At 37.5% G+C, this 142,959-nt stretch overlaps 1 protein-coding gene, 2 long non-coding RNA genes and 1 pseudogene across 6 annotated transcripts; 1 reads left to right on the top strand and 3 right to left on the bottom strand.

The window, feature by feature from the left end:
* Positions 1-18,905: 18,905 nt before the first annotated feature.
* LOC122204332 lies at positions 18,906-19,035 on the bottom strand (annotated as a pseudogene).
* A 3,304-nt stretch (positions 19,036-22,339) lies between these two features.
* Positions 22,340-26,627, bottom strand: LOC122203525. 2 transcript variants are annotated; one of them, XR_006195221.1, is made up of 4 exons: positions 26,435-26,627; positions 25,271-25,419; positions 24,619-24,783; positions 22,340-22,841 (listed from the first exon to the last, which is right to left on the bottom strand). It is a non-coding gene; the product is annotated as an uncharacterized LOC122203525 (long non-coding RNA). The 2 variants fall into 2 exon arrangements; XR_006195220.1 differs by lacking the exon at positions 26,435-26,627 and adding an exon at positions 26,190-26,281.
* A 3,439-nt stretch (positions 26,628-30,066) lies between these two features.
* On the top strand, positions 30,067-37,606 carry LOC122203527. The gene is made up of 2 exons (XR_006195224.1): positions 30,067-30,313; positions 37,419-37,606. It is a non-coding gene; the product is annotated as an uncharacterized LOC122203527 (long non-coding RNA).
* Positions 37,607-38,255: 649 nt separating this feature from the next.
* Positions 38,256-128,884, bottom strand: RBBP8 (RB binding protein 8, endonuclease). Of its 3 annotated transcripts, none has more exons than XM_042910451.1 (19): positions 128,660-128,884; positions 125,525-125,730; positions 110,863-110,905; positions 102,367-102,462; positions 91,400-91,512; positions 83,901-83,967; positions 72,589-72,764; positions 69,166-69,270; positions 65,071-65,168; positions 63,123-63,232; positions 60,711-61,599; positions 60,505-60,628; positions 56,383-56,471; positions 55,622-55,739; positions 52,627-52,770; positions 48,724-48,793; positions 44,569-44,665; positions 40,989-41,130; positions 38,256-39,154 (listed from the first exon to the last, which is right to left on the bottom strand). In XM_042910451.1, exons 2-19 carry the CDS (start codon positions 125,631-125,633, stop codon positions 39,057-39,059), a joined length of 2,688 nt encoding a protein of 895 aa, XP_042766385.1. In that variant the 5' UTR covers positions 125,634-125,730; positions 128,660-128,884; the 3' UTR covers positions 38,256-39,056. The 3 variants fall into 3 exon arrangements, with proteins under 3 accessions (XP_042766385.1, XP_042766386.1, XP_042766387.1); XM_042910452.1 differs by lacking the exon at positions 128,660-128,884 and adding an exon at positions 126,958-127,583; XM_042910453.1 differs by lacking the exons at positions 91,400-91,512; positions 102,367-102,462; positions 110,863-110,905; positions 125,525-125,730; positions 128,660-128,884 and adding an exon at positions 88,735-88,766.
* Between the last annotated feature and the right edge of the window lie 14,075 nt (positions 128,885-142,959).

Genomic DNA, 142,959 nt, shown 5'->3' with positions numbered 1-142,959 from the left:
ATTTAAAAAAAAAAAAAAAGTCACTAACAAGAAGGACTGCCTGACATTAGAATGGCTCATTCCTGAATGAGGATAGTTTTTCATGGCACCCTGCTTCCTACCACAGATGTCTGGAGTTCTGGGATGTCCCTCTTTTCTTTGTAGAAACATCAACCCATCTTATTTACATTTTACTGTGAATGAGTTTAAGGCAATGGGTATTCACATTTAGCCAATTTTCACTGTGAAATAAGGGCTGTTTTCCTGAGTTCTGGTTCTGGGGAGCAGATTAGAACAGTATTTCTGAGCAGCAGCCTACTTGGGGACCCTGAACGCTCACTTTATAGGGCCTCCCAATTCTGTCCAAGACCAAGGCTGGCCTGGGAAGTGTCATTGGCTTTGGGGGTATGGATGAGAATTCTTAAAATGAGAGGCAGACACCAAAACACTTGAGGACATTTGTTGATTGTGGAAGGTTCATTTAGCTCCACTACTTAGTTTGAAAAAGTTGTTCACAGCCATGGTGGGAGGTGATTCTTTTTTTTTTTTTTTTCTTTATGCTCTGCTGTATTTTCTACAATGAACTATATGACTTTAATAATTGGCAAAAAAAAAAAAAAATTGTAAAATTTTAAAGGACATATTCTGCCTATAAATTATTTTTCCTCGTCCACAGGCTTACCCACACTTTCATTCAATTTATCATCGCCTTCTGAAACTGTCTCTTAAAAGAATTGAAGTAGGAAAATTCTGCAAATTATTCTGCCTGTAGCTTTTGGTCAGACTGATCGATGTTTTATGTCCACACAGCCATGGAGAGATGTGAGGATTAGAAGTTCTGATTGCACAGGGTTGCAGACAGATCACTGTGCTTGGTTTGACTGAAAGAGTTGGTTGAGGGGGCACTTGGCTGGTTCAGTCACTAAAGCATATGACTCTTGACGTCGAGAGTTCAAGCCCCGCGTCTTGACTCTTGAGTCAAGAGTTTAAGCCCCACGTTGGGGTAGAGTTCACTTAAAAAAAAATAAACTTAAAATTAAAATTAAAAAAGACAGCTGGAATGATTGGAACTGTTCTGTCCCCACGTGTGGAGACACAGTCTTGGAAATAGCTGCCCTTTTGTACCACTCCCCCACATCCTTAAACTAAAATACCACAAATACTATGCTCATTGTTCTCAATCTTATCTCCCTTATCTGATTGTGGAAGAATAGGAGAAGGCGGGGACGTGAATGAATAGGGACCTCAGGATATTGCATCAGCATGGATTTAAGGAGACATGGATTGGAAGAAAAAGGAGTATTAAAAAATAAATATGTATAAATATATGAATATATTACATATAATATATAAAGAATATATTACATATGTAATATGTAAAATCAGTATTTTAAAAAAATATATATGTATAAATAAAACATAAATATGTATATGCATTTAATATTTACAAAATATTAAATATATTTAAAAGTATATTACAAAATTTCCCTTTCCTTTCTGTCCACATCTCCTTGGAGTCCATATTGATGCAATATCCTGGGCCTCCATTCATACATCCATATGTACATATTTGAAGCCTGTCTCACGGTCTTTCAGATCATGAGTCCATGCTGTTTTATAAGTTTTCTCTGATCTTCAATACATTACTTTATACATATTTTCTACATATACATATGCATATTTTATACTTTTGTTAGGATAAACATATACCTCTTAGATCAGTATCCATGTCTGGAAGAAGGTAGGAATATTTTGCTATCAAAGAAAGTTGCTGGGGAAAAAAAAACAAACTTGCTGGGCCTGGCTTTCTTTTGAGAGCTGTAATAAAGGGTCTAATTACCAAACCAGACACACTTAGCCAGCCACTTTCATCTCGGTGCAATAAACAACAGGCCAGTCTTCCCCAGCCCTGCTGGTTTAGATTATGCAAGGGCAGCAGATGGGTGTTCCCCACGCCAAGGGGCAATCACTTGGAGTCATCAGCTCAGACTGTATAATGTCAGAATAATTATAATTCCCTCCTTTTAGATATTTACATGTTGTAATAAGACTATCATGTCAATGATCCAAGTTTTAAATTTTCTCTCAAGATGCCTTTTTTGGGAGCGAGGGTTCCTCTTCTTTCCTGGCAGTTGGAATCCTTGCCAGTGCATTCCCCAACTGTGTGCCCACTTTTGCCCCTACAAGCTATTCCAGACATGTCACCTGTCTTTAGTGGAACGCATTCTTGTTTCTATTTACGAGGCCTTGGAGTAAAGGCATGCGTGATGAAAACAGTTCCAGTTTCTGCAGAGACTGGTCCATTTGAACTCCATGTCATGTCTCTGTTCCAATCCGGGTTTTGCATATTTGGAGTCTAGCATCTTGCAACAAAAACATGACTTTGATAAGCTGCCCGGGTCAACCAAGGGCTGGAACAGATGATCTCTTTTGTAATCAAGACGACTGAAGAGAGTCCAGCCATCTGTTTCGGCCTGGCACCCTCGGAGAAGTTGTATGTTGGCGGGGTCACTATGTTCCAACCTCTTAGCTTTGCAAGTTCAGCTCTCCAGTATCATCAGATCCCTCAGAGCAAATCAGGCTTGGGAGACTGATTCCCAGTAATCAGACTCACAAAAGACTGATGGATAAACCTACCTCATTATGTGTTTGTCAGGATTAACTGAGAGTGGATTTAAAGCTTACTTACCCCTGACCTGGCACACATGGCAAGTGTCCTGTAAGTGTTGGGCGTTTGTTTTTTTTCAGTGACCTGTCAAATACATAGTATTTATAGCGTAGGATAAACACTGACAAATATTTACTCTTTGGCTCCCTCCCCTAGATTCTAGCATCCATACAGAACACCATCCTCCTATTAGGACGTCAGTCACAATGTGATAAAATAGGTTATTTACAAAAAAATTCCAGTCCTAAGGATGCAATGGCCCATACTATAGTGGCCCTCTGGTCTCTTGATTGACTCGAGAGGAGCTCTTGTCTCCTGATTATATTTGGCAGAGCTACTGGCTCATGTCTACAACTCTGTTTGAAGTGCTATCCTTCTGCAGATGGCTGATCTTATCCGTTCTATGTTGATTCTTGTTAGCTTCAATTGTGATTAATAGTGCCTATCAGTGAGTTTCCCCTGAGCTGCATCTGCTGCCATGAAACAATCACTGTGTGTGCTCAGGGAGTAGTCATAGTGCTGGTTTGTCAGGGAGCTGTAGGGGTGGAAAAGTTTTACTTCTTCCCTTCTAGGCTCTTTGGTTGGTCTAATAATTAAATTGACATAAGACAGAGTAACAGGAGAAAAACAAATGATAGTTTAGTAACAGGTACACCTGCTGTACATGGGAGGGGCCTCAGAAAACTGAGTAACTCCCTGAAATGGCCAAAGCAAATAACCTTAAATACCATCTTCAGCTTAAGACAGAAAATGTTGGGGGTGGGGAGTCAGTTATGGGAAGTGACAAGGAGAAGCACAATAAACAAAGGTAAGGCTGTTATGCAGATTTATTTTTATTTTTATTTTTTTTTAATTTTTTTTTAACGTTTATTTATTTTTGAGACAGAGAGAGACAGAGCATGAACGGGGGAGGGTCAGAGAGAGAGGGAGACACAGAATCGGAAGCAGGCTCCAGGCTCTGAGCCATCAGCCCAGAGCCCGACGCGGGGCTCGAACTCACGGACCATGAGATCGTGACCTGAGCTGAAGTCGGAGGCTTAACCGACTGAGCCACCCAGGCGCCCCTGTTATGCAGATTTAAGTCCTTGTCTTCTCCATTGGTAACAGATTTCTAGAGATATATTTTATTTTATTTTTTAATGTTTGTTTATTGAGAGAGAGAGAGAGAGAGAGAGAGAGAGAGAGAGAGAATCCCAAGCAAGCTCCAAGCGTGGCTCAAACCCATGAAGCATGAGATCATGACCTGACCAGAAACCAAGAGTAAGACACTCAACCAACTGAGCCACCCAGGTGCCCCTCTAGAGATTCAGACATTCTCCTCTTCCAGGTACATGGAGATCTCCTTACAAATGGAGATTTCTCTTGTTAATGTAAATATTTCTTACAAAAGGGAAACTTCTCAGTTTTCACAGCTTTACCTGTGTTTGCAGTCTCTTAAAAAATAATCAGCTTAAGACAATCAATATGCCAAAGAGGCATATCTGGGGGTGGCAAAATCTGCTCCCCTTGAAGGTCCACAGAATTTGCTGGAATTCGCTATAGTGCTAATACTTAACACAAAGTCATGCCAATACTTAACATAAATGCCAAACCCCTGGTTTCGGTGGCACCCCCTCCCACCCCATCCCGTCCCTTTCCAGATAACCAACCAACGCTTGGAAAACAGAGAACAGAGCCCTCACATTGAGATAAGAAACTGGTTATGGTTCATCGGGTGTGTTGAGTGAAGGAACTGGGTTGGGGGGAGCACAGAGCTCTGCAGGCAGAGAAAACCTGAGGGCAAAAAGGGCCTGGGGGTGGGGAGCGTGGGGAGGGGTGGTGATGGAGTGGGGTGGTGGTGGCAGTGTGTCAGGGTGCAAGGGCAGCCCCAGGCCAGCGAGAAAGCCTATCACAGTCCCAGGCCTTCTGAGGGGAAACGGGCCTTGCAGAAAAGAGATAGAGATAGAGAGAGAGAATAGAAAGTGGAGTGCGAGCTGACATCAGCACTGCCCTCTACTACAGAGTCCCAGGGTGGATTCTGTCTATGGTGATGCTGAACAGTGCTACCTGCTGCCTGTAGGGGAATGGGAATGAAAGGTTCCTTTCCAGGAAGACAGTCAGAAACTATCTTCCCTGTGGAGGGGCAGGGGGTTGGTAAGGAATTTCTCATTGCTGAGCAGGAATGGGGTCTCAAGCAATATAAAATGAGTTATAGGAAAATAAAGCAAGTAAAATCTTTTCCCCAGGCAACCTTGAATACTGTGAAATGAAATACCAAACACATTTATGAACTATGTGGTGCATATGCTTTCCTTGCTTTTTCTTCTTTTGTTTGTTTATTAATAGTGCCAAATGTGGGAAAATATCTCTCCTGATATGAGAGCTAAGTGCTTTCCACTCCCGAATGTTTACGTGGCAGTGAAGAGTTGGTGGGGGCTGGGCGGATCAGTATACCATCGTTTGCCTGCTACTGGTACCGAGGAAGTCAAGATTTATTCACTGATTGATTCATTTATTTTTTTTCAACAAACCAATTAAAACCCAACAGTGGCAACTTGCTTTTAAGAACATCATTCGTCACATTAAATTAATGTTGCTCATGAAAATATTGTTGGTTTTTGTGGTTTCTTTTGTATTGTAGCACATTTATTTTTACAATTATATGAGGGTTATATGCATAGGGCTTTATGACTCGTTTATGTTTGTACTCTTTAAAAGATATAATGAAAGTCATTTAAAGGCAATATGGAGGGTCTATGAGAACTATTTTCTTTTATAATAAGTCAGTAACAGTTTTTTTTCTTCTTTAAAAGTCTTGATGAATTACATGATATTTGATGACCAGATGTCACTGAGTTGTGTTTTGTGGTTTTTAAAAAATATTTTCTGGGGCACCCGGCAGGCACCAGGCAAATGGTAGGACATTTGATTCTTGATCTCGGGGTCATGAGCACCAGCCCCAGGATAGGGGTAGAGTTTACTTTACAAAATAAATAAATAAAAATATTTTCTTAATCAGGCCTCTAGAAATTTGCACTATTTTTATTGCCTCATTCTATCATAGTGCTTATTAAGTTTTCCCACCAGTATCTCCTGTGGCATGCTTTCCTCACTAATGAAATCCCATTTAATGGACAGCTCCCCAATTCTCACTTAAGATACATCCTGTAGAGTTCCCCCTTTTTTCTGGTTGTTGAGTTCATTTAATGGCTGTACCAAGCATCGAAAGACTAGAAAGAAAATGCCCAGAAGGCTGAGCCTGTGGTAGGTTTCCCCATGCTTCTTCTTTTTTTCTTTTTAAACTTAAATCCCCATACTTCTTTAAAAAAAACAAAAATTTTTTTTAATGTTTATCTTTGAGAAAGAGGGAGACAGAGTATGAGCAGGGGAGGGGCAGAGAAAAAGGGAGACATAGATTCCAAAGCAGGCTCCAGGCTCCGAGATATCAACACAGAGCCCAATGTAGGGCTCGAACTCATGAACTGTGAGATCATGACCTGAGCCAAAGTTGGATACTTAACCAACTGAGCCACCCACGCGCCCCTCCCCATACTTTGATAGACATAGGATCCTAAGGCCCCCTTTCAAACATAAGTCCCTGCTATGCTAGATCAAGGAGAGAGGGAAGGGGTGCCTGGCTGGTTCAGGCAGTAGAGCATGTGACTCTTGATTTCAGGGTTCAAGCCTCAGGGTGTGGAGCCTACTTAAGAAAACAAACACACAAAAAGACACATTATAAAAACTATCATCCAATTCATCAAAATATTTGCTTACATCATTGATGAGTGATGGTCCCACGTATGTCTTTACTGTCCCATTTTTGTCTTACTCATTAAATTAACATATCAACCAAGATTCATATCAGAACTGTATTTTTCATCAACTTCAGCCATTGTTGGCTGTGAATACAAGCGTTCAGCAAAAGTGAATGAAATCATTCTGTGACAATCAATTGCCTATGTGGAATTTTAAATAAAAAGTTTATATATTTTTTTCAGTTTTATTGACAAATAATGGATATATAAGAGTTTGTATATTTATTTGTAAATTATGTGATTCACATCCATTATATTGGTAAAATTTATAATAAACTATGTACACGGGGCCTGGGTGGTTCAGTCGGTTAAGCACCTGACTCTTGGTCTCGGCTCAGGTCATGAACTGATGGTTTGTGTGTTTGAGCCCATCATCAGGATCCGTGCTGACAGTACAGAGCCTGCTTGGGATTCTCTCTCTCTCCCTCTCTCTCTGCCCCTCCTGCGTCTCTCTCTCTCTCTCAAAATAAATAAATAAACTTAAAAAAATAAACTTATGTACACATATTTGCATACGGATATTTTATTGTTGTTGGAAAGTTGGTTGATACACATTTACCGGCACTCCACTGGGTAGTTTGGTCACTAACCATTCATTGCTTCACTTAGCAATGATACCCAGAATTCTATCTTTAAAAAAAGTGAAAAGTACAAACATATTTCCTTCCTTTTTTTATTGTGGTAAAATATACAAGACATAAACTTACCATTTTTGACCATTAAAGAATTTTTTTAATGTTTATTTATTTTTGAGAGAGAGAGAGAGAGAGAGAGAGAAAGAGAGAGCATGAGCTGGGGAGGGGAAAGAGAGAGGGAGACACAGAATCTGAAGCAGGCTGCAGGCTCTGAGCTGTCAGCACAGAGCCCAACGCGGGGCATGAACTCACAAACCATGAGATCATGACCTGAGCCAAAGTTGGACACTCAACCGAGCCACCAGGCACCCTAACCATGTTTAGGTGCGTAATTCAATGATATTAAATCCATTCCCACCGTTGTGCAGCCATTCTCCCTCCCCCCACCCTGTGCATCTCCAGTACTTGTCATCATCCCAAAGTGCAACGCTATACCCATTAAACAATTCCCTAGTCCCCGCTCCCAGCCCCTGGGGAACCTCTATTCTGCTTTCTGCTGCTATCAGTTTGACTGCTCTGGGGAACTTAGGTAAGCGGAATCATACAATATTTGTTCTTTTGTGTCTGGCTTACTTCACTTAGCATGATGTCTTCAAGGTTCATCCATGTTGAAACATGTGCCTGAGTTTTCTTCTGTTTTACAGCTGAATGATAATTCATGGTAAGAAAAAAATTATTCATTGTACATATATGCCACATGGTGTTTATCCATTCATCCATCCACGGACCTTTGAGTTGTTTCACTTTTGGCTATTGTGAAAAACGCTGCTATGAATGTGAGTGTACAGTGAACTATTTTTTCCTTTCTTTTTATGGATGCCTTTAATTGTGGAGTTCCCAGAGGGCAGATGGGAGAGTTGGATGGATCAAAATGGGGCCTCAGAACTATCTTATCCCCTGCTTTCCCTAAATGCTTGATGGCTCCTTCTGCTCCCTCCTCTTAAATAAGAGGCTGTTTGCTGTGGGAACAACACGCGGATAAGCCAAGGTCAGCTGCTGACGCATGATACCGCCTCATGCCTTTCCCGATGGTCGATGGTCGGGTTAAGTGCGGCGAAAATGACCACCGTGTGAAGCACAGTAGTGCCCGGCAACCACCAGAAACTGGTTGACAGAAACCACGGAGGGGTGGGGGAAGGGGGCGAGCAAAAGTCTTTAACATTGTGAGAGGCAAGTGACCTCAAGGGATGAGGGAAGCAGCCAAGGGCTTAGCCCCTCTTCAGGATCAGGAAATGCCGCTGACACTGAACCACCAGTGTGATGTGGATCTAAATAAACTTTTTTTTTTTTTAATGCTGGAAATAATCCATCTTGATTTGTGCCTGGTTGCTGAAAATGCCATCAGCCTTTTCCCAGATGGAACAAATTATTTGCCATTAAAAATTCATTTAAAAATAACATAACCAATTAGTGTGCTTCAGTGTCAGCTTATCATCTAAAAGGAACTGAAAATATAAAATGAAATGGAAAAAGTTTTCTTTCTTTTTTTTTTCTGAAGGAGAAAACAGACGTCTTAGGTTTCTCTGAGCAAACGGAGCTGTGTTGGGAAGGGCAAGGTCAATGGAATGAAAGTTTTTATGTGACATCAAAGGATGTGCAGACAGTGGAATCAAAGCTTGAAATGAACACTTTCAGATATATTTTTAACATCTTTTGTCAGACTTAGAACAGCTTACTAAGTTGTGGAGCGCTGGCCTGTGCTGATACGTTCAAAGCTTTGATAAGGTGGGTTGGGGCAGAGGACTGGAAGCCTGGGATTGCTGACTAAGGCTGAATAGTACTGTCCAAGCAGCAACCTTCCTCCATACATATGCTCTCTGATTCCTATCCCCAAACCCCCAGTTTAGAGGCATCTGGCTTCCCTTCCCTTTGGACTCTTGCGCACACCTGCTGGCCACGTGACTCTCTGGAAGCGGAGTATGGTCTGGGCCCAGGTTCTACAGAGGGAGCCAGTAATCATCTCTGAGTCATCCACTTAGTTGGGCCCAGGTGCCCCTCAAGGTCCTCACCCTGGAACGGGGGCAGATAGATGCTTTGGATTGAAACAAGCCACTTCAGTCTATGTCTTCACCTGAAGTAGTTCATACTGGCTTGACACCCTTTTGTTGAAAGAAATAAACATGAACCAGCAGACCTGTGGAAAGGGTGTGTGTGTGTGTGTGTGTGTGTGTGTGTGTGTGTGTGAAGCACTACCCCCAGAATGGGGGGAAGATCCTAAGGATCTGGGGAGTCCACCTGCTTTATTTTTTTCTGATCCTATCTTAAAAACTGGTACCCATTAGGTAGCCATAAACAACACTTAGCACCTCTGAAACTGCTGGGAGGTAAAACTGACTTCCATTTAAATAAATTCTGCCAGATGAATGTCCTATTGACAAAAGTAAGCAGATTTCCATTTCAATGTAAACCACTTTTAACCATTAAAAAATCCAGTTAGAAAATGGGCAAAATGTATACAGAGACATTTCACTGACATATACAGATGGAAATAAACACATGAAAACATGTTCAGCGTCATTAGCCTTCAGAGGAATGCAAATGAAAACCTCCATGAGATATCACTACATACTGATCAGAATGATGAAAATAAAAAATAGTGCCTATTATTAAAATAATAACAAATAAACACTACATGCCAACAAGGATGTGGATAAAAGGATCCCTCATACATTGCTGCTAAGAATGTAGAATGACACAGCTGGTCTGGAAAGCAGTTTGGCAGTTTCTTACAATACTAAATATGCTATTATCATATGATCCAATAATGACACTCTTGGGCAATTTCCCAGAGAAATGAAAATTTGTGTTCACACAAACACCAGTGCATGAATGCTCATAGCAGCTTTATTTGTAATAGCCCCAGACTGGAAACAGCTCAGATGCCCTCCTACAGGTTAAACAAACTGTACCATGGAACACCCCTCGGCAATAAAAAGGAAGAAATTATTGATACGTGCAACAATTTGGATAAATTACACTGAGTGGAAAAAGGCTATTCCAGAGGTTACATCTTATATGCTTCCAATTATTGAACACATTTGAAATGATAAAACTTTAGAAATGGAAAACAGATTATTGATTGTCAAGGTGACTGCCGTGCATACTTGAACACGTGATAAAATTGTATAGAACTAAGTACACAATGTACACGAATGTTTACAGATAAGACTGGAGAAATCTGAGTAAGATGGCTGGTATCAAAGGTTATATTCTGGTTGTGGTATTGTGCTACAGTTTTGCAAGGTGTTACCATTGGGGAAAACTGGGTGAAGGGTCCATAAGATCTCTCTGTATTCTTTCTCACAACTGCATGTGAATCTACAATTATCTCCTTAAAAAACATGAATCATAAGCACAACACTTTCCTTAAAAAGAGTAAGTCTGGGAAAACTTGAGGCTAAACTCTCAATTCTTTTAAGATTTTATTTTGGTGGGGGTGGGGGGATGGGGTGCCTGGGTGGCTCAATTGGCTAAACGTCGTCCAACTCTTGATCTTGGCTCAGGTAATGTTCTCACAGTTTGTGGGTTGGAGCCCTGTCTCAGGCCCTGCACTTTTAGTGTGGAGTTTGCTTGGGATTCTTTCCCTCCCTCTCTCTCTCTGCCCCTCCCCCGCTTGTGCTCTCTCTGTTTCAAAATAAATAAATAAACCTAAAAAAAAAAAAAAGAAAAAGATTTTATTAAAAAAAACTTTTTTTTAGTGTTTGTTTATTTTTGACAGAGAGAGAGAGCATGAGTGAGGGAGGGAGAGAGAGAGAGAGAGAGAGAGAGAGAGACATAATCTGAATCAGCCTCCAGACTCTGAGCTGTCAGCCCAGAGCCTGACATGGGGCTCGAACTCACGGACCCGAGATCATGACCTGAGCCGAAGTCGGATGCTCAGCTGACTGAGCCATCCAGGCGCCCCAAAAAAGATTTTATTTTTAAATAATATCTACACCCAACATAGGGATCGAACTCACAACCTTGGGGTCAAGAATCACATGATCTACTGACTGAGCCAGCCAGGCATCTCCAAACTTTCAGTTCTATTATGGGATGCCACGTGTTTCTCAGAAATTCACGTTACTTTAGATCATGTTATTCACTATACTTCTGCTTAGATGGATTCAGGTATTTTTTTTCCCTAAAACAGATTCTTTTCCTTTACAGTTGTCCCTCCCACCTCCCCATACTAATTAAAGAGTAGACATTAGGTACTCCGCATGTTGATAAATTAATCTGTAGCTAATATGACCCTGACACTTTCAGCCCTTAACTGCCCACTAACTCCTAAAATCTCATATGAAGAGCCTTTCTTAGAGATCTTGAAATTGTCTAAGAGATGATCCACATAGCATTAAAAAGATTATGACTTTAGATCTACTAATAGAGAAGTTTCATATCTTGGAAACAAAATCTTTTTATAGAAAAGAGACTAAATTTTCTTAATTTTTCTTTTTAGTTCATACTATGTGCCAGATCCCAGGGGTATTACTTTGCTTTGTTTCATGTTCTTTTATGGGGGGGGGGGTTTGTTTTATTTATTTTTGAGAGACAGCAAACAGGGGAGGGATAGAGCAGGGGTGGGGTGGGGTGGACAGAGGATCAAATGAGGGCTCTGTGCTAATAGCAGTGAGCTTGATGTGGGGCTCAAACTCATGAAACGTGAGATCATGACTTGAGCTGAAGTCGGATTCTCAACCAAGTCACCCACCCAGGCACTCCTGTTTCATGTTCTTAACAAACCTATGAGTAAGAACTGATTTTACTGTCTTATATTTATAAAAAGATTGAGAACCAGAGGAGGAGCCAAGATGGCAGAACAGCATGGAAGTTTTTTGTGTGTCTCACATCCATGAAATATAGCCAGACCAACACTAAACCACCCTGCACACCTAGAAAACCGACTAGAGGATTAACACAACAATCTGCACAACCTGAACCACAGAACTCATCAGGTATGTGAACTGAGAGGTGAACTGGGGGAGAGAGAAGCCACAGAGGGCAGGGAGCTAGACAGGGAGTGGAGAATACAGAAAAAGCAGCTGGAGAGAAAGTGGAAAAGTGTAAACAGCCACAGGGACTGAACTAAAAAGGGAGAAAGGAGAAAGGAGAGGGTTCAAATTCCATTAAGACTATAAACGGGGAATGCAGGGTCTGAAACTCCGCAGCTCCATACCTGGCGGTGCTCTGGTGAGAAGGGAGAATCCTCAGGAGCAGAGTGGGGTCCGGGGTTCTTCAGGCCACACGGGGAGAGGCAGTTCCCCTGCTGGGAGGACACCTGGTGAAGGCTGTGTCGGTTCCCCAAAGGCAAGGCCCCAGTGGACCTGGGAGAACAACCACATTTGCTGGTCCTGGAACAAGGTCATTAAAGGTAAAGCCTGGTGCCAGATGCGTGTTGTGATTTTCCATAATCCCTGAGGCGCTGCTGCTATACTGTCTCACGAACTTTTTCCAGGGCAGGTTGGCACCTGGCCGCAGTCTCTGGGCGTCGGCAGCAGCGCAGCCCGCGAACGTTCTTGGGAGCGGCCGGCACCCGGCCATTGCTCGGCGAGACCCTCCCGCAAACGGGCAGATCAGGTCAAAGCCGCAGTCCCTCAGAAATAAGGGGTCGGGAAAAACAGCCGCATCTGAGACAAAACTCAGGAGGGAGGTGCTGCCTGGGGCTTGGTCACGGACCGTGTAAAAGCGGGGAGTGGATGGAAGCCGAAGACAAAGGACGGGCGGGTGATTGCTGATCCGGGAGAACAGAGTTCCTATACTAGACGCCATTTTCACTGCCGTCGCGCATGCCCATACGCACCTACAAGCACCGCAACAATCCACCCCAATAAGCTAAGCAGCGCCATCTAGTGGAGAATGGAGCCATTACACCAAGCCCCACCCAACTGGGCCAACCTCGCTCTTCAGGAACACAAATTTTCTCTGGCTGCTTAGTTTACAGACTATAAAACGCTTCATTGGCTTCTAGGGGAAAACGAAGTAATTTCAATAGTATTTCAGTCTGTTCGCTCGTCCATCTATTTAATTTTCTTTTTTTTCATCTCTTTGTCATTTCTTTTTCTTGAATACAGAAAGAGAAAAAATTATTTTTATTTTCAATTTTTATTAAAAATATTTTTCTTTAATTTTTTTCTACTATATTTTTTCTTTTTTGTAAATTTTTTCAAATTCTGTTTTACTTCCATCATTTCATTTTATTCTATTTCAGTGTATTCATTTTTTTCAAAATTTCAAACAATTTCTTTTTTTTCTTTCCCCTTTTTTCTCTAATCTATCAAGCCCCTTTCAAAACCCAGACCAAAACACACCTAGGATCTAGCTTCATTTATCTTATTTGTGTGTGTGTGTGTGTTGTTTTTATTTTTTCAATTTTAATTTTTTATTTTAATTTTTTTACCTCATTAATTCCTTTTCTCCCTTTAAAATGATTAAACAAAAGAATTCACCCCAGAAGAAGAGCAGGAAGAAACGACAACCAGGGACTTAACCAACACAGATACAAGCAAGATGTCTGAACTAGAATTTAGAATCACAAAAATAAGAATACTAGCTGGAGTCAAAAATAGATTAGAATCCCTTTCTGCAGAGACAAAAGAAGTAAAAGCTAGTCAGGATGAAATAAAAAATACTACAACTGAGCTGCAATCTCGAATGGATGCCATGGCTGCAAGGATGGATGAGGCAGAGCAGAAAATCAGTGATATAGAGGACAAACTTATGGAGAAGAATGAAACAGAAAAAAAGAGGGAGACAAAAGCAAAAGAGCACAATTTAAGAATTAGAGAAATCAGTGACTCATTAAAAAGGAAAAACACCAGAATCATAGGGGTTCCAGAAGATGAAGAGAGAAAAAAGGAGGTAGAACGGTTGTATGAGCAAATCTTAGCAAAAAACTTTCCTAACCTGGGAAAAGACACAGACATCAAAATCCAGGAAGCACAGAGGACTCCCGTTGATTCAACAAAAACCGACCATCAAAAAGGCATATCGTAGTCAAATTCATAAAATACTCAGGCAAGGAAAGAATCATGAAAGCAGTAAGAGAAAAAAAAGTCCTTACCTTACAAGGGAAGACAGATCAGGTTTGCAGGAGATCTATCCATAGAAACTTGGCAGACCAGAAAGGAATGGCAAGATATATTCAATGTGCTGAATCAGAAAAATATGCAGCTAAGAATTCTTTATCCAGCAAGGCTGTCATTCAAAATAGAAGGAGAGATAAAAAGTTTCCCAGACAAACAAAAATTAAAGGAGTTTATGACCACTAAACCAGCCCTGTAAGAAATTTTAAGGGGGACTTTCTGAGGGGAGAAAAGATGAAAAATAAATAAATAAATAAATAAATAAATAAATAAATAAATACCAAAAGCAACAAAGAGTAGAAAGGACCAGAGAACACCACCAGAAACTCCAACCTTACAAGCAACATAATGGCAATAAATTCATATCTTTCAGTACTCACTCTAAATGTTAATGAACTAAATGCTCCAATCAAAAGACATAGGATAACAGATTGGATAAGGAAACAAGATCCATCTATTAACTGTTTACAAGAGACCCACTTTAGACCTAAAGACACCTTCAGATTGAAAGTAAGGGGATGGAGAACCATCTATCATGCTAATGGTTGACAAAAGAAAGCTGGAGTAGCTATACTTATATCAGACAATCTAGACTTTAAAATAAAGACTGTAACAAAAGATGAAGAAGGGCATTATATCATAATTAAGGGGTCTATCCACCAAGAAGACCTAACAATTGTAAACATTTATGTGCCAAATGTGCGAGTACCCAAATATATAAATCAATTAATCACAAACATAAAGAAACTCATTGATAATAATACCATAATAGTAGGGGACTTCAACACCTCACTAACAGCAATTGACAGATCATCTAAACAGAAAATCCACAAGGAGACAATGGCTTTGAATGACACACTGGACCAGATGGACTTAACACATATATTCAGAACATTTCATCCTAAAGCAGAGAAATATACGTTCTTCTCCAGTGCACATGGAACGTTCTCCAGAATAGACCACATACGGGGACACAAATCAGCCCTCAACAAGTACAAAAAGATCAAAATCATACCGTGCATATTTTCAGACCACAACGCTATGAAACTCAAAGTCAACCACAAGAAAAAATTTGGAAAGGTAACAAATGCTTGGAGACTAAAGAACATCCTGTAAAGGATGAATGGGCTAATCAAGAAGCTAAAGAGTTAATTAAAAAGTATATGGAAGCCAATGAAAATGATAATACCACAGCCCCAAACCTCTGGAACGCAGCAAAGGCAGTCCTAAGAGGAAAGTATCTAGCAATCCATGCCTTCCTAAAGAAGGAAGAAAGGTCTCAGATACACAACCTAACCTTACACCTTAAAGAGCTGGAAAAAGAACAGCAAATAAAACCCCAAGCCAGATGAAGACAGGAAATAATAAAGATTAGAGCAGAAATTAATATTATCAAAACCCCAAAAACAGTAGAACACATGAATGAAACCAGAAGCTGGTTCTTTGAAAGAATTAACAAAATTGATAAACCACTAGCCAGTCTGATCAAAAAGAAAAAGGAAACGACCCAAATAAATAAAATCAAGAATGAAAGAGGAGAGATCACAACCAAGAAAGCAGAAAAAAAAAAAATAAGATAATATTATAAACAATTATATGCCAATAAAATGGGTAATCTGGAAGAAATGGACAAATTCCTAGCAACATATAAACTACCAAAACTGAAACAGGAAGAAATAGAAAATTTGAACAGACCCATAACCAGTAAGGAAATCGAATTAATAATCAAAAATCTCCCCAAAAACAAGATTTCAGGGCCAGATGGCATTTCCAGGGGAATTCTACCAAACATTTAAGGAAGAGTTAATACCTATTCTCTAGAGTGTGTTCCAAAAAATAGAAATGGAAGGAAAACTTCCAAACTCTTTCTATGAAGCCATCATTACCCTGGTTCCAAAGTCAGACAAGGATCCCACTAAAAAGGAGAACTATAGACCAAATTCCCTGATGAACATGGATGCAAAAATCCTCAACAAGATATTAGCCAACCTGATCCAACAATACATTAAAAATATTATTCACCACGACCAAGTGGGATTTACACCTTGGGTGCAGGGCTGGTTCAATATCTGCAAAACAATTAATGTGATTTATCACATCAATGAAAGAAAGGACAAGAGCCACATGATCCTCTCAATAGATGCAGAGAAAGCATTTGACAAAACACAGCATCCTTTTTTGATAAAAACCCTCAAGAAAGTAGGGATAGAAGGAGCATACCTCGAGATCATAAAAGCCATATATGAACGACCCAACGCTAATATCATCCTCAATGGGGAAAACTGAGAGCTTTCCCCCTAAGGTCAGAAACAAGACAGGGATGTCCACTCTCACCACTGTTACTCAACATAGTATTGGAAGTCTTAACCTCAGCAATCAGACAACACAAAGAAATAAAAGGCATCCAAATCGGCCAGGAGGAGGTCAAACTTTCACTCTTCACAGATGACATGATACTCTATATGGAAAACCCAAAAGATTCCACCAAAAAACTGTTAGAACTGATTCATGAATTCAGCAAAGTTGCAGGATATAAAATCAGTTGCATTCTTATATACCAACAATGAAACAACAGAAAGAGAAATCAAGGAATAGATCCCATTTACAATTGCCCCAAAAACCATAAAATACCTAGGAATAAATCTAACCAAAGAGGTGAAAAATCTATACACTGAAAACAATAGAAAGCTTATGAAAGAAATTGAAGGAGACACACACAAAAAAGGAAAAAGATTCTATGCTCCTGGATAGGAAGAAAAAATATTGTTAAAATGTTAATACTACCCAAAGTAATCTACCTATTCAATGCAATCCCTATCAAAATAACAACAGCATTCTTCACAGAGCTAGAACAAACAATACTAAAATTTGTATGGAATCAGAAAAGACCCCGAATAGCCAAAGAAATCTTGAAAAAGAAAACCAAAGCAGGAGGCATCACAATTCTGGACTTCAAGCTATACTACAAAGCTGTAATCATCAAGACAGACAGTCAGATCAATGGAACAGAATAGAGAGCCCAGAAATGGACCCACAAACGTATGGCCAACTAATCTTTGACAAAGCAGGAAAGAATAGCCAATGGAATAAAGACAGTCTCTTCAGCAAGTGATGCTGGGAAAACAGGACAGTGACATGCAGAAAAATGAACCTGGACCACTTTCTTACACCACACACAAAAATAAACTCAAAATGGGTGAAAGACCTAAATGTAAGACAGGAAGCCATCAAAATCCTTGAGGAGAAAGCAGGCAAAAATGTCTTTGATCTTGGCCGCATCAACTTCTTACTCAACACGGCTCCAGAGGCAAGGGAAACAAAAACAAAAATGAACTATTGGGACCTCATCAAAATAAAAAGTTTGTGCATAGCGAAGGAAACAATCAGCAAAACCAAAAGGCAACTGACAAAATGGGAGAAGATATTTGCAAATGACATATCAGATAAAGGGTTAGTATCCAAAATCTATAAAGAACTTATCAAACTCAACATCCAAAAAACAAATAATCCAGTGAAGAAATGGGCAAAAGACATGAATAGACACTTCTCCAAAGAAGACATCCAGATGGCCAACTGATACATGAAAAGATGCTCACCATCACTCATCATCAGGGAATACAAATCAAAACCACAATGAGATACCACCTCACACCTGTCAGAATGGCTAACAGCAACAACTCAGGCAACAACAGATGTTGGCGAGGATGCAGAGAGAGAGGATCTCTTTTGCACTGCTGGTGGGAATGCAGACTGGTGCAGCCACTAGAAAACAGTATGGAGGCTCCTCAAAAAATTAAAAATAAAACTTCCCTATGACCCAACAAATGCACCATTAGGTATTTATCCAAGGCATACAAGCATGCCGTTTCAAAGGGGCACATGCACCCCAATGTTTATAGCAGTGCTATCAACAATAGTGAAAGTATGGAAAGAGCCCAAATGTCCATCGATGGATGAATGGATAAAGAAGAGGTGGTATATATATACAATGGAGTATTACTCGGCAATCAAAAAGAATGAAATCTTGCCTTTTGCAACTATGTGGATGGTACTAGAGGGTATGATGCTAAGCGAAATTAGTCAGAGAAAGGCAAATAGCATATGATTTCACTCATATAAAGACTTTAAGACACAGAACAGATGAACACAAGGGAAGGGAAGCAAAAATAATATAAAAACATAAGAGGCTCTTAAATATAGAGAACAAACAGAGGGTTACTAGAGGAGTTGTGGGAGGGGGGTGGGCTAAATGGGTAAGGGATATTAAGGAATTTACTCCTGAAATCATTGTTGCACTATATGCTAATTTGGATATAAAAATAAAAAATTAAAAAATGATAATTTAAAAAAGAAAAAAAAGACTGAGGACCAACCAGTTGCCTCTGGTCACACAGCTAGTATCAGCAATGGGGTCCGGGTTGATAAGGGCATTGTTTCTGTACCATACTGGCCATTGTCAAATGTTTTGGTGTCAGGACCCCTTTTGACTTAAAAACTATTGAGGGGCTCCCGGGTGGCTCAGTTTGTTAAGTGTCCGACTTGGGCTCAGGTCATGATCTTGCCATTTGGGAGTTTGAGCCCTGTGTCGGGCTCTCTGCTGACAGCACAGAGCCTGGAGCCTCCTTGGAATTCTGTGTGTCCCTCTCTCTCGGCCCCTCCTCTGCTTGCACTGTCTCTCTTTCTCTCAAAAATAAATAATATAATTTAAATTAAATATTTACATTTAAATAAAATATTTAAATATTTAAATGTAAGTACTTAAAGTAATAAAAAATTCTTTTGAAAAATTGAGGACCCTAAAAAGCTTTGCTTAATGTCGATTATATGTTTTCAATTAGCAATAATCGCGCCTCGGATAAACCTCATTGGCTACGATACTGCCACTGCGCAAAGCTTAATGTCGATTATATGGATTGTTATTCACCATGTTAGAAATTAAGGGTGAGATATTTTATTTTATTTATTTTTTGCTTTCTTTTTTTTTTAAGATTTTGTTTTTAAGTAATCTCTACCTCCAAGGTGGAGCTCAAACACACAACTCTGGATCAAGAGTTGCATGCTCTAATGACTGAGCCAGATAGGCACCCCAAAAATTTTATTTTATTTTTCTTAAGTAATCTATCTGTAGATAGATTAAATCTGTAGATTTAATGTGGGGATCAAACTCACCACCCTGAGATAAGTGTGGCATGTTCTACTGACTGAGCCAGCCAGGCACCCCAAGGTGAGATATTTTAAATATTTATTTATTAGTCTCTCTAAAAATAACAAAAATAATCCTGTTATATTTTAATATAAAGTATAAAATATTTATGAAAAATAATTATATATTATCTCAAACAATAAACTTAAAAGAGATGTTTTAAATCTCTTTAATGTCAATCCAACAGAAGACAGTTGGATTTTCACGTTTGTTTCTGCATTTAATTTGTTTGTGATATGTTGTTTTGGTTGAGGGGTAGGAAGAAAATCAGGTATCAGAGTCTTTTGTAGATTTTTCAGATAATATAGAGTTTCAGATAATGGGTATTAGTCTTTGATGCTCTATCAACCCTATTCAACAAGAGGTACTTTCTTAAAGGTCAGTTGCAATGTAGCATCTGAAACCATATCAATGAAAATTTGCATTAAAATTCATAGGTCTATCTTGCAATTTGAATCTTTTCCCCATACCTGATTTGTAACAAATAGTAATTTGTTCAATCAAAATATGGATTCTGCTGGGGTATGTGGAGCTCCTAGTTGTTGACACATTTCAGTATATAGTAAAAAATCACATTCATTAGTACCATCAACAATCTCATCAAAAAAGTCTTTTAGTAGCAGATACAAGTTTTCCAAAATTCTAATTTTGACTTGAAAGCTTGTATATTACTATTGGCAACAAATACAGAGAGTTGTTTTCCGAAGTGACAGGCTTACTTACTTCATTTAAGAGAGAATATCTGCTAATTAATCCAGTCTTAATAATCATTTCTACTAGTCCTTTTTTCTGAAATGACATTTCCATGCAGAATCGATACTTCAGCTTTGCAACTCAACTGAGCAAGTACTTTTCCTTAAGACAACCATCCCAATGCAGAATATTAAAGATGTTGAAATTTAATACAATTAACACTATTTTTTACTGCTTCAGCAAGAACATTCTTTTTTCTTTATGATTTTGTTTATTTCTTTAATAATTTTTTTAGTGTTTATTTACTTTTGCAAGAGAGAGAGACAGACAGGGTGTGAATGGGAGAGGGGCAGAGAGAGAGAGAGAGAGAGAGAGAGACAGAATCTGAATCAGGCTCCAGGCTCTGAGCTGTCAGCACAAAGCCCAATGTGGGGCTCGAACCCACGGGCTGTGAGATCATGACCTGAGTTGAAGTCAGATGCTTAACCCACTGAGGCACCCAGGCGCTCTGTTAAAGATTTTTTTTTTAAGTAATCTTGGGGCGCCTGGGTGGCTCAGTTGGTTAGATGTCTGACTTTGGCTCAGTTCATGATCTCGAGGTTTGTGGGTTCGAACCCCATGTCAGGCTCTGTGCTGACAGCTCAGAGCCTGGAGCCTGCGTCAGATTCTGTGTCTCCCTCTCTCTCTGCCCCTCCCCTGATCATGCTCTGTCTCTCTGTATCTCTCAAGAATAAATAAACATTAAACAAATCAAAAAAATTATTTTTAAGTAATCTCTACACCCAAATGGGGCTCAAACCTACAACCCTGAGATCAAGAGTCTCATGCTCCACCGACTTAGCCAGCCTGGTACTCCCAGCAAGGACATTCTTAAGTGGCAGTGGCTGTTTTTCCTTGTGGGTGCCTAGCAGTGAAGAATACAATGACTACTGCCATGGTTGCCTTAAGCATCAGTTTTACCTACAGTTGTTTGCTCTGTCAGTGAAAATGTTAATACAGAGGAAAAGGCAAATGAGTCTTAATATTATTATGAAAGTAACAATACTAACTAAATGATGTCAAAGGGACCCTCTTGGGGCTATGGGTCACACCATACAAACTCCCAGTAAGGCTGAGCTACTGAGATGTTGCTTTTTAGCAGCAAACCTGCCAGGGTTGATGCAGCAACACTGACAGATGGGGCATATCTATCAAAGCTCCCCATAGACAAGCACAAATTCTATCTTGATGAGATACCCAAACCAGGAACGCACAGGAACTGCCGTGGTACCCTCCTGCCTCCTCTTAGGAACCATTTCTTTATTGACTTCTTCCTAGCATCCCAGGTGTCCTGGGCTTCCTGCTGCCCAAGGCCACTGAAGGGGCCCTGTCATGCAGTGTAGCTTAAAAACCAGCTTCTGCAGAGCAAGCCTGCCACCATCATTGCTCTGCTCACTACAGGTACTTAGTACAGGTACTTAGGAACGCAAAGGAACAAACTCTCGGGTGCTCTAAACTCCACTCTGTTGCCTTTCCTGGTCAACACATGGTCTATCTGCTCCATGGGAAGTACTTGGTGCCTTGGACTATTCTCTCCTTTCTTCAACATTTCACTTTTCAGGAAACCCTTCCCCAAGACCCTGTTCTTAACAACACCACAACTGATTACCTGAGAAATGAACCTGTGCCCAAGTGAGAATGACCATTAAAGTGTTGGGTGTGGTAGGTAGGCACGCTCACATTTTAATAGGAGAGTCCTGAAGTTCTGTAGAATGCGTTAACATAAAGAAATAATTCTGTGATGAGGAGCATTTCAGGTTAGGTCACAGGCAAATGGGTGATTCTGGAGCCCCTGAAGTTACATCAGGCTCTACTCAGCTGAGACAAAGTCAAAGGAATTGGATGATTAAACAGAAGAGGGAGACAAAACCCACACAGTAGTGGTTTATCTCTTTGAGAGATGAAGGCTATAGTTTTTTTTTTAACTTTTTAAATTTATTTTGAGAGAGAAAGCATGCTCATGAGCGGGGGAGGGGCAGAGAGAGAGAATCCCAAGCAGGCTCTGCACTGTCAATGAGGAGCCTGACGGGGCTTGAACCCATAAGCTGTGAGACCATGACCTGAGCCAAAACCAAAAGTCAGACACCCAACCGAACCACCCAAGCACCCTGAAGGCTATGGTTTTTCATTTCAGTTTCTAATGAATAAAAAATATGCAATGTTTACATTGTTAGAGGACAAATAGAACCACGATATACATCTTAGTTTACACAGCTGAATTCGTGAACAATCATATTTCTCATATTTCCACATTGTTCCCCCTTGATGTTAGGATATTGCTAAGTGGTCATGTTTTAGCCTTTTGTTTTAGTATTTTGGGGGGAAAGTCTCACCATGACTCCCCACTGCCCTGTTCTCCTCTTTAAGGAGGCTTTCACGTGTTTGCTATGTGGAGAGTGAAGAAGGGGTATGCCGGGGAACATCTCTGGATAATTCAGCAGCTGTGTCAGGTTCACCTGGCTTCCCTCTCTTGTCTGGAACAAATGGGGTGTCCAGGAAGGCGAGTTGGGAGGATAGGTAGCACCGCTGAGCAGATACCTTGTACCTGAAATGCATACCCACCAGCTGAGCTATCGGCCTTCTGTGTGCTGCATCTGATAGAGGGTCAAACTGACTTCTCTTTCAAGTCCTGAGATCTGAAACCAGGTTGCGCACGTTTTGGAAAATGCCTTTGTGAGTGTTCTGGAAGTACTGATTTGGTCTTTCAGTTTTCATCCGGGTGTGGGAAGCCTGCTCCACATCTACCTGTAGTCTCTGCTGACTTCACTGTGAGCAAATAAGTAATGGCCAATTAATATCCATGAAATAAACTCACTTTTAAAAAATGGCAGTGTTTGAAATGACTCAATGGCCAAGTGATACTTGCTTTGTATCCCTCCTCCAGAGTTTGAGCATTCAGAAAGTAGGGAGGCTTCAGGGGCTTAGAGCTTTTGTGTCATTTGTGGGATTTCACATAGAGGTCCTGACTTAGCCAGTGCCCATGGGCTGTGACGTCCCTACTGGATGCTCCTGCCTGGTGCAGCCCCCGCCACAGCCTGAAACACCCCTCCTGCTTTACTGCTTCTGGGCCTCTGCTCATATGACCCCTTTTCCTTCGTGCACCTCCCTCTCCTACCTTGCTCCCCCAGTCTGTCTACATCTTAACTACTCTTCAAGGCCCAACTCAAATTCGGACTTGTGCAAGAAGTTTTCTTTCATTATTATTTTTAAATATTTTTTAAGTTTTTATTTATTTATTTTGAGAGAAAGACAGAGTGAGAGTGGGAGGGGCAGAGAGAGAGAGAGAGAATCCTGAGCAGGCTCCACACTGTCAGTGTGAAGCACAATGTGGGGCTTGAACTCACAAACCGTGAGATCACGATCTGAGTGGAAACCAAGAGTGGGATGCTTAACCGACTAAGCCACCCAGGCGCCCCAAGAAGCTTTCTTTCTGATTCATCACCACTGTGTCTTCGACACGGACAATAATGGTAACAGTTCTCAATGATCAAATAGTCACTGTGTACCAGGCCCTAGAGTAAACTCCTGCAGCATCTCATTGGATGCTCATAATAACTTTGTTACTCGGGAGTGCAGAAAGTTTGGAGAATTTGAGTGCATTGGCCATGTCACACTCTAAATGGTGGAGCTAGGGATCCTGTCCCGGTTTGCCTGGCCCTGAAGGCCATGCTTTTTTCTTTGTTTTTTTTTTTTTTAATTTTTTTAATGTTTATTTATTTTTGAGAGAGAGAGTGTGCACGCGCGAGCCAGTGGGGGAGGCGCAGAGAGAGAGGGAGACACAGTCCAAAGCAGGTTCCAGGCTCTGAGCTGTCAGCACAGAGCCCGACCTGGGGCTCAAACACGCGGACTGCAAGGATCATAACCTGAGCCGAAGTCGGATGCTTAACCCACTGAGCCACCCAGGCACCCCTGAAGGCCATACTTTTAACCCCTTCCAGTCTGGCCTCCTGAAAGTTGCTAATTATCTAATTGTGAGAAGTTGATGGAGCTAGGTGGCACTTCAAAGGTCATATTGTCCAATCCTCACTTTAGAGATGAGGAACCTAAAGCCCAAAGAGAAAAAGAGACCACGGAGGTAACACAGCCAAGTGTTGGCAGAGCCTGGACAAGCACCAGTTTTTCTGGTTCTCAGACTCCTTCATCACTTATTCATTCAAGAAACATATATGAAAGCCTTCTCTGTTTAAGGCACTGTGTTGGGCTTTGAGTATTTTTCCTGCTGTACCATTTGTGAGTTTAAATTTTTTTTTTTTTTCAACGTTTTTTATTTATTTTTGGGACAGAGAGGGACAGAGCATGAACGGGGGAGGGGCAGAGAGAGAGGGAGACACAGAATCGGAAACAGGCTCCAGGCTCCGAGCCATCAGCCCAGAGCCTGACGCGGGGCTCGAACTCACAGACCGCGAGATCGTGACCTGGCTGAAGTCGGACGCTTAACCGACTGCGCCACCCAGGCGCCCCGACCATTTGTGAGTTTAATGAATCCACACACAAAGTTGTTTTAAAATGGGATCAGAAAGAGTAAACCCTTGCCTCCTCTTACTGTGGCTTTGTGCAGAAGTGCGATGCACCACCGATGGCCTCAACACAGTGCCATTGTCATTGGTTGGACCCACACTCAGAGCAGCTGCGGTTCTGTAGAGAGGGTGTGTTGGAGACTGGAGGGGAGGGTGCTTGCTTACAGAGACACGTGGAGTGCAGAAAGGCCCTGTTTAGAAAGAGAATTGAATGCTGTTCAAGCAACTGTTTCAAGAGCAAGCATTAGAAAACAGGAAGCATGACTCCAAGTTTTGCCAACAAAGTCTAATCCAATTCCGGAAGACTTTATCCCTCTTCTGCTATTGTGTGTGGGTGTAAAAAAAAAGTCACCGGGCTTGCCTGAAGTGTCTCCCATCCTGACCCCACTACTTGGCCGTATTATTGGTTTTGTTTTGTTTTGTTTTTCATCAGGTTTGTCTGAGGATCCCTGGGGGGTGGAGGGGGGATCCTTTGTTTGTCAACAAACCCTCTCATGTGAGCTGACAGGACTTGGGGCCCACGATGAGGTTTGGGAAATTGGAAGGAAAGAAAATGCCATCAAACTGCAATGCAAACAGTAATGTCAGCACATACTAGATCAGGATAAAGATAGACATGCACATTGATGTAATGGAGAAAGAGGGTTACCAGATCAGCAGTACTTGACTGCAACTTACCACATGCCACTCAAGCAAGGGTGACTGACCCGATCGCATGCAAATAGGCCTTTTGCAAGTGTTTCCAGTGGGGACTCACAGGCACAGAAGCAGTAGCTGAGGTACAGGTCCCCTGCTGTCCATTACATTCTGGTGCAGCCTATGGGGATCTAGAAAGACCAGACATTAGTCTTTAGGGGAGGGACTCTGAGCCTTTATTGGTGAGGCTTTTATGCTTCATGGTTGGGAATCTCAGTCTGCCCCAGGTAGACCACCCTCCACTACCAACACCTCCTCCCCCACACCCCCACTCCTCCTTACCCCCCAGCTAATACAAACTTCCTGAGAAGTAGGGACAAGGAGGCTATAATTATAACCAATTATCCACCTGCCCTAAGGGATCATCCTGTCATCATGCCCTGTAATCTAGTACCTCTGTTACTAGAAGAAGCCTCTGGTAATCCTCTGCAGGTAATGTTCCCCACCCAGACTCTTCTGAGGGTACACTCCCAATCTAACATAAGCTTCCCAGACTCTTCTCTTCTGTCTACAGCCAAACCTTGGTGACTCCATGCAAGCCAATTGCTTTAAATAGCTCCTGGAGGTAGAAGCCCCCCAAACTGTTATCTCCTGCCTTAGACTCTTGTCTGAAGTTCAGAGCCATATGTTCGGTTGGCTACCTAATGCTTCTATTTGGAAGCCTGATGGGCATCTCAGTGTTAACCTGTGCAAGACAGATTTCCTGTCACGCCATCCCATATCTGCTTCTTCTCCTTTTTCACCCAGATGCACAAATTAGAAACTTTGGAGCTATCCTTGACTCATTTCCCTTCCATCCTTTTAAGTTACCAGGTGACACCTAGGTCAACTCCATTACGAGGCCTCATAAACCACCACCTCTCACCACCCGGTGCAAAAATCTAAGACTCCCCACTCCTACTTTTGCCTCCTATGATCTCATCCTCTTCTCACATCAGCTTGAATAATCCTTTTAAACAGGCCAGGGCAAAGCACATCCCCTCCCCTAGTGGTTTGTCATCTCACTTAGACGAAAATCCAGTCCTTTCTGGGCACAAAGCACTGTAGCATCTTGTCCTTGCCTTCCTTTGTGACCACATTTCCCACCAGATACCCCCATGTGCTTTGCTCCAGGTAGTGAGGACTCAGCACACTACAGGCTCCTACCTTAAAGCCCTTCTGTTGCTGTTCCATTTGGAAAACTCTTCCCCCAGATATTCCTGTGGTTCAGTTCCTTACTTAATTCTGATCGCCTTACTGTGAGGGCTTCTCTGAAGGCTCCTATCAAAATAGTCCCTGCCGCCTTATAGAATATAACTCGGAGAGCAGGGACTTGTCCTCTCTTGCTCTCTGCTGAATCACCAGCACCTACAACAGTGACAAGGACATGGACACTTTGTAAATATTTGTCAAACGGATGAGAAAATGAATGAATGAATGAATGAATGAATGAATGTCTCTTCAGAGTACAAGCAAATGTGAAATGAAGTCTAGACTTCTGAGAAAAAGTGGGGAGGCATTGTGATTTTCCTTACCATCTTGGTAATAAGTTCTTCAGTGTGAATTTCTGCTTTCAGATATTCTTATTTTAGTTGATTAAATTAATTAACATTTTATTAAATTAACTAATTTTTTAAAGAGATTTTATTTTTAAGTAATCTCTACATCCAATGTGGGGCTCAAACTTACAACTCTGAGATCAAGAGTTGCACACTCCAGTGACCCAGCCAGCCAGATACCCCTAAGTAATTAATAATTAATTAATTAATTAATTATTTTTAAAAAGTAGGCTCCATGCTCAGTGTGGGGCTTCCACGCACAACCCCAAGGTCAAGAGTTGCATGCTCTACCGACTGAGATAGCCAGGCATTCCTCATTAATTAATATTTTAAAAGGTGTTATTAAAGTGGAAATGGTTTTCAAAAAGAACACAGGTATTTCAGGCTCCTAAGTGTTTAATTCTGATTTTATTTTTAAAAACACCTTTAAAATTATTAAAAGCCTCGGGGCGCCTGGGTGGCTCAGTCGATTAAGCGGCTGACTTCGGCCCAGGTCATGATCTCGCGGTCTGTGAGTTCGAGCCCCGCGTCGGGCTCTGTGCTGACAGCTCAGAGCCTGGAGCCTGTTTCAGATTCTGTGTCTCCCTCTCTCTGACCCTCCCCCGTTCACGCTTTGTCTCTCTCTCTGTCTCAAAAATAAATAAACGCTAAAAAAAAAAAAAAAAATTAAATTATTAAAAGCCTATAATTTAAAAAAATATGCCATGTTATACATAAAAGTGTAATAAAGTGAAGAACATGGAGTTAACTTGTACTGCTAGATTAACTCAAATTTTGTGGCAACTCAGAATACAACTTTCCCCACTATCTCTGGGCATATATTAGATGTTCTTTAAAAACAAATGTGGCATCAATTAGAAAGTTTACACAAGCCTTTAAAAAAATTTGGCCTGGTTATGTCTGCTCACAGAAAACTGTGCAGCTAACACACTACACATCACAGCTATACTATATATATTGTAACATAGTTGGGACACCTGAGTGGTTCAGTCGGTTGAGCGTCCAACTTTAACTCAGGTCATGATCTCACTGTGAGTTTGAACCCCACATTGGGCTCGATCCTGTCAGCCTGTCAGCGCAGAGCATGCTTCTGATCCTAAGTCCCCATGTCTCTGCCCCTCACCTGCTTGCGATCTCCCAAAAATAAATATTTTTTTAAAAAAAAGAAAGAAACATAGCAAGCGAGACTCAGGTGCATTTGCTGTCATCAATATAATCCATCAGACAAGTGAGTATTTTTTATAAATGTTTAATTTTGAGAGAGAAAGAGAGTGAGAGAGCAAGCACAGGGGAGGCGCAGAGAGAGAGAACCCCAAACAAGCTCCATGCTGTCAGCATGAGATCATGAACTGAGCCACCCAGGCGCCCAGACAAGTGAGTATTAATGCACACAGTTTTGGCTACTTATGTGGCTTGTTATATTTGTGAAAAGAAATATAAGCCCTTGTTAGGTATTGTAAATGATTCACCTTTGTCTTGAAATTGCTTTATCACTCTTCTTCAAGACTCTGTATTAGTCTTAATAGAATAGTGTCCTATGATACAAGACAGAGGCTAAAAATGTTTTCCATTGACAACAACTTACCTATGTGGATCCAGATGATCTTGATGCTGAGCAATCAAAATACAGAAATAACTTTTATGCTAAATCAAGTTGGCATAACATTGCAGCTGTCATTTATCACTCCAAATTTCAAGTTTACCTCTTCATCTGTAGAAAAGAAAGACAATCATATACCCCAAATGTATTTATGGTGAAAGGTTGGATTAGATCATTTCTAGCATTCACTTTTTACCCTGTGATACTTTGAAACTCTCCACCAAATGCATGCTCAGCAGGACATTTTGTTGTTGTTGTTGTTGTTGTTGTTGTTGTTTTACCTTTGATTTCTTTTTTAAAAAAAGTTTTATTTAAGTAATCTCTCCACCTCACATGGGGCTTGAACTCACAACCTCAAGATCAAAAGTTGTGCACACTTCCGACCAAGCCAGCCAGGTGCCCGTATCTGTGATTTTCTTGAGCTTGATGCTAACTTCCTATCAAATCCACTTGATAAAATATATGACAATCAGTATATTACATCCATATTTACTATTTCCAGTGTTCTTCATTCCTCCCTATACTTCCATGTTTTTGCTTGCAGTTAGTTTCCTTTGACCTCAAGGACTTAAGATAGTATTTTACTGCAAGTCTGCTGGTGATGAATTTTCTCAGCTTTTCTTTGAAAATATATTTTTCTTTCACTTTTGAAAGAGACTTTGAGCACAGAATTCTAGGTTATCAATTATTTTTTTCAGCAATTTAAAGTTGTCATCCCACTGTCACCTGGCTCCCAGTTTAAGAAATCAGCCATCTTATTGTTATTTGAAGTTAATGAATTTTTCCCTTTTCTGTGTGCTTTTAAGATTTTTCTCATGACTTCTAGCATCTCACCATTATGTGGCCAGATGTGGTTTGATTTGTGTGTCTGCTGCTTGGGGTTTGAAGAGCCTCTTGAATTTGGGTTGATGTCTTTTGTTTGTTTTGAAAAAGGCTCAACAGAGTCGTACCATGGCTTCTGCCCATTCTCTGAGAGTCCAATTACACGTACGTTCGAATTCTTCAATGTGTCCCATGTCTCTCAGTCTCCTTGCTTTATCTTCCTTGTTTTTTAATCTCTTTGCTTCAGTTTGGATATTTTCTATTAACCCCTATTCCAGTTTACTGATTTTGTCTTCTGCTGTATCTAAAGCCGTCAATTGAGTTATCAATTTCAGATATTCTAAGTTTCAGTTCTAGAATTTCCTTTGGATTTTTAAAATATTATAATTTTCTGGTGAAAGTCTCTCTAAAAATCAATTTTCTCAAATTTTCTTTTCTTAAGCATAGTAATCAGTGATCTTTAAGTGTTTGTATTAACTCTAGTATCTGGATCACTTGTGAGTCTGTTTTCCTCCCTCCTCCATATGTATGGAATATATAACTGAAACTGTCTTTTGGCTTCTCTAGAATTTTTTAAATTGAATGTTGAACACTGTGAGGCTCCAGATACGAGGTTATATTCCTTCAGAGAGGAGTCACACTTTCCTCTGATAGGCAGGGTGGGGACTGACCACCCAACCAAGGACTGGGTGGGGGGCAAGTGGGCTGGCGAGGCAAAGCCTGCCCTTGTTAAGCCCATTCTGACATCACAGCCATCCTGGTCTTTCAACGAAGAGTCTGGGGCATTAACTGGGCATCTTCTCATGGTAGGTCTTGAACTTTATTGTTGGTTTCCTTAGCACAGTGAATCTGTTGAAAACTGTCTCTTAAATTTTTTCACTGTGGTAAAATATAAATAAAATACACCATTTTAACCATTTTCCCCGGAAGAGGTTTTACTTCAACATTTGACAAACATCTTAAGGGCAAAGTTGTAACGAGGCCCAAGTTTCTGGTGTTGTCACTGCAGCCTTGTGAGACGACTAGCAGTTCAGCTGGGTTCTCGGATTCCCAGTAGCAACACTGGTAGGTGAAGCCTTGACCGCTCAGCCTCCTGCCCCATGAAAATACTGTCAGCAGAATTCAGCTTGCCTCATCAAGACTTCTCCCCTCCCTCTAGCCTTAGAATCTCTATTTGGGGGCACCTGGGTAGCTCAGTTGGTTAAGCACCTGACTCTTGATTTTGGCTCAGGTCGTGTTCTCATGGTTGTGAGGTTGAGCCCTGAGTTGGGCTCCATGTTTGGCATGGAGTCTGCTTAACATTCTCTCTCTCTCTCTCTCTCTCTCTCTCTCTCTCTCTCTCTCTCTTTCTCTTTCTCTCTCTCAGTCTCTCCCTCTGCCCCTCTTCCCAGCTTGTGCTCTCTCTTAAAAAAAAAAGAAAAGAAGAGAAAAAGAATCCCTGTCTGGTGTTGCTCCAACAGATCTCAACTGCATTTAAATAATGATTTTTATTGCATGGATCCTACCTGGAAACCTGAATAACTTTAATTTTAGGAGCTTTTTCTAGCTTGCCTCTATCTTTATTTTCCCAAGAACTATTGACTTAAGTTGGTAGGCCATTGCCTGGATCACTGGAAATCCATATTATCCTTCATATTTTGAGTGTGCTTTTTCTCCTAAATATCTTACCAAGATAGACTGATGGTCTATGGTTGGTCTGAATTTCATCTTTTATTTGTTCTGCCAGTCTTTGGTGGAAATCTTAATGGACACTGAAAGGGCCCAGAGTCAGTAAGCACAAATGATGATTATCTGAGCGACTAAGTGAATAAAGGATAAAAGAAAAGAAAACAAAAGGCAGATCTCTTAGACAAATCTCCAACTGGATGATAATGTGGGCTCCTGAGCTTCAGTGGACAGTAACACATAGTGGGGAAATGCATTAGAAAGGACATTCCAAGCCAACTATTGCAGCCCTATAAAATACTCCTGTCTATGATTTAATAAATTACTTTTGGGTAAATATCTACTATGCCATTGTTGCTGAATTCTTCAATGTGTAAAAAAAAGAAAACTCACTTTAGAATTATGAATGAATTCATTCCTGTTTTTTTTTTTTTTAATTTTTTTTTAACGTTTATTTATTTATTTTTAAGACAGAGACAGAGCATGAATGGGGGAGGGTCAGAGAGAGAGGGAGACACAGAATCGGAAGCAGGCTCCAGGCTCTGAGCTGTCAGCACAGAGCCCGACACGGGGCTCGAACTCACGGACCGTGAGATCATGACCTGAGCCGAAGTCGGACGCTTAACCGACCAAGCCACCCAGGCGCCCCCTGTTTTTTAAAGTTGTACAATTATAAATACTGTGTGGAACAAGGGTCTCTCCTCATTTCCAGTGGGAGACCTCGTCTGATTCTTACTTCATAATGTCCCTTGTAACCACTGAGTTGGTGATAGGGTGTCATATTCATCTTTGGATTCTCAGAACTACCAGTTTTGGTATGCAACAACCATGAAGGGGTTGCTTAAAATTTTTTCCCCATTCCTACTGCCATCATCTTGACCTAAGTGCTCTTTGTGCTTGGAATATTTTAACAGATTACTAAATTTTTTTCTTGCACACTTGATGCCTCAATACCCCCGCCTACCCCCCTCCCCAAATTTCATTTCACATCTATTGCTAACCTAATAATTCTACCTAAATTAATGCATTACTATCCAGCCCAAAGTATTTTTAGTCGGGGGATGCTAGAAATTTAAAATTTTGCTACTTAGTTTTCTCTGTTGTTCTGAGCAAAATTTCTTATAGTTTTCTCTGTTGTTCTGAGCAAAATTTCTTAGATTTGCCTCATCCTAATGGTCTGGAACTTTTTAAACCTATAAATGCTCAGGCTACACCTGAATCAAAATCCCCACAGGAGGAGCCTGAGAATCTCTATTTATCGAGCATCTGGGTGACTTTTATGATTAGGTGCTTGTGATCCTTGGACCAGCAGCATTAGCATCACCTAAGAACATGTAAAAGATGTAAATTTTTTTTGAGGTGAGGGGCCCAGATAGTTGTGGCTTAATAGCCTTCCGGGTGATTTTGATGTATACTAAAGTTTGAATAACATTGAACTAGCCTCTAACAGTGACTTAAAGGCAGTAGTTCTCAAATCTGGCTGCACCTAAGGAGCTTTAAAAAAAAATCCTGATGCCTAGACCTTACTCCCGGATACTTTAGTTTAATTGGTCTGGCATATGGCCAACATTTGACTGGAATATCATGGATATGGAGGCTGATGTCCCCTGTCATCCATAATTCATTTCACAATTTTGTATTTATCTAGTCTTGCTGATTGAATTTATAAGTAAAGGTTTATTAAATTTGAATGCTTGAAATAAACTTATGCCTTTAAAATATCATTGCTTATCAGGGATCTGTGTAAGATTTAGTTCAAAAGAAATTTTTTTTTTAATTTGAGGGTTGGGGAGGGACAGTGGGAGAGAGAATCTTAAGCAGGGTCCACACTCAGCGTTGGAGTGCAATATGGGGCTTGATCCTACGACCCTGGAATCATGACCTGAGCAGAAATCAAGAGTCAGACAGTCATCCAACTGAGCCACCCAGCCCCACATATGAGATTTAATAAAGGGATGTTACTAATGGTTTGAAAACCATAGGACTGCAGACTCAAGTCTAAACTCTTTAGTCTTGCCTTTAAGACATAGTGTACTGCCAGGGTGGCTGACTGGCTCAGTTGGTAGAGTATGCAACTCTTGATCTTGGGTTGTGGGTTCGAGCCCAGACGTTGGGTGTGGAGATTGCATAAGGATGAAATCTTAAAAAAAAAAAAAAAAGTATACTGCCTCTTTTAGTAATACTGCATAGCTCTACACCCGAGCTATAACACTTATCTAGAAAGTATGCCTCTAGCACTTAGGAAGGGGAAAGCACCATACTGAAGTCCCAAACTACATTCTACTTCAAGCCCACTGAGATCTTGGCAAGTCACTAATTCTCTTTGGGCTTCTATTTCCCCATTATAAAGGGAGGGGATACAATCCAATTCTCTCCAAGGCCCCTTTTGACTCAGTATATTAGTATTTACACATTCAGGTGAATTTCCCAACTTATATTGCATTATCTTTTCCTTGCTGCTTCTCTAGGTTAATTTATCCTTAGGCAGTCTGAGTTCTAATGATCCTTTTTTTTTTTTTTCTTTTTTCTTTTTTGGCACTCAGTCTAAGGTTCTTCAATCTCTCAGGCATCTTTCCACATTTATGTCTGGTGTCCTACTGGGTAATAACAAGATCTCACATATCTCCTCATATCCCCAAATGCCTAGCATATGGCAAATACATATTTGTAATGTTTTTAAGACCATGATATACTGCCTCTGCCAATTGGTTTTATGCCAACAATAGCTACGTTGAACGTTCATTTTTGCCCAATGAGCCTTCATTTATGTACTAAAGTTTCCCAATTCATATCCTATTCATCCTAGAAATTTTCTCTTATCATAGTCCTTCCTGTTCATACCCTACTTTCCAGTGATTATTCTCCAAAAACAGCTCTCTTCTGGCCTCTGCTGGTGTGATAAACAATTGTTTCATTAATTCTTTGTGCTCAAGAACTCAAGTGTAAGGACACTGGAGTTTCCTAAGGAACCTTTCTAACAGCATCGACTCAGCAGAGAAAGATTTTGAAATGTCTCTTAAACTGCTAGGCTTGCTGAGAACAGACAGCTGGTAAAATCTGAGATGCATTTCAATTTTTTTAAATGTTTATTTTTGAGAGAGAAAGAGCGGGAGCATGGGAGGGGCAGACAGAGAGGGAGGCAGAATCTGAAGCAGGCTCCAGGCTCTGAGCTGTCAGCACAGAGCCCAATGTGGGGCTCAAACCCCCAGACCACGAACGAGATCATTACTGGAGCTGAAGTTGGACACTTAACTGACTGAGCCACCCAGGTGCTCCTGAGATGTATTCCAAATGCTTATTTCTGAAGTAGTATTTTTCAAAAAAATCCCACGCAGTTATGTTAATATGTCAGGATTAACAGAGTAAGTTTCTTTGGTGTTTCTTTAAAAGTTGGCTCCTTTGGAGGAAATTTGTAAAATTTTGCCAGATTCTGATACTGTACTTAGTATTGTGCATGGTAAAGATAAATTTGTTAAGTAAATGTATTAGTGTTATTTGGCTTATGTAAGACTATTCTCTTTTTGTAACTAATTAAGAATTGAAGACAATCTGAGGAGGAATCTTCGCAGTTTTTCAGTTATTCCTTTTAGAGGGCCCAAGAGTGTGCTCTATGCATTTTTATTTAAAAACAATTAAAAAAAATTTTTTTTTTAACATTTATTCATTTTTGAGACAGAGAGAGACAGAGCATGAACGGGGGAAGGTCAGAGAGAAAGGGAGACACAGAATCTGAAACAGGCTCCAGGCTCTGAGCTGTCAGCACAGAGCCCGACGCGGGACTCGAACTCACAGGCCCTGAGATCATGACCTGAGCCGAAGTCGGACGCCCAACTGACTGAGCCACCCAGGCGCCCCTAAAAACAATTTTTTTAAAAGAAGTAAACTCTACCCCCAATGTGTGGCTTGAACCCCAAATCAAGAATTGCCTGCTCTATTGACTCAGTCAGCGAGGTACCCCCTTTATGCATTTTTTTTTTTTTTTTTTTTTTTTGGATAGAGACAGCAAGTACAGGAGGGGCTGAGGGAGAGGGAGAGAGAGAATCTAAGCAGGCTCCACACCCAGTGTAGAGCCCGATGTAGGGCTCGATCTCACCAACAGTGAGATCATAACCTGAGCCAAAATCAAGTCAGACGCTTAACCAGCTGGGCCACCCAGGCACACCCCACCAGGCATTTTTAAACACAGATGCTAGACGCAGTTTGTCTTGAGTTTCTAATACACTCTGAGCCTACCAATAGCAGCCTTTCTTGTTGGACTTTGGGAAAAATGTTCACGATAATGAAAGGCATTAGAAAATGTTTTTCATTTTGTGCTCCTCCAAGACAACAGGCCTTCTATGTATGTTTGGGTACCCATGATTAACTCATTCAAACTACTGCCTTTGACAATCTTCGGTTTCACATGGTTTCATCAGGATACCCGCTTATCAAAGGCAGGAAAGGTGTTACTCCTACGTTAAGTGCTGACACACAGGTTTTGCATGTTTTCAAAGTTTAAAATCAGAGGTCTTTGGGGTGCTTGGCTGGCTCAGTTGGTGGAACATCTGACTTTTGATGTCAGGGTCATGAGCTTGAGCCCCATGTTGAGTGTGAAGATTACTTAAAAAAATCTTTTATTTAAAAAAATGTTTATTTATTTTGAGAGAGAATGAACACGAGCATGGGAGGGGCAGAGAGAGAGGGAGAGAGAATCCCAAGCAGGCTCTGCACTGTCAGCACGGAGCCCGACACAGGGCTCAATTTCACTAACTGTGAGATCATGACCTGAGCTGAAATCAAGAGTCAGACACTTAACCAACTAAGCCACCCAGGTGCCCCCAAAATAAAATCTTTTACAAAAGCTTACAGCCAACCTGAAACTATATATAGTGATTGACGCAGATTTGTTATTAAAATATTATCTAACATGTATACTGCTTTACAAATGAATAATGCCCTCTTAAATACATAGCATCTTTTTAAAGGTTTTTTAAAAATTATTTTTAAGTACTCTCTACACCCAATGTGAGGCTCAAACTCACAACTCCGATATCATGAGTCTCATGCTCCACTGACAGAGCCAGCCAGGCACCCCTATGTTATCTTTTTAAGTCTGAGAATGTACTATGTGTCATGAAATAGTTTTGCATTTAAATACATCCTTCTAACTCAAGTGTTATTTATTTTTTAATTTTTAAAATTTTTATTTTTAAAATATAACTTATTGTCAAGTTAGCTCACATACAGTGTACACAGTGCTCTTGGTTTCAGGGGTAGATTTCCGTGATTCATCCCTTACATACAACACCCAGTGCTCAACCCAAGAAATGCCCTCCTCAATGCCCATCACCCATTTTCCCCTCCCCCGCCCCTTAACCCTCAGTTTGTTCTCTGTATTTAAGAGTCTCTTGTAGGTTTGCCTCCCTGTTTGAAACCATTTTTTCCCCTTCCCTTGCCTCATGGTCTTCTGTTAAGTTTCTCAAGTTCCACATATGCTAACTCAAGTGTTTTTAAAAAGTGTCTGTTTTATTACTGGTCAATAGCAGATAGAGCTGGTCAATAACAGATAAAATGGGATAGGGAACTCAGTTTACTCAACCTCACAGGTTGACTGAAATGAAATATGCTGGTTATACATGGTTGGATTACTGTAAACTATCAGGTAGACAATCTCTTGCTTCCTGTCTCTGCTTAAACTGCCTTTTAAAAAGGAAAATCCAGGGGTCCTAAATGGCTCAGTCGGTCGAGCATCTGATTTTGATTTCGGCTCAGGTCATGATCTCATGATCCATGGGATTGAGCCTAGCGTTGGGTTCTGTGCTGGCAGTGTGGAGCCTACTTGGGATTCTCTCTCCCTCACTCTCTGCCCCTCCCCCCTTCGCTCTTCCTCTCTCTCAAAATAAAAATAAATATTTAAACAATAAATAAAAAGGAAAATCCACTGGAGGTATAGAGCTCTAACTGCACATCCTACGGTACCCTGTTCAAATCCAGGTGTCTCTCAGACTCCTGGCCTTTAGAAGCACTATACTATAGTGGATACAAACTCTGATTCTGGAATTAGGCAATCTTGGGCTTTAATTTCATTTCTTAGTTATTGGAGGTAACCAAGTGACAATTCTGGCCATTGAGAAATAGGGAAAGTAACTGGGTAGGGACTTCTGGAAACCCTTTTAAGTTTGTTTGTTTGTTTCTTTGTTTGTTTATTGAATGATCTCTACACCCACAACCTCGAGATCAAGAGTTGCATGCTCTTATTTTTCTTTAAGTTTATTTATTTTGAGAGACAGGGAGAGAGAGAGGATCCCAGGCAGGCTCTGCACTGTCAGTGCTGAGCCTGACGTGGGGCTCAAACTCACAAACCATGAGATCACAACCCGAGCTGAAACCAAGAGTTGGGCACTCAACTGACTGAGCCACTCAGGTGTCCCCTTTTATTTTCAAGTTTATTTATTTAAGTGGAAAACGTTTTAAAGAGGGACGAAAACAAATGACATATGCTTTCTTTTCCCTTCCTTCTGTCTAGAACACGGACGTGATGCTAGAGGTGGCATAACTATTTTATAGTGACAAGGATGAAGGTCACTTACAAAGTATGAAAGCCACAAGAATCCGGATCCGTGAGGGCATCATGGGGCTGCATTACCAGCCTTGGACTGCTGACCTCCAGACTTTTTAATGCGAGAAAAATAAAACCAGTCACTTGTTGTTTAATTTGTTTTTTGGGTCCATTTTTTTGCAGCTTAACGTTAAGCCGACACATAAATTCACAAGATTATTTGAGGATTGAAAGAGAAAAATCTATGTGAAGAGCATAACACAGCTTCTGGCATATAGCAAGTTACCAATGAATGGTTGCTATTATTTTGGAGAGATTGGTTCACTGCCAGCAGAGAACAAAAATCAAACATAGGATAAACCACTTGGGAAGGGAAGACAAGTGCTGAATAGAAGCTAGGACAGGGTTGTAAAAAAATTCACATCACATTCAGAGCCAAACCATGCACATAAGGGGTCTGACGTATAGTAGGTACTCAGTATATGTGATTTCTCTGGTGATCCTCTCTCTGAGAACACAAATTGATGTCACTTGTTCACATGAGAACCTTGACACATGAAGAAGATGAGATTAAGCAGAGATGTTTAGGAACTCTGAGTTTTATCTACACAGTTAGATTTTCTTGAGGCATTCCATTCAGTGTCTCATGTACTCCTGCTTGAGCAGTACTGTCAAGATATGGATTAGAGAGACACTCAAAAAAGACACTGATAAAATGCCACCAGTAACAGTGGATGACACAGATGTGGTCTGTCATTTTGATGACTCAGACACTAGGTCCTAGAGGAAGAGAAATTTGCTGAATCGAGAGATCTGTTTTATTGCCAAATTGGAAGTTAATAATATTAGTCAACCCAGAGAAAAAAATACAACTGAACTAGAACACATGCGCAGAGAACCTGACACATTCAGCTTGAAAACTTTAGAAAAGTATGATGAACAGACTGTGAAGACCTGGAATAGGATGATCAGATCAGAGGACTGTGTTAATTTATAATATATGAAAAAGGAAAAAAGGTTGATACTTGTGGTTGAGTCTCTAAAAGAATTCACTATGGAGTAGGAGCTCATTTTTAAGTCAAAAAAAGAAAGAAGCTGGAAAGTTAAAAGGACTACTAAAATTTAGCCTTTTTTTTTTTTTTTAAAGACTTAAATGTCAGATACTGGAATGACCTACAGAGGAGCAACTGATGAAGGGAAGGAAAATTTGTAATGATTAGCACAAAGACACTGTTGAATGTAAGTATCAAGGGAAGGTTGAGTGAAAAGACCTAAAAGGCAACAAATCAGAGACTACAACTATCATATTTTCAAAACTGTAATTAGGTATTACCAAATAAAGTAAATAACTCTTAAGTTAGAGTGCAAAATGAAAACACCTTATTGTTTTAAAGATGCAAAAGCAAGAAAATATAACATAAGCGTATCCACATTTTAAATAGTTGTTTGTGTGGTGGGTAAATGCCATTTAAAAACACTTTCAATAGAAAAACGATTTATAAGTCAGTTTACAGAAGATCAAAAAAAAATCAATGTTTAATCCCAACTTTAACTATAAATAACTAAAAAGAAACATTGTCCTCCATCCTGTTTTTGCTTCAACATCTATGTCTTCTGCTCCTTGCCTTTTGGAGAAAACATTGCATTGTAAGGCTGCCGTCTTTTGGGACGAGGACAAGGATCAAGATCTTCCTTAATGTAACCTTAAAAACAAACGACAAATTTAGAAGACTGTATTTGCACCATGCTTCTCTTTCAGCATGTACTCACTAAAACTGTCTTATTTAATGCCTTCTAAGTTTACATGAGCCTGTGATTATTAGCTGTGTGATGTTAATGCATGATTTCACTACTCAGCATCAGTCTCCTCTTTGATACTAACAATAACCCCAAACATTTATCAAATGTATTATATACATTACCTCAGCTAATGCTCACATCCCTTTGAAGTAGCTTCCACTATACCTACTTCACAGATGAGGTAATGGAGACCCAAGGAAGTTAAAGAACTTGCTCAAGTTCACAAAGCTATGACGGGGAAGAGCTGGGACCTTGCCCAAGATTGGTCTAACCCCCAGAACCAGAGTTCTGAAGTACTTTCCTAGTCTGCCTCCTACAGGTTGCAAATGGGAACAAATAGCTAAACAAGAACAGTCTGCTATTATGATAATTGCAGGTGCTTATCAAAAAGACTTTCTGCAGCAGCTACTTCTTTAGATGATGTGCCTGTGCCCCAGTACTCTTGAACTACCTAATTCTCCTAGTGTCTTGAGTCATGTGGTATGCGCTCTGCTATACCCCCTTAGGCCATGGTAGGCACACAATAACAGGCTCTAGCCAGATTGTTTAATTTTATGTGAAGACCAGGCAGTGGCATCCGTCAAAAGGAACTTAATTTGGCTTATTAATGGGGAAAGTGAAAATATGGTAATAGCTACAGGAGACTTGGCATCTTATGGAAAAACTATCTTACCACTAAATATCTGGGGCTTCAAAGCTGTATACATTCTCAAATCATATTAAATGTAAATGCTACACTTGAAGGAATTAGTTCCAACAGCTTCCAAACAAAGGTCCTTTTCACTCAGATGTGGTTTATAAAGACCCAGCATTCTAGATAAGTGAGGTTTTAAAATCTAAAATCCAGACTAGTCACTTTATTTTATTTTTTTTAATTTTTTTTTTTTTTTTAACGTTTATTTATTTTTGAGACAGAGAGAGACAGAGCATGAACGGGGGAGGGTCAGAGAGAGGGAGACACAGAATCCGAAACAGGCTCCAGGCTCTGAGCTGTCAGCACAGAGCCCGACGCAGGGCTCGAACTCACGGACCGTGAGATCATGACCTGAGCTGAAGTCAGCCGCTTAACCGACTGAGCCACCCAGGCGCCCCAAGACTAGTCACCTTAAAAAGATTCTCTTTTTTTATAGGTAATTTTTAAAAATAACTTCGGACAATTCAAGTTGCCTGATTTAAAAAAAAATTTTTTTTAATGTTTATTCAGTTTTGAGAGACAGGGCATGAGTAGGGGAAGGATAGAGAGAGGGAGACACAGAATCTGAAGCAGGCTCCAGGCTCCAAGCTATCAGCACAGAGTCCAACATGGGGCTTGAACTCACGGAGCGCGATATTGTGACCTGAGCTAAAGTCGGACGCTTAACCGACTGAGCCACCCAGGCGCCCCAAGATTCTCTTTTTAACAATACTTTGCTGGCAACTTTTATAATGTTATTATTTTATTAAAAGTCATTTTGATGATAGGATAAAAGAGAAATTTGCTTTCTGAAATTTGAATGATAAACCAGGATAAAGAATATACAACTATATTAAAGTGATTATACACAATCGCTGATTCCAGTGGCATTTACTCAGAGTTAAAGTTAAGCCTTTTATCTTAGGAATTTGTTTTTATGTTACAGAACTAGCCCCTGAGCAGAAGGTAAAGAAAACCATGGGAAAAAAGTCTAATGTTTAGACTTGGGTATATACACTATTTCAAAAAAACTAATTCCAAAATATTATAACCTGTATTCTCACCTCTTTCCATACACGTCTGAGTGGAAGGAAAACCAACTTCCCAGAAATTCTCTGGTGTGTTGGGTGGAATGTAGCGGAATCGGTGTCTTGAGCAGGAAGCCAGCTTCTTTTCTCTTTCTTCTGCTGGAATATCTGCATAATACTGATAATAAAAACTGGTAAGTTTTTCACTTAGAAATAATACATGGACTATTATGCTTATTGATTATAAACTAGAAGCTAAGAAAGCTGTCAAAGTAGTCAGCATGCTAGGTAACAACACCCCTGAAGACAGTATTAGTCATTAATACTAATAGCACTAATGCTGGTCTGTGAAATGTTCGCTCCACAAATGAGAAAAGGAGCTTGGAGCTCGTATCACAATGTGAACCAATATGATGCTTTTTTCATCAATAAAGTCTTATAATACAAAACCAAAAACAAAACCCGCCAGCTTAACTTTACAGTGTGCTTCGTGGCGTAGCCGATCTATACGGTGCAACGTCAACTTTGTTAGGCCAGCAACAAAACTGCACTTTGGCACTTTTCTCAGTTGTTATTCGGATATAACATGTATGTTTTGAAGTAATTTTCTTATTTAGGTTTTTACAAATACAAGTTCAGCTTTGAATGTTGCAGTCTTCAGGACTTCCCCGCTTAAACTATATTTTTCAATTAGGATCAAAGACATAATTATTTCTTGCAACTGCAACCCAAACAACTTGAACTTCATGAAAACAAGGTTAAAACTTGTATGTAAAAAATGTACAGGTCTTTCAAAAACAAAGCAGTAGTGTAAAGTGTAATAGAACACACGACAGGATCACACAATCCAGCCAATCCCACTTTATACTTGAGAAACTGAAAACCAAATTGGTAATTCTACTGGTGATATCATCTGTTGAAAGTGGCAGACTCAGGACTAGAACTTAAGACTGAAGTAAAGATTGTAAATACATTTTTCTTTTACACAAATTAAAGGCTTCTGAGTACTTCTGAAACAACTATTTTGGGGACTATCTTTTTCATCTTTCTCCCTGACAAGCCTTTGTTACCTGAGCTTGGACACTGGGGTGGGATGACCTTAGAGAATCATGGTCATCAATCAACTTACAGAAACATTGCCACCAAATTACAAACATACACAAAAGCACCAGTAGGCTGGTGTAGCTATAACACAGCAAGCAACTGGGAGGGTGGTGACCAAAATCAGAGAGGAAGTGGGGTGCCAGAGTTTGCTGTCCTTGATAAGAATGCTGGATCCTATCTAGTTCTTTGTGAGGTGGGAAGACATTTAAGCATTTCAGGTAGAGAAATGACAAGATTTAATTTTTATTCTAAAAAGATCACTAGGGGAAAAAAAAAAAAAAGACCATTCAATGTTGTGTTAAAAGTACACTGGGAAGACAGAAATTAAGGAGATGCCTGTCCTATCCAAGCCACCCTGTGCTGATGCTCTCAGGCCCAGCCCTGTCCTGCCCCGACACCCCACATTCCTGATTCTCTCTCCCCTCTGGCACACAGGCCAGGAACTGAAGCACCTAGTGCTGACATAAAAAAGACCTTTAATCCCAGGCAATTTCCCCACTGGGGGCAATAAAATCATTAACATCTCAAAAATACCTTGCTTTAAAAGAAAGAAACATTGTGAAGAGACAATAATAAAAAAGAAAAATGGGGACAGAAGTATATGGGAATTCTCTGTACTTTCTGCTCAAGTTTGCTGTGAATCTAACACTGCTTCTAAAGACTGTTGACTAGTTAAAACAAAACAACACAAGGAAAAAGCACTTAGAAGTTATTTCAATAGTCCAGGCAAGATGAAATGGTGCCTTCGTCCATGGGGTTAGCGGTGGTGACAGTAAGTGGGTGGAAATGGAATACACTTTGAAGGTAGAATTGATGGGATTTGCTGATAGATCTGTTACTGAGAAATGCAAGAAAAGAACAGAGGGTAACTATAAGAGCTTTGGTTTAAGCAGCTAGAAGAATGGACATACAAGAGACTCAAGTGAGGTTTGGGAATCAGAGGTGGAAACTGTTTGCTTTCGGCAGGCTGAAACTTGACATGATTATAATACCTCCACATGTGTATTACATATTCCACAGGTGGAAGAGACACTGGGACACATTTAGGAACCGTATGCATACAGATAGTATTTAAATACACAGGACTGGTAATTTGACTCCTGGTCATGAGAGAGTAACAGGGAACAGACTTATCTCCTATCTTAAACAAGAAAAAAATTGGAATTAAATGTATGAGACAATAGTTTTTAGAGACTGAATAACAGCACAAGCAATGATTCCTGAAAGAAGGAAAGCAAATTAAGTGTTTCTAACACAAGAGCTTTTTTTCTAACTGGCAGTGTAAGAGTCATGGTTATAACTAAAAATTGGGGATTTGCATAGTACAGACCATGTTCTTTAGTTAAGAAATCATGATATGTTCAATTTGTGTTATGAAAACCCATGATATAGATTTTGCTTGCATTGCCAAACTGCCTTCCAAAATAGCGATCTCAATTTACACTCCCACTGGTAGTTAGAGCCTATTTCTCACCAAATCCTTACCTGCACTACAAGCTATCCATATATAACTTTAATCTGCTTGGTTATCAAATTTTCTAGCCCACAGCTGTTAAAAAGAAAATTTAAAGGGGGAACTAAATCGCTAGAGGCAGGCATCTAATACCTAACAGATAGCAAGGGAAGAAATTAAAGAAGCATGTTTCAAGAAAACACAGAACCTGCCTGAGAGATATCTGGTGACAGGAGGATTAGTACCACCTACTTCAATAGTCCAAGACAGACAACGTATAAGAGGAAAACATACTTGTGCTATAAGGATGAAATAGAGCCTGTTCATCACAATTTATTTAAGAAGGAATATTTGGGGAAAAAGTTAAGAGCTTATGGCCATACCACTTATTGAGAAAAAAACATGAATATATCTCATTTCCTGAGAGTGCTGGGGTAAGTAATAAACGTTAAAGTTTCCTGCTAAAATACCAAGGGGTGCCTGAGTGGCTCAGTCAGTTGGGCATCTGACTTTGGCTCAGGTCATGATCTCACGGTTCGTGAGTTTGACTCCTGCGTCGGGCTCTGTGCTGACAGCTGGAGCCTGCTTCAGATTCTGTGTCTCCCTCTCTCTCTCTGCCCCTCCCCCACTAGTGCTCTGTTTCTCAAATATAAATAAATGTAAAAACATTTTTTTTTAAATAAAATATCAGAAATATCCCCAAATAGTTTATATGTAAGAGCCTTTGCTGTAACATAACACCAGGAGAAAAAATTAAAATACAGATAAACACAGGAAAGAAAAATGGCACAAATGTCTTAAGCTGGTAAAAAGAACTAGGGCTTAGGCTCCAGACTTACTTGATGAAAATTTTAGAGAAGTTGAGGGCTTTCATTTTCATCTATTTATATCTTTCAGGTCACAACGAGTATGCTCTTTAATTATTTATCTTGCTATTCCTGGCTCAAACTAGGTTTCTAGATTTTTATCTATGATTTTTAAATCATTCATTTATAATCTTAAAGCCATATTAAAGAAAAAAAAAAAAACCCGCCAGACAGTCTTTACATTAGTACTTACAATTTCGCATTCCTTACATGTGTGTCCAAGCAATTTTCTTCTCTCTTCTTTTTTCCGAACTACCTCAATATGAGGAAAATTTTGTAAGCTAGTCTCTCTGGGAGAAAAATGAATTAAATTTAAAAATTAATCCATTTGTTACTACAAAGATCTTTGGTTTAGATTTTTAATTAACAAAGGTGAAGGCCCAGAGGAGAAATAACCCCAAAACATTCACTCATTTTATTTGAAATGCTTATTCAGTATGTTAGAAAATGATTTTTTCATGCATTCTTCATTAAATACTTATTAGGTGCCTACTACTTGTCAGGTATTTTTATGTATATGTTTCTCTAACTGAAAAAATAGAACTATTACTTCCTATTTTTGCCTGAAAATCTGTCTGATTGGCTGAAAATAATACATAAAATAACTTAATTTAAAAAGGAATATTGTATTATTAAAGTCAGGAACTGGTATTCTGTAACATAACCAAGAAAGAATAACTACCTCTGTTAACTCAGTTTTCTTAAAGAACCTATATTTCTGGGCTAACCTACTCCCCTCAAAAAAAAAGATTCATCTGTTTACATGTCATCTGTCATTTTCTCCAAAAATTTATTTTGCTGCCTACATTCACCCTGGATTCTTCAAAATGTTAGGAACAATTATTTGCCCTTGTCCTTAAATGGATCAGATACTATTGAGAACTACTGGAAACCTAGGAAAGGTCAAAGCCACTGAGGTATTAATGAGGTATGGAGTGCTCTGGGAAGAAAAAGCACATTTTTTTTAGCACAGAACTTTTTAATATACTTGTATCCTGCTTTAAGTTTTAAAGCCCAATATAGAAAAGTCCAAACTTCTAAAATAGGTAAATGATGCCTCAAGTGATGGTACATGTATTTGTTTATATTAAAGGCATCCCCAGTGAGCTTAAACAGTCTGACTCACAAAAACTAATTTCTAAAATGACTTGTTGGTAATGTACCCACTTTGAGGTATTTTGATCCTAAGCCCCTCTACTTGGCAAGCACTTTCCGTCAAAAGAAAGCTTTAATCCCTCTATGTCAAAGTATGAGGTTATCGGTCCTTTGGGTCCTTAAACCCAAGAACTCTCAACCTTAGAGCAATCTGTAAATGAAAAGGACAGATAAAAATTGCTTTCTTTCAAACAGCTTATGGAATTTTAAAAGCTTATGTAGAGTACTTTCTGGCCATATCAGATCCTCTCCTCTGAGTATTGTCTATTCTGCTTCTATAGTGTGTTATAATGTTGCAGGGAATCTACTAGTAGACTGGCATCTGTAGCAGACCTCAAAGCATCGCCTAAAAGATTACTAAGCTTCTTGTCCCTCATGCAACACAACCCATCTTCCCAGGGTTTGCTAGTATTGTCTGTGAGGAAAGAAACAATGCTGACTCTGAGACTTTCACCATACCCATGCATCGCACCCACCTCCTGCATTTCCAGCTATCTAATGGTTTCAGCATAAATAAAACTACTCATATTTATTTGAAATGACAGTTCTTCCTTTGCAATCCTACTTCAAGGAGTCTATCCCAAAGACACACAAAATTATGAAAAGAGAATGTACAATGTTATTCAATGCAGCATTCTGTTAGCATAACTGTAAACACCCCAAATACCCATTACTAAGGAATCAACTATGGTATCATCAATAAAGTACTATTATACTAAAAAAAGTAACTAAAAAAAGAAATGAAGAATATCACTATATGCTATTTTTATTTATTCATTTTAATATTTTATTTTTGAGAGACAGAGCGTCAGCAGGAAGGGGCAGAGGGAGGGAGACACAGAATCCGAAGCAAGCTCCAGGTTCCGAGATGTCAGCACAGATCCTGATGTGGGGCTTGAATTCAAGAACCATGAGATCATGACCTGAGCCGAAGTTGGGCGCTTAACCGACTGAGCCACCCAGGTGCCTCCACTATATGCTATTATGAGTGATTTCTAGGATACAAACTTAAATGAAAAAAGCAAAAGCAGAATAGAGAAAAGTACATATAGCATTCTACCATTTGTCTAAGGGGAAAGAGAATGATAATATATTTCTGTATAGATATTTACTTTTATTTTTTAAAATGGATTGAAAACCATAATTTTTAACAAATGGGATAGGGAGCTAACAGGTAAAGGGGACAATGTTAGAAGCTAGACTTATCTGAATATACCTTGTCTGATACTGCGTACACAATTTACATAACTTAAAAAAAGAATTAAAAATAAAAAGAAAAAATAATTCCTAAAAAATTCAAAAGCAAAATAAAACAAACCTAGACAATGAGTTGGTGGTATACCTACACAAAAAATAATTATTCCAAATGGCTTTAAAATATGGTGACTGGACATTTATAATAGACATATTTTTTTCATTTTTAGAATTTATATTGTATGAAAAGATGGCAGATAACACGACACAGCTTAAGAACAAAAAAACCCACAAAGACATGTTAAGCCATTTTCATAAACCATATTATTGATGATAATTTATATTATTCTGAGACTGCTCTAAATATTAAAGAATAAAGGAGAAATTTTGTTGGTAGCACTGAAAAGTGAAATTTTCAGGAAAGGGAAAGTAGATACAGATGTAAGAAGAGGTTACATAAAAATCCTGTAGTTCTGAACCTGAAATGGAGCTATTGGTGTGAAAAAGTATAGTTATCTTAAAAAACAAAATGAAACAAAAACCTTATTCCTAATTCTGTCCACCACCTAAAAGATCTACAATGACTAACTGTAGCAATGAGCAACACTAGTGGTTAGACTAAATTTGTTTTTCACTAAAAGAAACCAGGGCTCCTGAAAAAATGGCAGATTCCAGGGTTCTCTAGGAAGAGAGCCTAGAACATGATATACCAGAAGCAAGCAAGCTAGGAAAGACTGGGGTAGTGCTCATTCAAAGAGACTGGGGCCAAGATGTGGCAATACAATCTGAGTATAAATAATTGTAAGAGACTGAAACACATGAAATATTTAAATCCATGAGTTCATAATGACACCACAAATAAAAACTCCCTAGTCATATTTGGGATGCTAGGGTACTATTTCTTTGGAGAACTGGTAAATAAAGGAAAAGAATTCAACATTTAGCAATAAAACGACAGCTCTTATCTGTTAGAGTCTTACAGGTATCAATAAAAACGTATCTTAGCCTGTCAGATCTCTAAAATTCTCAACAGAAATCAAAATACAGGGGCGCCTGGCTGGCTCAGTCAGAGGAGCATGCAACTCTTAATCTTGGGGTCATGAGTTTGATCGAGCCCCATATTAGGTATAGAGATTACTCACAAAAAAACCACAAAACTTAAGAAAAAAAGTATGGGGTGCCTGGGTGGCTCAGTCGGTTGAGCATCCAGCTCTTGATTTTGGCTCAGTCATAATCTCATGGTTCAGGAGTTCGAGCCCCATGTTGGGTTATGCGCTGGCAGCGCAGATCCTGCCTGGGATTCTCTCTCCTTCTCTCTCTGCTCCTCCCCTGCTTGTGCTTGCTCTTGCTCTCAAAATAAATAAATAAACATTAAAAAACACCATTAAAAAATGAAAGTATAAAATATACTTTGCTTATTGAGGGATTCAATCTGCCAACATCATAACTTGAAGAAAAAAAGGCATAAAAATTCTTTTGAATTAAATTATTATGCCTAAATTCATTTCTAGAATGAATGGTACATGATTAAAAATTACAGAATTTGCCATCTTTGAATGAAAGTCACAAAGTAGCATTATGGTTCAAAATCAAGATGCTTAGTTTTTCTTTTATGATTTAAAAATCCCCATGAAATAATTTTCAAGCACAACCTAAGGCCTGTCACCTAAAGTCCCATACTAAATAATAGTCATATAATTTAACAAATTCCTGGAGTTCAAATAAAGTCCACAATAAAACAGAATAAGAATTAAAATATTTGTTATAAAAAAGAGAGAAAATAACTATTACCATTTGTCAAAAAAATAGTGATATAAATTTCTTTATTTGTAGTATTTGTCATGTTTATGCTTAAGTCCCTCTTTTTTATGGCCATAAAATGAATAATACGCGCTCTATTTTAACCAAAGTAACAACTTAACAGTTCAGAGGTACGCTGACCAAGATAGCACTGTTGTACTTCCCGTCACATTGCTGGTATTAATCAGGACCAACTTACCTTTCATCACCTTTAAAATATGGCTCCACAAATGCTTTCTGTTTGACTTTATCTTGTTTATCACCATGAGCTGTAAACAAACACACATAAAGGAAAAGAATCAAGCATTTAATTATAACACAAACTGAATGCAGAACTGAGAAATAGCTTTTTTGGAACAAAATTAACCTATATCAAAACTTCCATTCTAATTGAATTTCCTTCTCTAGGCTCCTGGGCAATTTGTTTAAATTTCTGTAACTAATTTTTTGTTTCTTTTTCATCTGCATAATGATGAGGTGCTGATTATCTTGTTTACCTCAGAATTACTACAGATAAAAACACGCACCTATAAAACTTAGACTTAAAAACTATATATACAAGTACCTGTACACACGTGTAGATTGTATATAAAAGTATTTTAGACTTCAAAAGAACTACTTCGATGCTCATTTTCATTTGGTACCAAACACAATAACAAGGCAGCTTTTCATATGTTTCACTTATTAGTGCAGCTGATTTTTTTTTTTTTAAAGTAAGCTCTTTGCCCAACACGGTGCTCAAACTCATGACCCTGAGATCAAAAGCTGCATGGTCCACCAACTGAGCCAATCAGACGCCCTAGTCTTGATTTTTATAATGTGTCTTTGAGGTAGATTAAGTAGGAGACAGAGGTTAAAGAATTTTATCAGAAAATTAGAGATAAGAACTAAAGTTCATGGACCTGAATCTCAAGTTGTCTGGACCCAAACAGCCAACTGCTATTGTCTATTCAAATAGTCCAAATTTACCAAGCATTGTTCTAAGTTCTGGACATGCAATGTCCAACAAGAGAAACCAGGTCTCTTGCCCTCATGGAGTTTATACCACAGTGAGGGAAACAGACATTAAGTAGACAGTTAAGGCTTATCTGAGGAAGGACATGGAAAGTAGTAACTGATGAATAAAAAGAAGCAGCCACAAGAAGCAGGAGTGGAGAATATTCTAGGTAAAGGTCTTGAGATGGGAAAAAGTATGGGATGTTATAAGAACTAATAAAAGGCCAGTGTGGTTGAGATTTAGCAAAGAAAGGTAAGTGTTAGGAAAGATGAGATTGAAGAGGTGGGCAAGTACCAGATCATGATGGGCCCTGGAGGCCAAAAGGAGTTTGAATTTTGTTGTGAATGCAATAGAGCGCACTGAAGACTTCTGAAAAGAATCTACTTTATTACAGGCAACACACTGATTTTAAGTATAGTAGGATTAATTCTGACAAATGTACACTCCAGTGCAACTACCACCTAAATCAAGGGGTACATAGAACTTCCATCCCCCCTGGAAGTTTCCTCCTATTCCTTTGCTTCTCAAGCACAAGAATGTTCTCTGATGTTTCTCCTCCCCCACTATGGAGGGATGATTTCTACCACCACAGCTTAGTTATACCTGTTTTAGAACTCTGTATTAATGGATTTACATAGTATGTATTCTTGTCCATCTTTTGGACTTTTTTAGCTCAACAGGTTTGGGCAATTCATTGTTGAGTCTAGGACCCTCCTTTTTGTTGACAGATAGTATTCCATTATATGAGTTTACCACAATTCATAATCATCTGTTGATGGACATCTGGGTTGTCTCCAGTTTTGAGCTACTACAAATAGCAATGCTATGAACATTTCTGAACACAATCTTTTGTGAATGTGTTTTCATTTTTCTTGTCTATATACCTGGCAGTGGAATTGCTGGGTCATAGGGCGAGTGTATACATAACTTTATAAAAAACTGACAAACCTCAATAAAGCTGTTAAAAAAAATCTTGCTGAACTCTTTTCCACAGTACGATTTTATATCCCCACCAGCAAAGTATGAGAGTTCCAATTGTTCTTCACCTCTGCTAATGCTGGATATTATCAGACTTTAAAACCAGTTCAGCGGATGTGCAGTGGTATCTCAGTCCCTCATGTCCAATAATGTTGAGGACATTTACATGTGCTTACTGGACATCCAAATACCTTTCAGTGAAGGTTTTTAAAAGTGAGAAGATAATGCAATCCAATTTACATTTAAAATAGAGTTTTGTCAACTCTGAATTCTTTATGATACAGAGATGCTATGGGCTTCCTGTGGGGCATTCTGCAGTGATCCAAAGATTCTGATTCCTCTCATTTCAAGTGATCCTGTGGAGGTCACTTTGTGTTTTGTAAAACAAATGAACTTTCAATCTGTGAAAGAAAGACCTTTTAAGGGTGCGAACCCCAGAGGTCAGAGCTTGATATGCTTCTTTTTTTCTTCTTTTTTCTAAAATGTTTGCTTATTTTTGAGAGAGTGAATGAGACGTGGGTTGGTGGTGGTGCCTGTACAGAGGATCTGAAGTGGGCTCTGAGCAGCTGACAGCAGACAGCCTGATGCAGGGCTCAAACTCACATGAACCATGAGATCATGACCTGAGCCAAAGGGATGCTTAAGGGACTGAGCCACCCAGGCGCCCCTAGGCTGTATTTTTTTAAAACTGATGGAAGCACAAAGAAAACATCATCAAGACAGACTACCATAGCAGAAGGTGTTCTCATTTATAACCTTTGCACTAGACTAAAAGTTCTTTTTTACTTACAACAAGAAAATGAGACATTTAGGAAGAATTTTAACTAACTTTCAATTCAGATTATCTGCTTAAGAGTTTCACTTATTCTTCTTTTGATTACTATCCTACATTATAAACTACTGTTTCTGATGAAAAGAATTTCTTTAATTTTTTTAAGAGAGAGAGTGAGAGCATGAATGGGGCAGGGGCAGAGGGAGAGAGAATCTTAAGCAGGGGCCATGCTTATTAGCATGGAGCCCAACGCGGGGCTCGATCTCATGACCTGAAATCATGACCTGAAATCATGACCTGAGCTGAATTCAGGAATCAGATACTCAACCGACTAAGCCACCCAGGCATCCCTAATAAAAAGAGTTTTAAGGGGCACCTGGATGGCTCAGTCAGTTAAGCATCTGACTTCAGCTCAGGTCATGATCTCGTGGGCTGTGAGTTTGAGCCCCGTGTCAGGCTCTGTGCTGACAGCTCAGAGCCTGGAGCCTGCTTCAGATTGTGTCTCCCTGTCTCTCTCTCTCTCTCTCTCTCTCTCTCTCTGCCCCTCCCCCACTCATGCTCTGTCTCTCTCTCTCTCAAAAATAAATAAACATTAAAAAAAAAAAAAAAGAATTCTAAAAAGACACTGATACATGTAGCTACATTATTTTGTCTGGGAAGGTAAAGCATTCAAACAAAGTTAGTCTGAATTTTCTGCAAAACTTTCTCCTCCCATTCTATTACAATGATTAACTTAATAAAGAACCTTTTCAAAACTTTTACAAACATTATGTGTAAGTTATATAAACAAATTCATAGTATTCAATCAATTTCTTAGTTTTGATGAATACTTTATGGTCATATGTTAACATAAGGGGAAACTGAATGAAAGTGTGTACAGGGAATCGTCTGAAGTATTTTTTGTAACACTTTTATTGGTCTGCAACTATCTCAAAAGAAAACTATCTAAAAGAAACTTATACAAGAAATAGGAAATTTTAGGGCCACCGGGATGGCTCAATCAGTTAAGCGTCCAACTTCAGCTTAGATCATGATCTCGTGGTTTGAGCCCCACATCGGGCTTTGTGTTAACAGCTCAGAACCTGGAGCCTGCTTCAGATTCTGTGTCTCCCTCTCTCTCTGCCCCTCCCCTTCTTGTGTTCTTTCTCTCTCTCTCTCAGAAAATAAATAAACATTAAAAAAAAGAAATATGAAATTTTAATTGTTAATTTAATTGTTAATTTTAATTGTTAATACATACCTCATACATACCTACCTACCTACCTACCTACCTACCTACCTCATCAAGCTTGGTGATTTAATTTACTGAACTTAGTATAATTGAGAAGCCATAATTAGAAAGAAAATAGCCTTACTGTTTGGTTTCTTTGTGGTAGTCGACAATTCCTCTTCTTCAGCTGCTGCCTGGGGAAAGCTATCTGCCAAACAGGATTCATATTCTTCATGTGTTGTCCGATCAAACATATCTTCCAAGCTATCATTCATTTTTCTTTCTCCATCTATGTAAAAGAGCTTTGGCTTAGGGCAACAAGCAAGCTTTTTGCTTTCTACGTAGACCAATATGAAACTTATAGTAACTGCCACAAGATAAACTGGTCTCCGATGTACACGAGGCAACAGTAAATCCCCAAGCCTAGGTAGTTACTGTATTTACAAAGACTTTATGTTAGGGCTTTAAATGTCCTTTACTCATACGCAGAGAATGCTTTTTGTTGTTGTCATTACAAACATTAAAAAACTTTTTCTATTAGTCCATGTATAATTCATACTGCACTAAAATGAGTCCTATCAAAAAACTGTGAGGAACAGAAAATGCATCAGAATGATGAAAAATATGAAGCTTAATAAATAAGATATGTATAAATAGTGGACATTCAAATCTATACAACCTTGCTCATCTGCTTAATTTTATGCCACCATTAACACTTGGTAATTTAGTATTAATAAAAGGAACAAATTCCTTATTTGATATGCTAAGTGCTAAATTCATCTTCAGAGTACTAACTACATTTCTCACTATATAATCACACTTTGAAAAACAGCAGTTTACTAAAAAACAGAAATAGATCCAGTTGGCCAACAAACATGATAGAGCAGAAGCCTGCCAAGATTACTCTCTATAAAATAACTACAACTTCCCTAATCCATGGTGCTGCAGCACCCTTACCCTGTTTTATCTTTCTCCACAACTTATCATCTATCATACTCCACATTTGTTTCCCCTTAAATTAGAAAGCATTTCCATGAAGTAGGTACCTTTGTTCTGTTTATTATTTCCAGTTTCTGAAACACTTCCCTTCATAGAACTGCAGCTCTGTATTTACTGAATGATTAAACAATTTTTTTTTTTTACATTGAGGATCAAATTTGTAAGTAATATGCAACTTCTACGTGCCAGGCAGTGTGCTAGGTATCCCAAGTACTCTGTATATACTGCTAGTAAATCACAATGTTAAGTCACTACTTCATGGGTTTTTTTTAATGTTCAAAAATCTTGGTAAGTAATCTCCACATCCATCGTGTGGCTGAAACTCACAACCCTGAGATTAAAAGTCACATGCTCTACCGACTGATCCAGCCAGGCACCCCCCTAGTTTATGTTGGTGGTCTGACTTTTTTTTTTTTTTTTTTTTTTAAGTAGGGCTCCATGCACAACATGGGCCTTGAACTCACAACCCTAAGAGTGAAAGTCGCATGCTCTACTGACTGAACCATACCTGTTGGTCTGATTTCTGACTTGAAATACTTGAAAACATAGATTATAGATTATATCCTCATTAATTTTCCTGGACCACAGAAACTACGAAAGCTAAGAATATGACTGTTGTGTTTTAATCCCTAAGTTATCAGAGTGATTTATTATATAGCAATAGTATGCACAATATCTATGTAGCCAAAACTATTTCCACTCATTAGTTCAAATTCTAACCTTACTTCCACATGATTCTTGCTTCAAACATATTTGGGAAACTATCATATTCTTTGAAGTGACCTGATACATTTGAAGCCACAGTAGTCAGTCCTCGCTTTGGCAGCACATATACTGAAGCCACAGTAGTCATATTTTAGTTTTGCCTTTTTTCTTTTTTTTTCAATAATATTAGGAGCTGGTACCAGAACAAAGTAATCTTAAAAGCAAAGTACCTTCTGAAGAAGAAAGTTACCTTAGTGTTGTTCACTATAAAAGGACAATAAATCACTGTTAAAGGTTTTTTTCTGTTTATAGGTACTGTCCTCTCAATGTAAGCAGCTAGCTATTTGGTCATGCAGTTACTCATTCCGAAAGAACAAAGAATTAAGGCACAGACTACTACAATTTTTTCTCACTTACTGCAGTTAGGGCAGCAAGAGATAAAGTGTTTCAAAAAAAAAAAAAGCAAGGACAAGACTGGCTTCAGCCCTGGGCAGGTAGACTAAAGAATATTCAGAAGAAGATAGGGAATGTACATATAGTCTGAATGCCCTCAGTTTCTAACAGCTGATCACTGGAGAGTGTCCTTGCTTTTTGCACTGCATCCCCTGTGGCAGGTCTTAACCCCTTAATACATAAGGGTGTAAGTGACACTATTCCTGTCTAGTTGCTCTCACGCCATACACATCTGTAGTTAGGAGTGTTGCTAAGGTGGTGCCAACCAAAATCCTTCCATTGTTCCCACCTCTTTTGGAAAATCAAGGCTCTAGATGAAGACTTAAGTTCTTACAAAAGGCTGTAGACCCCTAATTTGGCCAAATCCCCTTTCCTGTAGAAGCAAAATATGGCAGAGTAGCTCAGTATATACACCATTATTCTTGGTTAACTGCTAATTTGCAAATCTATACAAATACTTCTCGGTAGACTCTCCCCTTTTTACCCTATAAATTACTCTGGAAATTCATATTTCTGAAACAGGACTCTCAAGATTTCCTTTTACAAAATAGATCTAGAGATAATTACCAGAGATCAGCAAATTTTTTCTTAAAGGGTCAGAGAGGAAATATTTTAGGCCTGAGGGCCCAATAAGGTCTGCAGCTACTACTCAACTCTGCTATGGTACCATGCAAGCAGCCATAGGCAATACATAAACAAATAACTGAGGCTGTGTTCCAGTAAAACTTTATTTACAAAACAGGCAGCTGACTGCTGAACCTTGGAAACAATTTAAATTTTTTCTGGGAAAAAAAAATATTTTGGCTAAAGATTTTTTTCCCTTGAAATAATGAAAGTGAGCTTTACTAAGAAAAATCTAATATTATTAAAAGATGAAAATCCTGGTTTACGGTGAAGAGGTCACTTGTGGTCATCAATGTAATGGTATGACTATAAACTTCCCTCCACATTTTTATTAAATTAAAAAAAAAATCAAATCTTACTTGGACTTTTCTCTCCCTTTTGTTCTTGCTTCTTCATTTTTAGAAGCACCGTTTCACTAACCAATGTGCAGTCCGTGTCCACTGTCTCTCCTCCTGCTAATCGTGACTGACTGCCATCCTAAATATTTAAAAATTCAAAAATTTTAACAATTATCCTGCATGGCCTTATATTTATGTTTTTAAAATTTTGGTATAATATACACACCATGAAATTGACCATTTTAACCATATTTTAAGTGTATACTTCAGCATTAAGTTATATTTATTTTTACCCTTTAGGAATATACATAGATTTATACATATATGCCTGTGAAGTATTTTAGCTTCAACGTACAAGCATCTTCTCTCAAGCCTATGAAAAGAAAGCCTGCTGCCAAGGGAAGGGAGAGGTACGCTCCATTGAACTCCCTGAGCCTCTCCTCCCTTCCTCTCCAGCCTGCCTCACAGTAACGAACATCAGCGTACACAAAGAACAATTTATACTGCAGCAGCAGTGAAATACTTCAGGAATATGGTACCAAGTGAAAAAGAATTTCTTAAACTACACAGAACCTAAATACAAGGCAAAAGAGTTATTACCAAAAACATCATAAAGTTAGAAGAAAAAGCATTTTTCTTTCTTAGTTTTCTGAATGAGTAAATGCAGGTTTTAAGCAGTATGTAATCGATTATGTTACGGTCACAGAGTGAGTTAGGAGAGGAAGGTAACTAACAACTTACTAGAATAACCACATGTGCTTTGGTTTTATTTTCTAACTTACCTTTGTATCTATTACAGTAATATCCATTTTATATTGAGAAAGGTCTGCTCCTGGATCTATGCTCCACTGGTTATTTTCAAAGGATACATCTTCAATAAGAAGAAAAAAATAGAATTAAAAATGGATTTTAAAAATTCTTAAACCATTATGGGATCCACAAATGGGAGAAAGGATTTGAAAATCATATATCTGCTAAAGAGACTATCTAGGACATAGAGAATATAAAGAAGTCTTACAACTCAATAATAAGAAAAATACTCCAATTGAAAATGAGCAAAGGATCTGAACAGACAATCCCTTCAAAGAAGATACACAAATGGCCAAAAAGCAAACGATAAGATGTTCTACAGCATTAGCCAGCAGGGAAAGGCAAATCATAACCACTATGATATACTACTTCACATGCAGTAGGATGGCTAGAGTAAAAAAAACAGATAATAACAAGCATTGGTGAGAATGTGGAGAGTGGGATCCTCATGTGCTAGTAGCCACTTTGGAAAGCAGACGGTTCCTCAAAAGGTTAAACAGAGTTAGCATATGGCCCAACAATTCTTCTCCTATGTAACTCAAGAAAAATGAAAAGATACATCTACATAAAATTGTAAGTCAACAGCTATGCTCATAGCAGCATTATTTGTAATAATGAAAAAAATGAAAGTAAAATTAAGTCACAAAAGAGCATATATTATATGATTCCATTTATATGAAAACTCCAGAGTAGGCAAATCTATAGAGACAGAGGGTAGATTAGTGGTTGCCTAGGATTGGGGAAGAGGGGAGGAATGCAGAATGATTGGTAATGGGTATTGCTCTTTATTTAGAAAAAATTTTTAACTTAAGTATAATTAACATACACTGTTACATTAGTTTCAGCTGTGCAATATGATTCCGCAATTCTATACACTTCTCAGTGCTCATAAGATAAGCATACTCTTAATCCCTTTCATCTATTTCACTCATTCCCCACCCCTCTCCTCTCCTCTGGCTACCATCAGTTTGATCTCTGTGTTTAAGAGTCTTTTGGTTTTGCCTCTTCTGTTTGTTTTACTTCTTAAATTCTACATATAAGAGAAATCATATGGTATTTGTCTTTCTCTGACTTATTTCACTTAGCATTATACCAAGTCCATCCATGTTGTTGCAAATGGCAAGATCTCATTCTTTTTTATGGCTGAATATTCTACTGTACATACATAACCACATCTTTTTTTTATCCATTATCTATGGATACTTGGATTGCTTTCATATCGGCCATGGTAAATAATAATATAATAAACATAGGGGTGCATAGATCTTTTAGAATTAGTATTTTTATTTCTTTTAAGTAAATAAATACCCAGTAGTGGAAATATTGGATCATATGGTAATTCTGTTTTTAATTTTTTGAGGAACCTCCATACCATTTTCCAAAGTAGCTGTACCTGTGGAGAAAAGGGAACCCTCTTGCACTGTTGGCGGGAATGCAAACTGGTGAAGCCGCTCTGGAAAACAGCGTGGAGGTTCCTCAAAAAATTAAAAATAGATCTACTCTATGACCCAGCAATAGCACTGCTAGGAATTTACCCAAGGGATACAGGAGTGCTGATGCATAGGGGCACTTGTACCCCAATGTTTATAGCAGCACTTTCAACAATAGCCAAATTATGGAAAGAGCCTAAATGTCCATCAATTGACGAATGGATAAAGAAGATGTGGTTTATATATACAATGGAATAGTACTTGGCAATGAGAAAGAATGAAATATGGTCTTTTGTAGCAATGTGGATGGAACTGGAGAGTGTTATGCTAAGTGAAATAAGTCAGGCAGAAAAAGACAGATACCATACGTTTTCACTCATATGTGGATCCTGAGAAACTTAACAGAAGACCATGGGGGAGGGGAAGGGGGGAAAAAAGGATACAGAGAGGGAGGGAGGCAAACCATAAGAGACTCTTAAATACTGAGAACAAACTGAGGGTTGATGGGGGGTGGGGGAGAGGGGAAAGTGGGTGATGGGCATTGAGGAGGGCACCTGTTGGGATGAGCACTGGGTATGGTATGGAAACCAATTTGACAATAAATTGTGTGTGTGTGTGTGTGTGTGTGTGTGTGTGTGTGTGTGTGTATATACATATACATGTATACATGTATATGTATATATATATATATATATACACGTATACATGTATATATATATATACACACATACACACACACATATATATGTATATATATATAAAGAAATTCGTTAGAAAAAGTAATTTTACCTTGAGCTCTTGTTTTCCTTCTGAAAAGTATGTGTAGTTAATTTTTGTGAAAGGCCCTTTCCATTTTATTTTACAAATAAAAGATGTGCTAATTAAAAAAAAAAAACAAAAAAAGAAACAAAGTAGCTGTACCAATTTGCATTCCTACCAATAGTGCATGAGGGTTCCTTTTGCTCTATGTCTTTGCCAGTACTTGTTATTTCTTATGTTTTTTATTTTAGCCATTCTAACAGGTATAAAGTGATATCTCATTGTGGTTTTAATTTGCATTTCCCTGATGGTTAGTGATACTGAACATCTTTTCATGCGTCTGTTGGTGATCCATATGCCTTCTTGAAAAAGCTGTCTACTCAGGTCCTCTGTCCCTCACCTTTTATTTTCGAGAGAGAGAGACAATCTCAAGCAGGCTCCACACTTGGTGCAGAGCCTGATGTGGGGCTCGATCCCCCGACCCTGCGATCATGACCTGAGCTGAAATCAAGAGTTGGATGCTCAACCGAGTGAGCCACCCTGGCACCCCTCTCTGCCCATTTTTAAACTGAATTATTTGCTTTTTTTGGTGTTGAGCTGTGTGAGTTCTTCACACATTTTGCATATTAACTTAATGGGTAGTGTTCTTTCTGAGGTGATGAAAATGTTCTAAACTTAGACTACAATGACAGCTGCACAACTCTGTGAGGATATACGTAAATGAACTGTACACTTGAATGAGTGATTTTTGTATCAAAAATTGTTTTAAAAGTTAAAACTGTAACACTGTGTAGTTTTCAATGCATGTGGGCATACATGATAACTACATAAAGCACAGCCACGGAACACAAAGTGGCAAAATTAACTTTAAGTAGATTGAGAAAGATTATGCAGGTATACTATAATCCCTAGAGCAACCATGAACAAAAAACCCAAAATCAAAAATGTAAAAGAAAATCAGAAGTGAGAATGAAAAAAGGTTTTTCATACAGAAACTGAAACTTTCTGAAAAAACAAAGCGTTTTAGTTGGAAGAACAACTAAAGAATGTGCTTCAAGAAAAAAAGAAAATAAACCCAGAATGACGGAAACACTTTGCAAAGAAGAATAAAAGAAAAAATACTGCATATGAAGTACAGAAAAATTTCGTAGCCAAAAAACAAAAAAAGACTCCCTTAAAAACACAGCAAAATTATGAAAAAATTAACATACATATTAATTAAAAGCAAAGAAAAGATTTTCTAACAAGAAGCTTAAAAAACCCCACATTAATAGATATATACATATGGACAGGCTACCTATGGAGTGAGGAACAAAGTTTGGATGATGAAAATTCTACTTTATGTATTTTAAAATTCCATATAGTTTAAAATTCTTAAAGCTTTTGTAAAGAAAATAAATAACATGGAAGAGGTAAATCCACGAAATCGCATATAAAAGTAGGTATTAAAGACAATTACTCAATTCATTTTTTCAAAAAGCATGAGAGCAGGAAAATCATATGTAAAATGAAACCAATGAGAATCATCCCATAAACACAAATATGCAGGAAGAAATAACATTTTCTCCCAAACAATTCAATATATCCAAAGAATGTATATACTATAACACTCAAAGTCATTACAAAAGAATGGAAATACTTTTTTTTTTAATTTTTTTTTAGTGTTTTTTAATTTATTTTTGAGAGAGAGACACAGAGCAGGAGCAGGGGAGGGGCACAGAGAGAGGGAGACATAGAATCTGAAGCAGGCTCCAGGCTCCGAGCTGTCAGCACAGAGTCCGATGCGGGGCTCAAACTCACAAACTGCGAGATCATGACCTGAGCCAAAGTCGGACACTTAACCGACTGAGCCACCCAGATGCCCCAATACTTTTTTTTTGAAAATACTATTTATAGTATACATACCTTGACTGTTTTGTACAGACTTTGTTTTAGCAACTCTACATGGATTTAACTGAAGAACAGATGTAAGTTCACATGCTCCATGGACTGACCTGCCTATTTTTACTGGCTCATGAGAATCAGCTCCCTAAAACAGGAAGAATTATTAGCATCTAGATAAAATCACAAACAACTCTTTTAATAAAAATACTTGAACATTTGACACTAACCTTCACATCATCAAAAAGATTGTCTGTCTCTAAACTTTCACGCGGACGTAGAGGGATTTTAAAGATGGGATTTTCTTCCTTGATTTGTAATGGTGTTTTATTATCTGGAGATGATTTACCCAAAGACTGGAGGACGCACGCCTGTAAACAGGGCTCCTCTGGGGAATCTCTGGTTAATATACAGCTCCCACTTAAGGTCTTTCGGCTTGAGGAAGAGCCCTTGGGAATGGGCTTCAGGGCCTCATAGAGAGTCACTTGCCTAAATCTGACTTTAGAGGTCTCACTTCCTTGGCTTTTCTCTTGACGCTGAATAGCTGAAAATCGATCAGACAGATCCAGAGGTTTATCCATCACATAGTCTCCATTCACGGAAGAATGACTATCCAGTAAAAAAGGAAAAGCATTTTCTTTATCAAAAGAGGCCTGAGGGTAGCTTCCTTCATCTTCACTTTCTTCCTCAATTTTCTTTCTTTTGGATGTTCTGCCTCCCAGTGATTTCAGTGGCACTGCATGTTTATCAGTGACAGCATCTTTAATGTGATCAAAACTATCCTGTTCACTTTTGGGTTCATTTATATTTTTATTTATAAGCATCTGTTTATTTGAAGATGACAGGCTAATGATCTTGTTCACTTCAGACCCAAGATTATGCTGTGTGAAAAGGGCATTATCTTCAGATTTTGAAGTTGTTTTTCCTAGTCTAGAATTAGAAGTGTTGTTGAAGGGTGCTGTTTTCAAAAGGTTTTTTTTCCCAGTCTCTAAGAGAGAAGGGGACAAACTTGTATTCAAACCTAAACTGCGTTTCACATTAGAGGTAGCTCCAAATACAGGAGATGATACCCGAGTAGTTAACTCTTCCTGAGGAGTCTTTGAATTAGAATCTGAAAACCTGAAAAAATAAAGAGTGGTAAAAAGAAATAGGGTAAAAGTTAAAAGACAAGCATATGAGAAAACTTACACTAATATAGAATATAAGTAGTGAGGTCTTAGCCATGTATTAGACTCAAATAATTAACCAACATTTGAAATAGGGTAGAGTTGTCAGCTTCTCTTCATTTGGCTGACAAAAAGCTGAGGAAAATGATACAGTAAATTTATCTCACTACCTTGATATTCCTCTCCATAAATATTTTTCCTAGTAATTTAAGCAATTTCACTATATACGAAAATCATAGCTTAATAAATTCACTGGGGACCTAAATTCTTTTGTTGTTATGAAATCTTATAATAAGTAACTTCAAAAAATAAAAATCTTATACTACAGAATTGAACATAACTTAAGACCTAGCCTGCTTCTAGCAGAGGAGACAGTTATGGTAGTAGAAAGAGTATTAGGTTTCAGTTAGAAGATGTGGCATGGGTAAGAGCTCTGGCTCTAGTTATTAACAGCTATGTAGTATTAAATAAGACATTTAACCTCTGGGGAGCTGTGTTTTTGTTGACTAAAAATGGGAGTAATCAAAAACCTACTTTCATGAGTTACTTTGATGACAAATTAAATGTGATATATGTATCTAAAACCGAAAGCACCTTTTTTTAAAGTTGTCTTTCTTTCTTTCTTCTTTATCTCTCTCTCTTTATTTATTTAGGGGTGCCTGGGTGGCTTAGTCAGTTAAACATCCAACTCGATTTCAGCTCATTACCTTGTGGTTTGGGGGTTCAAGCCCTCCATCAGGCTTGGTGCTGATAGTGTGGAGCCTGCTTAGGATTCTTTCTCTCTCCCTCTCTCTTTACCTGCTTGCTCTCTCTTCCTCACTCTCTCAAAAATAAATAAATGAGAGAGAGAGAGAATGAGAGGAAGGGGCAGAGAGAGAGTGGGGGAGAGAGAGGATCTCAAGCAGGCTCCACACTGTGAGCGTGGAGCCAGATGAGGAGCTTGAACTCACGAACCATGAGATCATGACCTGAGCCTAAATCAAGAGTCCGATGCTCAACCAACTGACCTATGCAGCCCCTGTGCCCCACTGCTGAAAGCACTTTTAAAAAAGCAAAATACTACACAAATATAGATAAGATTAGTTAGTGGATGTTCTGAAATTAGTAAATATGAGACACAACACAATCTTGAAAATTCACCTAAGTTTATAAATGCATTTTATATAACATCCATATATAACATTTTTTTGGAAATACAGACACAGAAGGGATGACTGGATCTTTATAGAGGCAGAGTAACAAGGCTGGACTCTGAACTACTGCTTGATAGAAGTATAAAAAGACCCCCAAAATAATATTCCTCTCTCTAGAGTAATGCAAAAAGCCCTCAATTGACCATGAACTGGGGAAAAATATTTTTAAAATAAAAATTAATACAATATGCTGACAGAGAGAAATCATTATATTATATGGAACTCAACTGTAATGAGATCTCACCAATAGTCTGCAAGTTATTATTAAAGTGCCCCAAATTACCTTAAAGTATCTTCATTGTTTCTTACAGATTCCTCAAAAGATTGTTTCTTGTGATCTTCTAGACAATGATAGAGTTCATCACCAAGAGGGCTCGTGGGACCCTGAGATTCCTTCAAAAGTAAAATATAAAGTATATAAATACAATGGAAGATTATTCATTCTTAAAAAGGAATGAAATGTTGATACATTCTGCCATTTGGATGAACTTCAAAAACAGGCTAAGTGAAAGAAGCCAGACTCAAAACCCACATCATGCAAAATTCCATTCACATGAATTATCCAGAATAGCTAAATCCATAAGGACAAAAAGCAGCCTGGTGGTTGCCAGGGGTTGTGGGTAGTCGGGAATGAGGACTGAATGTTTAACAGGTAAAGGGTTTATTTTGGGGAAGATGAGAATTTTTTGGAACCAGAGATGTGGTAGTGTGTAGTAATATTGTGTAATACTGTGTAGTACTAAATGCCACTGAATTGTTATGCGCATTTCACAATAAAAAAAATATGAAGCACTTTTAAGTTTAGAGAGAGAAAAGCCCCAATATTTTACATAAGCACATTCTATTACTCATATGCAAAACTCCATAAACTCCAATTCCAAAAAACGTTATTTAGATGGGGGGAAAGGAATAAAGATAATTATTTACACTAACAGAAGATGAATTTAAAAGACTCCTTCAGAGAGCAGTGCTTCTCAAACTTTAACATGCATTCAAGTCAACTCGGGATCTTGTTAAAACACAAGTTCGCTTGCAGTTAGGTCTTGGGTGGGGTCTGAGATTCTCTATATCTAATAAAACTTTAAGGTGATACAGATGCTATTGGCCTGTGGATCATACCTCAAGAAACATGTCTTTAGAGATCAGCTCCCTTAATTTATCTGGTGCTTAAACTACTTATTTGTCAGATTTATGGGTAGGAAGAATTAGAAACCATTAAAACACATTTAAAGTTCAAAGGTTAAAAATTACCCATTACCACTTGAAGAGGGATTTAAAACTTAGAAAGAAAAAAATCTAAACATAATGAAAAATCAACTCAATTTTTATTTATTTTATTTTTTAATGTTTATTTATTTTTAAGAAAGAGTGCCAGCACGGAGAGGCAGAGAGGGAGGAAGACACAGAATCTAAAGCAGGCTCCAGGCTCTGAGCTGTCAGCCCAGAGTCTAACGTGGGGCTTGAACTCACGAACTGTGAAATCATGACCTGAGCTGAAGTCAGATGCTCAACTGACTGAGCCACCCAGGTGCCCCTCAATTCAATTTTTAAAACTTTAACAGCAAGACAATTTTGTAGGAGCACATATACATTTACTGACTAAAGCAAAGGAATACTATTTTAAAGTGGTATCAAAATAAAACTTAAATAAATAAAACTTAAAATTCTGCAATTTTAAGTTTTCTATTTTTAGGTACCAATTAAGAAACAAAGTGAATGTGTCTGATATAAAGAAGTACTAAAACAACAAAAATTAATTCATGGGATAAATTTCTGACCCAATCCCTAAGAATCAGATGGCACAGAATCAGATGAACCCGAAGAATTCAGCCTGTTTTCCAAATCAAACCCTAATTTAAAGGATATTGAAAAATCCCAATAAATTCTGAAACCAACCTTAAGGTTTAAGTCTTCAGTTAGATGGAACAGGATAGGGGTAGGTAGGATAGAGTAAACAGGAAAGGGTTGGCCAAACCCTCTATGCCATCATCACTTCCCTAAAATTTTGGCTCAACCCACAACCTATATGCCAAGAATTCTAAAGACCCCAGATTTCTGGGACTGCTGGAGTAGAGACTATAAATAGGCCTTTCTAACCACATCAATTTTGTTCTAGGTCTTTATCTGATGACCCTGGGATAAAATAATTTTTCTTTTGCTTAATACTCTAAACACCAACACTAAAGGACACCAATTAATTCATATTTTCACCAAACTAAACAATTACTTACAGATTCTTCTTGAACACTAAGTCCAAGTGTTTCAGCAACAACTGTAGCCAAATTAAAAGATGACTTATCAGTAGGACAACGGTTTGTTCCATGTGTTTCTAAGTTAGGAAAAAAAAAACAAAACAAACCAATTATACAACTGTAGAAATGACATGTATTGAAAAATACAAAAAAGGAAAGTAAGAGGCTCAAAGAACCACTTTACAAGATAGCACTGAATAATTTTAAAATTCTGTGCAAAACATCTGTGCCAAAAAGTTCAAAATATCTATTACAAATGGCAATAAATTGCAGGTATCTAACATCTACATCTGCCAAACCTTTTCAGCTAAGATTTCCTACTTTTCCTAAATGGACTGAATGCAATGGGCAGATTATTTTTCTCATTGTCACTCAGAAAAAAAAAAAAAAAAAAACCCAAAAAATCATATATAATTGTGCTGGATTTCTTGTGCCCTAAGTTACAGCATGAATATAAAACCATATTTATAGTGCCTTTTATGACAATATACTTTGTAGAAGAGATTTTCAACTGCATTATTTTCAAGATTTAAGCTAAATACAGAAATCACCTGTGTTCAAGTATTTTACAAAGCTTTATATATGCAGAGTTTCAACCAGTCAACAAGTATTTATGGAGCACATACTATGTTCTAGGCATGTGTTAGGCACTTGATCAAAGGAAAAAAGGTTCTTGTCCTCAAGGAGCTTCAGGGCTTATACGGGTGAAACAGAAAGTAAAAAATAGAATCGCAATAAAATGTGATACACATTAAAGGAACATTAAAGGTGCATATAAGTGGTGATTTAAACATAAAGAAAGGATTCCTAAATCTGCCTTGGGACTATCAAGGAAAGATACACTAAGCGATGCCTAACCTGACCCTGGAAAGAAAGAGGAACTTGATAGGTCAAACGGGCTGGGGACAGAAAGAAGGATTCTAGGTACGTGTAAGGGCTCAGATATGTCAAACAAAATTGCATGTTTAGGGAACTATAGGTGTTTTAATTGCTGGGAATCAAAATGCAAAAGCTATAACAGTAGTAGGATATGAGCCCAGACAGGTCAGTGAGGGATTTCTCTCTCTCCCACAGGGGTGTGGAGAGGTGAAGAGTGGAATCTATACTTTATTGGATTCAACTAGAGGGAATGGGAGATAATACAGAAGAGCTACTGAACACAGACTACTTTTTCAGCTTTGAAGAGAAGCTGTAGCTAAGAATGGAGACAATTAAGAGAGGTGTTATTTTTATTCATATTTAGTCATTTATTAAAAAAAATTAAGTTTATTTATTTACTTGGCAGAGAAAGAGATAGTGTGAATGGGGGAGGGGAAGAGGTAGAGGGAGAGAGAGAGAGAGAGATAGAGGGACAGAGAGAATCCCAAGCTGGATCTGCACAGTCAGCACGGAGCCCAAGGCAGGGCCCAAACTCACAAAACCATGAGATCATGACCTGAGCCAAAACCAAGGTTGGATGCTTAACTGACTGAGCCACCCAGCCGCCCCAACAGGGGTTATTTTTAAAAGATGGAAGATAACATGTGCATATTTTGAAAAGAACGAACTTGCAGAGAAGCTGAAGATTTAAGAGGGCAACGGAGGGAGCAAAATCCTGGCAGCAGCAGAGGAGAATGTGCCCCAGAGTGCAGACAAGCAAGGATCTACCACTCAGTGTTACATGCTCAGGACCCTTTGCTAGACAGTCTGTCCTCCTCTCACACACACACACTAATATGAAATGATTTCTTAGCTTTTAGAGTATAAGTTTTGTACTCATACTAAATGAGTAAGTGATTAACCTTGACCAACCCTTCCAACTGGCATCTGGATCCCATCTCCCCTTACCTTTTCACAGATGTAGTAACAGTTTCCTCTTTCCTTAGAATGACTCATTTCTTTCTCTTTACTTGATCTTTCCATCAGCATAAAAATATGCTGCATATGCTGTACTATCCCATCTTCTAACATCCTAGCTTGGCCCATTTTCTCTCTAGCTACTGTCCCATTTTCCCCTCCCCTTTACCACAAAACATCTTGAAGGACTTGTTTACAAGTGCTCTCTGCTTTCTCTGCTCGCTTCTCTTGAGCATGCAACAGTCTAGAGGAATACCATTACACTTTAACAGTTCACGTTAACACTCAGAAGATCTGCATGTGACCAAATCCAATAGTGAATTTTCAGTCTTCATCTTGCCTGACCTATTAGCACAGTCTGCCAGTTGACCACTCCTTTCTCTCTCCACTTGGCTCAAAGGACACTACTTTATCTCAGTTCTTCTATCTCCCTGGCAGCTCCTTCTCTGGTTACTTACTTTGTTGGTTCCTCCTCATTTTCACAACCTCTAAATCACCATCTAGACAGTTGTAATATTGCCTCTAAAGAGGTGAAAAATGGTTATTTGAAGGCAAAATAATCTTTTTATACATAAAGCACTTACATACATACACTCATACAGTGTATCTGCAGTACTGAAATTTCATGGAAAAATAATTAGGGGAAAAAACATCTTAAAAGTTTAGTGTGGGGGTGGGAAAAACAGTTCAGAATCACTACTTAAATTTTTAAAAAATGTTTATTTGAGAGAGAGAGACACAGTGTGAGCGAGTGCAGAGTAGGGGCAGAGAGAGAGAGAGAGAGAGAGAGGAAGAGTGAGAATCCCAAGCAAGTTCCACGCCGTCAGTGTAGAGCTTGACACAGGGCTTGATCTCACCAACCGCAAGATCATGACCTGAGGCAAAATCAAGAGTTGGACGCCTAACCTACTGAGCCATCCAGGCACCCCTTATTTTATTTTTTCTATCTAGGCTCCACACCCAGCATGGAGCCCAACATAGGGTTCAAACTCATGACCCTGAGATCAAGACCTGAGCTGAGATCAAGAATTGGACACGTAACTGAATAAGTCACCTAGGTGCCCCTGAGAACCACTACCTTACATAATGAAGCACCCCAGAGCTTAGTACTTGAACTTCTTCTCTTCCCTATCTACATTCACTTGCTTGGTAATCTCATCCACCTACATGCTAACAATTTCCTTTCATATCTCCATCTTAGACCTTTCTAAACTCAGATCTAACTACTCATCCAAAGTCTTACCTGAATGACTCTCCAGTATCTCAGAATATTCTCAAAACCAAACTTCTGATTTCTAACCACCCCTATCCCCACCTTTATTCTTCTTTTTTTTAATTTTTAAATATATTTTTTTTTGACAGAGTGAGAGACAGAGCACGAGTGGGGGAGGGGCAGAGAGAGAGGGAGACACAGAATCCGAAACAGGCTCAAGGTTCCGAGCTGTCAGCACAGAGCCCGATGCGGGATTGAACTCATGGACAGGGAGATCATGACTTGAGCCGAAGTTGGATGCTCAACCAACTGAGCCACCCAGGCACCCCTCTCACCTCTATTCTTGAACCTGATACTCCTAGTCTCTTTCCTCTTAATAAACAGCAGCTCTAAAGAACAGAGTTGCCCAAACCAATCTCCCCTTCACTCACACTGTTCTGCCCTAGTCATGAAGGCTTCCTTACCATTCTTCACAAAGAACCAAATAGCATGCTCATCTGAAGGCCTACGAGCTCTGACTTCTCTACCTGGGATGCTCTTTCCCCCTACGTCCATATGACTTCTTTGCTTCCGTAAATCTCTCCTCAAGTGTCAATTTTTAAAGTGAGGCTTTCTAGTCTCTTTTCTGACCCAGCTTCAGAACACTTGCTTCTACCTAATATGTATTCATTTTCTTTCTCCCTCAACTAGATTACAACCTCTACGAAGTTAAGGGCTTTGTTTTCTTCAGTACCTGGTATACAGTAGGTACTCAAGTATTTGTTGAATGAATGAATAAACCACAGTAAAGCCTGTTTACTTAAAATTATTAGCAATTTGTATTAACATGGCTAGGGATATTAATATGACTACAGATATTAATATGAATAATGGGACATTATTTTCCAATATGAAAAAGATTACTACACAACCAACAATACAAACAAAATCATATGGAAAATATTGTGTAATTCAGACTTCTGGCCACTCTTCCTTACCAGTAACCACAAATTTTAAACTTACGAAGTAAATCTCAATATGCTTACTAGACACTGGGGATTGACTCTGATCACAAGTGTCAGCCACCAGAATTTCACTTTCATTAGGTTTATTCTGTGGATGAATTGAAGACTTTGGAAGTTTTCTGAGTTCTAAGGGGAAAAAAAGAAATTACATATAAACAAACAATTATGATACAAAATATTATTTTGATAAGCCAATACAAACCTGTCCTTAAGTGCATTAGAAGTCTTATTTTATTGATTCTAATAAAAAGTTCATTCCTTTGGTATCACTAAGAAACAAAGCTGGAAATTAGGACAGAGAGAGGGACGAGAACAGATAAGCTTCTTCTGACCTAAGTTTCCTAGAGTTGTAATGTTTTAATGCATCTTTTCCTTATGTATTTGTTGCAAATCAGTCATTCATTTAAAATGAATACTGCATCATATACCTCTGCAATCTTTTTTAGAGCTTTTATTTTCTGGAAGGAAATCCTGAAACATGCTTTTTTAGAAAGCATTCCAATATTTAAGGATTTAATTCAAAGAAAACCAAAAGAAGCACAAAGTAAAGGGAAATAGACTTATTAATTATAACTAGAAAATAATATTATAACACACTATAAACTTTAAAATAAGCAAGGATGAGGGGCCACCTGTGTGGCTCAGTTGGTTAAACGTCTGACTCTTGATTTCCATTAAGGTCATGATCTCATGGTTTGTGACTGTGAGCCTGGTATTGGGCTCTGCACCCACAGTGCAGAGTCTGCTTGAGATTCTCTTTCTCTCTCCCTCTCACTCTGTCCCTCCTCCACTCTCTCTCTCAAAATAAATAAATAAACTTGAAAAAAAAAAAAAAAAAAGCAAGGGTGTGGGAATGCAAGCTGGTGCAGCCACTCTGGAAAACAGTATGGAGGTTCCTCAAAAAACTAAAAATAGAACTACCCTACGACCCAGCAATTGCACTACTAGGCATTTATCCACAGGATACAGGTGTGCTGTTTCAAAGGGACACATGCACCCTCATGTTTATAGCAGCACTATCAACAATAGCCAAAGTATGCAAAGAGCCTAAATGTCCATCGATGGATGAATGGATACAGAAGATGTGGTGTGTGTATACACACACACACACACACACACAACGGAGTATTACTCGGCAATCAAAAAGAATGAAATCTTGCCATTTACAACTACGTGAATGGAACTGGAGGGTATTATGCTAAGTGAAATTAGTCAGAGAAAGACAAAAATCGTATGACTTCACTCATATGAGGACTTTAAGAGATAAAACAGATGAACATAAGGGAAGGGAAACAAAAATAATAAAAAACAGGGAGGGGGACAAAACAGACAAATATGGAGAACAAACAGAGGGTTACTGGAGGGGTTGTGGGAGGGAGGATGGGCTAAATGGGTAAGGGGCACTAAGGAATCTACTCCTGAAATCATTGTTTCACTATATGCTAACTAATTTGGATATAAATTTTAAAAAATAAAATATAAAATTAAAAAAAAATAAGCAAGGGTGCCAACTAGTCATTAAATCAGTTTTAAAATAATTTGCATGGCTCAAAATGGTTATATTTATACATATATATACACACACATATATTTTAATTTTACTGACTGATGTCACTTTATTTAAATAAATAAGTTTAAAATTAAATTTTAAATAAAACAATTTTTTTTTAATTTAAAGAGAGAGGGAGAGTGCAGAAGCCAGGGAGAGGGAGAGGGAGAGACAGAGAGAGACAGAGAATCTCAAGCAAGCTCCATGCTCAGTGTGAGATCACTACCCACGCCGAAATCAAGAGCTGGATTCTCAACTGAATGAGCCACCCAGGCACCCTGATCTTATATTTTAAAACCAAAATTTCAGATCCCAAATAAAAATGATTAGAGCAAGATTAAAAAAGACAAATTAAGTTTTAAAATAGTTACAGGTTGTTCTCATATGACAAAGAAATAAACCAGAAGCAATCATACAAGATATAAAACAAGACTTTCCTAATAAAGAAAATTATGATGATTTTTCTAGGTATTCTTACAGATGGATTTAAACATGATCTAAATTATAAATGCTTACCTACAGTGATTCTGTCTGATAGACTAAAAGGCGACTGAATGTTCATTTACTTAAATGTTTATTTTGAGAGAGAGAGAGAGAGAGAGAGAGAGAGCGCGGGAGCATGAGCGGAGGGGCAGACAGAGTGAATCTCAAGCAAGCTCCGTGCAGTCAGTGCAGACCTGACGTGGGTCTTGATCTCATGAACCGTGAAATCATGACCTGAGCCGAAATCCAGAGTTAGACACTTAACCAACTCAGTCACCCAGGCACCCCTGAATGTTCATTTTATATCCAAGACCTTATTTTTTACTTTAGTTCCTAATTACATGTAAGATTTTTAACAGTTCTTTTGTCTTCCACTAGATGGTGATGAAAGCTCATATAAAATGGGGAAAAAAAGGTGTCAATTTTCCAATATCAAAGAATAAGATCTACTTATTATTTTAAAGGCATAGCTACTGTAAACAGTTTATTTTGAATTATGAAAACATCTCCAGAAGTATGTACACCACTTCCCTCCAAATGCTTTCCTTGTTATAAACAATTAGGGTTAAAAATAAAAGTCTTTGCCATTTACTCCAGATCAACATTAAAAGAAATAATCACTGCATCGTATCACATGATAAATTTCAGGGCTACACGCAAAGGTAGTTCCCAAGTATTTAACAGAAATGGTAAATGGGCCTGGAATTAGAAATATGCCACTGATAAGCCATAAAGTTTAAACTTTATAGAGCCATTTCTTGGTCACCATCAATCGCTACAAATTATAACAAAAATAGCCAGTTAAAACTACTGGTGGGAGTAGCTATACTTAACGCATGGGAAGTACAAAAGTTTATAGCCAAGAGGATCTTTATTTGAATTCTGATTCATCTACTCACTTGACAGGTGACCCTGAGTGAATTATTTAACCCCTCCAAAGAGTGTACCTTTCCTCATTATAAAATGAAGATGTTGACAGCTCCCTTCCAAGCTTGTCATAAGAATTAAAACCTAGTAATAATGCATTCAAATCGCTCAGTGTATTATTACCTGGCACACAGGTGAAAATTAATGTTAAATTCCTTTCCCCTTTCCTTCTAATCCCACTCAGATATATATACCCAGGAATATTTTTTAAATAAAAGGAAAAAAGAAAAAAAAAACATGTACCACATTTATAAAATGCTGGATGTTTACATATTCAGATAAGCAATGAAGGCCTGTACATAATCTAGACAGAAAATGCCTTCCCAGTCACTTCACTAACGGAAGTTAAACTTACAGTTGTAATAGAAGCTCCCTGACTGATGACTATCTTCCTTCCACTAGATGGAATAACAGAAAAACGCACCATACAAAAGAATACTTTTTCATATGAAACCAGATAACTAAAATGAAACTCCAGTCCTTACCGTTTGTACACACAGACTGCTCCAGCTCAGTGTGTGCGTGTTCTATGTATCGGACATGGAGGTTCTCCTTTCTTCGTAGCCGGTTAATGCCAGAAAAGGAAAAGGCTGTTATTGGTGAATCTGGAATAACATTTTCCTCAGATTCAAGATCAGCTGCTTGATGCTGTTGATCATTCCTAGAGGAAAATAATGGCAAATGGAAAAAAAAAAAAATTAATTCAACAAATATTTACTAAAACATCTCTACCTAGTATGGAGCTACAAAAGAACATAGGTATAAAGCTATGAGAGACGCAATTCCTTGCATTTAATGTTCCAAATCTAAATATAAGGATTAGAGAAGTACTCAAATGATTAGAGTACCAATTGGGGAATATTATTGTGAGAAGTGAAGTACAAAGTGTAGTTGGTGGTACCTTGAGGTAAAATTAAAAGAATCTCAAATGGCAGAGAAAATGAGCAGAGGATCCACACATCTGAGTAAAGGCACGCAATACTGTGTACTTGGTGTTAGAGGAGGGCAAGCTGAAACTACATGAAAAAGAGCCTTGATTAAGTGCGTGCATAATTTAGAAAGCAAGAGGAAAAGAAAACTGATGAAGGTTTCACAGCATGGAAGTAACGTGACAATGTAGCAGCAAGACTGCAACACTGACTGGAACAGAAAGAAAGAAGGCAAGGAATCAATTAGGCAGTGGCTATAATGGTCCAGGCAAGAGTTTCTGTGGGTTTGAACTAGAATGTTGAGAATAGCTATGGAAAGGAAGGGACCAGTATTAAACACTGGCAGAATTAACATTACTTGGCAAGTGACAAATAAGGGATGAATAATACTAACACTGATAATATTATTGTTGGAGGTTTATACTGTTGGGTACTGTTCAAAGTGCTACGTGCATCAGTTTAATTATCACAATTGTAGGAGCTATTAATAGTACTCTCATTTTACAAACGAGAAAGTTAAATCACTTACTAAAATAGTAAGGAGCAGAAGCAGGATCTAAATCCCAGCAGCCAGATTCCCAGGACAGTATGGATAAACATTCAATATGTTATCCTTAGTACAGACTATGAGATGAATGACTGATCACAAGTAGGATTCAAACTTTGAGTTTCTACTGCTACTTCTGTCCAGGCCCCCTTAGAGTCTACTCTCAACACATCAGTCAGAAAAGTCATATTAATACTTAGTCATATCATGTCACTCCTGATTAAAACCTGCCATATCTCCCCATTTCACTGGAAACACAAGCCAAAGCCCTATAAATGATTCACAAGGTCCTACATGATCTCATTGTCTCCCTCCCCTACTACCTGGGATCTCTTTATACTATACTCCAATCACCCTCACTTCCTCAAGGTTCCTAAACATACCCAACTTGAGTTCTTTCTCTAGCTCTTCCTTCTGCTTGGAATGCTCATCCCTAGACATCACTTACTTAGTGATCTCATTTCCTTCAAGTCTTTGCTGAAGTTTTACTTTCTCATCAGTGCCTATCTTAAACATGCTATTTAAAACTGTACCCTCTTGGGACTCCTGAGTGGCTCAGTCAGTTAATTTTCCGACTCTTGGTTTCAGCTCAGGAGGAGTTCATGATCTCACAGTTCTTCAGAACGAGCCCTGCATTGGGCTCAGTGCAGAGCCTGCTTGGGAATCCTCTCTCCCCCTCCCCCACTCATGCTATCTTTCTCTCTGTGTCTCTCTCAAAAAAAAAAAGTGGGGGGGTCTTAAAAAAAATTGTAACCTCCTTCCCATACCTTAGGTACTCCTGTTGCTTGTTATTTTGCTATTTGCTTTCTCCATGGTATTTATGGCTTTTGAATATAGTATATAATTGACTTGTCTATTGCTCACCTGCCAGAATGTAAGCTCTAAGAGGGTAAAGAATCTTTGGTTCATTGTTACATCAAGTGAACATGAGTAGGCACTTGGTATGTGCTCAGTAAATATCTGTTGAATGAAGGAATATGAGAGATCCCCAGATTTCATTAGAAAAATAAATTTGTGTTGATTCAGGCATATGTTTTTGCCCAACTCAATTCAGGACCAATGGTACCTAAAGACTGGGTTTGGACTGAATTGTGGTTATTGAGTAAATAATTAATTTTTACTCAATTGAGTTTCCCATTACTGACTTTACTGACCAATTCTTACCAGTTAGTCAGGCATTTAGGCTTTATGTGACAAAACCAGTCTGTCTATTATACTCATTATCAATTTGTAGTACTATTTCCAAACAAAAAGTAATGAACATCTTATAACTATGACCAACAGAGATTAAAAAAAAAATTACAAGATTAATTACTCTTAACACAGATTTGTATCTTAATTTCCTGGGTAACACCAGTATTACTTGTGGTCTGTAATCCTATATTCTATACTGAGGAAAATCTTTAGAGCTAATATCTAATTTTTAACTGTCTTATTCTGGAAAAACAGAGTAAATTAAGGTCATATGAGAAAGACTTATAAATTAATGGAGTGTGAAACCTACCCAACCTTGCTTTAACTAATCACGTCAGAGGCTATCCACCTATTAGTCATGAAAATTCAACCTGGAACATGAATGAGTCACAAGAAACTGATTTCCTGGAACAGTCAATCTATAAGTAGCTGGGATCACAAAAGGAAAACAAAAACAAAACCCCAAAAAACCTAGATCTAATTAGAGGTGCAAACTAAGTAAACAAGTGCTGGCTTTATCCTCTTTTGCCATAAAAGGGGGGAAAAAAACCCAAATAACTTCCATGTATTAACAAAGTTTCTTCTTTAAAGCATTATATCTCACTCAGATTTTCTGAGAAATGTTAAAAAGTTCATGCCACAGCTTTAGTTAATTATATACACTGGTCATCTTTCTTCTTTCACTTTTCTAACAGCCCAAGAGTAAATTTTTGATTGTCTGTTTTATTTGTTGGCCTCCCTCCCTCCCTTAAATTCCTGTCACAACAACTTTAGTTGTTCTTTTTTCCTAAAGACCTATAAAAGTACAGAGTCTCCCTCTGTAAAGAGTCTACACAAGTTTTTAACATTCAGCTTTTTTCCTCTGAAGAACTTACAGTGAGTTAAAATATAATTTAAACTTAATGGAATAGTTATAGCCATTAAGTTCACTTAAACATTTTGGTTTTCAAAAAAAGGAAAAAGGTCTGTACGCTATAAACTATTGAGTCCAATATCTGGATCTTTTGGAAATAGTATAAGTTTATAATATGAATAATTCAAGTAAGACTAATTTTAGGGGCGCCTGGGTGGCTTAGTCGGTTGAGCATCCGACTTCGGCTCAGGTCATGATCTCACGGCTTGTGAGTTTGAGCCCCGTGTTGGGCTGTGTGCAGACAGCTCAGAGCCTAGAGCCTGCTTTGGATTCTGTTTCCCTGTCACTCTGCCCCTTCCCCACTCATTCTCTCTCTCAAGAATAAACATTAAAAAATTGAAAGACTAATTTTCAAAAGTAGAGCTATTAAACCAGTTGTACTTAGGACCTGCTTAATTGAACATCTAGCTTCCTCAGGAAGGCATGTGACAGTGACTCTCTTGATACCATCTCATGAAGAGTGATAATGAAGGAAACGCCTCAGGGCCCCATCCTCAGGCAGATTTTATTTAACATTTTTTAAACGATACTTAATGGAATATTCACATTTGTAGAAGACATAAAGCAGAGAATGAAAGCTAACCTAACAGATGGCAGGAAAAAAATCAACACATGAAAAACCCCCAAAGGTTGGAATAATGGGCCAAATCTAACACAATAAAATAGAGCAGGAGAAATGTGAGATTATAAACTTCAATGAACTGAATCAGAAGAGAGAGAATCCAGGCTCTGCCACCTACACAGGTAGATAACCTTCTGAGGCTGTTTTAGCACAAAATTATAGAAAGAGTATACAGTCTCTGAAGTGAGGTACACCTGGGTTCAAATGCTAGGTCTGACACAACTCACACTGGGTAAATCAGTTAACCTTTCTGAGCCTTAGTACCTTATCTATAAAGTATGGTACTGTACTCTCCTGCTTCCTTTTTGTAGGAGGGCTGTGAAAAGGAAGCAATATATGTAAAGTCATAATCCAATGCCCAAATAATAGTATTTAATCAATAGTGCTCTTCTATTTATTTTTTAAAGATTCGAAAAAAAAGTTTATTTGTGCATTATATGCCAACAAATTGGGCAATCTGTAAAAAATGGGATAAATTCCTAGAAACATATAAACTAACAAAACTGAAACAGGAAGAAATAGGAAATTTGAACAGACCCATAACCAGTAAAGAAACTGAATCAGTTTATCAAAAATCTCCCAACAAAGAGTCCAGGGCTGGATGGCTTCCCAGGGGAATTCTACCAAACATTTAAAGAAGAGATAATACCTATTCTTTTGAAGCTTTTGCAAAAAAAATAGAAATGGAAGGAAAACTTCTAAACTCATTCTATGAGGCCAGCATTACCTTGATTCCAAAACCAGACAAAGACCCCACTAAAAAGAAATACAGACCAATTTCCGTGATGAACATGGATGCAAAAATTCTCAACAAGATACTAGCAAACTGGATCCAACAATACATTAAAAGAATTATTCACCACAATCAAGTGGGATTTTTTCCTGGGCTGCAGGGCTGGTTCAATATCTGCAAATCTATCAATGTGATACATCACATTAATAAAAGAAAGGATAAGAACCACATGATCTTCTCAATAGATGCAGAAAAAGCATTTGACAAAACATAGCATCCTTTCTTGATAAAAACCCTCAAGAAGGTAGGGATAGAAAGAACATACCTTAATGTCATAAAAGCCATATACGAAAGACCCACAGCTAATATCATCCTCAATGGGGAAAAACTTGGAGCCTTTCCCCCTGAGATCAGGAACACAACAGGGATGTCCACTCTCAACACTGTTGTTGAACATAGTGTTGGGTGTCCTAGCCGAAGCAATCAGACAAGAAAAAGAAATAAAAGGCATCCAAATTGGCAAGGAAGAAGTAAAACTTTTACTCTTTGCAGATGACATGATACTCTATGTGGAATACCTGAAACACTCCATCAAAAAACTGCTAGAACTGATACATGAATTCAGCAAAGTATAAAAACCAATGTCATAAAACTAATGACAGAAATCAAATGCATTTCTATACACTAATAATGAAGCAGCCGAAAGAGAAATCAAGGAATCTATCCCATTTAAAATTGCACCAAAACCCATAAAATATCTAGGAATAAACCTAACCAAAGAGGTAAAAGATCTGTACACTGAAAACTATAGAAAGGTTATGAAAGAAACTGAAGAAGACACAAAGAAATGGAAAAACATTCCATGCTCATGGATTGGAAGAATAAATATTGTTAAAATGATGATACTACCCAAAGCAATCTATACATTCAATGTAATCTCTATCAAAGTAACACAAGCAGGGGCACCTGGGTGGCTCAGTCATTTGGGCACCCGACTTCAGCTCAGGTCATAATCTCACAGTTCATGAGTTCCAGCTCCTCATCAGGCTCTACAACTGCTGGTGTGGAGCCTGCTTGGGATTCTTGTTCTCTCTCCTTCTTGCTCTGCCCCTTCCCCACTTGTTCTCTCTCTCTCTCAAAATAAGTAAAATTTTAAAAATAATAAAAAAAAATCACCAGCATTCTTCACAGAGCCAGAACAAACAATTCTAACACTTGTATGGAACCAGAGAAGACTCCAAATAGCCAAAGCAATCTTGAAAAAGAAATCCAAAGCTGGAAGCATCACAATTCTGGGCTTCAAGCTATTTTACAAGGCTGTAATCATCAAGACAGTATGGTACTGGCAAGAAACAGACACAAAGATCAATGCAACAGAATAGAGAACCCAGAAATGGACCCATAAATATATGGCCAACTAATCTTCAGCAAAGCAGGAACGAATATCCAATGGAAAAAAGACAGTTTAGCAAATGGTGTTGGGAAAACTGGACAGTGACATGCAAAAGAATGAACCTGGACCACTTTCTTACACCATACACAAAAATAAACTCAAAACGGATGAAAGACCTACATATAAGACAGAGAACCATAAAAATCCTAGAGGAGAAAACAGGCAACAACCTCTTTGACCTCAGCTTCAGCAACTTCTCACTGGACATGTCTGAGAAAGGGAAGGGAAGGGAGGCAAGGGAAACATGTCTGGAGGCATATCTGGAGGCAAGGGAAACAAAAGCAAAAAAATGAACTGCTGTGACCTCATCAAGATAATAAACTTCTGCACAGTGAAGGAAACAATAAAACTAAAAGGCAACTGACGGAATGGGAGAAGGTATTTGCAAATGACATATCAGATAAAGGGTTAGTATCCAAAATCTATAAAAACCTTATCAAACTCAACACCAAAAAACAAATAATCCAGTGAGGAAATGGGCAGAAGATGTGAACAGACACTTTTCCAAAGAAGACATCCGGATGGCCAACTGACACATGAAAAGATGCTCACCATCACTCGTCATCAGGGAATACAAATCAAAACCATAGTGAGATACCACCTCACACCTGTCAGAATGGCTAACAGCAACAACTCAGGCAACAACAGATGTTGGCGAGGATGAAGAGAGAGAGGATCTCTTTTGCACTGCTGCTGGGAATGCAGACTGGTGCAGCCACTCGAAAACAGTATGGAGGTTCCTCAAAAAATTAAAAACAGAACTTCGCTACGACCCAGCAATTGCACCACTAGGTATTTATCCAAGGCATACAGGTATGATGTTTTGAAGGGGCACATGCACCCCAATGTTTATAGCAGCGCTATCAACGATAGTCAAAGTATGGAAAGAGCCCAAACGTCCATCGATGGATGAATGGATAAAGAAGATGTGGTATATATATACAATGGAGTATCCTATGACCCAGCAATTACACTACCAGGTATTTATTCAAAGGATATAAAAATGCTGAATTGAAAGGGCATATGCCCCCAATGTTTACATATGCATTATCAACAATAGCCCAATTATGGAAAGAGCCCAAATGTCCATCAACTGACAAATGGATAAGGAAGATGTGGTGTGTGTGTATGTGTGTGTGTGTGTGTGTGTGCACACACATACACACACAATGGAATATTACTTGGCAATCAAAAAGAATGAAATCTTGCCACTTGCAACAACGTCGATGAAACTGGAATGTATTATGCTAACCAAAGTAAGTCAGAGAAAGATAAGTATCATATGATTTCACTCATATGTGGAATTTAAGAAACATAATAGACAAACATAGGGGAGGGAAGGGAAAATAAGATAAAAACAGAGAGGCAAGTCATAAGAGACTCTTAAATGCAGAGAGCAATTGAGGGTTGCTAGAGGGGTGTTGGGTGGGGAATGGACTAAATGGGTAATGGGCATTAAGGAGGGCACTTGCTGGGATGAGCACTGGTGTTGTACGTAAGTGATGAATCACCAAATTCTATTCCTAAAACCATTATTACACTATGTGTTAACTAACCTGGATTGAAATAAAATTAAAAAATAAAAATAAAATAAAACTAAGTTTATTTATGTGACAGAGAGAGAGAGAGAGAGAGAGAGCAAGCATGAGCAGAGGAGAAGCAGAGAGATTGGGAGAAAGAGGATCCCAAGCAGGCCCCGTGCGGTCAGCACAGAGCCCAATGCAGGGCTTGAACTCATAAACCATGAGATCATGACCTAAGCTGAAACCAAAAGTCGGTTAAGCATCCAACTCTTGATTTTGGTTCAGATCATGATTTCGAGGTTTGTGGGTTTGAGCCCTACAATGGATTCTGCATTGTCAGTGCAGAGCCTGCTTGAGATTCTCTCTCTCTTTCCCTCTCTGCTCCTCCCCCACTCACATGTGCACATACACTCTCTCTCTCTCTCAAAATCAATAAATAAACTTAAAAAAAAAAAAAAAAAGGAAAGATTTAAAAAATTAAAAAATAGGGGCACCTGGGTGGCTCAGTCGGTTAAGCATACGATTTCAGCTCAGGTCATGATCTCACAATTTGTGGGTTCAAGCCCTGCATCGGGCTCTGTGCTGACAGCTTAGAGCCTGGAGCCTGCTTCAGACTCTGTGTCTCCTTCTCAACCTAATATGAAGCCATGACTCTGAAGTCCTGTATGTTTATCAAAAACAACACGTCTAGGGGTGCCTGGGTGGCTCAGTCGGTTGAGCATCCGACTTCGGCTCAGGTCATGATCTCGCGGTCTGTGAGTTCGAACCCCGCGTCGGGCTCTGTGCTGACAGCTCAGAGCCTGGAACTGCTTCGGATTCTGCGTCTCCCTCTCTCTCTGCCCCTCCCCTGTTCATGCTCTGTCTCTCTCTGTATCAAAAATAAATAAACGTTAAAAAAATTAAAACAACAACAACAACAACACGTCTACGATTAGATAGGGAAGACTTTGACTTAATGGTTCTAGTTGGCAGTAAACCCAATAAAGAACATCCAGGACTATTCACGTGTTTTGACCACATTAATTAATGTAACTAAAAAGACACAGAAAAATGGTGAGGGCAGTATTGCCCTATTGGTCATACAACACCTAGAATACTGAATTCTTAATTAAGATATTGACAAACTAAAACATTAAAAAGAAATGGTACTTTGAAGTTGTGAAGTAATGACGCCTGAGTTAATGAACAGAGGATATTTACCTAAAGAAAAAACTCAGGAGGGCCCTGACAGTTCTCTTCATGAATGCAAAATAGAAAAGGGGGTAAAAGTTGTTCCAGATGCTCCCAGAAGGCAAAATTAGAATCAACAAATAACCTGTAAGTAGATTTATTTCTACACAAACTTAGAAAGAACTTCCTAAAACCTCACTAAAATTAAACAGGCTTGAGAGATTAAGCTTATGGTAGAGGTGTTCAAACAATGGCTATTTGTTAAAGAAGTTACATAAGGAATTCAATTTAGAAAAGTGTTGAATGAAATGAATCCTACAGTCCTTTAAGTGTATAGACTCCTTTGACCTTCACTGATTCAGCATATCCATTTCTCAAAACAAAAAGAACCATGACCTCAACATTTAGTTTAAGTATTTGTTGTTGGTGACTGGTAGTGTTGACTATATGCATATATATATATATATATATATATATATATATATACACACACACACACACACACACACACACACACAATTAACTTTATAACAGCAAATTTTTCCTGACTAATTTCTTACTACAGTGTCACTAAATAACTGTCCTACCATATAAGATATCTGTAACATCAAAACCAGCTTAGGTGAGTCAGGTTTTACTTCATTTAACAAGCAGAATATAAGTCAAACATTTTTTCTAAAGTTCAGATGTATTTCAGGCACTAACAGCACAAGGTTACAGTGGTTTAGGTAGTCAAAGAAAATACTTGCTATTTTTTTAAACTGTCAAGCAAAAGTAAATTTAAGGACAGCAAGCTACTTTGAAAATAAGGTGACTAATGAGAACAACTATCTTAAATTTCAGAACTGAAAGACATACTAGATAACAACCCCCTTCACCGATCTGATTAAGCCATGTCCGAAATAAAACATGCATACCTTGAAGTTCATCTCTATGCTTAACCTTTACTATAATTTCAAACTTTAGCTTTTATTTTTCTAAGATGCCAATGAGCTTCAACAGACAAATTTGTGACTTTCAGAATACTAAAAATAATTCTGAGTGAATCTGAATTTGTATTTCACGAGGTAAATGACATTATCTAATTTCAATTCACTTTATACACCTTGGTTTTGGAGGCATTCACTCTTTAATTCTGTATTAACCTCTATATGTTCATTGTCTTGTTTATCTTTGGTATTCATAAATATCAAGGCTGAGGTGTTCAAAATACCATAAGCTACCTGTAAATCACTTCACAGAACATTAATTAATTTAAGTCAACCATCACTTATCTGAAATCTTTGGAACCAGATGTGATTTGGAATTCAGATTTTTTTTATCATGAAGGGTAATACAGAGCATATACAGCTTATTATGTAATACCTCCAGTGGCACCTGAGGCATCATTCTGTAGTCAAACACACTGATATTTTCATAGCAAAGCATAGGAATGTTCAAATGAAGTGGGATAAATAAGGACTATAAATAGCATTCTGTGAATTAAGGTGAGGTTAAATTGTGAATAACATCCAAAAAAAAACTTTTGAATTTTAGAATTTGAGTTTTAGAATCATGTATAAAAGATTGTGGATGTGTGTTCTAGCCTCAACATGCATGAGTAAAACTGGAAAGTGTTGACATTTTCATACATACATGTTTAATAATCTCAGTCTAATCCTATAGCCTTCTTTCCTCATCTATTATCTCCCCTCAAAATTCCCTTTGCTACCAATATTTGTGAACTGATTAACATTGGCGGAATATCAAAATCCTACTGAATATCCATTACTTAAAAGTATACGGATAAGAATGTTAATTCCACCTGTGAGATGTGTTTATACATAAGACAATAACTATTCTAAGCAAATTAATATGTTATACCTGCATAGTTTACCAAAGTTTATAGAGATGCCCACTCAAATACAATAGAAGATCTAAGAGCCCTATAAAAACCATTAAGACTATCCTGAATCCTAACTCTTAAAATATTTCACAAGTTTTATATAGATGGGAACTAAGAACTGGCCATATCTCAACCCTGTGACAGTCAGACCATACTCAGAAAAAGATTCTTTTTAAAGATACTGTTGAATAATGGAAAGAACAGTGAGTGGCCTTTAAGTCAAAAGATAGGAGTCTGAGTGATAGACTTAGTGAGACCATAGCACGTTATTTGACTTTTGTGAAGTTCAGTTTCCCTCTCTATAAAGCAGAGATAATAAAACTACCTTAAAGAATCATAGTGAGGATTATTAGATATAAAAAACATGAAACACAGAATAAAAATTATTTTTATTCTTTAAGAGAAATGGGGGGAGAGGAGCAGAAAAAGGAAGAAGTTCTCAGGCCTGAGAAATGTGTAAGAGGAAATTAATTTATTCAGATTGCTTTTATGAAGCTTTTGGGTCAGGGCTTTGAAAAGGAAACAAATATTTATTTAAAATATAAATATTTCAAATAATTATAAAAATTAAAATGCTTTAAATTAAAACATTCTGGTACTTTCTTTATATATACACTAACCTAAGAGATGCATACACTCTTCATATATACTCCCAAAACACAAATGAAAAGTGATTTTCTTCTTATTATTGCAGAAAACTTTATAACTTTTTAAAATGAAATCCGCAACTCTTAATGCCTTTACAGTTTCTATAGCTAGGTACAATAAAGGAAGAAAAGTTGAGGGAAAATATTCAATTTGCTGCTGCAATTAAGGAAAAATACTTACTCGATTTTCTGTTGCAGCTGTTCAGAAAGCTTTTTATTTTCTTCCTGGAGAGTATTCTTTTCATTCACTTAAACATAACATGAAAAAGAAGCACACATTATAGCTATATTAACATGTATGTCAGGCTTTTTTAACAGTACCAGTAATTATGGAGAATTAGGATTTCTAATTCCAAGTCATAATGCTAGAGTTAACATTATTGTGCAAGATTATTGTTACTAGGCAGTGATTACTACATCTCATATTGTGCCAGTTCCATGTAACTGATTAACTGATAATTTTATTTTATGCTTGTGGGCAGAAAAGAAAAAGTACTTCATGTACTGGGGAATATAGGTTAATTATTCATACTAAGGTCAAGAGAGCATTCCATCTATTACTCAGTCTTACTAATTTCAAACACCATTTTAGTAAAGGACATTTATCTTGAAATAAATCTGATAACAAAAGTAAACCAACACTGAATAGCAGTGTAATTTTATAGCATAAGCAAATTTTCTTCCTTAGTTAATTATGGTATCAGTAATTTAAATATATCCATTGAAATAGTATTTGTTTCAATCTACCCTGACTAAATTTTCTTGTCCATGTTTATTGAATTTAGAAAGCAGAAATTCAATTTTAGACTATAATTTCTATTGTAGTCAGCACAAAATTTTTTATAAACCCTTGTGTGATGTCACTGCTTAAGCGTGTACTGCACTAGGAGGAATATCTAAAAGATCCCAGTAAATAGAACTAATCTCTACAAAACAAAGCTAATCATATTCCAAAAATTTGGAGATACGAACAGTAATCTAAACATTAAGTGCAGTCCGATGAGAGACCGGATATTACATAAACACGTTCTATACAACTGAAAATTGAGAAGGGCATTACAGAAGTACAGATAAAGCACTAAAAGAAATTCCAAGGAGAAAAAGGTTACTTTGGGCTCTTGAGTAGATGAGGAAGGGATTCATCAAGTAGAGGACAACTGAGCTGGACAGAGTGTTCTATGCAAAGAATTAATGGAACAAAGTTAGACAGAAAGAATGGGTATAATAAACGGTAGGAAACCTTCAAAAACAGGTTAAGAAATCCGAACTTCATTTAATATTTTTTTGAGTTTATTTATTTATTTTGAGAGAGACAGAGACAGTGTGAGTGGGGAGGGGCAGAGAGAGAGGGAGACAGAGAATTCCAAGCAGTCTCTGCACTGTCAGCGCACAGTCTGATGCGGGGCTTGAACTCATAAAACCATGAGATCATGACCTGAGCTGAAACTAAGAGTTGGACACTTAAACAACTGGGTCACCCAGGCGCCCCTGAACTTCATTTTAAAAGATTACCAGGTGTCATTTTTCATACATGAATGATGGGAAGACTGATTTGTCAGTATATACAGCACATACCAAAGCAAGGAAAAAAATGAAGTAAGAAATGAGTATCTGGACTAGAAACAGGAAGTGAGGACAGGTAGAAGAGATTTTACAGAGGCAGAATCAGTAGTTATTTGGCAACTCATCCTCTGTATGGTGAGAGTAGACAAAGATGGCCTTAAATTTCTAATTAAGATGGTTTACTTGACTCTCCCTCTCCAAATCCCAATGAAATGACAAAACAACTCTAAAAATAAGTCAACTCCAATACTGAAAAGCCAGAATGGGTGTCACTAGCAGATCAGAACTTTGAAAAAATTCATGAATGATTTAAAAATAGATAGCCTCAGACTGATGGTGAAATCCAACCAAAGAAAGGGACTTAAAAAAAAAAAAGTGAGCTTTTTCAGTAGAACCTCATGTTTATTCCAGTCTAGGCAGCAAGGCCCAGAAGTTGCTGAATGAGCAAATAAAGAGTAACTGATAGTTGCCCTTAGGCTAAAGGGGGATAGATTTCCACAAGTTTTAACACTGGAGAGTCCATTGTCTCCTAAGACAAGGAGATCAGGGCAATGCTCTCAATTAACTTTTGGTAAGCAGGAGAGAGAAGTACTCCCATACCTAGAAGACCAACTATTCGCATACCCCACAGAAAACCTCTCCAGTCATGTTTCCTTCTCTCCCACCCTCTGCCATTGGAGTAGGGCTCCTGTAAATCAGAATCTGCATTTACTGTTAGCAAAGTAGGGATTCTTCCTCAAGCCAAGGAAATGAGACTGCATTTAACAAAATCACCAATTTAGAGACATCTATAGACAATCAAGAGTAAACAAACACATAAAAAAACTAACACAAAACAAAACAAAAAATCCAAAATTTTAAAAGAATTAAAAACCAGTCATGGGGCACTGGGATGGCTAAGTAGGTTGAGCGTCCAACTTTAGCTAAGATTGTGATCTGATGGTGTGTGAGTTCTAGCCCTGCATCAGGCTTGCTGCTGTCAGTGTGGAACACACTTTGGATCCTCTGTCCCCCACTATCCCCCTTTCTCTTTGCCCCTTTCCTGCTCATGCTCTAAAACAAAACAAAACAAAACAAAACAAAACAAAACAAAACAAAACAAAAAAACAGTAATAAAAATTCTGGATAAGTAATTTTAATATAAGAAACAAAAGATATCTGATAACATCTTCAGATTTCAAAGGGTGATATATAGGTTCATTAAAAACAAGCAACAGGCTGCCATGAAAGAAACAAAGGTCATAAAAGTTAAAAGCAAAATAAATGGGATGAAAGGAGAAAAAATGTGACCGAAGACAGAATTAATATCCATCTAAATGATTCTCCCAGAATTCAGCACAAGAGAATAAAATTACAAAATATTAAGAAAAATTAGGCAGCATGGGAAGACCCCAGCATCTTGCTAATCTGAGTTCCAGAAGAAGAAACAGAATGGAAAGGAACAAACATTAGAAATAAACAAACGAACAAACAAAACAGAAAAAAAAACTTCTTGGGCTAAGTGAACACTTTAGGGTGGGTAAGCGAATTAGATATACTGTTAGTGATCTTATTACAAAAACAAATAGATCGGGGTGCCTGGTTGGCTCAGTCCGTTGAACATCCGACTTCGGCTTCAGGTCATGATCTTGCGGTTTGCGGGTTCAAGTCCCGAGTCGGGCTCTGTGCTGACAGCTCAGAGCCTGGAGCCTGCTTCGAGTTCTGTGTCTCCCTCTCTATCTCTGCCCCTCACCCACTCATGCTCTCTGTCTCTCTCTCAAAAATGAATAAACATTAAAAAAACAAACAACTAGATCCTGCACAAAAACGTAATTTTTATTAAACTGCTGAACTCACAGGAAGAGAAATCCAAGGGACTCCCACATTACCTCCTTAATCATCAACAAAAAAAACAAAACAAAACAAAACTGTGAGCTAAAACACAAGCAGTATAGGTAAGCAGATGTTGGTACCAGCACTGGTAGGTGGACTGAAACTGAGATTTCCAGTTTAAGCCCAAACTCCTTTCCTAGCATGGAGCCAAAGTAACCCTCATTTACTTACCACTACAGTCAGCAGAAAGTAACTCATATGGATTCCCAAGTATTTCAGATAATAGAATTACTTACATAGTAATGAAATGTTAAAAGATTTAAATGGAATGCCTAAAACTAACACACTAGAAGTGATAACAAAAAATGAGTAGGCAGACAAGACTGAAATAATTTGATCATCAATGAGAATAAAAGAATAAACTGAATGACACACACTGAATATATAAAATCCTATGTATTTATTTTACTCAAAAAAAAAAAAAAACCCAAAAAACAAAAAGAAACCCCCCACTCTCATCAAAAATAAAATGAAACATCACACATACATAAACACACACCCTATTTGTCACCATTGCTGGTAACTATTACATAAGATCTTACTCTGAAAACTGGCAATAAAGGGAAAAAATTAAAGGGAAAAAATTAAAGGGAAAAAATTAAACTAATAAAATTAAAATTAAGACCATGCCTTTCTAGTAGGAACTATATTACATTCCAAGCTAATCAGCAGTCCCAACTGATAAGGGTTAAATCTTATTTACAGAAAAATGCCAGCTAATGAATGTAGAAAGAATAACAGAAATGAAAATTTGGCATTTTATAATCTCTAATTAAATAACTAATTCAGGCAAGGCTCACCAATGGATGCTAAAACCATTCAAGAAAGACTGAGGAAGAGTTGTATTTTTGCAAGACTTCATAGTATCAAACATCCACCCCCCTATTCAGATTATTTGGTGGTACAAGGAGAAAATATAACTCTATAATAAAGAAATGTAGTCATCACCTTAACCCAGTGACCAATCTTAGAATCCCTAAGAGTGGAATAACCTGGCAATATCTTACTCCTGATAAGATGCAATAAATATGAAGTAGACAGTTTTAGCTATGAAGTACTGCTGTCAAAAATGCTTAATATAAACCTAATCAAGCCTTCAGATCCAATATCTACTTTATAGGAAATAAAGGAAAAGACAAAATGTTTTAAAAAAATCCAAAAGGTGACAAAATTTTAAGAAAATGACTCTACTTCAAGAAGCTAATGTCATGAAAGAAAAAAATAGGAAAGGGAGCTATTCCAGATTAAATGGAATGTGTATGAGGGTTCTTTAGTATTTTCCCTACCTTTCTGCATTTTTTAAAACATTTCACTTAAAAAAAAAAAAAAAGTGAGGGCGGTGCCTGGGTGGCTCATTGGGTTAGGTGTCCGAGTTTAGCTCAGGTCATGATCTTGCAGTTCGTGAATTTGAGCCCCACATCAGGCTCTGTGCTGACAGCTCAGACCCAGGAGCCTAGTTTGGATTCTGTGACTTCCTCTCTCTCTATCCCTCCCCTGCTCACACTCTGTCTCTGTCTCTCAAAAAATAAATAAATGTTAAAAAAAAAAATTAAAAAAAAAAAAAAAAAAAGAAGGGGTACCTGGCTGGCTCAGTTGGTAGAACATGCAACTCCTGATCTTGTGGTCATGAGTTTGAGCACCACATTGGACACAGAGCCTACTTAAAGAAAAAAAGACAACTAGATAGACTTGAAAAAGAACCATTAAGGATAAAGAAATTGTGGTTTATATACACAATGGAGTACTACGTGGCAATGAGAAAGAATGAAATATGGCTCTTTGTAGCAACATGGATGGAACTGGAGAGTGTTATGCTAAGTGAAATAAGCCATACAGAGAAAGACAGATACCATATGGTTTCACTCTTATGTGGATCCTGAGAAACTTAACAGAAACCCATGGGGGAGGGGAAGAAAAAAAAAAAAGAGGTTAGAGTGGAAGAGAGCCAAAGCATAAGAGACTGTTAAAAACTGAGAACAAACTGAGGGTTGATGGGGGGTGGGAGGGAGGGAAGGGTGGGTGATGGGTATTGAGGAGGGCACCTTTTGGGATGAGCAATGGGTGTTGTATGGAAACCAATTTGACAATAAACTTCATATATTGAAAAAATTTAAAAAAAAAATTAAAAAAAGAAAAAAGAAAAAGAACCATTAAATAGAATTTTTAGGAATGAAAAATTTGGTTATTGAAATAAAACAACTCAACACAAGAGAACTACTGAAGTCCTTAGTATAATGAACAAGAGAGCTGAAGAAATCACTCAGAATGTAGCAGAGAGAAACAAGATGAAAAACAGGAAAGGGATATCAAGCGATACAAAGGACAGAATGATGAGGTCTCATCAGAATACCCAAACAGAGACTGGAGAAGACACAATATTTGAAAAGCTATTTCCAGGTATAATTAAAGATGTGGTTCCAAAAAGGCGCCTGGCTGGCTCATTTGGTAGAACATGCAACTCTTGATCTTGGGTCATGAGTTCGAGCTGCACAATGGATGGTAGAGATTACTTCAAATAAAATCTCAAAAAAAAAAAAAAAAATGTGGTTCCACAGATTTTATAATATATACTAAGCAGAATTTTTTTGAAAAAAAAAAAAAAAAAAAAAACCTGGTTAAAATTATACTAATATTATAGAACACCAAAAAAGAAGGAAAAAAAATCATAGCAGCAGCCAGAGAAAAATGATTGTTACCCTGCAAAATAGGCTTACAAAAGTAAATGTAAAATAAAAACATTTTTGGATAAAAACTGAGAATTTAGAACCAGCCAATACCCTCAAAAGGATGTATCTCAGATAGGATAATAATCCCAGAAGGAAATGGAGGTGCAAAAAGCAATAATAAGCAAAGAAACTGATAAACAGGTAGTTGAGTCTTTTAAAACTCTTAGTAATTTTTAGAAAAGTTTCTAACTGGGGCACCTGGGTGGCTCAGTCAGTTAAGCATCCAGCTTCAGCTCAGGTCATGACCTCACAGTTCATGGGTTCGAGCCCCACGTCGGGCTCTGTGCTGACAGCTCAGAGCCTGCAGCCCGTTTCAGATTCTGTGTCTCCCTCTCTGTCCCTCCCCCACTCATGCTCTGTCTCTCTCAAAAATAAACAAACATTAAAAAAAAAAGTTTCTAACTTATAGGCTAAAAAAAAGGAAATGAATGCTAGGCATAAGCAGCATGTAAGTGGAAAAGGAGGTGAGCAGAGTTAAGGTGTTTTAAGGTCTGTACATTGTTCAGAAGATGGTCAAGACATTAACTTTACATTTTAGGAATGCATGGTAAACTTTCAAGGTTGTGGGTTGCCTGGTTGACTCAGTCAGTAGAGCAAATGTCTTTCTCTTGGGGTTCTAAGCTTGAGCCCCACGCTGGGCACAGACAGCACTTAAAAATAAAATAAATAGAAATAGAAATAAAAAAATAAAAAAGAGAGGAGGGGACAAAACAGGGGAAGAGACACACAGAAAGATAAACCTGGATCTGGAAAAATACATTATCAGATTGTTAATAATAGTTACCCCCAGGAACAGAATAAAACTATGTTCTTTCTCTTTTTGAAACCATGAGGAAATATTCATTTATTCTTGCTTGAGTAACCAGAGGATAGCAATATAATTAATAGAAAGAAAATAGAAGATAGAAAAGAAGATAAATTAATTAGATTTTGTGCTCATTGTGAGCTGTTCATTGTGAGCTGTTTACAGAGAATCAAGGTAAAGGTCACTAAGAGAGTATATGAATAGTTAGAAGTGAATAAGGTTAAGAGATAATGGAAGAGAAGACATTTAAGAGAAGGCTAAAAATGTAAGGAAACCCCACATTAAATGTGTAAGGAGACTAAACTGAAAATGATATATTTGTACTAATATGTCATGAAAACCACAGAAAGTGTACACTTTTGCAGAACACTAAATTGTATTTTTGTATTTGACTTTACTAAATAGCCAAATGACATGAAATAAAGATAAAACTAAAGAAGCAAATGTAGACACAAGCAAAGGAAATTTCTTATCTTATTGTTGGTGAGACTTGAGGGCCAAAGTGCACAGTATTTATACTACTTTTTGTACTCTATTTCTTACTAAAGTAAAGCATGAAATTAAATCTACAGAAAGGGAATAAAGGACATTTGAACTTTTGCCTACACGAGGAAAAATGTATGTAAACCATCCATTTGATTGCAAACAATTTAATAATAGGTTTTAACAACAGTACATTATGCTTTAAATACTTAATGAAGAAAGGAAACTCACTAAGCTCTGTGATAAGTTTAAGATTCTGCTGCCGGATATTTTCAAACTCTTGCTGTTTTTTCCGCATATGCTCTTCAGTTACTGCACAGCGATCACATAATCCTGCTCTTAATCTAGGAAACAAAAACAAAATATTTTTAGAGTAGAACTTAAATGTTCTCACCAAAATATATGTAAGATGATGGCTATGTTAATTAACCGGATGATGGGAATTCTTTCACGATGTATATGTTTACCAATTACCATTATGTACACTTTATTTTACAATTTTGTCAATTGTATCTCCATAAAGCTGAAATTCAATTATTTTCAAATACTAAAATATATTTCCTTATATTTGAACTCCAAGACTTTTATACTTTATAAGATGTAAATAACTGACTTGGCGAATATTGAGAAAATTAATAGTTCAATGATGTATTATACCTTTAACACGTTCTCAAATAGGTTGAAATCATGCCACAACATCACTTTCTACAAGACTGCAATTCCGAGTGGAATTCTGTAAATTCTGCCAATTTTAAACTCTATCCAAAGGAACTTATTTATTGAAGAATCCGACCTTGTTTTAATATAGTCAGAATATGAACTTTAGTCCAGTACCAAGGGGCTGAATTATATCTTAAGCAAGCTTGCCTCTGTATTGCTCGGCATAGGATATGACACATGAGTGATCAACAACTTTTTTAGTTGAATGAGTACTAAAGGTCAAAGAGTACAAAGTTAAAAAAAGGTACTCCATACTTTGCTCTTGTCAGCATTAAAAAAACCCAACGTCAGAAAAACTCACAATTTACTATTATGCAAAAAAAGGTTTTAAAAAAAGTTTTCACTATTTGTCAGTGCTGAAGAGAGGGTGTCCTAATCACAGAAAAGTCTAGTAGACAGCACTGACCTAGAACCAACTTGATATACACTACAGAATTCCCAGAAGCTTTTAAAAAAAAAAAAAGGGTACCCAGAATAAGTAATTTAAAGTATTTCAAGAAATCATGGTGCTTGGTGGCTCAGTCAGTTAAGCATCCAACTCTTGATTTTGGCTCAGGTCACGATCTCACGGTTCGTGGGTTTAAGCCCTGCATTGGATTCTGTGCTGACAGTGCAGAGTCTGCTTAGGTTCCTCTTTCGGAAACCTCTCTGTGTCCCTCCCCAACTCACACTCTATCTCAAAATAAATAAACTTAAAAAATATTAAGTATTTCAAGAAATCATCATATCAACATATTCTCTTCTGTATTCTGAGTACTCAAGTGATCCCCCCTTCCATTCCTAGGAGAATATTGGAGATTTACCCTCTAGAGGGTCTAAAACAGACACAGATACAGGTTTGGGAAACACAAGATGTAAGTAAGGGTAGGAGTACAATAGTGAAATAAATGTATATTCATGCCAAATTCTTAGACTTTAGCCTAGGCCCTCATCATCTACTTGGCTTCCAGGACTTTAGTAGCCAGCCCTATTACACATTCCAGAAAGCAGAATAAAGGAGCCTCCTCTAGGAAATCAGACCTAAAGATACCGCCATTTGGGGATTATCAGTGAAAAAGACCAGGCAGATCAACCTGCAGTGAAGCTCAGAGACTACAATTCCACTCACAGCTTCTACTCAACTTTTATCCATTTCTCTTAAATATATCAATAGACATCTCAGAAAAGCTTATAAAGTGAAAGAGACTAGAGCAAGACACTAAAAAAAAATATATATACACATATATATACATATACGTCTAAATAAATAAATAAATAAATAAATAAATAAATAAATAAATAAAGTAGGGAGAAGGAAAAAAACACTACCATCACGAAACTGTAAAGAATAGTCTCAGGAGAAATAAAGATACCAAACCATGAAATGAAAACAGGATTGCCATAAAAAGAAATATTCTGAGAACAACAACAACAAAAATCTTGTTAATTAAAAATATAACAGCAGGGCAGGGAAGCCCCAGGTGGCTGAGGCAGTGGAGCACACAACTCTTGATCTCGGGGTTTTGAGTTCAAGCCCCACATTGGGTATAGAGATTACTCAAAAATAAAATCTTAAAAAAAAAAAAAAAAAAAGCCAGCAGGAAAAAACCCAAGCCTCAATAGAAGGTAAGAAAACAGAGTTGAGAAAATCTCCTCAAAAAGCGAAGAGCAAATAGAAAAGATTAAAAAACTAGAGAATTATTTTAAAAGGTTTATCCTTTCAATAATAAGAGTTCTAGAAAAAGCAAGTTTTGGGGTGGCAGCAAGGGGCAGAAAAGGAGGAACAAAAAAGACATGAGACCTACAGAAAGCAAAATGGCCTAAATCCAACTATATCAATAATTACATTGTTAATTGATAAAACACTCTGATCTAGAGAGACATCTTATAACTAACTCTGATCTAAAGGCAGATCTAACTGTCAGGACAAAAAAATTAAGATTCAATATGCTACCTACAATAGACAAATTTTAGATTCCAAGATACGTATAGGCTGAAGGCAAAGAATGGAAAAAGAGAGACCATGCAAACAAAAACCAAAATAAAGCTGGAGCATCTATGATAATATCAGACTATAAAATAGACTGTAAGACAGGAAGTGTTACTAGTACAGTGAATTTTATAATAAAAGGATCAATTCACTACAAAAATAAAACAATTATACACATATATGCATCTAACACTAGTGACCCAAAATACAGAGAGCAAAAACTGAGAACTGAAGGGAAAAACAAATTCAACAGTAACAGCTATAGACGTCCACTCTCAATAACGGATAGATGAAGTGAGACAAGAAATCAGCATCGATACAGCAGGCCTGAACAAACCAACAACCACCCAGACCTGACTGACCTCTGCATAACACACCACCAACAACTGCAGAATGCACAGTTGGAACATTTGCCAGGACAGACCTCTTCCTAGGTCACAAAACAAGTCTCAGTATGTTTAAAAGCACTGAAATCATAAAAAGCATGTTCTCTCACCACAATGGAATCAAATTAGAAATCAAAAACAGAAGGAAATTTGGAAAATCTGTGAATCTTAAGCAATGAACTCCTAAATAAAGAACGAGTTCAAGAAGAATCACAAGGGAAATTATAAAATGGGCCATAGCACACATGTATATAAAAGCAATGTTCAGGGGCGCCTGGGTGGCTCAGTCGGTTGGGCGTCCAACTTCGGCTCAGGTCATGATCTCGCGGTCTGTGAGTTCGAGCCCCGCATCCGGCTCTGGGCTGACAGCTCAGAGCCTGGAGCCTGTTTCGGATTCTGTGTCTCCCTCTCTCTCTGACCCTCCCCTGCTCATGCTGTGTCTCTGTCTCAAAAATAAATAAATGTTAAAAAAAAAAAATTAAAAAAAAAAAAAAAAGCAATGTTCAATAAATAAAAAGTTACTGAATACTAAACAGTGATTATCAAAATAACCTCAGTAGTAGGGCTAGAGAATAAAATAGAAGAAATCCTCCAGAACACAAGGAAAAAAAATATGTAACAGAAATCAGAGAAAAGATTATAAAGAATCAGTTTATGACCAAGAAGTACTCCAGAAATAGAGAACATATAAAAATGGAGAGGAAATAACAGAAAAGAATTGCCAGACCTTAAGAGATACTAGTCTTTAGACTGAGTGTCCAACAGGTTAAAGAAACACATACACACACACAAACACACACACACCCATCACAAAATTTCAGAACAACAATAAAAAGATCTTAAATTCCAGGAAGGAAAAAATATCTATTACCTATAAAGGAATAACATTAGAATGGTATCAGTCTTATCAACATCGGATGCTAACAGATAATGAGAAAATGTCTTTTTTTATTTTTATTTTTTTTAACATCTATTTATTTTTGAGACAGACAGAGAGAGAGCATGAACACGGGAGGGTCAGAGAAAGAGGGAGACACAGAATCTGAAACAGGCTCCAGGCTCTGAGCTGTCAGCACAGAGCCCGACGCGGGGCTCGAACCCACGGACCACGAGATCATGACCTGAGCCGAAGTCGGCCGCTTAACCGACTGAGCCACCCAGGCGCCCCTGAGAAAATGTCTTTAAAATTTGAAGCAAAAACTATTTCGAACCTAGAATTTTATATCCATTCAAAATATCATCTAAATCAACAGTAAAATGACATTTTTAGACATGCAAGGACTCTTTGAAAATTTACTTCCTGTGCATTTGTGGACTAACATGAGTTGAAAGAAATAATGGAATTAATGTAGGGAGATCCAGTGAGGAGAAATTCCAGAATGGCAGCTATAGAAAAACCTAGAAAGTAAATGGTCCAAATTGGTACAGGAAGGTTTTTAGCCCAAGAAATATACCTCCAAGAATAAGAAAAAAGAAGATGATAGTCAATAAATAGAATGACACATTACATAGTATTAATGGCATAGTAAGGAAAACATGTCTCTTATCTCAGTATGAAAAAAAGTAGTTAGAACTTTTGGGAAAAACCAGCAAACACATAGGAGTATGTCCTTGTCATAATATAATTATGGGCTGATTTGACCAACTGATTTGAAACAGAGTAGAAAGAATCTATGTGGCCTGGACAGGAGAAACAGTCTACTGGGGCACCTGGTGGTTCAATCGGTTAAGTCCCCAACTCTTGACTTTGGCTCAGGTCATGATCTTATAGTTCCTGGGTTCGCGCCCTGTGTTGGGCTCCATGCTGACAGCGGAATGCCTGCTTGGGATTCTCTCTCCCTCTCTCTTTGCCCCTCCCTCGCTCGCTCTCAAAATAAATAAATAAACTTAAAAAAAAAAAGTCTCCTGGAGTGGCACAGAGGTCATGACATCAGATCTGCAGAGAAGGAAATGCTATCTTGCCTTAGCAGAGAATACTTAGAGTCAATAAATAAATAGTTTACTATCCTCCAGCAATACAGTGGTGAGCTCAGGGAGACTGTTCAGACTTTTTTCTAAAATATATTCCTGTAAAGACATATTTTTATAAAAATGTATGTATTAAGGTTTAAGATAAAATAGAAGAACTAAAATATAACTATTCAAAAATATGTGAGGGAGAAGAGCCTGGGTGGCTCAGTTGGTTGAGCGGCTGACTCTTGATTTTGGCTTAGGTCATGATCATGGGATTGAGCACTGTCAAGGCTCCACGCTCAGTGTGGAGGCCCTCTCCCCTGTTTGTGCTCCCTCTACAGTAAAAAATAAAATAAAATAAAAAATAAAAACAAAAATATGCAAAGGAAAATGGTATCCTCATTTTCATAGTAAGAAATAAGATGGTCTCAAATTGATAAATCAAGGGTTAAAGTGAAAATGTATCATTTAGAATCTGGAGCACTAAAAACTGGGACTGGTAGGGGTGGAAAAAAGGAATATATAGTAACTATACACTTTATAATGCATATGCATTACTTTTAATAAAAGTTGAAAAGGAAAAATGATAAAATAAGCTAACAAGTATTTAATTTTGTAATATTATATTCTAATAAACTTTGTGTAACATCTTTTTGAGAATTTAAGGTACTAGAAAGGACATACACCTTCTTGTCTTTCTGCTATAACATAATGTTTTTGGATTCTCAAGCATTTCTAAAGCTAATAGTAAGGTCTATTTATGCCTTTAAAATTCCAAAAGAAATGAATCTCTGTAAACTATTCCAAGGGGCACCTGGGTGGCTCAGTTGGCTAAGCATCTGACTCTTGATTTCAGCTCAGGTCATGATCTTATGGTTCATGAGATCCAGCTGTGCAGTAGGTTCCACACTGGCAGTGTGGAGCCTGCTTAGGAGAATCTTCTCTCTCTCTGCTCCTCCCCTGCTCATGCGTGTGCTCTCTCTCTCTCAAATACTAAATAAATTTAAAAAAACAAAACCAAAAAAACCCCAACTATTCCAAAACCAAGAGACTATTAAACTGTTATAAGAGAAAACTCAATTTTAACTATTTGCTTAAAGTACCTGACATTTCCTATTTACAGTTCTAAGATTTGTTCAAATTAATAGCTTAGGGTCCATGCAGTAAACACTCAAACAGCTGACCTGATTGTGGTAAATTTATACACAGAATTATTAAGCTACAGAGGCCAAAGAGCACATGACATAGAAAAGTCATCGAAGGGGCGCCTGGCTGGCTTAGTTGGTAGGACATGTGACTCTTGATCTCAGTGTTGTGAGTTCAAGCCCCACTTTGGGCATCGATCTTACATTAAAAATAAATAAATAAATATTAAAATAAAAAAAAGAAAAAGAAAAGTCACTGGAAAACCCTGAAAGAGGTAAATGGCATGGAACAATTCTAATGGATTAGTTAGAGGTCTTCTGCTAGTCAGTTTTTCAGTAAAAATTGAACACTTTATTGTTTCTAAGAAATAAAATCTGGTATGTTAAAATGTCATGACATATGATTGAAAACAACCCCTTGGAACACCTAGTTTCCAACTTTAAAAATGCCACTGACATAGACAGTTATAAAATCAAACATTTTCTAGCTTGTTTATTACTTCCAGTTTTCTCCAGTCAACTGCCACTCTTGATAACAGTATTTGTGAAAAAAAAGAGTCACCTCTTGATTGCTCACTGACCCTAGTTTAAATTTAAACTGATAGGAGAAAATATACTAGGTTCCTATTTCCATCAAGGTTCCACTGCTGCTGTCAGAGAAAGAAAAACCCTCAATTTCACAGGAGAATGAATGCAATTTTAGTAGCTATATACAGGTAACAGGGAAAGAAGAATAATTCCACTAGTAAGAGCAGAAAGCAGCATGCTTTCTGAGTTATATTCCAGTTTCTTCATAGAGATGAAGAAATAAAAGCTTTCATTTTGCAATTAAAACTTACCAGATTAACAAGTATGCTCAATTGTTTGTTATACCCCAAAAAGATTTCCTCAAATTTATTCATTTTCAGGGCGCCTGGGTGGCTCAGTCCGTGTCCGACTCTTGATTTTAGCTCAGGTCATGATCTCATGATTCGTGAGATCAAGTCCCGCATTGAGCTCCATGTGACAGCTTGGAGACTACTTGGGATTCTCGCGGTCTCTCTCCTGCCCCTCCCCAGCTCATTCTCTTTCTTTCTCTCTCTAAATAAACAGTAAATAAACTTCAAAAAAATTATTCATTTTCATTCAAAAGGTGATCATATTCATGATCACCTACAATGAGTACTGTAGGTGCTGAAATACAACAGTGGCCAAGATAATGTAATTTCTTTTAAAGAGTTTAGAGTGTACTAAAAAAAGACAGGTAGTAAAAGAGTAATTAAGGCAAAGCATGATTCACATCATGACAGCGGAAATACAGGGTACTATTAAAGCACACAGCAAAACTAAACCTAGTCTAGAAAGTCAGAGATCTCCTGAAAAATATTTAAATTAAAACCTATGAGTAACACAAAAAGAGGACATTTGGTCTAGTATTTGAAAAATAGTTGCACAACCACAAATCCCCTGATTATGAACACAAATTTTCCCTTTCAATGACAGATGAAATATGAGTTTCCTACAACTGCCAAAAATGTTTTTAAAAATATTAAAATCTACTAGACAACCATGTTTTAACTGCTTTGTTCAGATTTTTTTTAATGCATTCTATCCACATCACAGTGACTATTCCTTACATTTAGTGAAATACTTTGTTTCCTTCAAGGAAAGTCTCTTATAATACTAGTGTAGTAAAACATAAGCCACCTAAAATTAGAACTTTTTATTATCAAATTTACCTTTACCAGGTAATTCTTTTCATCTAAACATCTCACAACGTTTTCACAACATTAGCATAAAAAATAAAAATTGCTTCATCCTATAAAGAGTAAGTAGCAAGTTTCAGAATTACTGTTTAGAAATTTTAATGAAACACAGGGTGCCTGGGTGGCTCAGTTGGTTAAGTGTTCGACTCTTGGCCTGAGCCCAGGTCTTGATCTCATGGTCGTGAGTTCAAGCCCCGCATTGGGCTCTGCTCTGGGTGTGAAGCCTACTTAAAAAAAAAAAAAAAAAAAAAAAAAAAAAAAGAAATTTTTAACAAAACACATTTTGCTTTTTAAAGGTCTTAGCAAAACGTTAATTTTTATAGATTTTTAAAGCTTGCTCTGGGTTTCTTACATGACATAAAACTTAAAATGAAATTTTAAATAAAGCAGAACTTTACCAAATGTTACCTAGACATTTAAAGGTAGTATAATAGTTAATAGCAATTAAAAACAAAAACAACCGAAAAAAAAACTTCCAAAAAACCAGACTAGAAAATAGACAATATTGGGGAATTAACATTGCAAAGTACCTGTTTTGTTAACTTTAGGTCAAGCACAAATACTCTGGATGATCAGTTAAGGTATAATTCATTTATACAACATTTATAAAATTAAGACAACATACAGACAAGGCTTCAGGAAAACAGAAACTGGGGGGTTTGTAGGGTCAAATTTAACCTAATTATCCATTAACTGTGATCTTGGTATGGCTTCTTACCTCTTTGCCAGTTCAGTTTCCTCCTATGTAAAATGGATTTACCATACCAGCATTAATGTGAAGATTAAGTACTAGATGCCCGGGTACAGGTACAAAGTAAGCCCTTAATACATATCAATCACTGAGGAGTTAAAGCCTGAGAAAAATATGACCCCCCCACCATTCCTCCCAAACGCTTTACTACATTACCCAGAGAAAACAAGGAAATGCCTCACCACACTAACAGAAAAGTAGCTGATGATTTCCTTTTTGATCCTGGACTGGGGAAAAAAAAGGGGTCAAATGGCTTTCTAGAGACTGGATCTGACTAGAGTGCTAAAGGCTGAAATCGTCACCAATTAGAAGGGACACTGTAAGTTTTTAAAAATTTCTATTATGTACTTAACTTGCATTAATCTCATTTAATCTTTAAAATAGCCCTGTGGAGAAAGTGTGGTTGGTGTCATGCCATATGTTCTTGGCTTTTCTTCTACTCTGATAATTTTTCTTTCTCATTTTTGTTTGTTGGCTGGGTCCTTATTCTTCATTAAACCTTAATCAGTATGTCCGAGCTCGATGCCTCTTCTATTCTCTTCCCACACTCTTTAAGATGTCCCTAGATCTCTTATCCAGTCTAAGTTTTAAATGACATTTATATGCAGGTGATGACTTTCAAATTCTTTTCTCTAGCTCTAATCTCTGTAGTTAGTTTCAAATTCACATATACAATTATCTACCTGACATGTCTGTTTGGATATAACAGATACTGTCAATACCTGCTCCTATTCCTTTGTGATTTCCCTGCTTAAAACCTCCAATTACTTCTGATTACAACAAAATCCAAACTTTTTGCCCATGATCCTACATAATGTAGTTACTCCCACCTTTCCAATCCTATCTCCTATCATTCATCCTCCTAGTCAAGTTAGAACCACTGCAGACTTTCTATTCTTCAAATATTTCAAAACTTATTTCCGCCTAAAGCTTTTGTATTTGTCTGTTCTCTTTTTATCTTCAGTTCTTCGAGTAGCTCTTATCTATATTATTTACGTCTCGGTTAAAATGGTACCTCCTCAGAGAGGTCATTCCTGACACCTATCCCTTCACTTTCCAATGTCTGTGGTCACTTAATTACACCACTCAATTTTATTCCTTCACAGCACTTATAATCTGAAAGCCTCTTACTTGTATGACTCACTCCAAACCTTTAAAAATTAAATATAAGCTCCATGACACTAGGGATAGTGTTATCCCTAGCACCTACAGCTATACCTAGATCATAGCAAGGACTCAATATTTATTTATGAATCTGAATTAAGGGCACAGTATAAACGTGAAATTCAAATTTGCATCTATGATTCCAGCGCGCGTGTAACTTCATTCCACAATAGGCTGCCTATTCCAGTAAATGTGCACTTCTCTGGGATAGCAGTTGTAGAAGAAAAGTGTACAACTGCAGTTTGCACAGATGGAGTGTTAAATTATTCCACCACTAAAGGTACAGTGGCAAACTCAAGCCACCAGCCCTCCTGTGACATATACACAATAATAACAAAGGGAAATTATTAACTATAAATGTAAGAAACATTGTTTGTTACAGGTAGTTCAAGGTCTTACATAGCAACTGCAGTTCAGACAAAGGAATACAGCAAAATCTGGAAGTCTCTTCTAACCTAGGGTGGTAATCTCATAGGAGTGAGAAATAAAGATGTATGTGAAAATTAAGTGACAGGCATTATCTTGGAAATATTCAGAAAGAAGAATCCTAGACTGCCTACAGAAATATGTAGGAGAAAAAAAGAGAATGGCAGAAACACGAAGACAATCAGAATTGTGAAGCAGTTTCCACCTACTTAGACATAAAAATGGAATTAAAGCATCAAATGAATTAACACATTACTACTCTTTCTTTTTTTAATGTTTATTTATTTATTTTAGAGAGAGAGTGGGTGTGAGCACACGTGGGAAACGGGCAGAGAGAGAGAAGGAGAAAGAATCCCAAGCAGGCTCTGCACTGACAGCACGGAGCCTGATGTGGGGTTGATCTCTTGAACTGAGAGATCATGACCTAAGCTGAAATCAAGAATCAGATATCTAACTAACTGAACCACCCAGGCACCCCAGAACATTACTACTCTTAAGCTCATCTTATACCAACACCAGATAAATATTATTTAGGGGAACCTGGGTGGCTTACTCGGTTAAGCATCCGACTACAGCTCAGGTCATGATCTCATGGTTCGTGAGTTTGAGCCCCACATCAGGCTCTCTGCTGTCAGCGCACAGCCCACTTCGGATCCTCTGTCTCCCTCTCTCTCTACACCTCCCCTGCTCATGCTCACTCTCTCTCACAAATAAACATTAAAAAAAAAAAAAAAAGAAATATTAAAAGGTAAATTGATGAGATTCCTGTAATTAATAAAAAGAAAAAAACAAATCTGTAAGAGTATATATTTATCCAAAGTTGACATCAGTTTGGGAAAAGAGCACATCAGTCCCAGAACTGTTTTATAAATTAAAACCAATGTTCTATTAAAGGAGGAAATCACCACTTACTCAAGAATACCCAAGAACCCGACTCACCGATCTTCTAAAACTTTAATGGTTTCATGAAGGACTTTTTGTTGTTCTCTCAGCTGTTGATTTTTGGTGAAGAATTCTTCTAGTCTCTGTGCATCTCTAAAAGTCAAGAAATACATTTTTAAAAAGAAAATCCTAACAGGAGAATTATCCTAATGGGATAATTCTATCGTAACAATTCCAAAGTATGGTCTCACACTTACATAACATGTATTTCTTATATCAAAATAAACTTCAAGGGCAAAGTTTAAATATCTTGTTGGGGTGCCTGAGTGGCTCAGTAGGTTAAGTGTCCAATCCTGATTTTGGCTCAGATCATGATCTCACAGTTGTGAGACTGAGCCTTGTGTCAGGCTCCATGCTGGGCATGGAGCCTGCTTAAGATGCTCTCTACCTTTGCCTGCTCCCCTCCCCAACCCATGTGTGCTCTTTCTCAAAAAAAAAAATCTTATTAATCAGACTTCACATTATACTAGAATGTGCTCTGTAGTATTTTTGTGTACTATAAAAGTATTGTCTTAAGTACCAGACATTCATTATACAGTGTTGGAACACAGAGGAAGGAGTGGATTCTGATGTCATCGTTGACTCAATGTTGTCAAAAATGCTATTAAAATGTACACTTACTGTTTTTTTTATTTTGTCTGTATTTGTTAATGTAAGTAACAGATATCTCCACTCATCTCTATTCCAATTATGGGAGATTTATACTTTCTTATTAATTTCTGTGTTGCCTAAACTTCTTACTTGGTATTACTTTTAAGTCAGGGCTTAGAGTAGAGTGGAAGCATGCAAACCCTAGATCCTAAAGCCTAGGTTTGAATCTCAGGTCTCATTTATCAGCTGTGTGACCTAGTGCAAGTAAAAATGATAAATTAGTATATATCCAATAAGGCACTCGCAAGGACTAAGTAAGCATTAATATATGTGTAGCACCCAGAAAAGCACAATCACATACCAGGTTCTATTTAAGTGTTTACCATTGTGATTTTATAGTAGGAAAAAACAAAAAATTTTAAAATTATTTTATTTTAAACGTATTTTAGAGAGAGAGAGAACGAGTTTGTGGGGGAGAGGGACAGAGGGAGGGAGAGAGAAAGAATCTCAAACAGGCTTCATGCTGAGCGTGGAGTCCAACATGGGGACTCCCCACCCTGGGATCATGACCTGAGCCAAAATCAAGAGTTGGGACACTCAACCGACTGAGCCGCTCAGGCGCCCCTAAAATTTTCTTCTAGTAGATTACCTGATTACCTTCCAAGATAGTGTCATATTCTACCCTTCCATTATCATATTTTTAAAAATCACATTATTATATAAATTATGCATATAAATTAATTCTAAGAAAACCCATTAGAAATTTGATTGGGATTTTCTGTATGGTCTTGAAGCTGAAAAAAATACTGTGGTTGAAACATCTTCCCCAGTCCCCTCAAGGGTTTAAAATATCAAATTATGACAAACCAGTCGACTACAAAAAGTAGATGTCAAAACGACTACCAAAATGGCTAGAATGTAGTATCACTGGCAGCAAAACAGATAAGTGAGACAACTAAGTAAAAATGTCAGATACCCAATATAGGGGGTACTTCGTATATACTGGTTGAGTAATTGATATTGAATAAAAAATGAAAAATCAATACACCAAAAAGTAATAGACTACTGCATATAGTTCTGGTAGCATTTGTAGCCATCTGAAATTTTGGAAATAATAACAGTGATAGCTGAAACTCATTAATTTGGCTGTTGCTTAATTAAAAAAATGATTTTCTAATATTTCTAGAAAATATATTTAATTCAGAAGCAGTACCAACCTTTCATTAATCCTGCTTTTAAAATATTCAACAAATATAACCAAATTAAAAACTTTTCAAAGTTTGGGGGAACAATTAAAGACATTTTCTAAGTTAACAGATAAGCTGCCAATATCTATTTACCTTTAGCATTTAATCTAAATAATCTAGATCATAAAAATATAACCAAATATTATATTCCAGATTCACATATTGAAGAATTACACACACACACACACGGAATGAAAAGTTCATAGGAAAAGTTTTTTTCTTAAATTATGAACAACAGAAAAGATGTTTTTATTAAAAAAATTTTTTTAAAATTCAATTTTTTTTTGAGAGAGAGACAGAGCACTAGCAGGGGAAGGCAGAGAAAGAGGGAGATGCAGAATCCAAAATAGGCTCCAGGCTCTGAGCTGTCCACACAGCCCAATGCGGGGCTCAAACTCACGAACCATGAGATCATGACCCGAGACGAAGTCATATGCTTAACTGACTGAGCCTCCCAGGCTCCCCAAAAGAGAAAATTTGTAACAGTAATGTAATGTCTGATTTTCCTACATCCACATATTCTATTCCTGTCTATTTAGAATGATTCAGAACATAGTAGCATTTGTTTTAAAACCAAATAGACTGATGACCTATGTTAAAATTAAAACTAACCTCAATTACTTAATAAAATATTTATGTCAACTCAGTGGTAAACATAACAGGGTTCTATGAATTGCAGGAACAATTTAACAAATTCCTTACAAAAGCAAATTGATGAGTTCTAAATGGTACAAAAAAGAGTCATGCAATTTCAAAAAAAATTAGGAGTGAAATGCATTGCAAGCTACATCTACCTTGGACCTCATCTAAAGGAAGTTAGTTATTAGGATACAAATAACCAACCTCACTCATCTAAGGTAAGCTCAACGTATCTATCCCATAGGCAGCATCTTACTGGATACTCAGTATCATTTTCTTGGTAGATGGCATTCTGTCCTTCTGAGACAAATGAACATTTTAGATAAATGGCATGTAAATATAACTCGTGTGTAAAAGTGGATAAATCTTGTATATGAAAATGTGACTATAAAATGACAGATAACAAACCCTCCCATATACTACCTACACCAGTCTTCTCATTAGTTTAAAATCAATGTCATATACTGGAGGGGTAGAGAAGCACTATAGGGATCAAAATTGGTACTACTGTGAATACAGAAAATGGGGAAACTATATGTGTTCAAGTTATATTCTCTATAACCTTTGTTATAAGAAATTAAAAGTATGACAACAGTCCTGCACAACTGCAGGACTTTTTTTCCTTTGTAATTTTTTAAATTTGTGAATTTAAATATCTTGATTGCCATAAAGCTGGATGGCTGATTATGGCAAATGTTATCTTTAAATAAAATTTAAAAAAGAAACCCAAACAATTCTAAAAAAAAATAAAGAATGGCAAATAAATAGGATGATGACAAGATTCACTAACTGACCATTAAAACAGTCCATCAGTTAGTAAGTAATGGATACACACTGGCAAAAACAGATGTAGTCCATGTCCACAAGTAGGTTAAAAGAATCAGGTGGAACTTTTCAAAAGCTCTTAAGTTCTTTAAGTAGAACTTTTCAAAAAATCCCGTAATATTCACCTGTCAACATTTTTACATGTTTAATTTGATAAACGAATTTGTGTAAGAGAAAAGCATTAACCATGTGCAGAGACAACTATCATCAAAACACAGATCTCAAACAATCAAGTGATAGACAAAATATGGTAAAATTATTGATTTCTCTTCTTCTTCTTCCAGGTGGGAATCCCTAAGGGTTGGGGCTCTCTACCTTATTAATATAGCTATCCTAACAATATGGAGCTAAGACATCCTGGTTATTCCTGCATCCTAACTGTATACTGTAAAATATACTGAGATATAGGGATTATGCTAATATAAGAAAGCCCAAGTTCCTGGTCCCACAGTGCAAATATCTAACTTACTATAAAATAAAGCATCCCTTTAATTCTCTGATTACTCACGGAATTTACTTACTTGTGCTTCCAAAATGTACAACCCCAAACTACCTGAGGTACACAGGTACAAAGTAGTTACAATATATATTAGAAGGTTGCTAAGAGGATCAAATGACTCTAACTACAGGTGAAGTAAGGCATTATTACTAGCTACTGAAAAACCAGCTGCTTTTAAAATGTTTTCCATTCTTTAAAATTCAAAAGTGTTATAGATGATTTTTGAGAAAGTAAAATTCAGCAGTCATTTACAAATTTAAGAAGTTTTTTATGTGGCTGATTGGTTACAGGTGTGGAGAAATGCATTTTGTGTAGAAAGTCAGTAATAAAGTGCATTGGTCATAAGCAAATCTAGATCACTTCTAATTATGTGTCATCATTCATTTGATGATTCTGATTCAAGCTAAGAGGAAATACTGCTTTGTAGCTGTAACTCATTTAAAATAGCAATATTTTAGAAAATAAAATTACTAAGGCTACATGAAGAATACATTTAAATAAAACAAAATCCTTTAACAACATTTAGTGAATGTAGCTTAAAATGTATAATCAAATACCAGACAATACTTTCTGAGTTTCAATACTGCAACTGACCAACATTTTGGGGCACGTGGGTGGCTCAGCTGGTTGAGCATCTGACTTCGGCTCAGGTCATGATCTCATCATAGGTGGTGAGTTCAAGACCCACATGGGGCTCTGTGCTGACAGCTCAGAGCCCTCTTCAGATCCTCTGTCCCCACCCCCCTGCCCCTCCCTTGCTTGTGCTCTCTCAAAAAAAAAAAAAAAAGTGATCAACATTTTGATTAAAGGATGTCATTCTAATCAAAGGTTGTTAATACAGCATTAACATGACCATTAACCAACACCAAACCAAGGTACAATATAAAAGCTCCTTGTCTAACTAATAATCGACTAAAACATTGCATTTTTGGTTTAGAAAAGGCCAGAGGTAACAAGAATTCCTATATAGTGTTACTGTACATAAAAGAGGATACTTGTAGGGGCACCTGGGTGGCTCAGTTGGTTAAGTGTCTGACTTCAGGTCACATTATGATCTCACAGTTCATGAGTTTGAGCCCTGTGTCGGACTCTGTGCTAACAGTGAGGAGCCTGGGTGGGATTCTCTCTCTCTCCCTCCCCCTCTCTCTACCCCTCTCTGACTCGTGCACTTTCTCTCTCTCTTGAAAACTTAAAAAAAAAAAAAAAAAAGAAGAGGACACTTGTAGAATAACTTCAGTGATTGGTAATTAACTATTGAAGTTTGGTATGTAGCTTATCTTCTGATTGGCAATGTCTGTAGCAACCAACACTAGCTGGGCTATATATAAAAATGAAGATGAAAACAACAGAATAAGTACACTTCGTGATTTTATTTTATTTTATTTTTTACATTTATTTATTTTTGAGAGACAGAGAGAGAGACGGAGCACAAGTGGGGGAGGAGCAGAGAGAGAGGGAGACACAAAATCCAAAGCAGGCTCTAGGCTCTGAGTGGTCAACACAGAGCCCAACATGGGGCTTGAACTCACAAACCGTGAGATCATGACCTGAGCTGAAGTCAGACGCTTAACTGACTGAGCCACCCAGGCGCCCTACACTTCATAATTTGAAATCTCAAAGGACTCAAAATATTTTCACCACTGAAGAAAAGAGTATTTATTCCTAAGTAAAACAAAGATGTTTCCCTTTTGATTTCAAGTGGATAAAAGATAAATTTTACTTATTAACCAAGAAAATGATCCTGTTTTATCCAACTAACACAATTTCAATATACTTATTTTTGTAATAACTCATTATGGGAAGAATTTACATATAAAGTGTTCTTCGGCAAGTATTCAGATAATTCGGACATACATAAACATAAGGTAATACCACCAACACTATTTAAAATGCATTAAAAGGCTAGAGAGTTTGTGAAATACCTACCGGCTACAGAAATAAAAGGTGGGGCACCTGGGTGGGTCAGTCAGTTGAGCGCCCGACTTTGGCTCAGGTCATGATCTCACGGTTCATGAGTTCGAGCCCTACTTCAGACTCTGTGCTGACAGCTCAGAGCCTGAAGCCTGCTTTAGATTCTGTGTCTCCCTCTCTCTCTGCCACCCGCCCCCCCACCCCCGGCTCATGCTGTCTCTCTCTCAAAAATAAACAAACATTAAAAAAAAAAATTAAAAAGAAAAAAACAAAAAAGGTCATTTGTGCCATGAAAGGAGATCATGCCCCAAGAGCTGCACTGGCTGCTACTCTCTGAACCGCAGGAGTAGGATTAGTCTAACTGTAGTGACATTTTTGGTTGCCTATCCAACAGCCATTTCCTTCCTATTCCTTGCTAAAAGAATACTGAATTTTTTCAATATCCAACAGATGAAGAAAAGTTGATCTCTTCAGACTCAAGGAATGAATGTTAATTTTTTTCATTAAAAAAAAAAATATTTTAGGTAATCTCTATACCCAACGTGGGGCTCAAGATCCTGAGATCAAAGGTCACATGCTCTACCAACTGAGCCAGCCAGCTGCCCCGTTTTTTCATTTTTTGGTTTCATCTTAAAATAACTTCAGGTCTATTATAAATAAATTATAAATACACAACAGAGTACCTGTGTATCTGTTATTCAACTTCTCAAAATATTAACATCTTGTGTGACCAGAATACATTTATGAACATCAAGAAATTGATACAATACTATTAACTAATCTATAGACCTTATGCAAATTTTCCCAACTGTTCCTCTAACATTATTTTTCTGGTCCAGGATCCAATCCTGGATCCTACACTGCACTTAATGCCATGTCTCCTTCAATCTGGAACAGTTTCTCCATCATTTTTGTCTTTCACAATCTTGACCTTTGAAAAGTACTGGCCAGTTATTTTGATGGTTCTTCAATGTGGGTTTTTCTGATGTTTCCCCATGATAAAATCTGGGCTATGCATTTTTGGTAAGAATACTACAGGAATAACATTGTGCTCTTCTTAGTGCATCAAATCAAGAGGTACATGGGGCTGACATATCTGATTTCTAGTGATATTAACTTTGATAGTTTGAGATGAATTCTGTCCGGTTTCTCCGCTATAATATTATAATTTTGCCCTATGTAATTAATAAGTATCTTGCGGGGAAATACTTTGAGTACTTTGCAAAATCCTAACTAACAAGATATATACCCTAAATTTACTACTCAGAAAAGGCTTATTTAATTTCCTCTAGAGGAACATCTCGCAATCGTGGGAACTAATCATAAGAAACAGAGAAATGAATTATTCTACGCCTGAGATACTTAAAATGACATCTGTAAGGCAGGAATATGTACATTCTCAATAATGCAAAGCATTGTGTATCACTAATTAAAAAGGATCATAAAATCATTCTTAAAAAAAAAAACCTGTTTATAAACTTATGGTTTTATATTTCTGAATCAAAGTCATCTCCCAAACATGATTTTCTAGGTGTAAAAGGAACTTTCCAATTTTTATTTTCATATCATATTGGAGAAAACAAATGGGTGTGTTTTGATGGGTGACTGTTAACTCCAGCTTTTGGGTGGAGCCTTGGAAGCTTGAGGAATATGATGTAACTGAGGCCCATTGGTATATATCATACAGTAAATGCAGTATTAGTCACAATGACATAGGGGTGGCCTGAGTGGCTCAGTCAGTTAAGCATCTGACTCTTGATTTTGGCTCAGATCATGATCACAGTTGTGGGAATGAGCCCCATGTCAGGCTCCTAGCTGAGCATGGAGATGCTTAGGATTCTCTCTCTCCCTTTCTTTCTGCCCTGCCCCTATTTGTATAACTACACACACTCTCACTTTCAAAATAAATAAATATTAAAAAAAACAATGGTATTAATTTTTGTTATAAGCAATAATATTCTATGATGCATCTCTTTCAGATTCCTGAATGTGGAAGCCCTAAAGAACCATGAGTAAAATTTGCTTCGGACTTAGAAAATCGGATCTGATTCTAGGCTTAATAACCAAAATAGGGAGGGGAAAGTGGGTGATGGGCATTGAGGAGGGCACCTGTTGGGATGAGCACTGGGTGTTGCATGGAAACCAATTTGACAATAAATTTCATATTAAAAAAAAATAACCAAAACAATTCAGGGGAACTTTGGTAATTTCAAACTAGTTAAAAGGGGTCTCATTTGCTCCTATTCCTTTTTTTTTTTAAGGATTTTTTTTTTTAAGTAATCTCTACACCCAATGTGGGGCTTGAACTTACAACCCCTAGATCAAGAGTCACAGGTCCACCGGATGAGCCTGCCAGGAGCCCCTTGTCTCATTTCTTGTATCAGTTCAGAAATCCCATTTTGCTCCCTTCTTGCAGTATCTTAAATTCCAGGTGTTAATCACAGATGAGAAAAGAATAACATTGACAGATCAAAATGAATTTATAGAACAGTTATTTTCTTAATAAATACTTTATGGAAAAAGATTATATGTATACATACCCATATGTATGTATGTATATATAAAAATTACATTAATGTATAAATATATGCAAATATTAACTAAGAATATACTCAAAATTAAGTTATTCTTTTTACCTTAGAATTTTGAAAAACTCATGGTCAACTATCCAAGGTCCATGCTGTAAACTAACTTTCTCATAAATAAGCCATTGAGGTCAAATAGGACGTCAGTATCAATTAATTTAAAAATAAGAAATCAGTATTATATACTGGTACTTACAAAATTCGTTCCTTTTTCAGTTTTGTTACTTTTACTTGTAAACCTGAAAAAGAAAAAAAAAAACCCACAGTATTTTATTTATACATTTACCATTTCTAAAGCAGTTGATCTGAGTTTCTTTATGAGTCTAATGCTACACTATTAAGTTACTCAACTCTGGGCTCTGAATAATAAGCCAGGTCCCATTAGCTTGGAGAGTGTATTTCCCTTATTTGTACCCCAAGGTCACAAAAGTATATCTGCAACATTACTGCCTTTAGTCTATTATATGACAGCTAAGTAGAGTGAAATTTTCTCCACCTAAAGTGAGTTACTTCCTTCATAATAGCAGGGGCAAGCATATAATTAGAGGCTCACTATAAATGAAGGTCTATGTTCTGACATAGCCTATGTATTTGCTAACAGCAACCATGCTTATGTAGGCTCAGGTCTTCTGGGATTAAAATAGATTACTGCAGGAAGTCCTGGATGAGGAGCAAAATTGCTTACGCTAAAATACTTAACAAAGAACACTCAAGATAGCTGTTACATATATTTCTTATTTTAATTGAGTCTGACACAACACGTAAGAGAAGACTCCTGCCTACGGGACTCAAGCAGTTATCATGAAGAAAGCAGGCTGAAGGGCACTGAAACTGCAAGGAAGGATATGGACAAAATAGAGTGACATTTCTAATTTTTGTAAATGATAATTAACAAAAGGAGAAAAACGGTCATTAAACAAATACAAAAATCTATCCAACATTACTAGCAACTAAATATAAATTCAAACCAAAACAATTACTTAGCAAAATTATAAAGACTGTAATACCCAATATGTTGATAAAAGTGCTGTAAAACTATACTCCCATACTTGCTGGAGATATTATAAATGGATAGAATTCTTTTGGAAAGCAATTTAGCAATACATAATAGGACTCCTTCATCAGTATCTCATTTCCTGCATTCTAACCCAAGAATATAATCCAAACTATAGAGAAACTCATAGTCACAAAGGACACTGAACAATTTATAGCAATATAAACTGCTTAAAATAGGGATGTTTAAGTAAAATATGACATAATCACTTGATGGGATAATAGTTATTAAAATAAGTGAAAAAAACTGTCTATTTAGCAACGCTAAACTATTTGGTTTTCTATTTTCTCTATGACCTCTATTTTCTACAGTATGATTATCATAAAAGGAGGAAAAAGTTTCTCTGTTTGATTTTTCTGAGTCTTAAATCAATCTTTTTACTATTCTACACTTTTTCTAATTGTGGATATTTTATTTACTTTTTAAAATAATGCTTAGCAAATTTAGAAGTTCTGTATCCACTCAAGAATTTCTTTCATTTGGGGTAGGATTAGTCCCCAATAAATAGGTATTAGTTGACTAATTATTGAAAAATCAAAGATTTACTATTTGCCTTTGATAGTTTATCTATGGATTCTAATAAGTTATACATTTAGAAAAACTTTCCATATACTGTACATAGAAACATTAATAAATTTGTTATTTCTAAGAACAGGACTTTTCGCTATCGGTATAATTTAGGACAAGCATTCAAAAACAGAATTTAGACAAATAAGAGTTTTAAAAAAATTATACATTTCTCCACCAATCCCCCTCCATGATGCTGACTAGGGATAAAGTTGATAGGATGGTATAAATACTGACGGGAAAGCCACCTCTTCTTATCATCCCAAGTAGTAAGGATTTGCTGCGAGGAATATAGAAAAAGGCAGGCCCTGGACAACTGTTTTGTGTTAGACTTTTGCCCTGTTTCTCAAATTTCACCTCTAGGAAATGTCCAACTGATAGGATACACTTTACCCTTATTTCTACAGCCTAAAATGTGAATAAACAAATATGAATTGTGAGAAAAAAGTTATGAATAAACAAATATTCACAGCAGCTTTATTCATAACAGCCCCAAACTAGAAACAACCCAAATGTCCTTTAACAAGTGAACTGTTAAAAAACAAAACAAACAAAAAAAACTGGTACATACTTGTACCACATGTACTCTTCAGCAATAAAAAGGAATGAAATGTTGATACATGTAACAACTTGGATGGTTCCCAAGGAAATTACGACTGAAAAAAAAGCCAATCTCAAAGGGTACATCTGATGTGATTCTACTTACATAACTAACACTCTTGAAAGGAAAAAATTATAAAAAACATATTATTGGTAGCCACAAACTGGAGGGGTTGGGATGTGAAAAAGGGGGCTGAGGGCTTAAATAAGTGGCATGAGGGATCTCTGGTGGTAGTCACAGGCATCTAAAATCAACACCGTGGAAGTGAGTGCATATAAAATTGGGGGTATCTGAATAAGGTTGGTAAATTGTATCAATGCCAATTTCCTCGTCCTGCTGTTGTACTATAATTGTAAAAGATACTCCCATTGTGGGAAATTGGCTGAAGAGTATAGGACAGTTCTTTGTATTATTTCTTAAAATTTCATGTCAATTTACAATAAGCTCAAAATAAAAACTTAAAAAAAATTATGGAAAAAGATCTGCCCTAATAGTTGAAAAATCGTTAAAATATAAAACATAATAAAGGAAAATATTTCTTTTAATATTAAGAATAAAAACTGGTATGCTGTTTAAAAAAAATCTTTTCCATCTGTCAAATTCCCAGGCTGAGAAGCTTCCTTCTTTTTCAGATAATGACATACTCATGAAAACTTGAAAGTACTTACTTAGTAAAGCATCAAATCATTCTTAAAGAATTAAGAAAAAAACTTATGACCTGACTAGGCCAAAGACTAGAGTCAGCAGTTTTTCACTCTCTTCTTTCCAAAGTGTATGAAATTTACTTTTTTTTTAATTTAAAAAATTTTTTAATGTTTATTTTTGAGACACAATGCAAATGAGGGAAGGGCAGAGAAAGAGGGAGAGACAGAATCTGAAACAGGCTCCAGGCTCTGAGCTGTCAGCACAGAGCCCGATGTGGGGCTCGAAGCCATGAACCGTGAGATCATGACCTGAGCCGAAGTCGGATGCTTAACTGACTGAGCCACCTAGGTGCCCCGAAAATTTACTTATTGATAGATTTTATTTTTAATTTTACCCAACTTCTAAAACTCAGTGCAGCCAAAGATGAAAAGGATTATTGCCATGACCATTTTAAGAAAAGAAACAACGAGATAGAAAATCCATATAAACATCAAAAGAAAATTCTTGGGAAATATGGAAAGAGTACTCTTTTATCTTGTAAGCATTCAGCACCTGTGAGGCATTTGTTCTGTCATGCAGATCAGCCCTGAAACAGGTTTATGTGTGTGTCTATGTGTGTGTGTTTAAATTTTAGCATTTGCTATTCATCAAGTCAATTAGGCATCTACAATTAGAACCCCTATAAAGTGTGCTTTAATCCTGTTCCACACCCATCGGAAGGAATGAGGCTATACAATGTAGCTCCTGTATGAACAGGTAGTCTGTTCAACAAAGTATTTGGGATTGTAACACTGGCAACCTGAGATACCTATTGAGGAAACAGCATTCACAAGACCAAGTGCTGTACTACAAATTAACCCTACTCTGGCTAACATATGGATATTGGAGGAAATGAAAAAATTAAGGGCCCATATGTGTAGTTATAACACAGGAAAAAAGTTTATTTTATTTTTTTAATATTAATTTATTTCTTAATGTCTTTTATTTTTGCGAGAGACAGACAGAGTACTAGCAGAAAAGGGAGAGAGAGGGAGACACAGAATCTGAAGAAGGCTCCAGGCTCTGAGCTGTCAGCACAGAGCCCAGAGCCTGACGCAGGGCTCGAACTCACGAACCAAAGATCATGACCTGAGCCATAAGTCGGATGCTCGATTGACTGAACCACCCAAGGGCCACAACACGAAACAAGTTTAAATAAGAATTCAGAAATGAGACAAGAATTTGTTATAAGCAAAATAAAAATCACTATGTTAACTTTTACTTTAGTTCTCTACCCAGAACAGACCATATATGCAGTGTATGTACTGTCACTTTAAAACAAGTTATCTATGGTTTTGAATAAGCCTAATAACTTTGTTGACAAATAGTGGCTTTATGTAAACAACTCAAGTAATTTAACCTCTACCAAAATATTACCACTAGTTTTTCTGCAAGGGCCTAATAAATTATTTTAATTCCAAAGTGAAAACTCGTCTTTATAAGATGCTTAGTTTAAGTCTTAAATTTTAATTATCTCAAAATAGGTAAATTAATTTTTATGGACTCAATTGAACTTATAGATGTTAATACAAATGGAAAAATATTAGATGGGAGAATTACTTATAGTATTAACAATGAGTATGACACTGATGTTATGGACCAAAATTACACGCAATTCCTTTCACTGTTAATTTATGTAGCCTTAATATGAATGTCATCTTTTAGGAATTTTGATGAAACATTTGAGAAAATAAATGAAACAACCCTAAACCAAATCAAGAAGTATTTATCCTGTTGTATTAGAACCTCTATAGTTTTGTGTGTCTTCAAAGGGGTTCTAATTTTGCCTAGAAAAATCTGCCTAGTTTTCTAAAAGAACTGATTACTGTATTTACCAGATACAGAAAACATTATTAGATGAGATGCTGATAATAGAACCTAGCATGAACAAGAGACCATTTATTAAAATGGTGGCATTCTGGGGAGCCTAGCTGGCTCAGTTGGTACAGGGTATGACTCTTGATCTTGGGGTTGTGAGTTCAAGCCTCACATTGGGCACAGAGATTACTTAAAAATAAAAGTCTTTAAAAAATAAAATGGTGTTTTGAAAAATAAACATTCTAAATTCTATTTTATTATTCTATTTATTAGTGCTTTTAAGTAATAAACCTGATACTGACAGAGATTTAAAAAGGCAAAAAAATATTGTACCCAATGAATACTTTGAATTGTTCAAACATCTGAAATTTAAAGAACTCTGAAATTTCTATTAAATTCTATTAAAACATAAAACATGCTCTAATAAGTTATCAGTAACATTTATCAAAACAATTTGTTTTTGACCCTGATACTAGCAGCATTTGTCACAAAAGGAACATAAGACACTAAAGTGAACAATCATGAAGGGATACAATTTTACTAAAGATAAAAAATATAAAAACTCAGTCACAAATGTCTCCAGACTTTTCCAACAAAAATGGTCTTTGCACACTGCTGTTCAATAGAAGTTGGGAGACTTTATCTATTCTTTCCCCCCCAGCTTTAAAAGAATGCATATAGCTTAATATATTCTTGTGATCAGTGTACAAACTGTCTTGCATATGACATGTTTATCTATCATTTTATTATGTTTTGGTCAAATGAAGCAAAAAAAAAAAATCTCATGATACAGTGAGTGTATTCAGATGTATATAAATTCCCATGTATATGGGAAGAGTTTCTTGGACATCTAAGTAAGAATTATATATTTCAAGTACTACCATTCAAAACATTTCTTCTTTTTTAAACTGACATAAAGGTTTAAAAGTAATGAGTCAATTTTGATTTCTATATATACTTCAAAACCTGCAAAGTCCAGACAAGTCCATGTTTGATGTCTTTCAAATAGCCTCTTATATGGGTTTCTCCAAGTGGATCCCCCACTTTCAAAAAAATTAAGTACCCTTCAGGCATGTCTTTGATGTTATCACACAGTTGGAAGATCTAATGTTATATGGAACTGTGTAGAATACATAAAAAGTCTGCTTTCAGCAAATTTGCCTCATCTGAACCCAAATGTTTTTAAATAACATTATTTTTTTAAAAACAATAGTGCTCATTTAATACCTTTAAGAATCCACAAGGGATTTTGAAATTGGAAAAAGAACTCTGGTCAATCTCGTATTATAATGAACCAGAAATTATCTTCTCTCATCAGTTCACACGTATATCCAATACCTACCATTCATAAAGCACTTGGGTATTAGCTAAATATACTGAAACCTGCTGTATTCCTCTTTTAACATTTTCAGTGTATATAAACTGACTCTCCTGAGAGTGTGATGAGTACTAGAGAATAGCTATGAGGAGTCCACAAGTTAGAAGAATTATCCACCATGTAATATTTGTGAGTTTGATATGTTGTATAATGTGATGAATTTGGCATGTTGTTTCTTATTAAAAAGTGTGTATTAGGGCACCTGGGTGGCTCGGTTAGTTAAGCATCCGACTGTTGATTCTGGGTCAAGTCATGATCTCATGGTTTGGGGGAGTCAAGCCCCACATCAGGCTTAGCACTGGCAGCATGGAGCCTTCTTGGGATTCTCTCCTCTCTCTCTGCTCCTACTTTCACTCATGCACACATGTGCTCACACTCTCTCTCTCTCTCAAAATAAATAAACATTAAAAAAAAAGTATATTATTTTCTTGACTCTTCCTCATCATAAAGTAGGGGTTTCCTGAAGACCCTGAAACACTAAGGAACATGAAGAAAACTGCCAAATATTTTATCCCTGTTAAATTAAGAGCCTAAAAATAAAACTGACCCAATTTTATTTATTTATTTATTTTTAAATGTTTCTTTGAGTGAGAGACCACACAAGCAGGGGAAGAGAAGAGACAGAGGGGGACCAGAGGATCTGAGGCAGGCTTTGCGTGGACAGCAAGCAGTAAGCCTGACACAGGGCTCAAATCCACAAACCATGAGATCATGATCCCAGTTGAAGTCCAATGCTCAACCAACTGAGCCACCCTGGCACCCCTGACCCAATTTTAAATGGGCATATATAAAAATTCTAAAATGATTACGTACAACATGGAAAAGCAAGCACCATTTAAATAATGAAATAATACTTAAAAATAAGCCATATATGGGGCGCTCAGTCAGTTGAGCTTCTGACTTGGGCTGAGATCATGATCTCGCGGTCCACGAGTTGCGGCCCCGCGTCGGACTCTGTGCTGACAGCTCAGAGCCTGGAGCCTGCTTCAGATTCTGTGTCTCCCTCTCTCTGTTGCTCCCTCAACCTGTGCTGTCTCTCTCTCGCTCTCAAAAATAAACATTAAAAAAAAAAAGCCACGTGTAAAACACTATGAATATTGATCACAACAATGCATAAAGCTACACACATTTCTTTTAAAAGTAGGAAAGAATAAACAAAAAAGCACAGATGCCATTCTTGTAGAATGGGGACTTATTTTTCCTTTCCCAGCTTTCTATAGTATTTTCTAAAAACAGAAATTTTAAAGTAAATGGGTAGTAAAATATTTCAAGATTTTAAACAGATACAAAATATTGATATTTTCAGGGCGCCTGGGTGGCTCAGTCTGTTAAGTGTCCGACTTCAGCTCAGATCATGATCTCACAATTTGTGGGTTCAAGCCCCGCATTGGGTTCTGTGCAGGCAACCCAGAACCTGGACCCTGCTTCAGAGTCTGTGTCTCCGTCACTCTGCCCCTCCTCCACTAGTGCTCTCTTTCTGTCTTTCAACAACAGATAAATGTTAAAAATTTTTAAAGTTGATACTTTCATATATAATGGGATTTAAAATACTGATGTTCAAGAAAATATCACATTGACCAAGCTATAAACTATGCAATTCATTCATATAGCACTTATTAATTTTTTAGTATGTGCCAAGTACTTTTACCTACAGGGATGTAAAGATGAGTAAGATAGGGACTCTGCCTAATAAAAACTTAATGATCTTCTTAAAACCAGTTATAAAACAACAGAAATAATCATTTGAAGAAGAACCTAACCTTATGCTTGAAGATGGCAGAATACTAGTTTCCTATCAAATGTTTATTAACAACTCAAGTATGTCTGGTTCTATTTAAAAATATTTCAAGATATTATATTTGCTTCACTTCCAGATCACCTAGGATAAGTTTTATAATATGTAGCAGTGACACTCCCATAACAGTTTAAACTTGAAGCTGTTCTTATTGGTAAACCTATGTGATACAGTCACAGCATGAGAACCCAAAAAGAAGATGCTGCTGCTCTTCAACATAAATTGTCAGACTGTTTATTCCTTCCCAGTTTTATAAGTAGTGCATGTAGCTGATTACAATGTTGTTATTGGGTTACCAAGGCAGACTCTCTCGTATGTGGCTTATTTTTGCTACCATTTCACTGTACAATTATATTATATATTTTCCTAAAAAAATGAATTCAAAGCCCCCAAAACTCACTGTGTCTTCTTCACTGTTGTATCCTCAGCAACTGCTATCATTCTTAGCATATAATCTAATGACCCTCACTGAATGAATAGCAAGTCAGTACTAAAACTCAGAATTGTTCCTCAAAGTTTTACGATAGATTTTCTGGGGAAAACAGTATAGTCAATGAGCAGAATTAATGTAAAATATTCATATTTATCCTTAGACATATGACCATGAGCATAGTTTACTTTAAAATAAGATCTTTATCACTAACAACAAATTTGAATTCCCAATTTTTCAAATATTTGAACTAAACAGGTCCTAGAAATTTAGAGGAGAAAGGCCAACAATCCTAGAAAATAAGCAACAATGGGGCACCTGGGTGTTTCAATCAGTTGAGCATCTGACTCTTGACTTCAGCTCTGGTCACGAACTCAGTGTTTGTGAGTTCAAGCCCGGTGTCAGGTTCCACGTTGACAGTGTGGAGCCTGCTTGAGATTCTCTCTCTCCCCTCACTTTCTGTCCCTCCCTGCTCATTCTCTCTCAAAATAAATAAACTTAAAAAAGAAAAGAAAAGAAAAGAAAAGAAAGGAAGCAATAAAGTATGTAACAGTTCATAAAAAATATAAATCACTCTTAAACTTTAGCAAAGATACTTAATTTCATAAGAAAAATACAAAAATTACATTGAAAAAATTAACATAGTAATCACACATCACAGAGATGTCTTTTAGATACACATTTGAACTATAAAGATATTTTTGACAATTGCGGAAAATTGAACACTATCATCTAATAGGTACTAGATGTTAATTATTTGTTTTGTTAGCGTGATAATGGTTCTTTCTAGTTAAAAAGCCTACTACAAACACATACTAAATATTTATAGATAAATTATGTCAGAGACTCCAAAATAACTGAGTGAAAGAGGGATAGAGAAGTACATGGAATACAAGTAAAATAAGACTGGCCATTTATTGATGATAGTTCAAGCTGAGTGATGACTATATAGGAGTTCATTTTATGATTTTCTTTACTTTTGTATATATGTAATAATTCCTAAAAAAAAAAAAATGAAAAAAACACTTAAACTTTAAATTAGAAATGAACACTGAATATAAACACAAAAGATTATAAAAGTGGTTACCAGTTTGTGTTGGGGGGTGGGAAACTTTTTTTTACTTTGTGTTTTGACAATTTAGAAAAAAGCTTAAGTTAAAAAAATAGATTAAACAATAATAGATACCTTGATTTCTAAATGAACACAACTGTACCTCAATTACATCAGCAATCCTATACGCTGAAAGAGGGCTTTAATGAAAACATGAAACAGAATGATTGGTCAACGAATGAGCACAACAGAGCATAAAGGATGCACGTATAGTAGAGGTAGCTGAACTCCAACTTTTCATAATGAAAAAAAGTAAACAGTTTTTAATGTTTACTTCAGCTAGGAATTTTAAAAAACCACAATTAGGGGCACCTGGGTGGCTCAGTCGGTTAAGCGTCCGACTTCGGCTCAGGTCATGATCTCACGGCCCGTGAGTTCGAGCTCCGCGTCGGGCTCTGTGCTGACAGCTCAGAGCCTGGAACGTGCTTCTGATTCTGTGTCTCCCTCTCTCTCTGACTCTCCCCCATTCATGCTCTGTCTCTCTCTGTCTCAAAAATTAAAAAAAAAAACAAAACCCACAATAAGTAAAGACTTCTAGGAAAGTTGCAGGATACAAAATCAATACACAGAAACCAATTTTGTTTCTGCACGCTAACAACAAATAATCAGAAAAGGAAATGAGGGATGCCTGGCTGGCTCAGTCGGAAGAGCATGCAACTCTTGATGTCAGGGTCTTGAGTTCAAGCTGACACTGGGTGTATAGATTACTAAAAAAAAAATAAACCTCAAGAAAAAAAAAAGGAAATGAAAACAATTCTATTTATAGCATCAAAAAGAATACTTAGGGGGCACCTGGGTGGCTCAGTCGATTAAGCGTTCGACTTCGGCTCAGGTCATGATCTCATGGTTTGTGGGTTGGAGCCCCGCATAGGGCTCTGTACTGCCAGCTCAGAGCCTGGAGCCTGCTTCAAATTCTGTGTCTCCCTCTCTCTCTGCCCCAACCCTGCTTGCACTCTGTCTCTGTCTCTCAAAAATGAATAAACGTTTAAAAAAAAAAAGAAAAAGAATACTTAGGAATAAGCTTACCCAAAGAGATGAAGGATTTGTACACTGAAAATTACCAAGTATTCATTCCTTAAAGAAATTAAAAACTACATAAATAAATAGAAAGACTTGGCATATTCGTGGACTGGAAAGCTTAACATGGTTAAGATGTCAATACTACTCAAAGAAATCTACAGATTGAAGGCAATCTGTATCAAAAGTCCAATGATGATTTTTGCAGAAATAGAAAAAGCTGTTCTAAATTCATATGGAATCTCATGGGACTCCACATAGACAAAACAAACCTGAAGAAGAACAAAACTAGAGATCCCACTTCCTGATTTCAAAACTTACTAAAAGTTACAATAACCAAAACAGTATAGTACTGACAGACAGATGTGTAGACCAACAGAAGAGGAAGTCCAGAAGTATACTCATATTTGTATATACAATCAAATGGTTTTTGGCAATGGTGCCCAGAAACTCTATGGGGAAACAGTCTTTTCAACAAATGGTGCTGGGAATATTAGATATCCACACACAAAAGAATGAAATTTGGCCCTTGTATCATATACAAAATGTAACTCAAAGTGGATGAATGATCCAAACATAAGAGCTAAAACTATAAAACAGGGTAAAAGCTAAATAATATTAGATCTGGCAATGATTTCTCAGGTAAGACACCAAAAGCACAGGCAACAAAAGAAAAATATAAAGTGGATTATATCAAAATTTAAAACTTCTGTATGTCAATGAACAGAATGAAAACGCAACCCAGAGAATGGGAGAAAATATTTGCAAATTATGTATCTGATAAAAGAGTAATATCCAGAATATATAAAGAACTTCTACAACTCAACAACAAAAAACCAAAGCTGATTAAAAATTGGACAAAGGAGGGGCGCCTGGGTGGCTCAGGTGGTCAAGCATCCAACTTCAGCTCAGGTCATGATCTTGCGGTTTGTGAGTTCAAGCCCCACGTCGGGCTCTGTGCTGACAGCTCAGAACCTGGAGCCTGCTTCAGATTCTGTGTCTCCCCCTCCTCTTTCTGCCCCTCCCCTGCTCACACTCTGTGTCTCTCAATAATAAACGTTAAAAAAAAAAATAGACAAAGGACTTGAATAAACATTTCTCCAATGATACACAAATGGCCAGTCAGTACATGAAAAAATGTTCAACATCACTAATCTTTAGGTAAATGCAAATCAAAATCACAGTATCACCTTACATCCACTAGGATGGCTACGACTATCAAAAGAAAAAAAAAGAAAACAGAAGATACCAAGTGTTGGTAAGAATGTGGAGAAACTTAACACTTGTGCATTGCTGGTGGGAATGTAAAAATGGAAAAGAGTATGGTAATTCCTCAAAAAATTAAAAATATAATTATCATATAATTCAGCAATCCCACTTCTAGATACACTTCCAAAGGAGTTGAAAGTAGGGTCTTAAAGATTACTTGTACACTCCTGTTCAGAGCAACATTATTCTCAACAGCCAAAAGATGTAAGCAACTCAAATGTCCAACAATGGATGAATGAATGGATAAGCAAAATGTGGTATATACAATGGAATATTGTATATGCCTTAAAAGAGAAAAAATTCTGTAATATGCTACAATATGGATGAAACTTGAAGACCTTATGCTAAGTGAAATGAGCCAGTCACAAAAAGACTGTTATGAGATATTTAGAATGGTCACAATCACAGAGATAGAAAGTGGAATAGTGGCTGCCAGGGGCTGGAGGCAGGGATAAATGGGGAGTTATTGTTTAATAGGTATAAAATTTCAGTTTTACAAGATGAAGAGCTCTGGAGATGGATGGTGGTGATAGTCGTACAACATCATGAATGTATTTAACGCCACTGAAGTGTACACTTAAAAACAGTTAAGATGAAAAATTTTATGTATAGTTCATGGAAATTTTTAAAAAGTAAGTATCCCCACTTCTCCCCCTCGCCAAGAAGAGATAAAAGTAAGAATTTTCCAAGATTTCTTAACCATTTAAATTTTCTCATGTTTATTTTTTTGGCCATTCTTTTTCTGTTTCTTTCTAGAAATTAGCAGTTTCAAAAATCATAAAGAGGAATGTAAAAGTAATCAGTATGTGAAATCGCTGTTATAACTTTTTTATAGTATCTCACTGTATCTGGCTGGGATAGTCCACACCGGGCACAGATAATTATAATGGTGCTGCTTCAGAAAGGACAGCATTCTAATATCTAAACACATATAGCTAGTACATATATTGCTTACTATGTGCCATAAACTCTTCAAAATGTTTTACATATATTAAAATATTTAATATAATGTGAAGTAACTATTATTAGTATCTTTATTTTATAGATAAGGAATCTGGTGCACCATAAAGTTAAATAGCTTGCACAAGGTCACCACCTTCAAGGGTGAGATGGCTTTCAAATATTGGCAGCCTAGATCCAGAACTCAGATTTAACTAACAAGTACATCACATAGCCTCTTTCTCAACACAGCACTACCTATACAAGTAATAGAAGTAAGCACTGAAAATGAAAATTTTAGACTTAATCCTAAAGATAAAGCATGGTAACAATCTCTTTAGCATAGTACATAATGTTTTACATAATTTGAACCTATCTACCTTTCTAGCATCATCCTCTTTCCACCTGACCAATAAATTCCCATCACTTACCTCATTTTCTCTGTGAGCTATACCAACTTATGTACAGTTCTTTGATTAAAATCAAGCTGTTACTGCCAAACTTGTGCTTAAGCTATTCTCTTAAAACGTTCCCCTCCTACAATCTTCGTCTGGCTAATTAGACTCATTTCAATGGTAAAGCCTGATTTGACAGTAAATCAATCAATCAATCAATCAATCAATCTCTCTCAAGGGCACGCGCACACACACACCCGGTTCTTCCTTTATGTTCCCAGATAACTATATATGACTCATTCTTATTCATAAGGTATGGCATATGGTAAGTGTACCCCAAAACTTTTCTTGAACAAGAGTCTGCCAGTACACTGGGGTATGCAAGAATACTTCTGGGGTCCATGCTTCATTAATTCATGATGAGTCCATTATCATGAGGTTCTGCCAAGAACTACATTTACCACAGAAAAGTTCTAACAGACCCACATACTAGGTGGATCATGGTTTTTTTTTTTTTTTTTTTTTTTTTTTTTTTTTTATGAGAAAATTGTCATTTATTGCTTTGGTTTTACCCAACAGGAAGAAACAAATTTGACTGCCATTTATATATTTTCTCAAATTGACCATATACAGTCTTTGTCTGCCCATTCCAGAAAACTGGGGCAAAGGTAATTATAACTAAGTACAAAAAAGCAACACATGGACAAAAAAAAAAAATTCTCAGCATTAGGAACACTCATGACCCCAGGATCCATTAGTGCTCATCTCTGATGAATGATGCATTCTTTTGAACCAATCTGATTTGGTTAAAATATAAAGAGAATACCTGAAAAGTTTTTGATTGATCTAGACATTCAAAAGATAGAGAATATAGTCTAATTTAGAGGTTTGGGGTTTTTTTTTTTTATTCTTCATATTTTCTTTCAGATGAAATATTTTTTTCTCTGAAAATGTAAGTAAGATTAGGTGGATGATATTTTAATGGCATTCCAGTGTAATGTGAAGGCTGTCAAGCACTATAGTATTAAACCTATGGTTGCAGCAAGAAACAAACATAATACCAAGCAATTTCCGCCCATGGGAAAAACGTATTATGTTAAAGTAACAGAATTAGACAGATGTTAATACCAAACATTGAGTCTACCTTTAAGACAAAATTCTTTTATCTGGAGTACGTTTTAACACAATCACAAATAATAATTATATATTCATCTCAACCACAATTGCTCAATTCTCCTCACACTCATTGCACTTCACATAAACCTTTTAGCATTTATTTCATTATACTGTAATTATCTGTTTACATGGCTCTATCTCTATTAGACTCCAGGCTCTTTGAAAGCAAACTGCCATTCACTTTCATATCTCAGTGCTTGGTAGCAAATAGATTCCCAAAAGCTTGAAGAATAACTTTAGTATTTTAATGGCTGTAAAGAATCCTGCACATAATTTTATAGGAAAAAAAAGTAAGTTTAGAGATTATATATCTTGGCTGAGATCACAGATCAAGTAGATAAATGAATTCGGAATTCACATCCAGGTCTTCAATCAACAATTTCTATGCCGTTTCCACCACACCACACATATTACCATAGTAAATAACTATAAGATGTGCAAAAACTACATCCCATAGTAGGTGTCTATAGTTATAGAGCAACAACTCAATCATAAATGACTCACAAAAAATTACCTTTATTAGGTCCCTTAAAAATGAGATCTCTGAACTGTCACACAAAGTTATAACTATTTAGTCTCAATAGAATACTGGTGTACTATTAAAAAAAAAAAAAAGACTCTTACCTTGTACTTCTTTATCATGATACTCTTTTAGTTTTGTCCAAAGTTCCTTGAAGTCATTAGATATATCTATAGAACTAGGGCTTCCACAATTGCTTCCAGAGATGTTCATCTTTCTTAATATGCTCCACACTTCTATTTGCCTAATGTTTTCTGACTTTTTCTGTTACATTATATAGGTATGAAGTTGTCTTGGGCAGTTGAAATACCTGAAACAACAGATTGCAACACAAATGAATTTTACATTTATCTGTATGTAATTTTAAGTTAGAATATCTTCAAGCTTAGCCAGCTATTCTCAAGTTTTCCTTATTTACCTACACTCAATCATTTTGAGAATCTGGGGAATGGGAAGTAAAGACAATTATGCTGAGAACCCTGATTTCAGTTATTTGGTCTTTAGTTAAGCTAAATTTTAAGGCAAACTTTCTCTTATTCCTCCTAGAAAGGAATAATTACTCAAATTGAGATGTTTCTGATATTGAGGTTTATAGTCATTCATGATCAGCATTGAATAATTCAATGTTCTAAAAAGAATTTATTTTTTGTTAAACTTTTCAGTTGATATGAAGTGCAACAATATACTGAACCAATAACTGGAAAACATTCTGAATATCCTTGACTTAAACAGTATTCACATATATACATCTACATATACATAGAAGCACATGCCTTATAAAAGAGCAAGAAAGATGTTTGTGATTAATACACACGAACATCTGAATACCTTTCTTATTACAAGAGAAATCAGTGAGCAAGATACAGGCACAGCAAAGAACTATGAATACAGAAACGTCTAGTAACAAGACAAAAAGGGTAAGGCTATTTTGTGTCCCTCTTAGGGTAGAGGTGAATGATAATTACTTGTGTAGCCCCTGAAGGAAGCAACAGGATACTGAGAAGTTCAAGTGGCTTCATAAATATTTTAATGTGTCCTTAAGTTGAAACCATTAACTAGCTACCACTAAAAAAATAAAACGATTAGTAAGTTTACTAAACCTCACATATGGCTCCTTAGCCAATGACTTACCATGCTCAAACTGATTTAAGTGTTTCTTACTAATCGTTTCTCAAGGTCTCTAATGAAGAAGCTAAAATAAGCAATGACACTTCTAAAGGAGAAGACTGGAAAAATACACTCTTAAGTTTTATAAACGTTGTGATTGGGGGCACCCAGCTGGTTCACTGTGTAGAGCTATTGATCTCAGGGTCATGAGTTCAAGACCCACGTTTGGCATGAAGCCTACTTAATTTAAAAACAAAAAACAACTGTGATTAGGCTTTGTTGAGACAGTGAAAACTGAACATGTACTGGATTTTAGATAATATTAGCGCATTATTTTTAATTGTCTTGGGTATAATTCGCTCATATTTAAAAAAAAAGTCCTTAGCTGTTAAAGAGATATATACTGATACGTTTACAGGTAAACACTCACCTGTTCTGGATTTGCTTTCAAATGCTCCAGCTAAAACAAAACATGAATGCCGGGTAGGGAGATGAAACCAGTAGGCCTGCTTTCACAGTTATTGAAACTGTAATGGATGGGTCTCTCTCTCTTGTGTATATTATTTCCACAACAGAGTTTTTAAAAGAGGGATTGGGTGAATTAACACAGCTTAATTTCCAAAGAGACCTGAATTCTATTTCTTAACCTTAAAAGATAAATAGGCTTACACTACTGTCAGTAAAAGCCACCATTTGTTTACTATATGCCAGATACCGTGCTGCTTTATAGTCATTTTTAAACTTAATCTTGAGAACTCTATAAAACAGCTACTGTTACTACTATCACTTTAGAGTTGGAAAAACAGGTTTAAGAAATAAAGTGACTTTCCCAAGGTCATTCTGTTAGGTCCAACACAGCTAAATGGGGGTGGGGGTGGCCCTCATACTCTAGTGATGTTAATCAACTGCAAAATACTTTCCAGTAGCCTAAGATGGGGCACCTGGGTGTCTCAGTCAACTGAGGGTCAGACTTCGGCTCAGGTCATGATCACATGTATGGTTTACGAATTCAAGCCCATCACTGAGCTCACTGTTGTCAGCCAAGAGCAGCTTCCCATCCTCTGCCCCCTCTCTCTGACCGCCCCCATCCCCGCTTGTGCTCTCCCAAAAATAAATAAATATTTTATAAAATAAAGGAGCCCCTCCCCAACAGTAATTAGTTCTATTAAGTAATAGTTTAAAACAAAATTTTAATGACTTCAATGAATATTTTAAAATTGCATAATATTCAATTGCTTAAAACAGTGTAAATAAAGTAAGCATTCTTTAACGTACCCTGAGAGGTAGCAAAAAAAAAAAAAAAAAAAAAAAAAAAAAGCGTTTTTTCACCACATAAAAAGTTTACCCACACTGAACTTAAAAATTCTGGCTCGAAAAACCATCTCAAACCTATCCTGCACGGCCAGCACGTTTGTCAGAATTTCTTTTGGTTTGAACCGTTATGGTTACACGAGGATGCGCCTTAATTTCGCAGAAATGTGCACCTTGTGCCTCAAAGTGCATTCCGGGCTCAAAAGTCTGTAATAATTGAATACATTTCTATGCATCCTGTAGCACTGTAAACCACCAACCACAGTGAAGGTGCTCAGTAAACTCTTTCCAGTAGCACCCACCGCACGTATTCTCACACATGTAGGGCAAGAGCCGCGCCTGGAGTCACACAGGTGCCCGAGACAAACGCATAGGGACTGGACAGGTCCTCTTACGGGCAAAGCAGAGGTCCAGAGGCTCCCATGCCCATCCCAGCACCCGTAGCCACCAACCTCTACCCCCGCACCGCGGCCACCCAAACGCTCCAAAAACCCGCAGCGCGACTGACGCGGGAAGCGAGCACCGCGCACCCCACCCCACCCCACACCCCGCGGGCGGCGCATGCGCGGGGGCGGGCTCGTAGTGAGTAAGCGAATCCTCAGCCAGCGCGGGAGACCAAAGAACCGCAGGGAGCGCGGGCTCGTCCTCCTTTCCCGCCCACCTCCAGCGGAGTTTATCCGGGCTCCAGCCTCCTTCCTCAGGCAGCCCCGAAGCCGTACCGCCACCCCCACCCCAGGGGCCAAACGCCTACGTTCGGCCGGTAGCTCCTGACCGGAAGTAGCCGCTAAGACCCAGCACTCCGGGTCTGGGGAAGGAGATACCTTTTTATTCACGGCTTACAAGTCTTCCTCAAGGTTCTCGAAAGCCCCAGCACGGAAGCAGACACGACTCCGGGGCTGTGAAGGAATGGCCACTCGCTTTTCTTCTCTTTCCCTCACTAATCCGCCAACCCCCCTCTGGGAAAGCCGGCCCCTCAGGGCGGCCCGCGCTTTCCGGGGGTGGGGAAGGGCCCGAGGGCCGCCGGCCGGGCTTGTAGGCGCCCGGGCCCGCCCCCATCGGAGCCCGCTCGACGTCACGGAGGAGTTCCCTTCACGTCACGCCCCTCCTCCGGCCGCCGAGCTAGGCGGTGCATCGCTCGCCTCTGGCGGAAGAGCTGGGTGGCCCGTGTGTTCCAAAATTAAGCGTGGTGACTGGAGAGTCGAGCGCCAGCCCCTGCTGTGTACGGGGCGGCTCCGGGAGCTGGCGGCCGCCACAGCGTTTTTGAGATGCGCAGGAGAAAACTCAGGCATTTCCGTCTGGGAAATTCAAGCCCGTGGTGTTACCAGTGTGTCTGACGTTAGCATATTTCAGGAAAGCCTGTGTAAGTGGCCACTACCACAGGGACAGTTAACACTAACTGATAAAGGAATGGACACGGATCAGTCTAAGGTAGCGTTCTGCCTTGTAGCTATTACCTGCAGATTAGTGATGTGACCTGACAGGACTGGGTGGTGAGGCCATGTAGCAAAGCGATGTGTAAGTGGAAAGTTCCTGAGGACCCTGAAATGAGACGGAATGAGAAGTGCCCAGCATTATTTGTTGGGACAACAAGCTGTTAGGTAATTTAATTTTTTTTTTAATCAACACTTTCTGTGGCTGTGTGTTTGTAATGGTCAACCTGTTAGTCTGTTTTCCTACTTGATTTCTAAAAGAAGCATTTTAGCATTAGCAGTCCTACAAATGAAGTTGAAAATAAATAGGCTACAATCACAGTATCTTTTAAACCAGTCCAATACTGTTCTTTAATACTTATGAGACCTGGGAGGGAGATAAAGTATAGTATTATAAACTTTAAAACTTAAGTAGTGTTTAGGAAATCATAAATACAAGCTATAAAGTTAATTTTTCCCACTCACTCCTCATGTTAAGGGATGAATATCAGAGCTTACTCCTTGGGATTTCACCCAATAGGATGTTTCTGTACCATTGGAGCAATGCTATAGGAACGTTGGTGTTTTTAGGGAAGAGGGTTGCTAAATCTTCATTACCCTGTTAGAGTAACTATCATTTGCTTCCAAAGTTTACAAGACTTCATAACACTTTTAAAGAAAATGGGTGAAAAATTGACTGCCATTTCTAATACAACACAGGAGGCATAGTTGTTTGTATAAATGTTTATAATGGAAAGTTTTGTTATAAATGGGAAGAACCTGTAGTCAGTTTGTCATTTAACCGTACACTGAAAGAATAGTGTACTTGTGGTCTGAAGAAAAACCATCAGAACAAAATGATGTAACTTGTTCCTCTGGCCTCTGCCAATGGCTTCACTACCCAATGCATTTATATAAGTCAGAATCCAAATAATCATCCTTGACACCTTTCCCCCCTTTAACCCGCTTATCCAAACTACCACCAAATTCTGTCAGTTTTACTTACCAAATATATCCCAAATCAATCCCCTTCTTTTCATCACTTCCACAATATTCCAAAAATACCATTGTGTCTTAACCTAGTCTGCTAGTCTGCTTTCCATATCCATCCAACCAACAACCCCATCTAAACCTTTCTCTTCACTGGTGTTCAGAAAAAAAAAAAAAAAGAGTATCTGTTCTCAATTCATGTATATATTTAAATTTTAAATTGCATGCATGTAAAAGAACAACAACAAAAAAATAGGGGCACCTGGCTAGCTCAGTCGTAGAGCAAGCGACTCTTGATCTCAAGGTGTGAGTTGAAGCCCCATGCTGGGTGTAGAGCTTACTTTTTTAAAAAAAGATAAATTGTATATATGTATTGCTGAAAAATGGTAATAGTCTAATGGGTAAGTCACAGGCTCTGGAGACAGACTTCTGGGTTCGAATACTGCTCTAATACTTCCTTACCAAGTGACCTTGGATGGATTTCTTAACCTCTGTCTCATTTTTCTTACCTGTAAACCGAGGATAATAATAGTACCAACCATATAGGATTATGAAGAGTAAATGAATTAGTACATGTAAATTGCTTAGTACAGTGTTCATAGACACAGTATGTACTTGGGGAAAAAGCTAGCCCTTATTGGTACTTCTGAGTTATCTTATGACTATCAAACATATTTTTAAAGACATTTTTTAAAAGGGTGAGAAAAAAATAGAAATCTATGTTTTCCTCCTCCCACCTTAAATTTTACCCACTTTGAGACTACTTCTTTACATTGTAGCTACTATGATCTTCCTGAAAAATAAATCTGAAAATGGCTGCTTAAACCGTTCAGTGGCCTACTGTTACTCCTCGAAGAAAGCCACTTTGAACTGCCTCTACTACCTCTGCAGGTTCATTTCCAATCATTTTCTGCCATCTGGCCTTGACCTTTTAGTGTCTCCTAGGTCTTTGCGTGCTGTTGCCTCTGGAATTATCAACCAAACCTACCCCTGCCCTTTGCCCAGCTATTTACTAATCGTTTTATCTTGTTTTAATAGTCTTTTCTATTAAATCCTCTTATAGTACTGTGTATGTTCCCATCTTACACTTATTACAGTTTTAAATATTTGAATAATTTTCTTTTCCCACTAGACTAAGTTTCTTGAGGTCAAAACCATGTCTTGTTCACCTTGTTACCTCCAGAAACTAACCCAGTGCCTGCCATAAAGTCAGTACTGTGTGGATAAACGAATAAAGTTTAAGGGATTAACTATTTTTTATGTAAGTAGAGAAAATCTTTGAATCCATTCAAAATTCTTAGATTATCCATGTGAGATTTTATGGCGATCACTTTAACAGTGGAAATAGTGGGCATACTCATAGTCTCTCCCAATAGGAGCTTTAAACCCCACGTGGTGGAATAAATTATGAGGTTCTAAAGATATGTGGGAAAACTTTATGGCTTTGAACAGTGGTTCCCAAACATTTTTAATGCTTAGAAAAGCAATAATTGTATTACATATTGTGATAAAAAGATGAGGCTGCTTCCATCCAGAGGCAGCAGAAGTTGGAACTTCAGCCACCAGGGCCAGTGATGCTCCCTTGAGGGCTGGGATTTTAATGTCCTAGCACACCTATAATCCCTTGGAGGCCCCTGATTAGGATGCTCGATTTAAAAATTGTGTGATGAAATGATTCAAATGGTAAATTTTATAATATGTACATCTGTACATTTAACAACAATAAGAAAAAAAATGTGTGGTAGCAATAAAAACTCTAGGATTCTTAGAACTGTAGAATTTTGGAAATATGTAGATTTTAAAATCATCTAACTCAAATCGTTTTAAACCTGAAACCTTTTGTTGGTACTACAGTCTGCTTAACTCCTATAGTTGAATGGCTGAGGGTTGCAAAGGAAAAATCACACAACAGGTTACACTGATATCACTAAAATTATATGGTTTCAAACCTCATATAGGGCATTAATTCTTAAAACAGACTTTGTTCAGCTGCTCTTGTTTCCTTTGCTGTCTTCCAAACCTTCACTATTTTCCTCAAGCCTCTGTACAGTATTCTCACTCTCAGCAGACACCCTAGTCTCCAGGTTAATCAGAACAATTGGGGTCAAAAGGTGTGGTCTCCTTGAACTTCACTTTTCCTTTCTCAACCCTGTGAATTAGGCAATACCATTTTGCAGTCACAAAGTAACTCAAATCCACTTGCTTCTCCCCACCTCTTCTGCATCCACCTTGGGGTGGAGTCATCAGCATCTTAAACCTCTTCTGCAGCAATGGACTCCTTTTTTTTTTTTAGATCAACTATCTTTCTACTTCTGTTTCCCCCTTACTGTGGTGTACAGCACTCAGAGTAGTCCTTTAAACAGATAACAGATTTAATCAGAACAAAATGCTGTCCTGCTAAAAACATTCCAGGGTCTTCCCATCACCTTAGAATAAAATCAAACCCTTTTCCATGGAGTCAGGACAAGTGAATCACAATATTACATTGGTGTTATTCCTAAATAATAGTTTTGAATTAGTGCTTTCCTTTCCATTCCCTTTTACCCTTGTTTAGGCTGTGTTATTTCTTACCTAGACTATACAGTCTCCTTGCTTCCAGTCTTCCTCACCTTAATACAGTGTCCACACAGCTGCCAGAGATCTAAACCATTATTTCTGATCCTGGCATTTCCTTGCTTAAAATCCTTAAGTGGCTCTCCATTGCTTAAATATGATCAATACAAAAATTTATTAATGAGACTTTATAGCACAACTGGATTTGGATAGCTGCATTTCAGTGCTCAAAACCACATGTGGCTAGTGGCTACTATATTGGACAGCACAGGCCTAGATGTATAATGAACAAGTGAGGTTACATGGTTTACCTGAAGAACCAGGCTGGAGCAAGGACTAAGGCACAGATAACTGATTCCTAGTCTTAGGCTATTTCTGCTGTTTGTGCTGGGCATTTCTCATCTCTTTCCCACTCCCCACATCACCCCATTCCCCTCCCCTGACCCAACATTGAGGGCCTATATCCCCAAGCAAAAAATTTAAACGTGATTAAACCCATTATGATTATTTACATAATACTGTCAGCATCTCTAATATGGACACACAATACTTAATAAACTAGGGTGAGCTGTCTACCTACAGCCAGAATTATTTTAAAACTGTTTAGAATTAGTAAGAACTATTTAGAATTATTAGAAACAAGACAAAAGGCTGTTTGAGAGAGAAGTGGGAAAGGAACTTTTGAGACAAAAGAAAATTATGTTCACTGTCAGCATTTGTGTCAATTTGAACACTTGATTTAATTGTTAAGTTGTTTACAGTAATTACTAAGTGTTGTTTAGGGATAAGAGTTTATGTCAGTTGATGATCTTGCCCTAAGTGACAAAATGTTTTGTTTATGATTTGAATTGAGGGTGGCAAGATTCCAGTTGGGTTGAACAGTTTTATAATTGTTTTAAAAGATATATCTAACCCTCTCAGAAGATGTCAATATTACAGTTTTTATTTTAACAGTCTTAAGTGGTTATTAATGTGCTTATAACAAACATTAAAAATTATACATTGCTTTCCAATTAGAAAAATTAGCCTTATGTAGTCTGGCCAACTTCTAACTTAGATATAAGAAACTTTATTTTGACTTTTACTATGGCTATATATACCTTCTTCATTTCTTTTTATAAACTAGTTGATAGTTTATAAAATGATATTTGTGTTCTTAAATATCATTCACTTAGCTACTTCATTTCACATCAGTAATGGGCAAAGTTTTATTAGATATATAATTTGCCCAATTTAGGAACCCTTTATACTTAATAAAGATTCCGATACACTATATGATAAACCGTATACTTGCTTAGTTGCCTAGTTTAAATAATGCCAGGCTGATCAAGAATGTTAATGATCTATCTATTACTGCAAAATCATTCATTATGAATGGAAAGGAGTTTCTTTTTCTTACAGGTCAGCCATTTTATAATACAGTGGCTGCTTGGCAGTATTTCATACCTATGCATATGGGTTTATAGAGCCCAGGAATTTTGTTATTTAGCCCTTAGGTCTTGTCTCTTAACACTGACATTTATCTGCTGTGGAGATGATAAAAGAATTTAAGATTGATCACTAAGAAAGTAGAATAGAAAAGTAGATTTTATTTTGAGAATCTTGTGAAACTAATATGTACCTTTTTATCCAGTAAATACAGTTTTATACTTGTATTCTGTATACATATGTATAATGCTACCATGATGGAAGCTGTGGGAACAGTATTTATTTACAGTAATGTAAATGGAAAATATTATGGGGGTGCCAGGGTGGCTCAGTCAATTGAGTGTCCAAATCTTTTTTTTTTTTAATTTTTTAAATGTTTTATTACTTATTTTTGAGAGAGAGAGAGAGAGAGAGAGAGAGAGAGAGAGAGAGAGAAAGAGAGTGGGGGAGGGGCAGAGAGAGAGAGGGAGACACAGAATCGGAAGTAGGTTCCAGGCTCTGAGCTCTCAGCACAGAGTCTGACGTGGGGCTCGAGCTCGCAAGCTGTGAGATCATGACCTAAGCTGAAGTCAGATGCCCAACCTACTAAGCCCCCCAACTCTTGCTTTTGGCTCAGGTCGTGATCCCAGGATCATATCATGGGATGCAGATACGGGTCAGGTTCTGTGCTGAGCATGGAGCCTGCTTAAGATTTTCTTTCTCTTTCTCTCTCTCTCTCTCTCTCTCTCTCTCTTTCTCTTTCTTTCTTGGGCGCCTGGGTGGCTCCGTTGGTTGAGCGTCTGACTCTTAGTTTCAGCTCAGGTCATGATCTCATGGTTTGTGAGTTTGAGTCCCACCCTGGACTGTGCACTGACAGTGCAGAGCCTGCTTGGAATTCTCTCTCCCTTTCTCTCTGCCCTCCTGTACACTGTCTCTCCCTCTCTCTCTGAAAATAAATAAATGAATTTAAAAAAAAGATTCTCTCTCTCTCTTCCTCTGCCCCCCTCCCCCCTCTTGAAATAAGTAAATAATTAATTAAAAATTTTAAAAAAATATAAAGGGGTAACTGTAGGAATAAGTCCCTGGCAGTTGGACTCTATTAGTTAAAGCATTCTTTAATAGGCTCACAGGAGCAAACATTTTAATATTCATTGCTTTGTCCACTTAAAAAATTTAATGATTCACCTCTTATATGGTATTTTTTCCATTTTTGATGAATTTATTCAATACTGACAAATAGTTGTGATCTTTAATGCACTCATGCCTCACAAATTACATGTCTTCAAACACAATGGCAGACCTTTTTTGCCCCAATTTTTTCTATTCTATGAGAAAAATAGACTGTTTAAAATATCGGCTTTTCGCTTTTCCTAATCCATATGTCAGTCTGAGGTTAAGGAAGCTTTGATAGTTACCTTTCCAAAAATGTTTTACATTCAGAATTTAGTTCTTAAAGGAGACCTTCAGTTTTAGCCAATACTTTTTCAAAAATTTTACTTCTTATAATCAGAAGTATTAGAAACGTTTAGTGAAATTAAATTATGTTTGAATTTACCTCACACCTTTGGTGACTCTTTTTGAGGATTATTTAAGATACTAAGACAAATCTAATGTGCTTCTTATCTAAAGTGACCATATCCCTAGGCTTACCAGCAATAGTTCTGGTTAATGTCTATTGTTCTGGTTTAATTACTAACAAGGCTCCTGTCTACTCTCAAAAATGTCCTGGGTTGGGTGATAAATCATATGGTCAGAGCTTTAAGGTATTTGAAATATAAACTAATAAAAAAAGGGAAGACTTAGGAGTGCCTGGTTAAGCATCCTATTCTTCATTAAGCATCCTACTCTTGATTTCAGCTCAGGTCATGATCCCAGGGTCCTGGAATCAAGCCCCACCTCAGGCTTCAAGCTGAGTGAGGAGCCTGCTTAAGATTCTCTCTCCCTCCCTCTCTTTCTGTGCCTTCCCAGCTCATACTCATGGGTGGTCTCTCAAAAAATTTTTTAAAAAGAAAGAAAAAAAAAAAGAAAAAGGGAAAATTTAAATTACCCTTTATAGTCAAGAATATTTCCTTTGCAACTATGTACAGACCTAACTGAATTATTTTTTTTAAGTATTTATTTATGGGCATCTGGGTGGCTCAGTTGGTTAAGCATGCAACTTCATCTCAGGTCATAATCTTGCAGTTCATGAGTTCAAGCCCCATGTCAGGCTCTGTGCTGACAGCTTGGAGCCTGGAGCCTGCTTTGGATTCTGTGTCTCCCTGTCTCTCTGCCCTTCCCCTGCTCACTCTCTGTCTCTCTCTCAAAAATAAATACATATTTAAAAAAAAAAGAAAACTTCTTATAAAAAAATAAATAAAATATTTATTTATTTTGAGAGAGAGAGAATGAGTGGGATGGGGGCAGAGAGACAGAACCCCAAGGAGGCTCCACACTGTGCAGTGCCTGATCTCATGACCATGAGATCATGATGTAAACTGAAATCAAGAGTTGAACACTTAAATGACTGAGCTGCCCAGGGGCCACACCATGCTATTTTTGAATAATAAAATCTATTTAAAGTTTATTCTGTGCTTTTCTATTTTTTTTTAATTTAGAAACTACTTTTGAGAAAATAACCAAATAAAGTTTCTGAATTTTGATAATTATTACCTAAAGGCTAATTTGCAGTCCCAGTACATTTTTCTGTTTATTTCAGAAAACTTTTACAAGGTTACTGAAAGGGCTTTAAAATATGATAGCAATTTGAGTCTCATAATTTAGAAAAGGAAAATAAATTGGGCTCTCTCAGTCAGAGTTGGAGTGAAGCACCTATTATATGGACCAATCTCAGTTCATTTTTTAGACTTTTTTGCATTAATAATTGTACTTACTAGAAATCATGGCATACATGTTCCTTTACATGGCTTATAATAGTGAACATTTGAGGGGCGCCTTAGTGGCTCAGTCAGTTAAATGTCTGGCTCTTGATTTTGGCTCAGGTCATGATCTCATGGTTCGTGGATTCAAGCTTTGCATTGGGCTCTATGCTGACAAGCACGGAGCCTGCTTGGGATTCTCTTTCTCCCTCTCTCTCTCTCTCTGCCCCTCCCTACTTGCACGCTATCTCTTTCTCAAAAATAAATAAACAGTTTTTAAAAATAGTGGACATTTGAGAGGTGAATATAAATTGACTTCTAATGGAGTTAGCAAGTGTTCATTCTTAGCTTTCCCAGCCCTGAGTTTTAGATTCTCCCATGTAGTAAGCTTAAAGCTAAATAGATTGAAGGACCTTGAATTATGTTATTATCTCCAAAGGGAGCAGGCAGAAAATGCTCCAAAAAACTCACCAGGTTCTATAATCAATGACGACTTATAGCCATATTCCTGGCCTATGGGACTATGCAAGTCCTGAGCTAGAGATAGGACCTAGGAGTTAAGATTTAAACTCTAGCCCTATCTCTGATAATCTGCATGTTGCCTAGACTAGTCTTACTTCCCCAACCAAAAAATGAGAATACTCATACTTACCTGTGTCCGAAGGGATTATTATAGGAATGAAATAATATATCTGTAATTTCTTAAGGAAGACTTCTAGAAGTTTGAAGCAACTTGCCTATTGGGAGCAGAGTGGTAGAAGGCTTTCTAGGCCGAAGGCATGTGCAAAGTTTCTGCTATGGAAATCATTGTGAATTCTGGAAACTGTAAGTATATAGTAATGTATTTGTATAGGTTGACAGTGGGAAATGAGCAGCAGCTCCACCTAATTTGTTGAATGAATTCTAATTTTTAATAATCCTACTGAGCAAGTAATTTAACATCTCCGTGCCTCAGTTGTTTATCAGCGATCCGAAGATAATATATACCTTGGGTATTTTACATACAGGATTGTTAACAGGATTAAATGATTATAAATGTATCCAAACAGTGTAAGAAACTGTTGTTAGTACTAGATAGATTTAAGAACTACGGCTAATCAGAGAGATCTCTTCAATTGCTGAGTTATGTAATTGTAGTGAAACTGTTGAATTGCTATGCAAATTGTGACAGATTTATAATTATAGAAAGGATTATATTACAACTGAAGTGCTTTCACATATCTTATTTGATTCACATAATTAAGTTTAAATAAGTCAGGTAGAGTTATTATATTGTTGTTATTTCCATTATATTCCAAGGGACTTTAAAAATCATCTAGCCCAACTGCAAAATCGTATAGAAAGGAGAAACTAATTTATTCATGTATTTCAGAAATTTGTGGTTGTAAGAAATTATTTACTTAATAGAAATTTATGATCTACTGAACTTCAGGTGCAAGAAAGGGGGAGTTGGTATCAAGTTGATTGTGATCTGAGCTAATTTAGTGAAGATCTGAGTGTATTTGATAACTCCTTCCGACAATAGTTATTTCTTCTTAATGGCCTTTGTTCAGTAGTGTGTGTCCTCACTTTTATTTCTATTCCCTTCAGTCTAATTTCTGTATTTTACCCATATCAATTCATTAGCTAATTTAACCACAATCTAAGAGAGTTATTTTTAAAAACTCAGACACTCCATTTGAACATAATTGAAGCTAAATGAAAAGATGATATGTTTTTAATCAGATTTATTTTTAATTTAAACCTATTTCTTCCTCATTTTCACTAAACTAAGTTTTTATAATTATGCCACAATTAATATATTTACACAATTAAAGCACATAACTGGCTACTTCAGTTTCCTGTTTTTAATCTACTTGACTACAGCTTTCCTCTAATGTATTCTTCAGACCCATGCTCCAGGATCACATAAAGGTTATAATGAATTAGTTCTTGTAACCAGACCCTCTTGGACATAGTCCAACACAAACTTGTACTATTCAAACTTCTGTGTTTCACTGTAATGAGAAGTGTTACTTGAGAGTCCAATGTAGTCAATCTGTTTTTACTATAATTTTACCAATGTAAACTAAATGATAAAGCCTTTGGATCAATACTGGACGTAAAAGTATTTACAGAGTACCTATTAATTGTTCATTTGGTGCTGTTTGGCCCTTTAAAAATTGGCGGCCAAATTCAGGAAATGAAATGTAGTTTATTAGAAAATACCTTTCTCACAAAAGATCAAGTTTCAATGTATCTCAGGTTTTGTGGGAATGGATCAAATACATCAGACAAAAATGGGCTAAAGTTCCTCACTTGCCATTTGAAATTGCTATACTCATTTTTCAGCAAATCTATTTTACTTGCATAGTATATTAGTTAAAATTGTATTGGTAAATTAAGGAAAAATCAGTTTGGTCATATTTGTCCTATAATAGTGATGTGCCGGACTCCTCTTGGGCCCTGCTTGCTTTAACCAGTCCAATAACATTCCAATGGCAATCAGATTCATAAAGGTGAAACCTGACAGCCCTTCACCTGACTTTCTGCTTGGGGGGCTTCTCTGAAGCCTTCGGAAATAGAAGCATAGCCTGAAATGAAAGTGTGAAGAAATTAACAACCTATGAGGCAACCCGTAACTAACCTAAATCAGAACTGGTGGATAGATGCTTCTCTCCAGTCTTCTGGCAGGATAAATGCTTCTCCCCAGTCTTCTAAGACTTCATGGCTCCTAACAAGGGACTGGGATTGAGTCCCATTTTGCCTGTACTGAAGGAAGCACTCTAAGATGCTCTCTCCCCATTTTCTTCTAATCCCCAGTTCTTATTCCCTGGGATGGCTTCTCACATAGACAATTTGCACATAATCTGGAAGATTCAGGCTCTGTTTTCCATGGAGAACCCAAACTAAGAGATAAAGGTTAAACATATGATTTCCATTTCCAGGGTGCCTGCCTGGCTGAGTCAGTAAAACATGTTACTCTCGATCTCAGGGTTGTGAGTTCAAGCCCCGTGTTGGGTGTAGAGACTACTTAAAAAAAAAAAATTGGGGCGCCTGGGTGGCTCAGTCGGTTGAGTGTCCAACTTCGGCTCGGGTCATGATCTCATGGTCTGTAAGTTCGAGCCCTGCGTCGGCCTCTGTGCTGACAGCTCGGAGCCTGGAGCCTGCTTCGGATTCTGTGTCTCCTTAGCTCTTTGTCCCTAACCCACTCGCATCTGTCTCTGTCTCTCTCAAAAATAAATAAACATTAGGGGCGCCTGGGTGGCTCAGTCGGTTAAGCGGCCGACTTCGGCTCAGGTCATGATCTCGCGGTCCGTGAGTTCGAGCCCCGCGTCGGGCTCTGTGCTGACAGCTCAGAGCCTGGAGCCTGTTTCAGATTCTGTGTCTCCCTCTCTCTGACCCTCCCCCGTTCATGCTCTGTCTCTCTCTGTCTCAAAAATAAATAAACGTTAAAAAAAAAAAATTTAAATAAACATTAAAAAACTTAAAAAAAAATTAACTTTTGAAAGTTTGCATCTGTCTCTCTCAAAAATAAATAAACATTAAAAAACTTAAAAAAAAATTAACTTTTGAAAGTTTGCATGTGTGGATGGGACAGTCAGATTAATTGTATGTAGTAATTTGAGAGGATGTTAATATTGACCCAAGACTGGTGGAACTTGTACAGTCAAGGCTATTTTTCTGATAGTAATAACGATTTGATTTAAAGGAAATTATACAGCCTTGCTCAGTCTATTATAGGCAAGAGAATATTTTCTTGCCACTTTTCAAACTTTATTGGACGTTAGAATAATCTGGAAAATCAGTAAATATGTAGATTCATGGGATCTACCCACTAGAGATTCTAATGTGATATGTCTAGAATGGAGTTTAGCAATCTGCATTTTTAATAGGCATCCTCCAGGTGAGTCAGATGGTCTACAGACTACACTTTGAGAAGCATTGATACATTATTACAGTAATAATACTGCTGAGGATAATCTGTGACCAAGAAATAAATGAAAAGCAATTTACTCCACAGGGACTGAATTAGTATCATGATATCATTAATCACATGTTCTAATAAACTGAGCTAATAAACTACACACTGGGCAGTCAGATTAAAAAGAACCTAATTTTAATTTCAGGGTCCTCTGTAAAAATTTGACTTGATATTACTTGATTGGCTTTAACATTAGTACAAACATGTGGTTTGTTATGGTACCAATGAACTGCTGAGAATTTCATTTATGCTAGATGTGTTTAATTTACACTTACTGGTGGAACTAGAACAACATGTCACTCATTTCAAAGTATAAACGCTCACATCTTAACAAGTCAAGCTGTGGGAAAAGAGGCTGATATTGCGCTGGAATGGACTAAACAACCTTTGTTGCTAAATGGCCTGTAGCCAGGTTCCAGTGGCCTGTGGCCAGGTTCCAGTGGTTAGTCTGATATTATTGTTAAAAAATCATATACTTATTCCTGAGCAACATATGTTTGTTTTAAATTTTGTCAAACAATTCCTTGGAAAGTGACTAGAAAAGAATTTAACCACTCTCTAAAATGCTATGTAGATCGTATTTACCATTCGGTAATTATCACATATTGAAAATTGGTTATGATACTAATATTTTTAGAAATGTGACTGATTCTACCATCTACTTTAGAAATGTGTCGATTCTACCATCGACAGTGAGGAGACCCTACCCTCCAAATTTAGACCTGTATATGTTAAATGTAAATTTTTTATAAAGAACTTTATCACAGAATTCTATAATACTGTTCCTTGTTCATTAATATACTGTGAGCTACATAAAATTACTGATTACATCAAATATCTTAATGTTTCAAGAGGGAAGTGTTTCTTAATCCTAATCTAAATCATTGTAGTAATGATTTAGCAAAGCACCTTCAGGAGAATAGGCTTAAGATAGAACTTTGAAACTAAAAATTTGCCACGCAAGTTATATTTTCACTTTGTCAGTAATACAGAATTTCTAAGGCAGTAGTTTTCTGATTACTTTTAAGGCTGTATGTCTTTTTGTTTTAAGTTTATTTGTTTATTTTGAGAGAGAGAGAGAAAGAGAGAGAGAGAGAGAGAGCGAGCAAGGATGCGCACACAAGCAGGGGAGGGCAAAAGAGAGAGGGAGAGAGAGAATCCAAAGCAGGCTCCATGCTGTCAGTGCAGAAGCCTGTATGTCTTTAACGATGGGCTATAACATTTTCTGTTTCCCAGTTAGTCTTTGATGTATAGCAAGTTTGGTTGTTAGTGCTAATTTATCCAAATTGGCTATTTTATACAGAAATTTTTTTAATTTAATTTTTTAATTTTTTTTATTTTGAGAGAGGAGACAGGATGTGAGCAGGGTAGGGGCAGAGAGAGAGGGAGACACAGAATCTGAAGCAGGCTCCTGGCTCTGAGTTGTCAGTCCAGAGCCTGATATGGAGCTCAAACCCACAAGCTGCAAGATCATGACCTGAGCTGAAGTTGGACACTTAACTGACTGAGATACCCAGGTGCCCCCCACAAAATAATTCTTTTTTTTGTTTTTAAGTAAGCTCTATGTCCAATGTGGGGCTTGAACTCATGACCCCAAGATCAAGAGTTGCATGCTCTACCAAATGAATCAGCCAGGCGATCCCATATAGATCACCTGTATTTATTTTGAGAGAGAAAAAGTGTGTATGCATGTGAGAGAGGGGCATATAGAGAGGGAGAGAGAGAATCCCAAGCAGGCTCCCCGCTGTCAGTGCAGTCTGATGAGGGTCTCAGTCCCATGAACCATGAGATCATGACCTGACCTAAGATCAAGAATCCAGTGCTCAACCGGCTGAGCCACCCAGGTGCCCCTAAAACATATTTTAGATTTATAGTACTCCCTGCCTTCTTTTCAGTTGTTTACAGTCCACTCTCAGTACATGAAAATAAATATGCAAATT

This window comes from Panthera leo, chromosome D3, assembly GCF_018350215.1.
Source record: "Panthera leo isolate Ple1 chromosome D3, P.leo_Ple1_pat1.1, whole genome shotgun sequence".
NCBI lineage: Eukaryota > Metazoa > Chordata > Mammalia > Carnivora > Felidae > Panthera > Panthera leo.
The sequence above is the reverse complement of the archived record's forward strand: the minus strand, read 5'-3'. Positions and strand labels throughout refer to the sequence as shown.

Bases quoted from the DNA above. Each gene is read 5' to 3' on its own strand.
- RBBP8 (XM_042910451.1), bottom strand. From the start codon at position 125,633: ATGAACATCTCTGGAAGCAATTGTGGAAGCCCTAGTTCTATAGATATA. The intron at 55,740-56,382 runs GTAAGTTAGAAA...TTAAATATTTAG, and splicing joins TTACTGTAATAGATACAAAG to GATGGCAGTCAGTCACGATT. The intron at 39,155-40,988 runs GTGAGAATACAG...TTTGTTTTTAAG, and splicing joins TCAGACGTGTATGGAAAGAG to GTTACATTAAGGAAGATCTT.